Below are 121,896 nucleotides of genomic sequence, written 5' to 3' on the forward strand. Positions count from 1 at the left end.
TTGGCGCTTGCGGCTTGCAACGATAAATTCCACCAGTCCTCTATCTCCATTCCTGCCATCGGAACACTGATTAGGCCATCAGTCCATTCTTGCACCAAATGCCAAACTTCCCGAGCAAAGCAACAATGTAGACCGAGATGATTAGTTGTTTCCAATTCCTGGTCACACAAGCAGCACAGCGGGTCGCAAGCTATCCCTTTCAGCAGCAAATTATCTGCAGTCTGTAGCCTTTCCTGTACCATTAGCCAAGCAAAGAAACGGTGCTTGCCCTCAACCTTTGCCCTCCAGATTGCTTTGTTGTTAAACGTGCAGTAGGAGCCAATGAATTGTTTGTCATAAGCCGACTTTGAAGTATACAGTCCAGTTGCAGTCCACTTCCAACGAATCACATCTTGTACTTCTGAGAATTGCACCGCTTGCACTTGCTCCCACAGAAGCACAAATTCGGCCATCTCTGTTGCTGTTGACATCCTCTACAAGCCCATGGTCCATGTCTGATTCTCCACTTCCTCCCTTACCGTTAGTCCTTTCCTCCATGCCAATTTATACAGATGAGGGGCTATGTCCCTAGGAGCATGACCATCTGCCCAAGTAGACTCCCAGCAACTAGCTTTTCTACCATCACCAACTGTCACAGTGGTGCTACATCTAAATAAACTGCTTGTCCACTTTAGAGCACGGGGCATCAGCACCCACCCAAGGTCGATCAGGGTCAACCCACTGAAACCAGAGCCAGCGAAGTCGTAGAGCCCTGCTGAATTTTCCTAGATCAAGCACTCCGAGTACCCCCCCCCCCCCCCCCCCCCCCATTTTGGGTCTTTTTAGTTTCTCCCAAGCCACCAGGAATTGTCCACCGCTAGCATCTGAGTTACCCTTCCACAGGAACCCCCTTCTGATCTTGTCAATCTTTTTTATCAGCCATTTCTTCGGATTAAAAGCTGTTAGAAAATACACTGGCAGGGATGTGAGCATTGTGTTCAGTAGCTTGAGACGGCCAACCCTATTTATGAATCTTTCCTTCGACGCAGGAAGACGGTTTGCCACCTTGTCAATCAGTGGCTGGATGTCAACCCGTCACAGCTCCCGTATGTGCAGAGGCAGACCCAAGTAAGAGCAGGGAAAGTCTTTAGTCGAGCAAGAAAAGTCCTCCATCACCTCCTCCAAGTTGATATTGTCGCATCTATTGGGAAGACTGCACACTTGCTATGATTTATGTGTAGACCTGAAGCCTGTCTGAACATCTGCAATATGTCAGCAACCACTTGCACTTCTTCCTTGATAGGATTCAGGAACACTGCAGCGTCATCAGCATATAGGCTTGCCCTTAATTTGGAAACACGACCTCCTGAAGGCGTCAGCAAACCATCCCGAACTGCAACATCAAACATCCTTTGCAGGGGCTCCATGGCGATGATGAACAGCATTGGTGACAAAGGGTCACCCTGCCGTAACTCCGTGAAATGCTTGAACCACTTGCCCTTTGCCCCATTCAGCAAGACTGCCGTTGTGCTAGACGCCAATAGAGCAGAAACCCAGGATCTCCACCTTGCCAGACAATCTTGTCGCTAATATTTTGGATATCAGCTTAGCAATAGAATGTGTCAGGCTGATCGGTCGGAAATCCCTAATTGACTGTGCATCTTGTTTCTTAGGGAGCAACACCATATGGGCCTTGTTCAGATGTAAAAGGTGCTGGTCGTGTTGTTGATGGAAAAAATTCAACTCCGCCATGACATCCTCCTTGATTACTGTCCAGCTCCTTTTCAAAAACACCCCAATGTACCCATCTGGACCTGGCGCTTTGTCAGCCGCTATATCACTTATAACAGTTTTTACTTCCTCTTCGGTGAACTCTTCCTCTAGATGTGACAAATCATGCCGTTGTAGGCCTAACTCCTCCCAATTCAGTGATGCAATTCTAATAGCAGGCTGCCCAAAATGCGAGCTGAAATGATCAAAAATCACTTCAGCTTTCTCCTCATGAGAAAAGAAAGTTGCATGTCCCGATTTTATTGATTGAATAAAATTTTTCCGCCGTCTCCCATTGGCCTGCATGTAGAACAACTTTGAACTGGTCTCAGCTGCTTTAATTGCTGTGAGTCTGGCCGATTGTTTTGCTCTCAGCTTTTCCACGGCCGTCGTGCCAAGAAACTTCACTTTTAGATCTCGTTTCAAACTGATCTCCTGATCACTGAGTTGCCTAAAATCCTGTACGACATCAAGAATCCCAATGAGCATTTTTGCCGCACAAAGTAACAGCTTATTATTTCCAATCATCTATCTAGCCCACTTTGTCAGTGCCTTGTTGGTCCGCTGTAGCTTTGTATGCAGCTGCAGATAAGGGTTTACAATGCGAACTTCTTTTTGCCAGGCATCAGCAACCACTTCATCATAACCTTGCAGACTTGGCCAAAATACTTCAAACCTGAACCCCCTAAACTTCTTTACTGTTTCATGCCCGGTAATGAACAGAGGGCAGTGGTCTGAAACTCTGGAAGACAATGCCTGCAAGTAAACATTGGGTTTCATCAAATCCCACTCGGCAGTGCAAAAGGCCCTGTCAACCCGTGTTTGAGTTCTATCATTTGACCAAGTAAATTTCCGCCCTCTCAGATTCAGCTCCTTTAACCGTAAATCATGCACCAAATCTCTGAAGGCCCCCATCAATCTCCTATTCAGGTTATCATTTCTCTTGTCACTAGCTTGCAGAATCAGATTGAAGTCACCAATGAGAAGCCACTTATCTAGCACATCTTGACTGATCCACCTCAGTTCACCCAGGAACTGCAACTTCTGCCGGTCATCTTGAGGGCCATAAACTACTGAAATGCTCCACGTTTCTTCCCTAGATATGGCTGCTACTGTAGCCGTCACCGTATAAATCCCAACTTCCGCTCTAGTGATCTTATAATGTTCCTCATCCACTGCCATCAGAATGCCCCCTCTTGTGCCCTGCAGCTGGAAGCACTACAAAATTGTCCACAAAGCGCTGACCCAAAATTTCAATGACCAGATTTGCATCCACCACCTCCAGCTTGGTTTCTTGCAGCGTCACTATTGTAGCTCTCGTCTCCGACACCAAATCCCTTACCACTTTCCTCCTAGCCGGATTGTTCAGCCCCCGGACGTTCCAATTCAGGATGTTACAAGTGTGTTCTAACATAACATGACCAATGGCCTCAACACCCCACCAGGCTTATGCAGAAAAGCCACAGAACTCACCCTTGCTTCTACTGGAACTACAGAAACTACCAACAGACTTGTAGTACTATAAAGAAAACTACTGGAACAAAGGAGACTACTGATACAAAGAAGAGCCCCACACTGAGAACACACACAGCATTGAATTGAACATAAGACTAACAAAACCGACAACATAACAAGCTCAAGTGTGGACTCCTCCCGCCGCGGCCACCGCCGCCCTTTACTCCTCTGCATCAATGAGAAGGGTGTTAGATTGATCTCGACCCCGGATCGGTCCAACGACCGATCCGGAGTCCGTTAGACCCGCGCCCCGATCGGGGGCGCACGGCCAAGTCAATGGCACGTGGGCCCCCGTCGCGCAGCGCCATATTAAATAGTAGGTGGGGGGCCGGGGCATGACACACGAAGTTCGTCGCCGTGCTTGATCCCCACCAAAAAAACCCTAGGTGATCCGATCTAAGGGGAGGCGTTGAAGCGACGGGAAGCGCCGCCGTTGCCTCTACACCGACCACCGCCGCCGCCTCTGCGCCATCGCCGCCGACACTCCTCGACCTCGCTGCCGCCCGTACGCCTTCGTCCACGACTCCGATCAGCTTCTCCCTCAACGCCATGGCCAACAATGCCGAGGCAGGGGCCTCAACCGGTGGTACGGCATCTTCCCCATCTCTCTCTCTCTCTCTGTTTATCCCTCGATCAGCCCTAATGCTATCCTGTTTAGTTAATTACCGAGCTAATACACGATTAGTAGATCCTAAGATTCTATCAATGGTATCAGTTAGCCTCACTAATCGTAATTAGTTTCGGGTACGAGAGGAAGAGAAATTAGAAGGAGGTGAGCAACATTACCCGAGAAAGAAATTGCAAAACAAGAACGCAAAGAAAGACCCAAACCCTTCGGGGTGCAAGCACACCCGCACCCGAGCCCAAAACCCCGTGCTAACCCTAGCTAAATCCCCAAACGAGCAACAACAGGAAGCTTACCTCAACACCGGGAGCTCCTTGCTCCACGGGATAGCTCCGCCGCGACCCAGGAACTCCGGCGCACCCTCGCCGGCGATGGGCGCGGCGTTCCGAGCGTGCCGACGCCCAGGGATTCCCACCGCGCCTCGCGCGCGGGCTAGATCACCACCTCGAGCCTACTCGACGGCGGCGTGCTCACGTCCAGGCGAGCGCGTCGCCGGCGAGGAGGCCCGCGGCGGCGTCACGCTCTCGGTCGCCGTCGCAAGGAGAAGAGGGAGAGGTCGCGGAGGAAGAGGGAGAGGCCGAGGAGGAGTGAGCGTCTGGATCTAGGGTTTGAGGGGAGAGGCGCCGCGCGACGGTTTTGATCGGGCCGCGACGGCCGGACGGCCGTCGGATTTGATCCGACGGCTGCAGAGAGAGGACGGGCGCGCGGGCTACTTTTGGCCCAGGTGGGAAGCCGCTTTCCCGGCCCAGGCCCAGGTTGCGGCCTGGTGCGCGGGGAGGCGCCGCGCGCGCGCGTTGGCCGCGCTGGGCCGGGCCGTGCAGGGCCGTGATGGGCCGAATTTTGGGCTGGTTTAGGCGGGTGCACGTAAGACTTTGTTATTTTCTCAGAAACTCTTTTAACCACTTAATGCTTGATTTAATCTCTATTTTAATTTCACCAACGTGATAATTTCTATAGAGAGAAAGAAGTAAGAATGTTTCTGAAAGTCAGAACTATTTATTTTTTCCGCTGCCAATTTAATTAAGTTATATCCTTTAATTATTTTAGACCCAACGAGATATTATAATTAAAGGAGTCAGTTTTCAGTTTTTTCTTCAGTTATAATATTGTTATTTTCTGACCAACGTTGATAATAGCAATATTATAATCTTTCAAGTCAGTTTCATGCATTTGCTCTAATTCTGCCCAACGGTGTTTTAGAATTAATGCAGCTAGATAATTGTATATCTTAATATTGACCAACGTTAAATTGAGATATGCAATTATTATTTTATAAAAGCAGTTCTCACCCTTCTTGATTTAAATTTCAGGATCTAATGCCATGACCTTCATTAATGCTATACCGCCGTTGGATGGTTCCAACTACGGGATGTGGGCACAGAAGCTAGAAGTGGCTCTCGCATTGTCAGATATCGATTTCGCCATCACGTCACCGTTTCCCGTTTGTCCTGAGGAACTGGTGAGGGACCCGGAAGAGACCTCTGCCGCTTGGTAGGCTCGTCAGAGAGAACATGCAAGTGTTCAAATGAAATTTGATCTTGAGAAAGCAAAATGGATCTCTTCCAACAGAAAGTGTTTGATGGTTATCAAGAGCTCCATCATAGATAGTATCAGGGGAGCAATCCCAGATTGCGCCACCGCAGTCGAGTACTTAAAGAAAGTTGAGAGTCAATTTGTTGGCTCCTCAAAAGCGTATGCACAAACTCTGATTCAGAGGTTAGTCAATGATAAGTACACTGGCGGTGGTGTGAGAGAGCACATACTGAAAATGAGCAATATGGCATCTAAGCTAAAACCTATGGACATGGAGCTTCCTCATGCTTTTGTTGTCCATTTGGTTCTGGCTTCTCTGCCGAAAGAGTTTGAGACGTTTGTTGTTAACTACAACATCAGCCCAGAGACATGGGACTTAGAGAAGCTCATTGCGATGTGTGTGCAAGAAGAAGAAAGACTCAAAGCCTCGCATGGTGACACGCTCAACTATGTTAGGCACAACAAAAGAAACAACTCTTCAGATAAAAACACGAGGCCACAAGGGAAACCTCAGTTCAAACGAGGTTTCACTTCTTCTTCTTCTTCTTCGACTCACCCGGGGAAGGTTGCCAAGAAAGATCAACCACATATTGAAAAGGATCAATGCATGTGGTGTCACAAGACGGGACACTACAAGAAAGATTGCCCAGATTTTCTACGACATTTAATTAAGAAAGGTGAGGATGTTATCACATTTATCGATGAGACCCTATACGTAAGTTATTCTAAATCTACTTGGTGGATTGACTCAGGTGCAACTGTTCATGTTGCTAATTCTTTGCAGGGTATAAGTACAAAGACGATGCTACAAAGAGGGGATAGATGGTTGAAAGTCGCCAATGGAATTAGAGCCGACGTTGAAGCAGTTTGTCAACTCACATTAGAGTTAGAGAATGGCTTTAAACTCCAGTTACATAATGTTCTTTATGTACCCTCTTTGTCTAGAAATTTAATTTCAGTATCATGTTTGGCAGATGATGGTTATAAGTGCCATTTTGGCAAAGAACAATGTGAGATTTTATTTGAAAGTCAGTGTGTTGGTCTTGCCATCCGACAAGACAAACTTTATATGTTGCCTATGCATGAGACTGTAAATTCTGTTAGCAATACCACGAGTATTGAACGCACGTCTAACAACGCAAGTCATAAGCGCAAACGATGCGACAACGAAAATTCAGCGAAATTATGGCATTGTCGTTTAGGCCATATTTCGAGGGGGAGAATTGAAAGATTAATTAAAGAAAATATTCTCCATCCGTTAGACTTTTCAAATGAAGAATATTGCATCGATTGCGTTAAAGGAAAGTACGTTAAGAAAATAAAGAAAGGAGCTAAACGCAGTTCAGGGGTTTTGGAGATAGTGCACACAGATATCTGTGGTCCATTTCCCATAAAGTCTGTAGACGGTTATGATTCGTTCATAACGTTTACGGATGATTATTCGCGTTACGAATATATTTATCCAATTAAAGAAAGATCAGAAGCGTTAGATAAGTTTAAGATTTTTAAGGCTGAAGTAGAAAATCAGCAAAATCTTAAAATAAAAGTAGTAAGATCTGATCGTGGAGGTGAGTACTACGGTCGTCACACCCCGTATGGCCAAGTTCCTGGACCTTTTGCAAGGTTTCTACAGGAAAATGGAATAGTAGCCCAGTACTCTACACCGGGCGAGCCTCAGCAAAATGGAGTCGCTGAAAGACGTAACCGTACCTTAATGGATATGGTGAGAAGTATGCTAAGCTACTCCACGTTACCGATTAATTTGTGGATGGAGGCGTTAAAAACCGCTATTCATATTCTTAATCGCGTACCGAGTAAGTCGGTGCCTAAAACACCGTATGAGTTGTGGACAGGGAGAAAACCCACACTAAATTATTTACATGTGTGGGGCTGTCCAGCTGAGGCGAAAGTATTTAATCCAAATATCGGAAAGTTAGATCCTAAGACAGTAAGTTGCCATTTTATTGGCTATCCAGAAAAGTCGAAAGGTCATCGTTTCTACTATCCTAACGGATATACAAAGTTCGTAGAAACGAGACACGCTGTCTTTTTGGAGGATCAGATGATGAGGGGGAGCACGGTAGCTCGGAAAATTGATCTTGAGGAGAAACGGGTTTTCGTACCTACTCCGATGATCCAAGATCCATTTTTCGTGTTGCCTGTTGCTGCTTCACCTACGGTGTCAGCACCTGTTGCTAGTTTTTCACCAGTTGCTGCGTCACCTACGGTGCCAGCACCTGCTGTTAGTTCTCCAGCTGCGGCGACGAGTCAGAACCAGGAACCTGTCCTTCAGGATCCGACAGAACCGATAGCCGCGCATCAGGGGGAGCAACAGCAGCCCCAAGTGGAAGAAGTGCCGATAGCTGAGGCTCCGAGAAGATCTCAAAGAATAAGAAAGCCCGCTATTTCGAGTGATTATCAAATCTATAATAGCGAGGAAATTCAGATGGAGGGTGACCCCACTTCGTTTGAAGAAGCCATGAGAAGCGTTCATTCGTCTGAGTGGTTGGAAGCCATGAAAGACGAAATGAAATCGATGAGGACCAACGATGTTTGGGATCTAGAAGAAATTCCTAAAGGAGCCAAAACAGTAGGCTGTAAATGGGTCTACAAGACAAAATGTGACTCCAAAGGGAATATAGAAAGATATAAAGCGCGACTTGTGGCGAAAGGCTTCACGCAAAGAGAAGGGATAGACTATAATGAAACATTTTCTCCTGTTTCATGCAAGGATTCCTTCAGAATTATAATGGCGTTAGTGGCACATTATAATTTAGAATTACATCAGATGGATGTAAAGACGGCGTTCCTCAACGGGGATCTTTATGAGAACGTTTACATGGCACAGCCGAAAGGTTTTGTCGTGGAAGGAAAAGAAAAGATGGGATGTCGTCTAAAGAAATCCATTTATGGATTAAAGCAAGCCTCCAGACAGTGGTATTTGAAATTCGATGAAACCGTAAGAAAGTTTGGTTTCAAAGAAAATGAGGAGGACAACTGCATTTATGCAAAATTTAAGAATGAAAAATTCGTTTTCCTTATTCTATATGTGGATGATATTCTGCTTGCTAGCAGCGATATTGATCTGCTATTAGAGACAAAGAAATTTTTGTTCTCAAAGTTCGATATGAAAGATTTAGGTGAAGCCTCATTCGTTTTAGGAATTGAGATTCACCGAGATAGAAACAAGGGGGTTTTAGGATTATCGCAGAAAGCATACCTAGAAAAGGTACTAAAGAAGTACGGTATGCATGCGAGTAAGCCAACACCTGCTCCTATAGTCAAGGGCGATAGTTATGGGAAATTTCAGTATCCCAGAAATCAGTACGAAATCGATCAGATGAAAGCGGTACCATATGCTTCAGCTGTCGGAAGCCTACAGTATGCTCAAGTATGTACGCGCCCTGACTTAGCTTTTGTCACCGGGATACTTGGCAGATTCCAAAGCAATCCAGGGATAGAACACTGGAAAATGTTTAAGAAAGCCTTGCGTTATGTGCAAGGAATGAAAGACCTCATGCTAACATACAGGAGATCTGAATCTCTAGTGATAGAGGGTTATTCAGACTCAGACTTTGCGGGAGATAAGGATGATAGAAAATCCACGTCAGGCTATGTGTTTACTCTCGCAGGTGGAGCTATATCGTGGAAAAGCTCCAAACAGACAGTAACTGCATCATCTACGATGTATGCAGAATTTATAGCTTGTTACGAGGCATCGGGGCAGGTTAAATGGCTAAAGAAATTTATACCCGGATTAAGAGTGGTTGACAGCATAGAAAAACCACTAAAAATGTACTGCGACAATGAGCCTGCAGTATTTTACGCTCATAACAACAAGTCGAGTGGAGCTGCCGCCTCTACACCGACCACCGCCGCCGCCTCTGCGCCATCGCCGCCGACACTCCTCGACCTCGCTGCCGCCCGTACGCCTTCGTCCACGACTCCGATCAGCTTCTCCCTCAACGCCATGGCCAACAATGCCGAGGCAGGGGCCTCAACCGGTGGTACGGCATCTTCCCCATCTCTCTCTCTCTCTGTTTATCCCTCGATCAGCCCTAATGCTATCCTGTTTAGTTAATTACCGAGCTAATACACGATTAGTAGATCCTAAGATTCTATCAAAGGGGACTCAGGTTGTCAACAACCCCTCTGAAAGGATCGATGGACCAAGAGGGGGGATGAATTGGGCCTTTTTCAATTTCTAAAACAAGATAAAGCAACCTTAACCTATGCAAAACTATAAAGGCACCAATTCACCAACCGGATAACTAAACAACCTACACAAGCTAGATAAGATAAAAAGAGATAAAGCCTAACAAGGTAGAGCTAACTAGTGATCCCTAAATCAAGCACATGAACGAATTGCATGAAAGATAATGCTTGAATAAGTAAAGTGGACAAGGGACAACCGGATTTTTCCCGTGGTATCGATGTGTTGGCACACACCCCTAATCCACGTTGTGACACTCACAAAGAGTATTGTCACCTCCCAAGTCACCAAGACGAGGGCGCTCACTAAGAGTCTCCGTTCACCATCCCGGTGTGGTGGAGATCAAGCCACGTACAAATCTCTTCTCCGGGCTTCCACAATCCTTGGCAAGCTCCGCGAGAATCACCTCGATCACCAAGATCGCCTAGGTGATGCCAATCACCAAGAGTAACAAGCTAAGGCCTTCACTTGAGCAAGAACCAATCACCAAGAATGGATGCACACAAGCTTCTCTCTACTCAAGTCCTTAATCTTGCTTCTTGAATGATTGAATGAACAAGTGTATGAAATGTTGAAGCTCAAGGTGGCTCTTGACTATAGTATGTGTGTTTGGATGTTGCCTGGTGTCAAGAGTGGTAGAATGACCCATTGGAGGGGTATATATAGGCAGCTCACACGAATAGAGCCGTTGGAGAAAAAGCTGCCAGAAAAACTGCGTAGCGCCGGTTAATCCGACGTCTCTCCAATAGTCATCGTCGGTTTAACCGGTGAATGTAAACTCCCTTTTTTGAAAACTAGCCGTTACTGTTTGGGAAGATTGACCGTCGTTGCATCGGTTTAACCGGTGAATGTAATCATCCATTGAACAACTGAAAAACCAAGTCACTGGACAACTGCACCGACGTCAAATTTCAAATAGCGTCGGTTTAACCGGTGAGTCAATTTGTCCACTGATCAACTGAAAACCGAGTCTCTGGACAACTGCACCGACGTCAAATTTCAAATAACGTCGGTTTAACCGGTGTATTGACTTGTCCAGACCTGCTGACCTCGTTTAACCGACGTATAGAAAACTTTAGACGTCGGTTAATCCAGTGTTAAGGATTTTTCTGATTTTGCCTTTTCTGACTTGAGTCTTGAATGAAATCCAAATATTCTTGAGATATAAGTTGAGAACCACTTATTTGAGCTTCTAGAAACCTGAGTGACCATTGTGTGCATCCATTTTCAAATGACCATGTCCATGCTCAAGTTACTAAGCCTAAACCCCTCTTAATAGTGCGATCACTACAAAACTATAAAACCTATGCTAACCTAAGTGTCCTTCTCAACCTTATGACACTTAGGACTAGAAAGATCCTTAGTCTTGACATATTATTGAGTTGAAAGCCGAGATCGCCTTTTTGAATAATGAAAATTAGGGGCCTCTTTTGACATATAACCAAATGAGCAATAATGATCTATAAAGCTGCACAAACTCATTAGTCACAATAATGGTTGTCATTAATCACCGAAACATACCTTAAGGGCCTAGATGCTTACAATCTCCCCCTTTTTGGTGATTGATGACAACACAGACATAAATAACGAGAGAGCGAGAAAGATATGGCAAGAATAAACACAGGCAAACTCGAAAGAAAGGAACCAAAGAGCTCAAAGGCTCAAACGAAATCCATAGATATGTCTCAAAAGCTCAGCATGCTCAAATGACAAATGTACATATCCATGAACTAAAACCAAATATAAGACAATATATAATACAATAAGACACAACAAAGTCCTGATCGAGCTCTCTCTAGTGCTACCCTCCCCCTAACTCTCACTCCCTCTCCCCCTTTGGCATCCAAGCCCAAAAAGGGTAGCTACTGATCCGGGTGACGAGGTACGGCGAGGAAGCGATCCGGGTCATCGTCGTCGTTGTCGTCGTCAGACGGTGGATCCTCAGTGACTGACGGTAGCTGCTGATCTGAAGGGCCTGCTGGTGCTGAGCTGACCGGAGGTGTAGCTGTCGTCGAGGCTGTCGTCGAGGCCCTGGTGCTAGCACTGCCTGGGAGAGGGTCCGTGGAAGTAGTAGCCGGCTCAGCAGAAGATGTGTCAACATCTGAAGTAGTGAGTGCTGATGCTGCCGGCTGTGACGACTGCTGAAGTAAGGACACCTCTCCGCCTCCCCCTGAAGGTAATGGCTGTGGTACGACGGGGAGGCCAACGGACTGCACTGCTGAAGGTGACTCCTGGAAGAGTGAGGTCGCAGGCAGTGGAGAGAAGAGGGGACGACTCGCAGACCCAAGTAATGCTGACAGTGAGAACATGATCTCTGGGGTCGCAGAAGAAGCTGGAGCAGTGGAGGCCGGAGCAGGTGTAACTGCAAGTGGTGGTGCTCCGGTGCCCTGAAGGCCTGACTGTGCTGGCTGCTGAGGGGCGAGTCCGGTGTGAGAATATAACTGTGAAATCATCCCGAACATCGCCATCATGCCCTGCTGCATCTGCTGAAACTGAGCGTCCGTCCTCTGAGAGACTCTGTCAATAAGGCCGACGAAACGCTCCTCTGTAGCAGCTCGCTCTCGGGCGGCCTCCCTCTGAATCTGTGCAAGCTGGGCCTCATGGGCTCTCCTGGCCTCCTCCTGAGCACGGCGATCCTCTCTCTGCTGTGTGACCAGCTGCTGTAGAAGTGCGGTGAGCTCAGACGGCTGAGACACCTGAGACTCTGAAACTGTAGTAGCAGCAGCTGACACTGGAGCTGACTCTCCGGAACCTCCTGCCTCATGATCATGACTCGCTGGAGCAGGTGCAGGGAAGTACTCCTCATCCTCGGAGGAGTCTGACTCAAGGTCTGACCAATGTATCTCATCATCTCCTCCGGGAAGCTGTGCCTCAGCGGCGAGCAGTGCCTCATCCTCCTGGGCCACTCGGGCCTGTACCTCCGGTGACAATCGTGCCATGGCAGCTCTATCAGCCTGCCTGCCTCTCCTCCGGTCCGAAGGTGCTGTCGGTCTGTAGACAGGAAACCAGGGGACCTCGTCCTGTCTGTAGACTGCACTGACGGGTGACTCAGCTGGTACTATCATGGAGCAAATGAAACTGATCCAGTGAGCATAAGGAAACTGTCGTACTACGCCCATCCCGTCAGTGATAACATCCTCGATCTCAGCTAAGATGAAGTCGACAATATCAAAGGGCTCGTGAGTGAGGATGTGAAGAAGTAGCAGCTGCTGCAGACCTGTGAACCCCTCAGGGTAGCCACTCCTCGGGAGCAACGTCCTGGGGCTATCCAAGCAGTGGCATAGAAAACTCTGACCCAGTCCTCAATGTATCTGTTCCTCTCAATCGAGAGCAACCTGGGCAGACCCCTGAAGTGATCGAAGTGCTCTCGGACATCGGCTCCCCCTGCAGCTGTCCTCAGTGAAACCCAGTCAAGAACTCTGTGCGGAAATATCCTGTGGCCCCGCCTCTGGTAGGTCTCGTAGAAACTGGCCTGAAGAAGTGTCCAGAATCTGCGATCGACCCTGCTGTCTCGTGTCACCGGGAACCACTCCTCCTCCTGTACACTCCACCTGAGCCTCTTGACCTTCGCCGCATTGGCCTTGGTCAAGTTCTGGAGCAGCACACCTGGCTCCAGACGCACGACAGTGTCCATGCGGAACACTGCGCGCTCGGCCGCTAGGGCCTCGGCTCGTCGAGCTGCTGCTGCTGCTGCGGTGGACCTGCGAGGCTCCTGTGGCTGGTGGCCTCCTCGCGTCCTAGGTCCAGTGCGACGCTCGGTCGCAGGTGAGGGCTGCTCTGCGGGGGACGTCTGCCGGGTGCGGCCAGAACGTCGTAGAGCTGGTGACTGAGTGTCCTGCCCCTGAGACTGCTCGGACTGCGCTGTCTCTGTATCTGAAGCTGTCTCCGACTCTGCCGCTGAATGTGACTGACCAGACTCAGACTCTGCTGCTGCTGTCACGGCTCTGGTGGCCCTGGCACCTCGGACTCTGCCCATACCTCTGCCTCTGCCTCTGCCCCTGGCTGCCGGATCTCTGATCGCGAACGGACGAGCACGGCCAGACGCCTGCTCCTCGGCGGCCTTAGCCACCATCTCGGCCCTTTCGGCCTCTCTCGCTGCGCGAGTCCGCTTGCGAGCGGGCTCCTCAACCACGATCTCCTTCCCCTTCCTCTTGTCACGACCCATCTCGATCACACACGACGCGGCGCTGCGAACTGGGGCAAGCGAAAGGAAGCGCGGCGTGAATGCGGTGTAATGCGGTGCAATGCGTGGGCAGCGGCACGGTGGAGGTGCAGGACGTGCAAGCGACGGCGTGGAATGCGCTGGCAATGGGACGGTGGAGCTTGGGCGGCGCTGTGGTGGTGGCGACGACGCGGTGGCACACGGGCGCAAGCGTGCGGGCAGTGGTGTGCGTGCGCGCGGGCGCAGCTGGGGTGGCGGCGGCGCGGGGGCGTGCGAACTGCAGACAGCGGCGCGTACGGGCGGCAAGTGCGAAGGCGCGCGAGTGCAGACGGCGGCGGCGCGACGGGCGGCGGAGCGAGGCAGCGCGGGCGGCGTACGGCGGCGCGTGCGGGCGGCGCAAGGCGGCGGACGGCGGCGGCGGTGACAGGAGCGAGGGCGAAGGCGAGGGGTCGAGCGGGAAACGAAAGCGCGTGAGGGGTCGCAGGCGGGCAAGAGAGAAATATGACATGTGGACCCCGCAGTTTTTCTTATCGCCGGTTGATCCAACGCTTAGGTTTTGAACACCGGTTGATTGCGTCGGTGTAGTTTACCAGAAACTCTGCCAAATCTGTATCTGTACGCCGGTTGAACCGATGATCTAAAAAGTGAACTCGTCGGTTGAACGAAGCAAATATCAGTTGATTTTCAGGTCAAAAGTGTGTTCTGTTCACCGGTTGATCCGATGCTGCAAACTTTGTATACACCGGTTGAACGCCTGCAATGACTGAGATGTGGCTGACACCTAGTAACGCCGGTTAAACCGATGGGTATAGATCCATTGAACGTCGGTTTAACCGGTGAACCCAAAAACCCTCTCTCAGCTCACTTTTCTATGCTAAGTCCAATGAACTTATAAGATTCAACTAAACTCAAGTTAATGGACTTGCATAGGCGACTTTACCCCTCAAAATAGGATAGCTTAATAACTTAAATAGTTTTTCTTTTCAAAATCAAGAATAAGTCGCAAGAGAGACAAAGCGCCAAATTAAAATGTATGAGCCATATCATAGGAATATTGAAGGAGGAAAGCTTCAAACTCACAATGACATTGCTCACTAGGCAATAACGCACCTAACACTTTACTCTCTTCACTTCTCATGAATTAAGATCTTGCATGTAAAACAAGTCTCATCTTCATCAAGTGATCTCCTTTGTGACTTTTACGCATGCAATGATAATGCAAATTACAAACACATGCGAAAGAAAGGTAAACATGAGATGCACAACTACATGACAAGAAATGCATAGCGAGAATTTAAGATCTACTTGTCAAGTTTGATCCCACGGAAAGCTTCATCATGATGAGCCTTTCTACAAGCTTAGAGGAAAACAAGTGGACCACCACCTCTAGCTAAACCCTTGCTCATCACTATCTTACCATGGTTAGACAAGTGTCCTATATGTATGCATTTTTCTATATGACATGGCAACTTACATGACGTTTGCCGCATCTAACACATTTAGCTCATTTCTTAGCCTAACAAAGGTACTCTCGTCTAAAGGTTTTGTGAAAATATCCGCCAATTGCTCCTCGGATCTCACACCTTGAAGGGAAATGTCCCCCTTGGCTTCGTGATCACGCAAGAAGTGATGGCGAATATCAATGTGCTTTGTGCGAGAGTGTTGAACCGGATTCTTGGCAATTTTTACGGCACTTTCATTGTCACAAAGGAGTGGTATTCTTCCTAGTTTCACACCAAAGTCTAAAAGGGTTTGCTTCATATATAGAATTTGGGCACAACATGCACCGGCTGCTATATATTCCGCTTCCGCGGTGGACAAAGCCACGGAATTTTGCTTCTTACTCGACCAAGAAACTAGAGAACGCCCAAGAAAGTGGCAACCCCCGGAGGTACTCTTGTGATCCACACGGCTTCCGGCAAAATCCGAATCCGAGTATCCCAAGAGATCTAAGCTAGCGCCTTTGGGGTACCACAAGCCTATGCTAGGAGTGTACTTGAGATACCGAAGGATCCTATTCACTACCGAGAGATGTGATTCCTTTGGGTTAGCTTAAAAGCGGGCACACAAGCACACACTAAACATTATATCGGGCCTAGATGCGGTAAGGTAAAGCAAAGACCCTATCATAGAACGATAGAGGGATTGATCAACCGGTTCACCGTCCACATCCAAGTCGAGATGCCCATTTGTAGCCATAGGAGTCTTAATTGGTTTGCATTCATCCATCTTGAACTTCTTCAAGATATCTCTAGTATATTTTTCTTGATAGATGAATGTCCCTTCCTTCATTTGTTTGACTTGAAAACCAAGGAAGAAAGTCAATTCACCAATCATGGACATCTCAAATTCCCTAGACATCATGGTAGCAAACTCATGGCTTAGTAAATCATTAGTTGAGCCAAAGATAATATCGTCAACATAAATTTGACAAATGAAAAGATCCCCGTTGACGTCTTTTGTGAACAAAGTGGTGTCCACCCTCCCGATCTTGAAACCTTGCATGATTAGGAAGTCACGAAGTCTCTCATACCAAGCCCTTGGAGCTTGTTTGAGTCCATAGAGTGCCTTGTGCAACCTATAAACATGGTTAGGATTTCTCGGATCTACAAACCCGGGAGGTTGCTCAACATAAACAAGTTCGTTAATAAAGCCATTTAAGAAAGCACTTTTCACATCCATTTGATATAACTTGATATTATGATGTGAAGAGTAAGCAAGAAGAATGCGGATAGCTTCAAGTCTTGCGACCGGAGCAAAAGTTTCACCAAAATCCAAACCTTCAACTTGAGAAAACCCTTTTGCCACAAGTCTTGCTTTGTTGCGTACCACCACCCCGTGTTCATCTTGCTTGTTTCGAAAGACCCACTTTGTGCCGATGATGTTCTTGTCTTTCGGAGGAGCTTCGAGGACCCATACTTCATTGCGGGTGAAATTATTCAACTCTTCTTGCATGGCCATCACCCAATCCGAGTCCTCAAGTGCTTCCTCTATGCTAGTGGGTTCAATACAAGAAACAAACGAGTGATGTTCGCAAAATGAAGCATGCTTAGAACGAGTTCTTACTCCTTTGGAAGGACTACCAATGATTTGACCAATTGGATGATCCTTGGAGATGCGACCATGCTTCACTAGCGGTATTTGCGTGGATGCTTGTTGGGGTGGATCATGAGTGACTTGTGCTTGTGGTGGAACATTTTGCTCTTCTTGTTCTTGGACTTGAGGTGTTGGCGTTGACACATTTTCTTGAGGTAGTGGATCAACTTTATCTTGATCTTCATTCACTTGGGGTACCGTGGAGGTGTTTGGCAAAGATGAGGAAGTTCCTCCCCCTTGATCATTGTCTTCATGCACCTCTTCCGGCTTGATATCCCCAATAGACATCTTCTTTAAGGCTTCTTCAATCTCTTCGTCCCCTACATTTTCATAGCCAACAACCTCCTCTTGGGAGCCATTAGATTCATCAAACTCCACATCACATGTTTCTTCAACTAACCCGGAGGTTTGATTGAATACTCTATATGCTTTGGAGTTTGATGCATAACCAAGAAAGAAACCTTCATCACATCTACTTTCAAACTTACCGAGCCTTTTCTTCTTATAAATGAAGCATTTGCAACCAAAGACCCGAAAGTATGATATATTTGGTTTCTTCCCGGTGATGAGCTCATATGGAGTTTTCTTGAGGAGTCGGTGAGGATACACACGGTTGGATGCATGACACGCCGTGTTGATTGCTTCCGCCCAAAACTTCTCGGACGTGCCATAATCATCCAACATTGCTCTTGCTAGGGTGATGAGTGTCTTGTTCTTTCTTTCCACCACACCATTTTGTTGGGGCGTGTAGGTGGCGGAAAACTCATGTTTGACTCCTTCTTCATCGCACCATTCTTCAATCTTCATATTTTTGAACTCGGTGCCGTTGTCACTCCGAATCTTCACAATTGGAGAATTATATTCCCTTTGAGCTTTTCTTGCAAATGTCTTGAAGATTTCCGGAGTTTCACCCTTATCGCCTAAAAACATGACCCAAGTGTAACGTGAAAAATCATCAACGATTACTAGGCAATAGAGGTTACCACCAATGCTCTTGTATGAAGTTGGACCAAAGAGATCCATGTGTAGTAGCTCGAGCGGCTTGGAGGTAGACAACATCGTCTTGATAGGATGATGAGTTGCAACTTGCTTCCCGGCTTGACATGCTTTGCATAGCTTGTTCTTGTCAAAAGTGACGTCCTTTATGCCGGTGATCATCCCTCTTTTGTGGGCTTTCTTGAGGTTGCTCATGCCAATATGAGCAATTCTTCTATGCCAAAGCCACCCAAGAGACGACTTGGTGAAGAGGCAAGTCATGGTGCTTGTTTGCTTTGAAGAGAAATCCACCAAATAGATATTGCCATGCCTAAACCCCGTGAATACCAATGACTTGTCTTTTTCATGAGTCACTACAACACCATTCTTGTCAAAGGCACACGTTAGTCCAAGATCACACAATTGTGCAATAGAATGAGGTTAAAACTAAGTGCTTCTACAAACAAAACATTTGAAATGGATAAATCTTTTGAAATTGCAATTCTACCCAAACCTAAGACTTTCCCCTTTGAGTTATCACCATAGGTGACATGTTCATGATCGCCGGGGTCTTCAAGTGAGGTGAACATGCTATCATTGCCGGTCATATGTTGAGAGCAACCGCTATCAAGTACCCAATGTTTTCCACCGGCTTTGTAGTTCACCTACACACATGAGAATTTATTTTTGAGTTTTCGGAACCCAAACAAGCTTTGGGCCTTGCACATGTGTGACAAGAGCTTTTGGGACCCAAAGTTGCTTGGGGAGCTTCTTCTTCGACTCCTTAGCAATTTTGCCAATGAACTTGGCCTTCACCTTGCCCTTTACTTTACTCAAGAGAAAATGATTATTTTGAAACATTGATGAGTAATTCTTGGGTAATTTAGGAAGAGGACGTGATGGTAAAGTGCACTCCCTAGTGTGGTGCCCGGTGACTTGGCAATGTTGGCAATATGAGCCAACTTCCTTGATGAAGCTTGTCTTGATCTCCGGAGAGGGAGTTGTAGCCATGTTTGGCTCCGGAAATGAACCAAGACCTCTCTTACCATAGTCACGGGCATTGTTAAAGAGAATCTCCTTGTGGATGTATTCTCCCCTTGAGAGTTTCTCCACACTACTCTTGAGGCTTGCCACTTGATCCATCAATTCCTTTTCCCTAGAAGAGGCAAGCTTGGGCACAACATTAGTGGCATATGCATCAATGAGTAGGTCATCACATGAAGTAGAAGCATTGACCTTTTCAAGAACAACTTTCTCAAAACTTGGGTCAATTACTTCATAAGCAAATTCAAGTTCTTGATACTTGTGAGCCAACTCCCTATGCTCTTGTTTGAGCTTTTTGTGGCTCTCTTCAACTTGCTTAGCAAGTACAAGTGACTCATTGTGCTTTTTGAGCAAGTCATTGTACTTACTAAGTAAGTCGGAGTGGGCAAGCTCTAACTTGGCATGAGTGCTCTCAAGAACTTTAACTTTGCCCTTTTCCCTCTTGATGACGGATGTATACTCATTGATGAGGTTAGTAAATTCATTTGGATCAAGCTCTTCATCACTATCATCTTCACTATCTACCTCACATACCTTGGTGTTACCTTTTGCCATGAGGCACATAGGAGGCGGAGGTAGAGATGGTTCTTCATTGGTGAGGGCGATGGTGACAATGTCTTCTTCATCACTTGAGTCTTCGCTTGATGAGACATCGGTCACCCATTCTTGTTTCTCCACCAAGAAACTTTTCTTGGTATGCCCTTTCTTCTTTGGGAAGAGCTTGGTCTTCTTGTCATGGGTCTTCTTCTTCCCAAATCTCTTGTTTTTGTTCTTCCTCTCCTCTTCTTCATCATCGCTTGAATCATGGCGATGCTTACTCTTGTTGTCCTTGCTTCTTTTGTCCGGCTTGGGGCAATTTGGACGGATGTGTCCTTTTTCGCCACAATTGTAGCAAATCTTGTTCTTGACATCCATTGGCCGGAACATTCCCTTCTTGGAGTCAAAGTTGAAGCCCTTCTTATTGATCTTCTCATTCAAGCGTGTGAACTTTCTCATCATGAGAGCAAGCTCTCCATCATCTTCAACATCGGATGAGCTCTCATGATGATCATCTTCTTCATTGCTTGAACTTGAGTCTTGTTTGACCATCTTGAGCTTGCGGGATTTGTTTGTCTTGGTCTTTAGAGAAATTGACTTGCTTGAAGTTGGCTCTTCGGTCATACCAAGAATGCTCATTTCATGAGCGCGAATTTCCCCCACAAGTTCTCCCACTTCCATTGTGGCGAGATCCTCCTTTTGAAGCATAGCATTGATAATGTTATACTTGGGCTTCGGAGGAGCATGAGGATCTTGCGGTTGATGGATGCACTGTCAATTTTGGATATTTCAAGTGCATTAATGTCCTTGACAATGACATTCAAGCGAGAATACATATCATTGCAATTTTCATGAGCTAGCATTTTGAAGGAATCATACTTAGCTCTAAACAAGTGATATTTTTGTTCACGAACTTTGGTGGAACCTTCATGTATTTCAATGAGCTCCTTCCAAATATCACTTGCTAGGTCCATGCCATTTACTCTAGCAAAGACCTCCTCACTAATAGCTTCGAAAATTGCATTTCTAGCTCTAGCATTCCATTTTAATTGGTCGGGGTGGGATCTCCGGTGAACCCGACTTTAGTTGCCAACCATACTTCGGGGGCAATCGCATCAAGGTATGCGGCCATGCGAACTTTCCAATAGGCAAAGTTCTTGCCCTCGAAGTGAGGCGGCGAACCACCCATCTTGGCCATAGCTCTAGGCGGTGAAGCCTAATGATCCAAATGAGCAACGAGGCTCTGATACCAATTGAAAGGATCGATGGACCAAGAGGGGGGGTGAATTGGGCCTTTTTCAATTTCTAAACAAGATAAAGCAACCTTAACCATGCAAAACTATAAAGGCACCAATTCACCAACCGGATAACTAAACAACCTACACAAGCTAGATAGATAAAAAGAGATAAAGCCTAACAAGGTAGAGCTAACTAGTGATCCCTAAATCAAGCACATGAACGAATTGCATGAAAGATAATGCTTGAATAAGTAAAGTGGACAAGGGACAACCGGATTTTTCCCGTGGTATCGATGTGTTGGCACACACCCCTAATCCACGTTGTGACACTCACAAAGAGTATTGTCACCTCCCAAGTCACCAAGACGAGGGCGCTCACTAAGAGTCTCCGTTCACCATCCCGGTGTGGTGGAGATCAAGCCACGTACAAATCTCTTCTCCGGGCTTCCACAATCCTTGGCAAGCTCCGCGAGAATCACCTCGATCACCAAGATCGCCTAGGTGATGCCAATCACCAAGAGTAACAAGCTAAGGCCTTCACTTGAGCAAGAACCAATCACCAAGAATGGATGCACACAAGCTTCTCTCTACTCAAGTCCTTAATCTTGCTTCTTGAATGATTGAATGAACAAGTGTATGAAATGTTGAAGCTCAAGGTGGCTCTTGACTATAGTATGTGTGTTTGGATGTTGCCTGGTGTCAAGAGTGGTAGAATGACCCATTGGAGGGTATATATAGGCAGCTCACACGAATAGAGCCGTTGGAGAAAAAGCTGCCAGAAAAACTGCGTAGCGCCGGTTAATCCGACGTCCCTCCAATAGTCATCGTCGGTTTAACCGGTGAATGTAAACTCCCTTTTTTGAAAACTAGCCGTTACTGTTTGGGAAGATTGACCGTCGTTGCATCGGTTTAACCGGTGAATGTAATCATCCATTGAACAACTGAAAAACCAAGTCACTGGACAACTGCACCGACGTCAAATTTCAAATAGCGTCGGTTTAACCGGTGAGTCAATTTGTCCACTGATCAACTGAAAACCGAGTCTCTGGACAACTGCACCGACGTCAAATTTCAAATAACGTCGGTTTAACCGGTGTATTGACTTGTCCAGACCTGCTGACCTCGTTTAACCGACGTATAGAAAACTTTAGACGTCGGTTAATCCGGTGTTAAGGATTTTTCTGATTTTGCCTTTTCTGACTTGAGTCTTGAATGAAATCCAAATATTCTTGAGATATAAGTTGAGAACCACTTATTTGAGCTTCTAGAAACCTGAGTGACCATTGTGTGCATCCATTTTCAAATGACCATGTCCATGCTCAAGTTACTAAGCCTAAACCCCTCTTAATAGTGCGATCACTACAAAACTATAAAACCTATGCTAACCTAAGTGTCCTTCTCAACCTTATGACACTTAGGACTAGAAAGATCCTTAGTCTTGACATATTATTGAGTTGAAAGCCGAGATCGCCTTTTTGAATAATGAAAATTAGGGGCCTCTTTTGACATATAACCAAATGAGCAATAATGATCTATAAAGCTGCACAAACTCATTAGTCACAATAATGGTTGTCATTAATCATCGAAACATACCTTAAGGGCCTAGATGCTTACACCCTCCTTCCGGCAAGCCAAACACTTCACGCATTCCTCCCACAACGTTGCCCTCCAGCGGACCACAAACTGGGAGTGGAACCTATTCTGATCTGCAACACTGGGACGACCTGCTACTCCCGAAATACCACTCTTCCTGATCAGTAGGGCCGTTGCTTGTTATTCAATAATCAGATTGGAAGGTTTGTTTGCGAGCCTTGTACTCTTTCTTTCAGCTTTCAATTCGCTTGCTGCCTTCTTCTCCCCCACTGCCGAAGGATTTCCTGACCTCCTTGCATTGGCCGATCTGAACTTCATCACTGGAGTTTGTAACGGATATTTCTTCAAAGGAACGACAAGACGCGCCAGGTTTTTTTAATGTCTCCTAACCTCACTAGCCACTTTGCCACTCATCCTAGGTTCGACCAAAACCTCGAAGAGGCCATTATCTTTCTGCCCCACTGGATCCATGTTGATCACCTGATCCAAGCCTTCCCTTCCCTTCTCGAAACCCATACAGCCTGCGGTCCACGAGCCGCCAAATCAACCTCCGCCACCTTCTCCCCAGCACCACCTATCACGTCCAGCCCAGTAGTGTTGCCAACTTCCAGTCCAACACGCAGATCCTGCAGCCCACTACCCGGCCCAAAGGAGGAAACCTCCTGGGAGGCCAGCCCATCAGCGTCGACCAAAACTGCGGCGGACCCAGCGGCCCCTTGCACGGCCAGAGCCGAGTTGCACATCTGCTGCTCACTAGTAAAAGGTTTAAAAAAGGGTTAAAAAAATTAAATTTGAAAAAGAGGTGCCGGTTTGGAACAATTGGATAAATGGGTGCCTCCCGCCCGATCAACGGGCGGGAGGCGACATCCCGCCCATCCAACGGGCGGGGGTCGAAAAAATTTTCTCAGGCCCCCGGGAGGGGCCTCTTCGCGAAAGAAAACTTTTCATATTCGTGAAGAGGCCCCTGACGCGGCATCCCGCCCGTCCAACGGGCGGGAAGTCTCCCGAGGGGCATCCCGCCCTCCCAACGGGCGGGAGGTACCCCGAGGGGCATCCTGCCCTCCCAACGGGCGGGACGTCACCCCCCCTAACTATTTAAGCCCCCCACCCACCCCTAATTCTCATAATATTCAGCAAAAATCAACAAAAAAAGAAAGGGAGGAGAGGAAGAGAGGAGAGGAGAGGAAGCGGCGAAACTCTATCCACGCGTCGGTTTGGAGGTATATTCTCGTTATAGTCGTATAATTATCAATTATTTTTACGAATATTTGTTAGAGTAGTTATAAGTAGAATAGTTTTCAGTATTTTCAATAGCTTTTAGAAATATTTGTTAGGGTAGTTCTATTTTAAATAGTTTTTAGTATTTCAATAGTTTTTAGATATATTTCTTAGGGTAGTTATATTTTGAATAATTTTTATAATTTCAATAGTTTTTAGATATATTTCTTAGGGTAGTTATATTTTGAATAGTTTTTAGTATTTTCAATAGCTTTTAGAAATATTTGTTAGGGTAGTTCTATTATAAATAGTTTTTAGTATTTTTAATAGTTTTTAGATATAGTTCTTAGTGTAGTTATATTTTGAATAGTTTTTAGTAATTTTAATAGTTTTTATATATATTTCTTAGGTAGTTGTGTTTTGAATAGTTTTTAGTATTTTCAATAGTTTTTAGAAATATTTCTTAGGGTAGTTATATTTTGAATAGTTTTTGGTAATTCAATAGTTTTTAGATATATTTCTTAGGGTAGTTATATTTTGAATAGTTTTTAGTATTTTTCAATAGTTTTTAGGAATATTTCTTAGGGTAGTTATATTTTAAGGAGTTTTTAGTATTTTCAATAGTTGTTAGAAATATTTCTTTGGGTAGTTATATTTTGAATAGTTTTTAGTATTTTCAATTGTTTGTAGGAATATGTCTTACGGTACTTATATTTTTCATGCAGATATGGCGCAGACACCGGAGCTCCTTGATGCGAACACCGACGAACGGCACAGGTCGTACCTGGCAGCGGTGGAGGGGCAGGAGCTTCACGAGTTGCGCCCTCATGTAGCAAAGGAGTTGTTGCACCTGGACGACCGCTGGCTTGATAGGTAGTACTTTGTATTTTTTTACGGAACTAATGTATAGCTTGTACGACAATTGTAACCACAATGCAAAATATACAAGTTACGTGAGGCTGGTTTGCTACCACTCGCACGTATGCTTCAGGCCGGTGATGGCCAAGACGGTGGCGCCAAGAAGCAGATGCAGCTGGACCGCTCTCTACTTGCGGCGTTGGCGGACAGGTGGCGTCCGGAGACGCACACGTTCCACTTGCCATGCGGGGAGATGGACCCCACGTTGCAGGACGTGTCGTACCTGCTCGGGCTTCTCATTGCGGGTGAAGCTGTTGGCCCGGTTGCCGTGCCACCTACCTGGAGGGCGGAGCTTCAGGAGCGGTTTGCTCCAGTGAACCCGCCACTTTTTGTGAACGTACCTGACGCGCCCGGCCCCGCCAAGAGTTGGGTAATACAATTTAGGGTACGTACAATTATTTTTTAATTAATTTGATTGAATCATATGTGACTACCTCTAAGCATTGAACAAATATATTTCAGGCTCAAGATCTCCACCCTCTAGCTGGGCAGTACGAGGTGTCGCGATGCCTGGAGGCATATCTGTTGTGGTTGTTCGGCTGGACTCTTTTCTGCAACTCTAGCGGCAATTATGTGGACAAGGTTCTCATGCAGTACGCGCGCGCGATTGCGGATGCGGAGCCGGGCCAGGTACGTGGGTGGAGCTGGGGATCGGCAGTGCTTGCTGCCACGTACCGAAGCCTTTGCCAGGCCTGTTTGAAGACGGAGAGGACCGCCGTCATCACAGGCTGCCCACTTCTGCTGCAGCTATGGTCGTACGAGCGATTCGCCATAGCATGCCCCCTAAGCAGCGAGGAGCCTTATCCGCCTGAGATGTATGGGATGTGTGTAAGCATCTAGGCCCTCAAGGTATGTTTTGGTGATTAATGACAACCATTATTGTGACTAATGAGTTTGTGCAGCTTCATAGATCATTATCGCTCATTTGGTCATATGTCAAAAGAGGCCCCTAATTTTCGTTATTCAAAAAGGCGATCTCGGCATTCAACTCAATAATATGTCAAGACTAAGGATCTTTCTAGTCCTAAGTGTCATAAGGTTGAGAAGGACACTTAGGTTAGTATAGGTTTTATAGTTTTGTAGTGATCGCACTATTAAGAGGGGTTTTAGGCTAAGTAACATGAGCATGGACATGGTCATTTGAAAATGGATGTACACAATGGTCACTCAGGTTTCTAGAAGTTCAAATAAGTGGTTCTCAACTCATATCTCAAGAATATTTGGATTTCATTCAAGACTCAAATCAGAAAAGACAAGATCGGGAAGAGTCCTTAACACCGGTTTAACCGACGATCTAAATATTCCACACGTCGGTCAAACGGTGTCAGCAGAAGTCTGGACAAGTCAATACACCGGATTAACCGACGATGTTTGAATTTAACGTCGGTGCAGGTTTCCAGAGACTTGGTTTTTCAGTTGATCAGTGGACAACTACACTCACCGGTTAAACCGATGATAAGTCGGTTAATTTGCCCGAGTTGTAACGGCTAGTTTTCAAAAGGGGCAGCTTACATTCAACGGTTAAACCGACGATGACTATTGGAGGTACGTCGGATTAACCGGCGCTACGCAGTTTACTGGCAGCTTTTTCTCCAACGGCTCTATTCGTGTGAGCTGCCTGTATATACCCCTCCAATGGGTTATTTTGCTACTCTTGACACCAGGCAACATCCAAACACTCATAATATAGTCAAGAGCCACCTTGAGCTTCATCATTTCACATACTTGTTCATTCAATCATTCAAGAAGCAAGATTAAGGACTTGAGTAGAGAGAAGCTTGTGTGCATCCGTTCTTGGTGATCGGTTCCTGCTCAAGTGAAGGCCTTAGCTTGTTACTCTTGGTGATTGGCATCACCTATGCGATCTTGGTGATCGAGGTGTTTCTCTCGGAGCTTGCCAAAAATCGTGGGAGCCCGGAGAAGAAGATTGTACGTGGTTTGATCTCCACCACACCGGGATGGTGAACGGAGACTCTTAGTGAGCGCCCTCGTCTTGGTGACTTGGGAGGTGACAAAACTCTTTGTGAGTGTCACAACGTGGATTAGGGGTGTGTGCCAACACATCGATACCACGGGAAAAAAATCCGGTTGTCTCTTGTTCACTTTCTTTATTCAAGCATTTTCTTTCATGCAATTTATTCATGTGCTTGACTTAGGGATCATTACTTTGCTCTACCTTGTTAGGCTTTACCTCTCTTTTATCTCTCCTAGCTTGTGTAGGTAGCTTAGTTACCCGGTTGGTGAATTGGTGCCTTTCTAGCTTTGCATAGGTTAAGGTTGCTTTACCTTGTTTTAGAAATTGAAAAAGACCCAATTCACCCCCCCTCTTGGTCCATCAATCCTTTCAATTGGTATCAGAGCCAAGTTGCTCATTTGGATCATTAGGCTTCACCGCCTAGAGCTATGGCCAAGATGGGTGGTTCGCCGCCACACTTCGAGGGCAAGAACTTTGCTTATTGGAAAGTTCGCATGGCCGCATATCTTGATGCGATTGCCCCCGAAGTGTGGTCGGCAACTAAGATCGGGTTCACCGGAACTCCCACCACCGAACAATTAAAATGGAATGCCAAGGCTAGAAATGCAATTTTCGAAGCTATTAGTGAGGAAGTCTTTGCTAGAGTTAATGGCATGGACTTAGCAAGTGATATTTGGAAAGAGCTCATTGAAATTCATGAAGGATCCAATAAAGTTCGTGAGCAAAAATATCACTTGTTTAGAGCTAAGTATGATTCCTTTAAAATGCTAACTCATGAAAATTGCAATGATATGTATTCTCGCTTGAATGTCATTGTCAAGGACATTAATGTACTTGAAATATCCAAAATTTACAGTGCCTCCATCAATCGCAAGATTCTCATGCTCCTCCCGAAGCCCAAGTATAACATCATTAATGCTATGCTTCAAAAGGAGGATCTTGACGTAATGGAAGTGGGAGAACTTGTGGGGAAAATTCGCGCTCATGAAATGAGCATTCTTGGTATGTCCGAAGAGCCAACTTCAAGCAAATCAATTGCTCTAAAGACCAAGACAAACAAATCCAGCAAGCTCAAGATGATCAAGCAAGATTCAAGCTCAAGCAATGAAGAGGATGATCATCATGAAAGCTCATCCGATGTTGAAGATGATGGAGAACTTGCTCTCATGATGAGAAAGTTCACACGCTTGAATGAAAAGATCAATAAAAAGGGTTTCAACTTTGACTCCAAAAAGGGAATGTTCCGGCCAATGGATGTCAAGAACAAGATTTGCTACAATTATGGAGAAAAAAGTCACATCCGTCCAAATTGTCCCAAGCCGGATAAAAGAAACAAGGATAACAAGAGCAAGCATCGCCATGATTCAAGCGATGATGAAGAAGAGGAAAGGAAGAACAAAAACAAGAGATTTGGGAAGAAGAAGACCGATAACAAGAAGACCAAGCTCTTCCCAAAGAAGAAAGGGCACACCAAGAAAAGTTTCTTGGTGGAAAAATAAGAGTGGGTGACCGATGTCTCTTCAAGTGAAGATTCAAGCGATGAAGGAGATATTGTCACCATCGCCCTCACCAATGAAGAACCACCACTACCTCCGCCTCCTATGTGCCTAATGGTAAAAGGTAACACCAAGTTATGTGAAGTAGATAGTGAAGATGATAGTGATGAAGAGCTTGATCCAAATGAATTCACTAACCTCATCAATGAGTATACATCCGTCATCAAGAGGGAAAAGGGCAAAGTCAAAATTCTTTAGAGCACTCATGCCAAGTTAGAGCTTGCCCACTCCGACTTACTTGGTAAGTACAATGACTTTCTCAAAAAGCACAATGAGTCACTTGTACTTGCTAAGCAAGTTGAAGAGAGTCACAAAAAGCTCAAACAAGAGCATAGGGAGTTGGCTCACAAATATCAAGAACTTGAATTTGCCTATGAAACTATTGACCCAAGTCTTGAGAAATTTGCTCATAAAACCGTTGATAAGGTCAATGCTTCTACTTCATGTGATGACCTACTCATTATGCAAATGCCACTAATGTTGTGCCCAATATTGCTCCTTCTAGGGAAAAGGAATTGATGGATCAAGTGGTAAGCCTCAAGAGTAGTGTGGAGAAACTCTCAAGAGGAGAATACATCCACAAGTAGATTCTCTTCAACAATGCCTGTGACTATGGTAAGAGAGGTCTTGGTTCATTTCCGGAGCCAAACATGGCTACAACTCCTTCCCCGGAGATCAAGATAAGCTTCATCAAGAAAGTTGGTTCATATTGCCAACATTGCCAAGTCACCGGGCACCATACTAGGGAGTGCACTTTACCATCAAGTCCTCTTCCCAACTTACCCAAGAATTACTCATCAATGTTCCAAAATAACCATTTTCTTTTGAGTAAAGTGAAGGGCAAGGTGAAGGCCAAATTCATTGGCAAAATTGATAAGGAGTCGAAGAAGAAGCTCCCCAAGCAACTTTGGGTCCCAAAAGCTCTTGTCACACATGTGCAAGGCCCAAACCTTGTTTGGGTTCCTAAAACTCAAAAATGAATTCTCGTGTGTGTAGGTGAACTACAAAGCCGGTGGAAAACATTGGGTACTTGATAGCGGTTGCTCTCAACACATGACCGGCAATGATAGCATGTTCACCTCTCTTGAAGACCCCGGCGATCATGAACATGTCACCTATGGTGATAACTCAAGGGGGAAAGTCTTAGGTTTGGGTAGAATTGCAATTTCAAAAAATTTATCCATTTCAAATGTTTTGTTTGTAGAAGCACTTAGTTTTAATCTTATTTCTATTGCTCATTTATGTGATCTTGGACTAACGTGTGCCTTTGACAAGAATGGTGTTGTAGTGACTCATGAAAAAGACAAGTCATTGGTATTCACGGGGTTTAGGCATGGCAACATCTATTTAGTAGATTTCTCTTCAAAGCAAACAAGCACCATGACATGCCTCTTCACCAAGTCGTCTCTTGGGTGGCTTTGGTATAGAAGAATTGCTCATATTGGCATGAGCAACCTCAAGAAAGCCCACAAGAGAGGGATGATCACCGGCGTGAAGGACGTCACTTTTGACAAGAACAAGTTATGCAAAGCATGTCAAGCCGGGAAGCAAGTTGCAACACATCATCCCATCAAGACGATGTTGTCTACCTCCAAGCCGCTCGAGCTACTACACATGGATCTCTTTGGTCCAACTTCATACAAGAGCATTGGTGGTAACCTCTATTGCCTATTAATCGTTGATGATTTTTCACGCTACACTTGGGTCATGTTTCTAGGCGATAAGAGTGAAACTCCGGAGATCTTCAAGACATTTGCAAGAAAAGCTCAAAGGAATTATAACTCCCCAATTGTGAAGATCCGGAGTGACAACGGCACCGAGTTCAAGAATATGAAGATTGAAGAATGGTGCGATGAAGAAGGAGTCAAGCATGAGTTTTCCGCCACCTACACACCTCAACAAAATGGAGTGGTGGAAAGAAAGAACAAGACACTCATCACCCTTGCAAGAGCAATGTTGGATGATTATGGCACGTCCGAGAAGTTTTGGGCGGAAGCAATCAACACGGCGTGTCATGTATCCAACCGAGTGTATCCTCACCGACTCCTCAAGAAAACTCCATATGAGCTCATCAGCAGAAGGAAACCAAATATATCATACTTTCGAGTCTTTGGTTGCAAATGCTTCATCTATAAGAAGAAAAGGCTCGGTAAGTTTGAGAGTAGATGTGATGAAGGTTTCTTTCTTGGTTATGCATCAAACTCCAAAGCATATAGAGTATTCAATCAAACCTCCGGGTTAGTTGAAGAAACATGTGATGTGGAGTTTGATGAATCTAATGGCTCCCAAGAGGAGGTTGTTGGCTATGAAAAAGTAGGGGATGAAGAGATTGAAGAAGCCTTGAAGAATATGTCCATTGGGGATATCAAGCCGGAAGAGGTGCATGAAGACAATGATCAAGGGGGAGGACCTTCCTCATCTACACCAAGCACCTCCACGGCACCCCAAGTGGATGAAGGTCAAGAAAAAGTTGATCCACTACCTCCAAAAAATGTGTCAACACCAACACCCCAAGTCCAAGAACAAGAAGAGCAAAATGTTGCACCACAAGCACAAGTCACCCATGATCCACCCCAACAAGCATCAACGCAAGTACCGCTAGTGAAGCATGGTCGCATCTCCAAGGATCATCCAATTGGTCAAATCATTGGTAGTCCTTCCAAACGAGTAAGAACTCGATCTAAGCATGCTTCATTTTGCGAACATCACTCGTTTGTTTCTTGTATTGAACCCACTAGCATAGAGGAAGCGCTTGAGGACTCGGATTGGGTGATGGCCATGCAAGAAGAATTGAACAATTTCACCCGCAATGAAGTTTGGGTCCTCGAAGCTCCTTCGAAAGACAAAAACATCATCGTCACAAAGTGGGTCTTTCGAAACAAGCAAGATGAACATGGGGTGGTGGTACGCAACAAAGCAAGACTTGTGGCAAAAGGATTTTCTCAAGTCGAAGGTTTGGATTTTGGTGAAACTTTTGCTCCGGTCGCAAGACTTGAAGCTATCCGTATCCTTCTTGCTTACTCTTCACATTATAACATTAAGTTATATCAAATGGATGTGAAAAGTGCATTCTTGAATGGCTTTATTAACGAAATTGTTAATGTTGAGCAACCTCCCGGGTTTGAAGATCCGAGGAATCCTAACCATGTTTATAGGTTGCATAAGGCACTCTATGGGCTCAAACAAGCTCCAAGGGCTTGGTATGAGAGGCTTCGTGATTTCCTAATCATGCAAGGCTTCAAGATCGGGAGGGTGGACACCACTTTGTTCACAAGAGACGTCAACGGGGATCTTTTCATTTGTCAAATTTATGTTGACGATATTATCTTTGTCTCAACTAATGATTTACTAAGCAATGAGTTTGCTACCATGATGTCTAGAGAATTTGAGATGTCCATGATTGGCGAATTGACCTTCTTCCTTGGTTTTCAAGTCAAACAAATGAAGAAAGGGACATTCATCTATCAAGAAAAGTATACTAAAGATATCTTGAAGAAGTTTAAGATGGATGAGTGCAAGCCAATCAAGACACCCATGGCAACCAATGGGCATCTCGACTTGGATGTGGACGGTGAACCGGTTGATCAATCCCTCTATCGTTCTATGATAGGGTCTTTGCTTTACCTTACCGCATCTAGGCCCGATATAATGTTTAGTGTGTGCTTGTGTGCCCGCTTTTAAGCTAACCCAAAGGAATCACATCTCTCGGTAGTGAATAGGATCCTTCGGTATCTCAAGTACACTCCTAGCATAGGCTTGTGGTACCCCAAAGGCGCTAGCTTAGATCTCTTGGGATACTCGGATTCGGATTTTGCCGGAAGCCGTGTGGATCACAAGAGTACCTCCGGGGGTTGCCACTTTCTTGGGCGTTCTCTAGTTTCTTGGTCGAGTAAGAAGCAAAATTCCGTGGCTTTGTCCACCGCGGAAGCGGAATATATAGCAGCCGGTGCATGTTGTGCCCAAATTCTATATATGAAGCAAACCCTTTTAGACTTTGGTGTGAAACTAGGAAGAATACCACTCCTTTGTGACAATGAAAGTGCCGTAAAAATTGCCAAGAATCCGGTTCAACACTCTCGCACAAAGCACATTGATATTCGCCATCACTTCTTACGTGATCACGAAGCCAAGGTGGACATTTCCCTTCAAGGTGTGAGATCCGAGGAGCAATTGGCGGATATTTTCACAAAACCTTTAGACGAGAGTACCTTTGTTAGGCTAAGAAATGAGCTTAATGTGTTAGATGCTGCAAACGTCATGTAAGTTGCCATGTCATAAAAAAAATGCATACATATAGGACTCTTGTCTAACCATGGTAAGATAGTGATGAGCAAGGGTTTAGCTAGAGGTGGTGGTCCACTTGTTTTGCTCTAGGCTTGTAGAAAGGCTCATCATGAAGAAGCTTTCCGTGGGATCAAACTTGACAAGTAGAATTTAAATTCTCACTATGCATTTCTTGTCATATAGTTGTGCACTTCATGTTTACCTTTCTTTCGCATGTGATTGTAGTTTGCATTATCATTGCATGCGTAAACGTCACAAAGGAGATCACTTGATGAAAATGAGACTTGTTTTACGTGCAAGATCTTAATTCATGAGAAGTGAAAAGAGTAAAGTGTTAGGTGCGTTATTGCCTAGTGAGCAATGTCATGGTGAGTTTGAAGCTTTCCTCCTTCAATATTCCTATGGCATGGCTCATACATTTTAATTTGGCGCTTTGTCTCTCTTGCGTTTTTTTTCTTGTGTTTGAAAAGAAAAATTATTTAAGCTAGTGAGCTATCCTATTTGCTTTGAGGGGTAAAGTCGCCTATGCAAGTCCATTAGCTTGAGTTTATTTGAATTTTATAAGTTCATTGGACTTAGCATAGAAGAGTGAGCTGGGAGAGGGTTTTTGGCTTCACCGGTTAAACCGATGCTCAATGGATCTTAACCCATCGGTTTAACCGGCGTTACTAAGTTTCAGCTTCAGCTCAGATAATCCAGGCTTTCAACCGGTGTATACAAATTATGGAGCATCGGATCAACCGGTGAACATATCACAGATCTGACCTGAAAATCAACTGTTGTTTGTGTCGTTCAACCGGCGCGTTCATATATCGTATCATCGGTTCAACCGGCGTACAGATGCAGTTTTGGCAGTGTCCCTGGTAAACTACACCGACGCAATCAACCGACGTTTGAACCCTAAGCGTCGGATCAACCGGCGATAAGAAAATCCACGGGGGCCACATGTCATATATCTTTCTTGTCCTCGCGCCGCCGCTCGTTTTCTCCGTCTTTCCACCTTCTGCTTCCCACACGCCACCTCGCCGCCGACTTGTGCGCTTCCGCCCTCGCCGCCCGCGCGCCTTGCACCGGCCGTCGCGCCGCCGCCCGCGCATTTCCTGCGCCGCTTGTCGCGCCGCCGCCCGCGTACCTTCTGCATCGCTTTCTGCGCCACCGCCGCCTTTTCGCCTGTACACGCCGCCGCATTGCACTGCAGCAGCGCCACCCGCACACTCCTACGCCGCCTACGCGTCACTGCTGCGCCGCCCGCACGCCACCGCGCTGCCGCGTTCTTGCCTCTCCCAGTGTCGTGATGGGCCGTGAGAAAAGAAAGGGGAAGGAGATTGTGGTCGAGGAGCCCGCTCGCAAGCGGACTCGTGCAGCGAGAGAGGCCGCCCGAGAGCGGGCTGCGACAGAGGAGCGTTTTGTCAGGCTTATTGATAGAGTTTCTCAGAGGACAGACACTCAGTTCCAGCAGATGCAGTAGGGTATGATGGCGATGTTCGGGATGATCTCACAGCTTTACTCTCACACCGGACTCGCCCCGCAGCAGCCAGGTCAGCCAGGCCTTCAGGGTGTTGGAGCACCTCCACTTGCTGTTACACCAGCTCCAGCCTCTACTGCTCCTGCTACCTCAGCGACCCCGGAGACCATGTTCTCGATGTCAGCACTACTTGGGTCTGCGGGTCGTCCTTTCTTCTCTCCACTGCCAGCGAATTCACTCTTCCAGGAGTCTCCTTCAGCCGTGCAGACAGTCGCCCTCCTAGTCGTACCACAACCACTACATTCAGGGGGAGGTGGAGAGGGTTCCTTACTTCAGTAGTCGACACAGTCGGCAGCTTCAGCACTTACTACTTCAGATGTTGACACATCTTCTGCTGAGCCGGTTACTACTTCTACGGACCCTCTTCCAGGCAGTGCCAGCACGAGAGCCTCGACGATAGCTACACCTCCAGTCAGCTCAGCTCCAGCAGGCAGTTCTGACCAGCAGCTCCCGTCCGTCACTGAGGATCCACCGTCCGACGACGACGACGATGACCCGGACTGCTTTCTTGCCGTACCACGTCAGCCGGATCAGTAGCCCGCTCCTTTTTTGTGCTTTTATGACAAAGGGGGAGAGGGAGTGAGAGTCAAGGGGAGGGTAGAGTTAGAGAGAGCTCGTGATCAGGACTTTGATGTTTTATATTGTATCACATTTGGTGTTAGTTCATGGATATGTACATTTGTCGTTTGAGTATGCTGTGTTTTGAGACATATCTATGGATTTCGTTTGAACCGTTGAGTTCTTTGGTTCTCTCTCTCCGAGTTTGCTTGTGTTTATTCTTGCCATTATCTATTCTCGCTCTCTCGTTATTTATGTTTATGTTGTCATCAATCACCAAAAAGGGGGAGATTGTAAGCATCTAGGCCCTCAAGGTATGTTTTGGTGATTAATGACAACCATTATTGTGACTAATGAGTTTGTGCAGCTTCATAGATCATTATCGCTCATTTGGTCATATGTCAAAACAGGCCCCTAATTTTCGTTATTCAAAAAGGCGATCTCGGCATTCAACTCAATAATATGTCAAGACTAAGGATCTTTCTAGTTCTAAGTGTCATAAGGTTGAGAAGGACACTTAGGTTAGTATAGGTTTTATAGTTTTGTAGTGATCGCACTATTAAGAGGGGTTTTAGGCTAAGTAACATGAGCATGGACATGGACATTTGAAAATGGATGCACACAATGGTCACTCAGGTTTCTAGAAGTTCAAATAAGTGGTTCTCAACTCATATCTCAAGAATATTTGGATTTCATTCAAGACTCAAATCAGAAAAGGCAAGATCGGGAAGAGTCCTTAACACCGGTTTAACCGACGATCTAAATATTCCACACGTCGGTCAAACGGTGTCAGCAGAAGTCTGGACAAGTCAATACACCGGATTAACCGACGATGTTTGAATTTAACGTCGGTGCAGTTGTCCAGAGACTTGGTTTTTCAGTTGATCAGTGGACAACTACACTCACCGGTTAAGCCGATGATAAGTCGGTTAATTTGCCCGAGTTGTAACGGCTAGTTTTCAAAAGGGGCAGCTTACATTCACCGGTTAAACCGACGATGACTATTGGAGGTACGTCGGATTAACCGGCGCTACGCAGTTTTCTGGCAGCTTTTTCTCCAACGGCTCTATTCGTGTGAGCTGCCTGTATATACCCCTCCAATGGGTTATTTTGCTACTCTTGACACCAGGCAACATCCAAACACTCATAATATAGTCAAGAGCCACCTTGAGCTTCATCATTTCACATACTTGTTCATTCAATCATTCAAGAAGCAAGATTAAGGACTTGAGTAGAGAGAAGCTTGTGTGCATCCGTTCTTGGTGATCGGTTCCTGCTCAAGTGAAGGCCTTAGCTTGTTACTCTTGGTGATTGGCATCACCTATGCGATCTTGGTGATCGAGGTGTTTCTCTCGGAGCTTGCCAAAAATCGTGGGAGCCCGGAGAAGAAGATTGTACGTGGTTTGATCTCCACCACACCGGGATGGTGAACGGAGACTCTTAGTGAGCGCCCTCGTCTTGGTGACTTGGGAGGTGACAAAACTCTTTGTGAGTGTCACAACGTGGATTAGGGGTGTGTGCCAACACATCGATACCACGGGAAAAAAATCCGGTTGTCTCTTGTTCACTTTCTTTATTCAAGCATTTTCTTTCATGCAATTTATTCATGTGCTTGACTTAGGGATCATTACTTTGCTCTACCTTGCTAGGCTTTACCTCTCTTTTATCTCTCCTAGCTTGTGTAGGTAGCTTAGTTACCCGGTTGGTGAATTGGTGCCTTTCTAGCTTTGCATAGGTTAAGTTTGCTTTACCTTGTTTTAGAAATTGAAAAAGGCCCAATTCACCCACCCTCTTGGTCCATCGATCCTTTCAATGTGGCACGAGGATAGCCCCACATGGGTTCGCTTTGGACCGATCGACGGGTAAGCTCTTTAATTTACTATTGTACGTTTCTGTATATGCAAAGTAACGATGCAGTTGTGTAATTTTGCAGATGAGCTGGGCACATCGGCAGGTCCGAAAAGCATACCCGCAATTCGTGTCCGAATTTGATCGGATGCGGCCACAGGATGTCATCTGGACCCCGTACACCGCTGCGGCTATCCAGACACGTGCGCCGCACGGGTTGTCCTCCCTCTGCACGCGTGGTGAGGCGTACTGGCTCACAAAGGCGAACCTAGTGTTCGATATTATCGTCGAGCCGTACTGCGTCGAGCAAGTGATGAGGCAGTTCGGGCGACGACAACACTTTCCTCTCCTACCTCGAGCGTTCCAGGCCGTGCCGCGCAACGTGCACGAGTAAGTTTGTGATAACTCGTTTTGTATTAATTATATAATCGTTATCATAATATAATATTGTCTTTCAAATGTTTGCAACAGATATTCGCGCAGGGGATATCGTGACAACGAGGTCAACTGGGTGGTCAAGCTGTAGGAGTACGTAGGAGGGTGGCTAGACGCACGTGACGATGTATGGGACGAGCCGCAGCCACACACGGAGGCGTCTTACGGCGCATACCTCCACTGGTACCTCCCTCGCACGCATCCGTACGTCACTCTTTCACGTATTGATGACGCGGAGCATCAGCACCAGCCGACCATCTCGGAGACGTATCCCTTATACCGTGATCAGGCGCAGCGTGGCGCGGTACGTCTTTCGCAACTTGAATTATTAAATCTTTTTTTTATAAAAGATCGATAACAATATTACTCTGCTTCCCATTACGTATGCAGATCGATCTGATCAACTGCGCGGAGGTCGAAGCTACATCTCAGATCACGTTGCTTGAACGTGGAGTACGTGTACCGGACGCACAGTACAAAAACAGCTTTCGTAAGATTCAAGACAACTTGACGCGAGCGTTACGTGCACTGACATGTCGTGGTAGAGACGACGTGGGGACCTCCAGTTCGTTTCATGCGTCCACCCACGTGTACACAGCTGGCCCGTCGACCTCTGCAGCACCACACGCAGCGTCCAGCGGTACTGCCGCTAGTTCCAGCTGTAAGTCCTTTATAATTGCCATTTCGATCAACTTTGATTTACACGACTAATTTCGTTTGTTTTTATAGTCATGCACTCGACGGCAATGGGACCTCCTCCTGCAAGAATGGAGCCTCAGACGTTTGGCGCCTATGCTCCAGGAACATCTCTCTCGTCGGGTTCGACGCCAGTTGCTTCGTACTCTCAGGGCTATACTCAGCATGCATGGTCGATGGGAGCTTCTGCACACGGTGGTCGATTCGGTGTGCCGGATTGGGACGACTGGGAGGGCGGCTCCACTTGGTCGGAGTTGGTGGGCGGCGGCGCCAGGCCTGACATCATTGGTCCCTCCCAGACGTATGACGCTCCAGGTGCACAGTCCCAGGATGACCCGTTCACGCCTGCACCTCCTCCGCCTCGTCCTCACCGTGCTCCAGATGCATTTACGTACTCGGAGGACCACATACGCCGACGGACTAGGACTAGGGGGAGGACGAAGAGAGCGCGAGGTCCGGGACAGGCGGGGTAGATACTCCTGATTCGGTGGACTTTTTATATTTAAACTGTTTTTGTATGATACTATTTTCTTTTTAATTGGTTGATGTATCGTACTATCGTAATATTTGGATTCTACATTGCAAAACGTTATCGTTTAACCATCTTCATACGAGTTTTAGATACAGTAATTTTCTTCGTAAAATTGAATTAAAATTTTATATGTATACAAAAGAGTATGGCGAATAAATATTGTATTTGAAAAAAGTCTGAATTTCAAATAGTTTATAAAACATAAATTCCAACAATAAATAACAAAAAAGATAAGCAGGGGCACCTCCCGCCCACTGGCCGGGTGGGATGCCTGCCTCAGGATCTCTTCGCGAATAAGAAACTTTTTTATTCACGAAAAGATCCTCAGGAGGGGCCTGGAATTATTTTTAGGGCGGGAGTTCTCCGGCCCCACGTCTTCCGCCCGATAAACGGGCGGGAGGTACCCATTTTTTCAATTTTTCCCAACCGGCACCTCTTTTTCGAATTTTATTTTTTTAAGCCCTTTGTTAAAAAAACCTCGTAAAAAATTGAACCCACTCATCTATCAGGTTGACATGCTGTTCCTCCAAGGTCTTGCCCTGCTCCTCTGGGTCAAAAGATGCACTGTGCCCCTGGACGTCAGCCGTGACCTGCACATCTCGCAGAAGTCCCCCATTGGCTTGCTGTAGCGCTGCCTCTTCTTGCATCGGGTCCCACTGGTTCACCTCGTTATCATTAGTTTCATCAGAAGGGAAAGAGGGCTCTGACACCACCGGATCGGTCTCGAGCAGGGTCTTCTCCGGTACAACTGTCTGCTGCACTGCTTTCGGCACCACTGCCCTTCCGCTGTGGTTACCGCCACCACCCTCAACAACAACTCCGGCGACCTCAGCTATGGCTCCTCCAACCTCGCTGGCATCCCATCGCCGGTAGCCACCACCCTGCTGGGAACCATAGCTTCCTTGCCTGCTGCTACCAGCTGCATCTCCCCTTCCTCTGGCAATGTCATGCCAGGATGCTGGTGGGAACTGCATCTGTGAGCCCCTTCCGCTCCCACCACCCGGCGGCGAGCAATCCCGGCGACGCTCCCCCAGGCGATCATGAACAGAGACGCGCCGAGTTCAGGCTGGCCATCCAGAACACCAAGATGCCAAGAGAAAGTATGCTTAACTGGCCAATCTTCATCAATGGAGTCATCAGGAATGCCACTAGTCGCGCACACGTAGCTCTTCCAGGATGGCTGCGCTGATTAGTGTAGTAAAAAACACAGTCGATGTGAATGATGACCTTGCAATCTAACATTGCTGCTGCCTCATTTCTAAGCGCAGGTAGCTCCATGTTCCCAACACGGGTGAAGAAATCATTGTGGAATTCTTCAGTGAACTCGATGGGTTCCTCAAGCCTAAGCACGCCTTCCTTTGCAAACCCATCCGGATCCGGAGTCCAGACCCAGGCACACACACGAGCTTTCTCATTCTCAGTGGGTGTCTCAGTGTCGATGTTCTCAACAAAAGTAGGAGGAAAAAGCTTGGCAATTGTCTCCACTTGGGCAGCATGCGTTGGAATTCCCTCAATGCAAACACGTACCCGATATTTCAGCTTGCTCGTCGCAGCTCCAATCTGTGAATATATATATATATACACACACTATTCCACTCACGGTATATTGATTATTATTCAACAAACCGGCGGCGCTGCCCACAACTTCGGCAAGCTGAAATTATAACCCACCGCAACCTCTAATTATTATCCCTCCCGCAGCACTATAATTAATGCAAATACCGTAATGACGCGGTATGCAAACTAAATAATAAGTAAAAAGGCAGACCACCTTTTACTGTCCACGTTTATTTCAGTACATGGTATGACCTAAAATCTAACTATTGCAGTAAATGCGTATAACCCTGCAAACGAGAGGAATGCACCAGGGCCGTAGTAAAAATTCACATCCAAGTATGTAATTAGATGGCCAAATTTTTACAGACAAAGCAGAGATACACGAGGTCGTAATTCTCAATTAACACATATATAAAAAAACAATAGTATTTTTACGGTCTTAAAAAATCTGCCAACGACTACTAGTTGTGGATAGGGACCCGGGATTGCTTGAAACCCTCGGAAATTGCACCACAAATTTTGCTCACCCGAGAAGGAAAACAGAAGCTCCCTACACCCCCAACCACCATTGCGTCAGGTGCCTCGGTGGATCCGCCGGAGACATTGCCATCCGGCCGCCGCTGCCGAAACACACTCTGCATCTGCCATCACCACGTCCGCCTACATCGCCGGCCGGTTCTACCAGCGCATCGGGGCTGGATCCCTCACCGTGGGGCGCTCCCAACTCGCCGCCGCCGTCACCCGCCGCCCAGTGTGTCCCCCGGAGATATTGCCTGGTGGCCGCAGCCTTATCAACCCCCCTCCACAACTCGGGCACCAAGGCGGTTCGGCATCACCAAGTCTGCCTGCGTCGCTGGTCGGGCCCACTGGCGAATCAGGGGTGGATCCGCGCATCTTGACGCCACCCAATCGGCGGTTTTGTTCGACTCCCTCGATATTCGGCAGCGCAAAGCGGTGGTGCAAGTGACCTCGCGGCAACGGGCAGCTGCAGCAGGTTCGTTGTGTGTTCTTGTGTTCCGAAATACGTTCTATTGATGGTGTCTAGATGCAAGGCACGGATACGAGATTTTTTTTTTAAAACCTTGCTGGAGCACTGCTATGTCATTTAAGAGAGAAGAAGAAGTTCCAAGTTCTTATAATAGAGATATTACATAAACAAAATGCAACTCGAACTCTAGAGAATAAAAGCAGTGTCTAAACTTTAGAAACAAAAGATAACTCGGGGTCACCACAGGCCAACTTCCTATCATTGATCTCCCTCTTGATCTCCTGCATGACCTCCACTGGTGAATCCACCTGTTGGTTGAACACCCGGCGATTCCTCTCCTTATATATTCCAAGCCGTGTAGATCACCATCGCAGCCTTCATTTTTCTTGTCTTCTTAGGCAGCTTTGCAAGTTCTCTCTCCCATCAGTCCAAGATCTGCATGCTTGGCTGTGGTGTGTTAACTAAGCTCTGTGTCCAGCTGAGCATTCTGCCCCAAACCTGCTGGGCAAACTGACTGCAGTATAAGGTGCGATGCCGTTTCCTGCTCGTGGTTACACAGCGGACAGATTGGGTTGCAGGGCCATTGCCGGGCCAAGATCTTATCCGCTGCTAGTATCTTACTTTGCACGAGTAACCATGCGAAAAACTTGTGTTTTCCTTCCGCTTCCGCTTTCCAAATGCTGTCCCCTCTGAAAAAACTATAAGATCCTATGAACTGTGCATTATATGCAGACTTGGCCGAGTATGTCCCATCCGCTGTCCATCTCCACACAATACTGTCAGGTTGGTCAGTAAGTTGCACAGATTGCACAAAGTCCCACAGCTGCACAAAGCTCGCCATTTCTTCCACTGTCTGCATCCTCCAGAGTCCCCTCGTCCAATTTTGCTAGTGTATTTCCTCTCTTACTGATTTGTTCTTCCTCCATGCTCTACTCGAAACAAGTCTGGGAAAACATCCATAGGTGCTTGCTCATTCATCCAAGAGGATTGCCAGAAGCTAGCCTTGGTTCCATCTCCCACTGTTACTATTGTGCTTACTCTGAATAACTGCTTATCTACTGCATTAACCGGCGGTTCAATACCTACCCAAGGTCTGTCAGGTGATGTCCATTGGAACCATAACCACCTCGAGCGCAAAGCTCGGCTGAAAAGGTCCAAGTCCAATATTCCTAGCCCTCCAAACTGTTTTGGTCTCATTGCCTTGCTCTACTGCACTAGGAAATGTCCTCCATTTGCCTCGGCCATGCCTTTCCATAAGAAGTTCCTTCTCAGTTTATCAATCTTCTTGATTGCCCACTTTTGCAACCTGAACACCGTCATGAAGTATGTGGGAACAGAGGTGAGGACCGAGTTGATGAGCCTCAGCCTTCCTGCTTTATTCAGCGACTTCCATTTCCATGTTGTCAATTTTGCTCCCACTTTGTCAATGAGCGGTTGAATGTCCACCCTTCTTAGCTGTCTGACATGAAGAGGGAGTCCCAGATAAGTACAAGGGAACTCCTTCACCTGGCATTGGAAAGCTTCCATGACATGGTGTAGATCTAATCCATCACAACAAACTGGATAAACTGCACTTTTCTCAGTGTTTGTGATCAATCCTGAAGCACAGCCAAAAGCTCTCAAAATATTTTCTACCACCTGAACCTCCTCACTGATTGGATTGAGGAACATTGCAGCAGCATCTGCATACAAACTGATCCTCAGCCTTGCATTTCTGTTGGTAATTGGTGAAATTAGACCCTCTGCAGTAGCTCTATTTAGCATCAACTGAAGTGGCTCCATTGCTAGTATGAAAAGCATTGGAGATAGTGGATCTCCTTGCCTCAAGCCAGTTCTGTGTTTGAACCATTTCCCCCTCATTCCATTCAAAAGTATTGAGGATGTTGTTGTGCCCAACAAAGTTGTCACCTATGATCTCCACCTTGAACCAAAGCCCATTTGTTGCATAACTTCCTGTAGATAATCCCATCGGCATGAGGTGCAGCCTTGGGCACCCCATCAGTCAGAAGCCCCCGGCCCAGCGCCGCATTACGCAGCTCTAGGCGCTCAAATAGGAGAAGAAACGTGGCTTCCTTCATCTTGGTGACGAACAACAGGTGCTCCGGGACGCGGAGTTGCCGTAGAACATCCCGGCGCACCTGCTCACAGGTGAGTCGCACCCGAGCGTCCAGCTCCTGGGAGTGCAGCTGGGTGTCGCACCTCGACCTGGGAGTGCAGCTGCACCTCGCGCTCCGCATCCCTTATGGCGACCGTGCGCCCAGCGCAAGCAGTCACCTTCGCCGGGCGTCGCTCTGGCTCGCCAGGGATGAACTCCATCTTCTTCTCCGCCTCCGGCACTGCCTCCAGCTGATGTCTCCCTTCCCCTCGGTCCAGCACTCTAGCTCGACGCTCTTCCCCCGAACCAGCAGGCCGGTGTGGAGCTCTGCAGTAACGAGCTTTGTGGCCCGATTTAGAGCACAACACACACTTGGGAGGATCCCTGCACTGTGCAATGCGATGGTCTCTTGCGAAGCAGTTGTAGCAACGGTTCTCAGCTCTCGCTCTGAGGAGCTGAAGCAGACTACCAGCTTGTGGAGAATGAGGACCCAAGCGCTCCTTGACGCTCACCCTCCTCCAAAGCCGGTCATGAATGCTCCGCACCGGCCTAGCTCCTGGACAAGCCCATACCGTAGCCCTGCCTAATCTCTGCTTTCTTCTCTCCTCACTCCAGCCTGCCTCACCTATCTTCTCCATAGCAGCATTGAATCGTGGCTTGAAAGTCCTGACGCCGACGAGTGCTTCCTTGTAGGATACTCGATGAGCAGACGGCTTGACAACGACCGAACGCAACTGCTGCCCTGCACCCAGGCCTCCTTTACTCCTTGCCGGGGAACCGCGTCCGAGTTTCCGGCCGTCTTCAATGCACCGCCGAAGCGGAGCAGTAATGGAGATCCAGCGCTTCCTCCACAGACCCCTCCTGGGACAGGTTCACCGTCGGTGGGTCACCGGCTGGTGCTTTCAGTGGTGGTGGTGCCGCCGATTGGTCATCGGCCGGCGTGGGTGACGTGGTGGCCCGTGAGCGCGGGGTTCCCGACGGGCTCTCTCCTCTCTCCATCTCAGCGAGTAAGCTGGAGTACCGGGTACGTGTTTGCATACAAGGAATCCCTGCTCATGCTGAGAACGTAGAAACTGCAAGTCCATAACAATATTGCTAATGATTCTATTGATGTAACATTTCTAGAAGATATCAAACCGTACGAAGACACTAATAAATCATGAAGAGACATAAAAATCTCTGTACTCATCCGAAACATCTTGTAAAACTGTCTTGGACGCTTGAAGCACTTCATGACCCAATTATAACCATATTCTGGATCTTCTTTTGCTCTATTCAGCTTTGTTAGCATATCGCTCATTGTAAAGAGCATCCAGATTTCCAAGAAGAGTACGATGTTGAGATAACTCATTTAGTGAAAAAAGAGACTGCTGCCCTTTTCTAGCCAGCTCTTCCATATTCGCATCCATATACATAAACAAAGTAAATTGTTCAACAAATATAGAAATAACGCTTTCAACATACAAGGTAATTGGTTCGAACATACAAAACAAAAAACAAAACTGGTTCCAACGTAGAAAACAAAACTGGTTCCAACATACACGATAATTATTCCAACATACAAGAACGTAAGCAAATAAATGGTTGAAACACAAAAGAAATTGATCTATGTGGCCTTCTTCATCTTGTGCTCCCTCTCAATCAAATCAAACCTTCCTTCATTTGTTTCAAGCGCACCAAGTATCTCTGTAAATTCAGGCTTCATGATTAATAAGGTAGCTATGTGCATCAAAGCAGTTTTTTCTTGAATCCCACAATCCTTCACCATTCTCATAGCTTGTGCAATAGTTGGAACAGGGTTGGATTGTGGAGGAGCTGATGATGCTTCAAGACTTGATCCAATTTTATCAGCTGCACTTTCAATCCTCATGTATGTGTTCTTGTGCATCCAAAAAATGGACTCTTCTCCTCCTCCTCTTCAATCGGACTAGACAATTGTTTGCGCTTCTTTCCTGCTGGTTTTGGTTTCTCATTGGGAGTAATCTACCATTGTGTCCTCATCACTTGAGTCACTTGAAGAAATATCTCCCGGATATGATGCGGAAGCACCAGTGACATGCACCTTCTCAAACAGCAGATGTAAATCATCAAGTTACTTCGGCCCCCGCTTTCGAAACTTGATATGGACGCACTTGATACCTCTCTCTGGGTTGTTGCATCGCTGTAAAATAAATTTAGCAAGGTCAGAAATAAAATATAATAAAGACAAATAGAATTTCCTTGAAAAAAACAAAACTTAACTCACCGCAAGATGTTCATCCCACCACGTGTTAGAACAATCAATAGTTTGATTCGCATCATCCCATCCAAGTCCAGTGGCAGCGTTTTTCAGTTTCATGAACACGGTGTAATCTTTTTTCATGTTATCTAATTTATTCTTCAATTGTGACCTCACTAGTTTCAACCCGGTTCTTGCAAAAAGCTTATCCTCAAGGTTCTTCCAACCAGTTCTAGTAAAACAGCCATTTGGTCTATTCCCAAGACTAAGTTTCTCCTTGCAAATGTCAATGAAGTGCTTCAAAGTGGGGTTATCCCACACCGCCTTTTCACCCATCACTAATTTGAGGAACACAACTGCTGTTTTTCATCCACAAGCAAACGATGTATGCAGCAACACAAAGTTGGATAAATAACTCCTCTTACCAAGACTGTAAATTAAAGAGGCTTAAGATGCACTATTTAAAGCAAAACTTGAGTAATCATGGGGCAACTTGACAGTAGAACTGAATAGGAATTACCTCACAAACTGTGTAGAAAGCAGGTGAATCCAATGAGAAACCCAGTTTGATTAATGCCTGCAGTGAAGATGAATGTAGTTAAGAAGAAAAGGTCTATGAAATGTTGCTCATACAAGGAAAAGAGGTGTGTAGAAAAAGTGGTGTGCGTAACCAACACAATGAACTAAAATTATTGAAGATACACATATCAACTAATCAATGCAAAAGCATATTTCTAATCCATAAATATTTATATTAAATTCTCTATGGTTTGTATGAATTTGTAGTGATAAAAACATAGCATATAACTGATATTTAACTTCAACAAGAAAGTCACACATTTACCACACACAATTTACATATGCAGAAAAGTATTTCTTAGCAATCAACATAAAAAATTTACCAGCAATTTTTAATAACAGAAACTATTTATTTTAGCCATAGCAAGACAAACCGAAGAAATAAAGATCTACAATTATGTGCACAGCTTCTGGACACGAGATTTTTTTAGTGAACTACACATGCAACAAGTAAGCTACTGCATAAATTTCATGATTTTTGGAGTAACAGATCTGAAGAAACTAATTAAACATGCTTAATCACAAACTAAATTCTAGGAGGGGCAAAAAGAAAATTACACATGCATGAACATTTTTCCTCTGGAGATCTTGATCTAAAAAAAACTAACAAAACTGGAGTTGTTAAGATTTTTCCACCCTGTCAATTTTAGTTGATGTTTCATACGATTGAGGGAGTTGTTAAGATTTCTAATAGATGTATTGGACTGAAAGTAATTTTGAAGACAAAATATACCTACATGTTTTATTTTTGCTTCTAAAACTAAACTTTTGAAAGCAATTGACACAAAGTTTAGATTTGACTGGATTACGATCAAAATGCTAAGTACGTGTGACTTTGTGAGCATAGAAGAAACATTTTTTTCTAATATTCTACTTCAAAAATACTTTGCGTCTAGACTGACATAATCAGGGATGTACCATTGCAGCCTAGTTATGAAAATATACTCTCGGATATTATAAGAAATTCAATGTAAAACTCCTGTAAAAATTCCTACGTTCGAAATGAGGGGAATATGAGATCACTTGAGAAACCAGGTGCATCAAAACAAACAGCTACAGTATCCAGCCATTCATCGCAGTCCAGCTAGGGGAGAGATCACCTGTGGATCGCTCCTTCTGGAGAGGCTTTTGGGTGGCAACGGTAAACCATCCGGATTTCCGATGCTTCCCTTCTCCCACAGATTTAGTCATGAGCACCACAGCTTGTATGCTCGTGGAACCAATTAGAGGAGAGGGCTGCGGCCACCAATATCTTTGTAGGCAAAGGAAATTCAAAGTTTCTTTGCGGCCACCAATGCCCGGCTGCTGCAGCAGCTAGGACCCCAGGCCCCAAGCCCAGAGTTCCAGCGTGCCCGGGAGGAGCCGGGGCTCCCAGCAGAGCGGTGCAGGGCCGCGTAGGGGCGGCGCGCGGCCGGGGAATCCTCGATTCCAGGCGAGGCGGTGGTCGGAGCTCGTGTAGGAGGGGTTGGGGAGGGAGCTATGGAGGTGAGTGAGCCTCAAGTGCGGGGGATTTGAAATTCATGGAGGAAATCGAGCGGATATGGCCAGCGACGGTGAGCTGCTCGAGGTTTGTTAATGGTGGCCGGAGGAAGAAGAAATCTGCAGTGAGGGAGAAGAAAGGGGAATGGGGCCCTCACACGGGTTGGCATTTCGCGACGTTCTCGGATCGGAGGGGAGGAAGGAGGCGTACCTGCCAGGAGCACCACCAGCAGCAGGAGCTCGGCGCTTGACAGCGGCACGGCGGCTCTCGGGCGCTCACATGAATCGTATCGACAGCGCTTCTCGTCCTCCACGCCGGGGAGGGCGAGATTGCGGCTGCCTGGGTGGCCGCCGGCGAGGGGGAGCGGCGCTCGGCTGGCCGCAAGAGGGGAGACAGGGGTAGATCGAAGCGGAGGGAAGTGGTGGGTTTCCTGCGTCAGTCGGTCGGAACGCGGAGAAGCTATTCATGGCCTGCTGCAAAAGGATAATGCGCAAACGCGGCTGCGGTGGGATAATCTCGTCAGGAATGTCGCGTGTTTGGTTCGGCTGGCGCGTTCGAAACGCGAACGCTCGGTGCCGACGCCCAACCAAACGGGGCCTAAAACCCTGGTGTCAGTTGTGTGACTTGTAGCGACCACACAACTCTCTTTCCAACTATATAAACATGTGCGCCGCATGAGCTAGCCATATGCTATATTCAGAAGACAGAAGCCACGTTTAATTTTGCCGTCTCTGATTTACTGAATCACCCTGCCTTTTTTTTTGAAGGGCTGCATCACCCTGCTTTGATTTGCCAGAAACATGCCATACGAACACAGGAAATTTACAGATCCTTTTTGTGCAGTAATGCATTTTCCCGTCAGTTGAAAGCATTGTGGTTGCTCCTATTCTTCCATATACAGCACGATGTGCATCATTGTGGCCCTTTCCTTTGTCAGTTTCGATATCGATAAGATGAACCATTCAGGCCCAGTATACCGTAGTTGTGAGTGAACTCTGAACAATAGCCACTCTATTTTTGTGACTTGTACTATTGTTACCTACCATCATGCTATCAGAATTCGTCTCTTTTGTGCGAGAATGACAGGTACCTCCCAACCAAATCCGGTATTTGTGTGTTCATATGCAATCTACCAAACTATCATGATGCCTCAAGTTGTACACACGTCCACGCCGTTTTCAACCAGCCTCGTCCTGTCTGCTCCGTTGAAAACTTGTCACACATACATATACATGCAAGAACTTTGCAGTTCCTGAACTTTCCAGGGGTGCGGTCTAACATGACACACTCTCCAAATAGAACTAGTCTTTGGCGGCTGTTCCTCCTAGTCTGAAAAGTATTTCAGTGTCAATCCAATAATGATGTTATTTTCGGAAAACAAAACCCACTTCACGTACGTAAGACTAGTTGCTGGTTAAATAAATATATTACGTGAATATCTAATTACGTTTTCTATATTTTGAGTAGGATGCAAATGCATTTTTATGACGTAATAACTAGGGTGGGGCAAGCTGTTAGATGGGCCTGGGTTAAATGAATCAAAAAAAAGTAACACAAAGATGGGCCTTGTTAGAACAAGCAATATAGACCCAGTCACAGACACCTTGTGACAAAGCATGATGTTACCCATCAGCTGCAGGCACGCACTGGGGAGATTTTCTGAAGCAGTAGTTGGTCCATTGACTGACTGTTCTAGCCCCGGGCATGTCTGTCAAGACTGCAAGCACGGTCGTTAGCGGCGTCCGGATCAGTGAGCGTGCTTTGCCAACCGGCTCAGCAGCATATCCCCCGGCGTCTGGGCAGCGGCAAGGGATCTACTACGCGTCATCTATCGCGGAACCGGTCACAGCTCCGCCGATGAAAACGAAGGCTGAACTGGTGACAAGACGACAGAGATTACAACGGGAAGGATGGTGGCGGTGTGGAAGAATTAAACCGGTGGCCGTGCAAGTCATCCTGGAGCCCGGAATTTCTCCGAGCCGGGCCGGGCGGTTGCGCCGTGGACGGAGGGCGCCATTTGGTGGCGCTCCAGCGGCGTAGGAAACAAGGCAGAGGCAGCGCTGTAAGTTAGCGAGCTGCAGAACACGATTCACCGGTGACAAGGACGTCCTCCTTTTTTTTGTAATGCGTCCTTGTGCTTTGCATCGTGACAATGACTAGGATACTCATGTCGCAGAGGAAAAAAAGAGAGCACAGAGCAGGTTGTGTGTGTGTGTTGCCAAAGAGAAGCAAAACAGTGCTTAAGATAAATAGAAAAAAAAATGGGTCCCTGTAGAAATCCAACGAATTAGTAGTGGAGGCGAGACCATATCCTCGGGATGAGTTGCTGCAATTCCTGTGTCCGCCGTGCTCGCGGTGGCATGGCCGCATCCGGCGGACGTGAAGCCGCGTACGCACCGCCCCGCGGCCCCTGACGCGCCGTGCCACGGCAGGTCTCTTCTTCCCTCATGCCCCTCCCGTGCGGCATTCGCCTCGGTCCAGTGCTCCCTCCATCTGCCCTGCCGGGCCGGCCGCGCTCCCTTCCCATCCAGTGTCACTTTCACCGGCCCCGCGGCCAGGCCTGGTCGTCGCGGCTGTCCACTCGATCGACATGGCATGGGATCGATTTGGAAAGCCAGGACCCCGACCCGGCCCGGCCTCCCCTCCTCTTGGTCGCGCGCGTGCCGTCACGGCTCATCGCGACCTCCATTTATCAGGGTCACGCACGCACGCCGGCACTCACGACGCTCCCTCCCCCTGATTACTCTCGCCTCCTCCGCCTCCGCCTCCGCCCCCGCGCGCATTTACCGTCTCGCGGACGCAGACGCGTACGCCCCGGTGCGACCTTTATATCCGCCCGCCGGCAGCAACACCGCGCACGACGCTCTCGACTCTGCTATCCCGGTGCCTGAGTGCTAGCACAACTGACCAGCACAGCCACCAGCATGGGGACGACGGCCAAGAAGCCGCCGCCGCCGCCGTCCCTCCCGCTGCCGCCGGCGCAGTTCCTCGGCCGCGCGCGGTCGCGGGCGAGCCGGGTGGCCGACCTGGGCGACACGGGCGTCGCCGCGTGGCCGTCGGGGCCGCCTGACACGCCGCCGCGCCGCTCGCCCGTCACCGTGCCGTTCCTCTGGGAGGAGGCGCCCGGAAAGCCCAAGGCGCCGCCGCAGCCGAGCGACGGCGCGACCGGCGCTCCGGCTGCCCCTGCGGGCCCCGTCGTCCCGTCAGACGTCGGCGCCGCTACTTCTACTACTACTACTACCCTTGCCACTGGCGCCGGTGATCGCGACAACGGCGGCGGCAATGCCATGGCGCCGCGCCCCGCACCGCTGAAGCTGCCGCCGCGGCTGCAGCGGGTAGCTTCCGCGAAGCAGCGCGACGGCTCGCTCTCGCCCAGGACCGTGCTCCACGGCTCCCACTACTACGGCTGCGCCGGCGGCGGCAGGAGGCCGCCGAGGAGGACCGCTAGCGGCTTCGCTGCGTTCCGGAGGACTCCGAGCGCCGGCGTCGGCCTCTTCTCCCGGAGCAAGACCACATCGTCGGCGGCGGCGGCGGGGACCAAGAGGAACAAAGGCGGCGGCGGCGGCGGCCACGACCATCTCAGCACCGCGGCTCCGGACGCCCCGTGGGGTTCGCCGGCGGCGTCGTCGGCCTCGTCCTCGTCCTCGTCATCCCTGTCCGCCAGCTGCTTCGGCGACGACCACGGCCACGGAGGCCACCGCCGCGCGGCCGACGGGCGCGAGGACGGTTCGTCGGAGGAGGACGAGTGCGCCGGGGGGTCGGTGCGGATCACCAGGTTCAGACGGAACCGGAGCCTCCCCACCATGACCACGTCTCACCTCTGGGTATGTCCTCGTCTCTGCTCTCCATGTGCCTACTTCTTGCTCTGCTTCCTTGACCGAAGTCGAAACCGATCAATCGAGGGAAGGGCGTCAGCGTCAGCAGGGTGAGGGACGAGGGTGAGGTCTAGTGGACAGAGATGGGGCTCGCGCGCTGTTGTGGCCGTGCTGCGGAGGGCAATGGTGGCAGCGCCAGGAGGCAAGGGCGAACGCGAATAGGACGTGCGCCTAGGTGCTCTGCATATCTTAGCTATACCATAGTCATGATCTTTTTTTTTAAAAAAAACATAGTCATAATCTTTTGTTGAAATGGAACATCAGAAATGAAATTTTGGGTTTAACCTATAGTTTTCACCAAAAACATCGATCAATACCTTACAATTTTACGCCATCAAAACCCAAAACCATTTTCCTTAATTTCGTTATTATGAGCCCAATCGCCCACTCAGTGTGGTCTATACTTCGCTTTCATCACAGTTCAGTTTCCCTGGAGTCGTGATGCATGAAACACCCTCGTTCAATGTTGACCCAAACATTTTGTTCAGAGGAATACTTGTGCAGCATGGTGTTTTCACGCTTGCTTGTTAGTAGTAAATAGCAAGACACAGCATGCGTGTCCCGTATCATTGTGCCATCATGTTTCAACCCTTCTGGATGCCCACAAGCCAGAAAATCAACTCGCAAGTCCAAAGTGACAAGCACCTCCCAACAAAATAATCTTGCATGTGAACGGTGTCATGTTGACCATATATGCACACTCGCCTTTCCATCAGCCTCCTTCACTTCTTCAGTCGTTCTACCCTATCTACTCATCTACTCCGTTGAAAATTGTAACATGCATAACACTGTACCTCCAACCAAGTACTGAGAGATTCTAGAAGATAACCGTTGAAATGAAATGAAGAAAAGAAAGTGAATAGAAGCCCATCTCCGATGGGTTTTGAGTTCAGAGTTGGTTCCTTGCAACAAAAAAAAAGGAATGTATTCTCACTCCATGCTTTTGCATAGTTGCATGAAATGTTTGATATTCCCCCATATGTTCCGATAAAAGAAAACTACTATGTAGATTGAGGTACTATACCCATTATCTAACAATGCAGATTTAGTTAAACCTATGCTCTGAAACTTGGCCTAGATTTCAGTTTGTTTTTGTACGCCACTGTGACAGTTTTGTTCCGCATGATGATCACATCTATACTACTTATGTTTGACGTCACATATGCAACTGCAAATGTTATTGTCGGCAGGCAAGTGTCCGCAAGAGCTTCAAGCAGATCACTCCATGGAGCTAGATCCAAGTTCGGCGATCACGAGGTACTGACGCCACTGCAAAGTAATCGGGGGCGCAAAGTTGAAACTGTGTGGTGCCACTGCCGCCCATGGTGCATGGAGATTTTAGGAAGTGTACAAGCATATGCAGCAAGGCAAGCACGGCTCCATGTATATAGCTAAAAAAGTTTGCAACGCACGTTGCCAAAGTTGCACAGGCCCCAAACTTATATGTCTCAGGTCTGGACCGTACCGACAGACTTGTTACCTGTCGATCGTGTGTGGTACGTACAGCCGATTGAGCCAGTTCATTCTCGAGATTTGATACGTCAATAACTGCTCCTTCCGTCCAAATTGTAGATTGTTTTAGCAAATCTAGATATATAACTTTTATTATTTATCTAGACATAGTGTTTATCTAGATGTATAGTAAAAATTATATATCTAGATTTGCTAAAACGATCTACAATTTGGAAAGGAGGGAGTAGAACCATGTGTTCACATATCAAGAACAAAGTAGTCGTATATATAAACGGCATCATGAGCCATTATGAAAACAATCAAACCAAAAACTTCTGATCTTTACAAGCCAACAAAACCAACTCTTTCCTTCACTAGTTTTTTATGTGTATCCCGTGACACTGCTATGACGATGGTGTATCTGCCCACGGACGGCTCGGTGCGCAGCAGGCCGGCCTCCATGTGGCGATGAACGCCGGAGCTATAGGTTTCCTGCTGCCTGCACGCGCATGCAGCAAAGGGTTGCCATCGTCTTCGGAGAAACGGAGGGAGCGCGAATGAGCTTTGCTTGTAAGTTGCAACGGGCTTCTACTTTACTGACGTTGCTCTTGATGAGATATAATGCTTGATACGTTACTCTCGGTGGCAGTGACAGACACTACTCTTGTTCCTGTGTGGAGTGCACTACCATCTCGAGGGAGAAAATGACCTGCAATACAAGAGGCCGAGAGCACTAAAATAATTCTTTTTTCCAGATAGGTCAAATCCTAGTGGCAAAGGATCTTGGCTGTTGTAGAACGACAACTGTTGACATTGGTTCCAAAGTAAACAAAATGGCTGAATTATTGAACAAACAAAGTTTGAATTGGAAACAGAAGAAGCACACACTGATGCCATTCCCATATCCTTTGTTCGTCTATAGGAAAAATAAAGACAGAGATGCATGATACTGCTGCTAACGGCAGAAAAAGGGTCACGAGGAAAAAGTTGAAGTCCATGGAAAGATCATATCAATATCAAATAAATAAATTACCCACAAAACATGCATCCCAAGGTCGTTTGGACCATTTCTTCACCGTTCCATTTGGGATTTTGGCTGGGCGCATAGCCATCGCTCGGCCCGCAGGGGACAAATGGGCCGCGAAGGACATCTCCGAGTAGTGTACAGACTATTTTTCTATATATAAATATTTTCACGAAGTCAGACTAATTTATTTGTCCAACAAATAAACTTATAGGACTAAAAAAGTTTTACAAAAGAATTAGATGAAGTAGGGATTATACATGGTGCTGATAATCTGAAGGATATAAGAAACAGGAAATGCAATTTTTAAATTCATAAATTATGAGAAATGCTTAAGCTATTTCAGATGGTCTGTTGAAGCAAACTTATAATATGGAAGTCATAAATTCAGCTTACAAGTTTATCAGAGGGAAAATTCCCTGGAAGGCCCTGAAGCAAATGACGCTTCCTTCTATGGCCCTAGAAAACTGAGACACCCTTCTGTGGCCTCCTTTTTATTTTCGTTCCCTTCCACGGCCCTCCCGTTACATCTGCAGTTAAATTCCAGTTAAGTGGCTGTGAAAAGACCATACTACCCCCGGGCAAGAGAGAAGGACGCCGAGAACGCCGGTGAGCAGTGAAGGACTGCAGATGATGGACCACACGCTGGATTTAGTGGCATGCTACCACGGCGCGTGCCGCTCGCCGCCCGCGCGCCCGCCGCCCGGCGGCCGCAGCCCTCCGCCACGCGCCCGCCCGCAGCTCGCCGCCTGCCAGCCGCCCGCCGCGCGCCGCGGCTCGCCGCCGCCCGCGCTGCCCGCCGCGCAGCCCGCCGCCCGCCCGCCGCCCGCACGCCGCCCGCGCGCCGCCGCCCGCCGCCCGCGCGCCGCCCGCCCGCCGCCGCTCGCCCGCGCGCCCGCCGCCCGCACGCCGCCCGCGCGCCGCCGCCCGCCCGCCGCTCGCCCGCGCGCCCGCCCGTGCGCTGCCCGCCCGCCGCCGCCGCCGCGCGCGGCCGCCCGTGCGCTGCCCGCCCGCCCGCCCGCCGCTCGCCCGCGCGCCCGCCCGTGCGCTGCCCGCCCGCCGCCGCCGCCCGCGCGCCCGCCCGCGCGCGGCCGCCCGTGCGCTGCCCGCCCGCCCGCCGCCGCCCCGCCCGCCGCCGCCGCCCGCGCGCCCGCCCGCGTGCGGCCGCCCGTGCGCTGCCCGCCCGCCCGCCGCCGCCGCCCGCGCACCCGCCCGTGCGCTTCCCGCCCGCCGCCGCCGCCCGTGCGCTGCCCGCCCGAGCGCCGCCCGCCGCTCGCGCGCCCGCCTCCCGCCCGCGCGCCGCCGCCCGCCGCCCTCCTCTGCTTCGGGGCTCACGGGATAGGATGGGGGAGATGGGGTCGTGGAGTGGCAGGGGTAGTTCAGTCTAAAAAAATTTTGTTTCTCATCTCAAACCTCAAATTCTAACGGATTGGCCTAACGGATCTAACGGAAGGCCATGGAAGGGAACGAAAATAAAAAGGAGGCCACAGAAGGGTGTCTCAGTTTTCTAGGGCCATAGAAGGAAGCGTGATTTGGTCCAGGGCCTTCCAGGGAATTCTCCCTTTATCAGATGGCCTGTTGAAGCAGTACAAAAGTCTCATACTTTATCATCAATCTACTTTGTCTAGAAATTATATGAAAGTTCTCAAACACAAGAATGCAATTTTCAAATTATTTTGACAAACAACTAAAACATTTCAGGAGAATCATTTATATTTTATAGAATATTATTTTTAAGAGGAATAAATTCAATATGAAATAGTTACATGATTTCTCAAAAATGTATGAATTTGACAATTACTTAAAAGGTTTTTAGAAACTTCTACTATCACTAGTTTTCAAAAATATATTCACAATAAAGTCTGCTTTGAATGGCTTCCCTAGTCTACCTGTTTTTTTTTATGAAACATTATTTTTAAAATTTATTCATAAGAGGAACAGATTCCATATTTTGAAAAAAATTATGAATGCCTTAACTATTTCAGATGAAGCAATTCCTCTTGCAAATAAATTTCATAGCAGTATACGTAGAAGGTACATGGAAAGTTACCCAATTTTATTATTATTAATCTATTCTGCGCCATATTTATCTAAAACACACGAAGTGCAACTTTCAATTCACAAATTTCTGACGAATGATATTTTAGAATAACAAAGATATTTAAATTTTTATTTACTTTTACGTTGGAGCTGCGGGCAGATTCATATTTATGCACAACTACTTGTTCTTTCTACTATATATTATAGGGTCGTAAGTGCAATGAATTCGAAATGATTTGAAGAATCAGTTGAATTCAGAGTGCACGCTGGAAGCAGTTTTAAGGGAAAATGAGGTGATAAATTAAAACTTAAATTCATGATTGCTCAATATAGTTCAAGCTGGAAGCTGGAGATCTAATGATGACATAGATCGAGATGATGCAGAATTGAAACCCAGCAAATTCAACTATTTTCCAGAATGAAAAAATCATCGGAAACAATGCGTAGTAGCAAGTAATTCAATCATGTTCATAGCTCAGATAACCATGCATCATTTGCTACTTGATTAAGGTTACTATAAACATATGGGGTTACTACACATGCCACAGGGATGCGCGCGCCGGCCTCCCAAATACCATTTCCCGTGCAAATAGAAACCAAAACATGAACTGATTTGCACCCATGAATAATATCCATCCCTAGCTAGTTAATCTTACTAGCGTGTTCCCATGTCCGTATATGAACTCTTCTTTAGACGACGACCTTGCTTACAGTTCAGTAGCCCAAGAAACTGCTGCCATGGCCGTGCCGTTCAGCACTGCTCGGCGGCGGCGGCGGTCGCAGCGGGTGACGATACTTGTGGTCGTCGAAGCTGAAGATGCGATCCATCACGTTCACGGCCGCCGCCCTCCTCCGCTTGTAGCTCTCCTTGAAGCACGCCTGCCGCAGCTTCTTGGTCCGCTCCGTCAGCTCGATCGCCGGGTTCTCCTCCATGAGCGCGCAGTACGTCTCGAGCGCCGCCAGCTCATGCTGCACCGCCGCCGGGTTCATGCCGGTGCCCATCTCCTGCACGCACGCGCACACGCAATCACGCACGAATAATGGTGACTGGCCATTCGATCGGCATTCACGGTGAATCGATCGTGTGCTTCTCTCTGCACGCATGCGTGCGGCATCGATCGGTGCATATGATCCGTTCGTGTGCAGAGAAGAAAGCGTGCGCGTTGCGGAGGAGGCGATCGATCGTCACCTGGACGTTCAGGATGAGGGACTTGAGGCTCTTCATTTTACGGTGAGGCCACCGCGCGATGCCGAGCTCGCGGCAGCGCTTCTTGAGGACGGTGAGCCCCACGTTCAGCTCCCGCGCCGCCCTGGTGATGGGCATGTAGAAGTATTTCCTGAGCTCGTCGAAGCCGATGTGGTCCAGCCTCGTCTTCCCGTGCGCCGGAGCTGATCGGTGGTCGACGCTCCTCCTACCGCGCGGCCGCGGCAGTGGCGGCGGCGGCGGCGGCACTAGTGCGGCCGCGACTGAGCTTGATTTCTGGTGCTCCCCATGGCGACTCATGGTCAACTCCAAGGCATTGGCCCTTGGTCGGAAAGAGTCCGCGATGGCCATGGGCTTCTGATCCTCGTGTACGACGTCGACGCCTGCATAGTCTTGGCCGACGGTGTGCTGACCTGCCGGCGGGATCATCTTGTGCTCGTCGGCACTGTCGAAGGCCTCCAGATCAATGTCGCCTAACGGCAGCAGGAGCGCGTCGTCGAGGCCCACGGTTGCGCCGTCCACAGGTACGCGTGGGAGCTGATTGGAGAAGTACGGCTCGCCAGCCGGCGGCGGTGGCGCAGAGAATATCGGCAGGTCGTAGTAACTGTAGCTCTCGTCCCCCCTGAAAAGTACCGACGACCTGACCTGTCAGATCATAATTTCTGGAATGCTAAACGACGATTCCGAGCGAGACTCCATGATTGCTGGAGTAGAAGTACAAAGTACAAACTGACCTCAGACTCATCAGAGCCGACGACGGGCAGTCTGCCGCGGCACCCGCAAGCGCGCCGTGGCAAGAGCCCTCGATGAGTCCGCCGCCGTCGCTGCGGCGCAGATGACCGGGCGGAGGAGCGGCGGCGATCGGCAGACGGTAGTCTTCCGCGCTGAAGGCAAGAGAAGAGATCGAATTGCGTCGATTAAACTCGCCGGAGGAGATAACGAAGATCGATCGAGCGACCGTTCTCCAAGAAATTAATCCAAGGAGTCTGTACTGACCTCAGCAAGGCGAGCGGCGGCGGCGCCGAACACAGCGGAGGGAAGTCGTCGAGGCCGTACTGGTACCAGTCGTCGTCGCGGCCGTCGCCGCACGGCGCCATCTCCGACGCCAACAAGCACCACAAGGATTCGAGCGAGCGAACAAAAGCTTCAGATGGAGGGAGGGAAGGATCCTACAGATATCCCACCGTGTTGCAGTGGCCTCTAACGCCGAACCCAGGAAGGAGACGACAGGCACTCAGGCAGTAGCAATGGCAGGAACACTTGTATATATACTGGCACACTAACGATCGATGAGGAGGAGACGAGAGATGATGGGAACGGGAGAAGTAGTGGCGCAGTAACTGCGCAGTGATCCTGGGTGGATTCTGGCTGCGAAACCGATCCCGGCATTTACTGGGGTCTGGGGCATTGCATGCCGGCGTAGATCGATAGTGGGAGCACGCGCGCGCGTGCCCGCGCGTTCGCGCCTTCCCAAAGCCGGCCCCGAGAGCGAGCGAGCGAGCTCCCTCCATTCACTCTCCCGGCGGCGCAACGCATGCTAGCTCTCGATCGATCGGATGGATGGATGGATCACAGGCCATTCACCGCTCCTCCGGTGTTCGTGCTGATATGATGCGCATTCACTCGCCTCTTAGCGGTGGTAATTGTGTATTTACATTACACGCGTGATTAGCTCTCTCTGCGCCGCGCCTGGGCACGTGGATCGATCAAGTGAGACGTGCTACACATCGTCTGACTCATACAGGGCGCACTGACACGAAGAAACGCATACACAACCTACACCATACTCGCATATCCACGAGGGACCGTACGCGACGCCACGAGAGAGAATAGAAACATAAAAAAAATGAAATGTAAAGTGCAACAAGTAGCTCAGAGAGTAAAAGGACAAAATCGTAGAGAAAGCGAACTCTTAGCACAAATGACTTTCTACCGAGGTGCTGAAAATATCGTGCCTTTCACCTGGTCCCTGCTTGTTCGATCTGGCGGACATCTAGATTGATTTGGTACCGTGTAGCTCGGATTCGCCGTCTGGATGTTCTCGATTTGGCCCTGGAGCTCGTTCTGCCACTGCTCCAGCCTCGATTTGGGCACCCTGGTGTCAAAGCTGTGCCAGCAGGGCGCGGAGATCATCAACTGATCGACACGCTGGTGCCCGCCTAGTGCAACCGCCTGCGCGATGAAGTGAAAATGGATAAAATGATTCTCCGTTAACCTCAAGTGAACAGTAGTTATATAGGACAGTAGGTGTATGCATGCACGTGAGGGCAAGGAGAGAACGAAAAAAGATGAATGATGTAAGCACATGCATGCATATAATTTTAAAATGAGAAAATATCGTAGTTTCAAAATCGACAATCGAAATCAAAATCTGATTACACGTTATGTTTGTTTCAATAAAAACTTCAAAACAAGACCTCACACCACTATATTTTAATAATATATTTTTTTAGAGAAAATATATTTTAATGTATTCTAATTAGCTTATGATGTTTGCAAAAACTGCTTATGGCTTTACAAAATATTGTTTCACATACCTGAGTTTAGTTAAATGGATATTGGTGTTCATGTTGTAAAGATAGATTGTTTGGTGTCATTTAATGGATGAGGGTAAACAACTTTGTTAGGTAGGTAAATGTATATTGCATGATTAATAATAAGTAACTTTAGCATATCAGTTGAGCATTTTAACTAATTTATTTTGGTATGTTTCCATTATACATAAAGCAAATTACGTGTCTTTGAAAAATATTGTCGAAACTGTTTCGAAGGTCTCTTCGAAAGAGATACAATTGTGCAATCGGAATTTAAATTTGATGAATGGTTCAAGAATTACAATTTTTTAAAATTTTGAAATTGCTTGCATGTGCCACTACGCGGGGGGAGGGGGGTGTGGTTAGTAAATTTAGGTTGCCGTGCAATAGGGCAAATGCACGATTGGCTGTAAAAAAATCATTACCAATTATATAATATATATCCAAGGACACCGCCGCGCTGGATCGGATGGGATAGTCCCTTTCGGTTCGGTACAGACGTGTCCTTCATCATTAGCACATATTAGTACTCATACACATATTAAAATTTTTAAGGCTTGGCTAAAGTTTAGCCCATCCTATTAGCACTCCCGTTTGGATGAGCTAGTGCTAAAGTTTAGCAGTTTCGCCCATTAGCACTTGGATACAAACTAGCCTAATACATGTGTTAGTCACGTGTTAGTGCTAATTGATCATACGCCTAATTATTTCTAATGTTCTCTTTGGTCAACTTATTTTGTGTAAGCTTCATATAATTTTTGTCCTTCATTCTTGAGAATATCAGAAATAATGGGAAAACTTCTCCAAAATCCCGTAGGAAAAATTTGAGAAGAACTGTAGTGCCTATCAACATGCCATGGAAACTCTCTTAAACCTGATAAAAAAATAAGGAGAAAATAATACTATATATATTACTATTTTATTATTGACACATATGAGATTGTAATATCCTTCTCCTAAAATTCAATGAGAAAAATATGAGAAAGATTAATATAACAACAGTAAATAACCGGCCTGCCCGACACCACCATAACCGGTCCAGCGCACCCCACCGCCTCGCCGGCCGGCCCAAATGAGGTCCAACCCAGCACCGCCGGCGTGCCAGCCTCTCCATCCTTATCCTCATCCTGCATCCGGGGCGACTGACTAGCAGGGCTCGCATGCTAGCCACCTAACTCCCCTGTTTCCCTTTCTCTCCTACGACCGGTGACTTCGTGCTCTGCTACAAAATACCGTAACAATATGGAGTCGTGGCCGCCAATCCTCGCACGATTCCTTTACACCTACTCGCTTCTAGCCTTGGCTGCTGCGTTTGCAAGGGATGCATACCACGCATCCTGGCTCGAACGCCGAGCTGCACCAGCCTCATATCCAGCCACCAAGCCCCAGCGTTGCATCTACTTAAACCTCCCATGTTGTCGGACCCTAACCCTAGAGCTCTTGGGGTTTTCCCCTCTCCACCTGCCACCACCTAGAAGCACAAGAAGCAAGGGAGGAAGAAGGAGGAGGGAGCACCGCCAATCTCGATTGCAGAGCCGCCGCATCTACTCCAGGTCTGCCCGCGATGACTTACTGCCGTATCGCCATTTTCCCACATCGCTACCTCTTCACGTAGCCCTATGGCGAGCCTAGCCAACCACCCATGCCTCTCCCCCATATGCTCACGGTAAGTCGAGTGACGCCGTTGAACCTTCCGCATCCACAAGCCACCCAAGCCTTAGCTTGGCCTTCGTGCTGCCCATTTTTGCAGAAACCTTGCATGCCGAAGCCCTTGTTGCAACCATGCCCCTATCGCGGGCTCATGACACCAATGCATGCAGGCAAGCATGGTCATGTCACGGCTATGGTGAACCATGCGGATGCGCACCAAATTTCACGGACCCGCTCGAAAACCTGTAACTTTACGCATGCTCGCGTTCTTCCCCACCAGGCCTAAAGGCCTTAGCATTGATCCACCTCGGTGCCATGGCAACGTGGGCACAGAACCTAGCAGGCCATAGCGCAGCATCGCAATCCATGCACGTGCCGACATACAGGCCATTGGCCAAACACCCCACGTGTACCGTCAGCTCGAGCAGACCGCCGCGACTATATGTCGCTTGTGCTACAAATCCGTGATCCATCACCCACGCGCGTGCCTATTTCGTTCTCTTTCACATGGCCCACGACGGTCCAAGCGTTCCCCATCTTCTTCCTCGATGTTGCCTCTGCTCATCCTGCCATGGCTAGGGTTAGGGAGGTTCGGGTTTCGGGGTCTGGCTTGCCTGGGCCTCCGGCGAGGTTCTAACATCCTGGTTGTAGAGGGAGGTCTTGGGTGGAGGGTAGCCGGAGTGGCGGCGTGTTGTGGGCCCCGCCGGCCGCGTGTAGCGGGAGATATCCAGTGGACGGGGGAGGAGGCGGGGGCGTGATGGCGTGAAGCTAGATTAGGCAGCGGTGGACAGTGGTGGCGAGTCTCCGATGGTGGCTGGTGATGGTGAGCCCGTTGCCGGAGACGATGAAGGAGGGCGGCGCGGGGGAGAGATGGAGTCAGGTTGGGTGGGTCAGCGGCGGCGGATCTGGCGGCTCCTGCCGCCGAAGACGAAGCTAGAGGGCGGCACGGGGGCAAACTCAGGCGACATGAGGAAGAAGAAGGTACTGTGGGCCGTCGTACTCGTGGGTTATAGAACTGGTGGCCCGCGAAGCTCTTCAGGTAATGAGTCCAGATTTTGTCACCTGCAGTGACGCATAAGCACTCCCCGAGCGGAGGGTCCACTGGTGCCTCTGCCCGCCTAGGCCCAGAGACCAGGGGCCTTGAGCCACCTGGCCATCGGGCCATCAGACCATTATGCCAAGTATATATGCACCACTAAACCTTCCTGTGTAAACCCGTGGATCCTCAGGTCAGATATAACCGGACCGGCCCATTAGCCTTGGGCTTTATCCTTTTTTCGGTTTCTTTTTTTTTCTTGAGGGGGGGGGATGTGTTGGGCCCGTTTCGCAATGAGTTGGAGATGCTGACCATGGATTGGTATACGTTGATCAGTCAACACTGGCACTAGCAGAGGTCATGCTGATATCAGCACCTGTTGACCCCTGATGATGTCATGCTAATGTCATCACACCACGTGGCACGCTAGAGGTTGCCACATGTCATTGTGTGGTTTTTCCTAATTTTTAGAATTTGGATTCAATTTCATAATTAGATTTTTTTCTTTAAAAATTCATAATAAATTAATTAGAGCTTAGAGAAATATGAAACTAATTCCATAATTCTTATAAAATCATGGCTTACGTGTTAGAATAGGAATTCGTGTTATTTCGATCTTCTATGACTACCTTTTGGAGTAATTTGCACTTTGGTCCTTGTATTTATTTTAATTTGCATATTAGGACCCGTCGAGGAGAAGCTTATTGAGCCGCAAACACTAGGGGTATCTTGAGAACTACAAAGAGCCACAAGGTTCACGTCCATCCTATTTTTTGAACACGTGTTAGCTAAAATGCTATCACTTTACCTTAAGCATAAGATTTTATGAATCTGCATAGCCTTACTTGTAATTCTTTACCTTGTACTCCCATTTACACTTTACAAATATATGAAATACTATTCTTTGATTGCATGTGTATACATGCATGTGGGATGGATGGATACGATTTCTTGACATGAGTTGGAGTACTTTGGAGGAGTTAGTGACCAGAGCTTTTTAGTGGGGGTGTTGATGCTAGTTACGGATCAATTTCAACTGTCAATTGATCAGAAAATTGGGACAATTAATATTTTTTGCACGCATATTTATGCAAAATTATGTCAATTCCACATATCCCCTAGAAAATAGTGCTATGCAGGAATTTGAGCAGAAATGGAGTGAAAACATACCTTTGAATCCAAGGCACAAAACACTGACCAATCATGAGCAAGCACGAGGATTGAAGGACCCACATGACAGCCTAAACACACCTCAAGAGCAAGGAAATACACTCTCAATCCAAGGCAACACCTCTTCGACCAATCAGAACGATCCGTTCTGCCTCACATGGATCAAAGGGTCCACTAGAGCATGCAACCGACTTAGGACAGTGCCAATTCACCCACCATGGACCAGAGGAACCACATACCAGTGACCCTATCAAAGGCCGTGGCCAATGACGGTTATACTGGTTCGGCCGAACCAGTTTTGTCACCATCGACCTTTCCCTTGCATGTGGTAACTCCTTATTGCTCCTCAAGGTCGGTTCTAGGTGACTTCAGCTATTTCGCCGACCAAGAGCTGTTGTGACAAGGATATAAGTATTAGAGGAGGGGCTCCTAAATGAGACACACATTCACATTGCTCCCCTTTGTGCTCTCAAGTTCGTACATGAGCTCTAGGCTCATTCTAGAGGTGTAGTGCTGCCTAGGCGGTGTTAGAAAATAAGGAGAGAGTGAGGGGAAGTCGGGGAAGTGTTGGGTTTGTCGGTAGTCTTTTCCGGCTTGTACCTCGATGGATGCTTATCAATCAAAGTAAGTGTTCGTGACTTCTTTTGTGCTTTAGTTTCTTAGTTAAGTAATAGTTCTAGTTCCTTAGTTGTTTACTAAATTAATAGTTTACTAGTTTAGTGGGTGCTCTAGTCTAAAGCTAAGCCTAGAGTTAGTAAAAGACGGTATAGACGTGGTGTCTAGACTAGACTTTACCTGTTGGTTGTGGTATATCCCATGGTTAGATGGGGTAGGCAGCAGAAGGTCACAGCTTTATCCATCTAGCATAACCTTCCCTGTTTGGGTATATCCCAGTGCCGTATTACTAGAGCAAACCTGATCTTATCCAGCAAAACCAGTAGCCCGAAGTAAACAACTAGGACAGTCCTATCTTGCCTTTGAATTCTAAGCCTTAGGAATCCTGTCTACCCCTTTCCTCTAGCCAGTGTGGTGTTCTTGGATGAACCTGAACCTTAGAGAGTATACACACGTTTCTCAGTGGATACCATACCCTGGAATACTATTGGATGAAAGTTACAATGGTATCTGTACGCTTGCAGATTTATTTGTGGGCAAGCATAGCTTAATCCAATCCTCAGATTGGGTGCTTGGAGTGTGTGTTTGGGTACACTCTACAGAGTACCTATTCCAGGTACAATACACTTGGTGGATACTTTTAGTTGAGGAGTTGGTGGCAAAACCTATAATGGATGCAGTTGCGGACCACTGTGGTGGATACACTTTGGGATGGTGACGCTAAGGATAGAGTGGGTGTAATTATGCCTCATGGGACTATGTCAAATGTGCACATCATTGTTGACGGTCGTTAAGTACCAAAATCGCCTATCAATTTGATCAGAAAATAAAGGGAAATAATGGAGAGCTAATATTTCTTACATGCATATTAGTTTAGAATAATATTTTTTTCATATGTCCCCTAGATTTTATTGGTATGTAGGGTATTGAGTACATTCAAGTAGAAAACACAACCAAACTGGCAAGAAGCACAACTCCGACAAATCACATGTTGCCACCTCAACCTCCCATGGATCAAAGGGCCTACAACTCGACTAAAACCGACTACTTTAGCGCTAGGCTAGGACAACCAACCTTGAGGCACACTTGCCAGCCTCCCTGCCAAAAACGGTGGCCAGAGGCGATGCCCTTGGTTTGGCCGAACTAGTGGTGGGCCCATTCACCCCCGGCCAGCACATGTCAGCTCCTGGTGGCCTACTAAAGTTGGTTACGCCTGCACCTACCTGAATTACCGACCAGAATCGCCTTACTCAAGGCTATAATTACAAGGGAGGGGGCTCCATTTAGGACACACGCCAAGAAGCTCAATCACTCTTGTCTCTTGCAATTATTCCTTAAGCTAGTGAAGTTTAGGCTGAAGTAGCTCTAGCTCGAGTTCCTGGGATTGCCAAGAGAGAGTGGTTTGGCTTTATTACTTTTCTCTCTTTGTAATTCTCAGATATGTTTAATAGAGTTATCTTCCTTATCTTTAGATATGCATGGTTCATATACTGATGTGTCAGATGTATGTCCCTTAGTTAGTTTATACTTGTACCATATACCTTGCATGATTAGACGTGTAAATTTAGTGCCATGACATCGGTCCAGTATTCATCATGTTTGCTCTTGTGCAATGTGTGTCGATCCGGGGGATCGTGGCTCAACACGGGGTACTAGAGTATCACTTTTAATGCAGGCATGTGGCCTTGGTTGGTTAAGCGTTGCTGGATGTGGATCTACCCATGTTTGTAGAGGTAGGCGGAAGATGGTGATAGCCATATCCGTCCTCCATAATCCTCCACGTTCAGGTAGGACATAAGAGGTCCATAAATTAGTCGTGATGGGCTGGTGACTCCTCCGCCTATTACGTTCCGATCTGGTCTCTCGGTAGTGCCTGGGAGTCTAAAGCTGGGTCCTAATCATGTGTATATGTATGTGTATGCGTATGTGTATGTGTGTACAATATAAACTGTGCATGTTTAGATAAGGAGTACATAAGTCCTTAATAGTTCTCTTCTACCTTTCTCCCTACCTAAATTTTCTTGTTGAGCTTGAGTTATCTTGTGTGTCACACTACCTCCATATCATATTATACTTACCCCTGTTTGTACATTAGATACTCAATCGAGATTTAATCGTTAACTTAGTAATTCTTTAATTGTCATCTTGCCTACAAAAATATAAATATGGCACCATGGATACTCACGAGTAAAATCCTATGATGGTATAGACGTGCGCTTGCAGATTTATCTATGACCGTAAAAAATACTAACAATCCTTCTCCCAGTATGAGGATGGGTCCGGCCTGATGCTAGCAAGTGCAGTACCAATCCTGCAAGCGGATATAGTATCAATGTAGGGGGAGGAGGTGCTGACCTCACATCCCCTAATTTTCTATGTCCCCGAGCGGCCTACGGCAGAGAGGTCATTGTCCTGAGGTGACCTTGTGCTGGAGAATGTGCCCAATATCCAAAAGCAGGATGGTACCGTAACTACTAATGCCTTCAACCGATGGGGCATCGTTCAGTCGGCTGATCTCCAACTCGCTTCGTTTTTAGTGGGTGTAGCAATACAACCTTGGTAGAGTAAAAACTATACGTATAACCGTATCCTCAATCATGGACAACCATACAGTTTGTTACTCCAACTAGAGTAGAGTTACTTAATTTCTACTTCCCTCTAGTGGTTACTTCCTATCTTCGAACGACTGCAATGTGAGGGGAGCAAGCTCTCACATCGACTTGCATTTGTTGAAAGGTGTGTCGGATTTCTAGTCTGGCAAGCCCACTAAGGATATGCCTAGGTGGTAGATTTGAAGGAGTGGGGATCGCAGAGGTAAGAATTTCGATGGATGCGAAGATGCAAGGATTGAACATGTTTGGACTACACGGAGTGTAATACCCTATGTCCTATGTGTGGATGGTAGATTGTATTGCTTCTACTCGACAAATCACAATTCTACAGCGAGCTATGGGCTAGGGTTCCTATTTGGTGTGTCTGAAGACTAGCAGGATCTACCTGTAGGTTTGTTTTACCAGGAAACAAGTTGGGTAAAATTACTAGTACATGATCGAAGAATCCAGCTAAGATCTAGCTTATTTAGGGTGAAACTTGTGGTCCACGTCAACTGGTACGCGTAAACCGCACGCCTCGAGTGTCACCTGGGCCTATCTCCTGGAGATCCGGATCATTCTTCGTAGGGTACCCGACGGTCTGCCTCCATCAAGGTGTGTGTTGACCGGGAACCTAGAGTGCCGGGATGGCCCGTGTCTTGGAGATGTGAACAATGGAATTACTCTTTTTCTTGCTCCTTGTGCATAGAAAACCTAAGCCAATCGTTGTAATTTTTATACTAGTTATAGTCCACTCAAAGTTTGCACATTGCGGATGGTGAAATGAGCCTATACCATTTCTTGGGGATAGTTTGTGCAACTACAGGGTCAGATTCCAAGCATGAGTTCAACCATGACGGTTGGTACGACATATGGGTGTAGTGCTATGCTCAAGGATGCCTATGAAGTGATATCACTAAGAAGGAGTTGAAGCCTAAAGCTTAGCTACCATTTTTGCTGGATTTCTCTTTTCTCGTTTAGCCAAAGGGCATGTATCAAACCCATATTGCAATCCTCTGGATTATGTAATAATCCCATGTGATGTTTATCGCTATGTATGGAGGTGATAGTCTTCTAAAATGAGTTTTGTACGGGGTATCTATTGATTCTGGTAATACCGCAATCTGGTTCATTTCACCTGGTATTAGAGTAGTACTTGACCGTAGCATGATCCCTAGACATGATTGTTAGATTTAGGAAGTTCTAAACAATTCTATCTACTTTGTATACTTCCTTGAACTACTTACTTCCTCTATCTTCACTTGCTTCCCCTATTTTGACTCATTCTCTTACTTATGCTGACACTACTCTTACGTGATTGTGTGTTATGGAGGCATACCAGACTACTGGTAGAATGCGAGGCTTGTAGTGAAGCTGAAGTTCATAATATCTAAGGCATCAATACATTAGTTCATTGCCTCAAATACTACAGAATTCAAGGGTTAATATATAGCTCATTTGAATCTTTAATGGCATCAATACATTAGTTCACTTAAGTGCATAAGATATCTATTACGTTAGGGGTTCATTTTTTCGGTCATGATGACATAAAAGATTCAAACAATGAAAGGAATTTTAGTGTTCAGCATGGATGGCAAGAAACTTCGAAAACGTTAATATGGTGGTTCTAGAAAAAAAACTCTACAAAATTGTTAGATGGTACTCCGTTCCAAATTGTAGGTTGTTTTGGCAAATTTAGATGCATAGCTTTTGCTATGCATCTAGACATAATATGTATGTAGGTGCATATTAAAAGCTATTTATTTAAAAATATCAAAACAACCTACAATTTCAACTGGAGGGATTTGATTGCAAGATTCAGAAACAATTGTCGTTGGGAGAAAAAGGTGGAGCTGGACGCCCCACTGCGGATCTCGAGGAGTGGCTGAAGCAGGCCGCCACCAAGAGCCAAACATGGTGCATCATTGTGTGACCATTGCTATGGGGTTCCACGCCGCACTCGACACCCTCCTCTGCAGCACTGGCGCCCCAGTGCAACTCGCCGAGGATGGCTTTGACCCCCTTGCCGCGGACGAAGCGAAGTCCTGCTACTTTGTTGAGGGCACAGACGTCGGCGCAGCGTGGCCACAGCGTCCCCGGTAAGCAAAAGTGAGAGTGCAGGGCGTGTGGTGGTGCTGGTGCTGATGTGTCAGCACCTGTTTCTATGTAAGGCATGCGAGCCTCGGTGGACGTCAGTTGCGGCTACCGCTGTATGTGCCACAGTATGTCAGTAAGGGAGCATGGAGTTATTGAGACAAAGAGAAAGGGGAGGGATGGCGGGAGATAGTGGCGGAGGAAGACCTAGGCCAATAGGGCCATGGGCCTAGACGTTGGGCCAATTTCTCCACATTGTAGCTACTGTAGTATAAGCGGTCCAGCCCATCTAGCAAATCTTCTCCACTGAGTGACCCTAGGCGTGGATTTGGCCCCGCTCCGCTCCTGGCGGGAGAAGGAAGATGACATTTGGCTAGTGGGTCTGGGGTATTTCTATCCTTTTATTCTATTTCTCTCTCCTGCTCCACCAGAAAATCAATATTCTAATAAAGGTGGTGCCTTTGGGAAATTTAAACGGCTCATTACACCTTTTTCCTCGATGTCCCACGGCAAATCGACATCATTTTGCATGTGCTGTAGCAAAACTTTACCTAGTGTCAATGCAATATGCTAAGAGGGGGGGCAGCTATGCATCACTTCAGGTGATGCAAAACACCTTTGTCGCCTAAAGCTGCCGCTCCCTACCGACATGTTATGGGCTGCGCGGGACCATTTATTGTAATATATATATATACATATTCTTTTAGTCCTAACTGCTAGACCGTTTCCATGCATAGCTTGGTCCTAAAGAGGGAAGAGATTCTGTTCATGCGAAAAAGACAAAGATGATAATGTCACCCACGTGCATGCAAATTCGAAACTAAAAAAAGCTATAAGTATTAAACCGAGCATCCAAATTAAATTTTGATTGCACTATTATATTTCCTATGACACGATCTTCAAAATAAGATCACACTTGCCTATGTTTGCATGATATTTTAAAAATCATTTTATAATAATAATTAATTAATTTCGGCTACTGGGAACAAATATTTTAACAACAAGAAGAAATAATTATTTTGTATGAATAAATGCTTATTATGTATAAAAAAATTAAATATAATGAACAAATAATAATATACTACGAACAAAATATTAAACATCACGAATATTTGATTGTATAGTATAACTAATAGAAAATGAATATCATGAACAAATGAGTCACCGAACAATTTAGTCTATATAAGCGAACAAATAATTTAGCATTACGAATAAATTAGTTACACACAGATAAATAAATTTACACGAATAACAATGCATCAACATCACATAAAAATAAGAAAAAGGAGTAAAGGAGAATAAAAATTCAAAGAAAAGGAATAAGAAAGAGAAGAAAAGAATATAAGAAATAAAGATAAATAGAAAAATAGATAAAAAAATATATAAAAAAGACGGATCAGTTGCATGGATGCATCATGCATGGATAATTAATAATCTAACATGACGTTAATCTCTATTTAGCCTGATAATACTAATGCACATGTATATGTATGTGAACAGGCCTGCTTATAGGAAATAGAAGAAAAGAACATGAGAAACAAAGAGAAATAAAATGATAGATGGAAAAGAAAAGTAAAACATAAAAGAAAAAAAGACAGATTATTTGCATGCATGAAACATGCATGGACAACTAATAATCTAACATAGCGTCCATCTCTAGTTATAGTGCTCATGCACATGTATGCGAATGGACTTGCTTATTCTTTATCGCTAGCAAACAAGAGCAGCACCAACAACAATAGCAGTCAGCCAGCCAGCACAACAGCAGCCAGCCTGCTTACATGGGCCAAAATTATCCTAACTAGCCCATATAATATCCTTAGAATTATCACGCGCGTGACATAGAGCCACCGCGTGCTGGAAGCGCTTAGGTATATAAAGCCTGGAAACTAGGATGTACTCTTTGGCGCCTCCATCGTGCTATAAGCCATAGCCCCATTAATCCATCGTTATTGAAAAATGAAAATTAATATTGTTCATAACATTTCAATATGTTTAAATATTAGAAATATTTCGGTGACTACACAACGCTTTAAAATATGGACATGCTCTCATACTATCGAAGACATGGGTTTGCAGCTCCATGCATCTCCGACTTTCCCAAGTATGGTACTGGTTTATTGTTCACATTTGTAGATTTCCAAATAGTTGAATTTGGTGGCCGGAAACCATCTGGGACGAGCTATACAATTAAAAAATTATTTTGGCAGTAAAAATGGTGGGCGGCCCGGCCAAGCCCGACCGACTTGCTCCCAATTTTGCCTCGCCAGTTATAGTCATCGGGCTGGCTTGGTTACTGGTTTTAGGCCCGAAATAAATCGGCCTTTTTCGCCTGCCCCGATCCGGCCTGATCTGCAAAATGCTCAGATCTTGTTTTTTTGATGAAAAAAATGCTCAGACCTTGTTAAAAATGTTAACTCTTATAGAATAAACACGTTCAATTTATTTCTACCTGAATGGAATCATGTAGAATGATCTATTTAAAATTTTATATGGAATTGAATTGTAATTCTCCCAATCTTACTAAAAAACGTGCACAAGCACCTTCACAGAAAGAATTGGAATTCTCTGAAACAAACGGGCCCAGTAGTTTTACAAAAATAAAAACAATAAAGTAAACGTGGCGAAGATTGTGTACAGGCATGACTGAAGCTAGAGGCATCGTGGGGGCGACAAATAGCTAACGACACACATCGAAAGTGGCAGCGACACAGCCATTTGCTAGGAGGCTAGGACTTCGGCACCTGACGAACCCAACAAAAGGAAGCGCCGGACTGTCACCACACGGACCTCTTCAATCCATCCGTCCATCCAGCACCCTGATCCGGCGCGAAGTGCGCCAGTTCCCCGTTGAATTTATTGGCAGATCCGCGTACACCCATCACGGACACACATGATCCAGATGGCAGCAGGCATCCATCATCTGAAACCGAGGAAAGAAAAAGGACAAAAAACGAACAGGAAAAAGCAAGGTGAAATCGATCGTAAACCTCGTGGCATGGGGTGGTGGGATGGGATGGGATGGGAGTGAGAGGACGACGCAGGGCTTTTCGCTTTGCTTAAAGCTAATCATGTCCCAAACATCTGAGACATTTGTAAATCCCATGCGTGATGATGCACTGTTCCCAAGGCTTGTCTTTCTACAGCTCTTTCCTAAATTTTACGGATGAGCACTTCCGTTGGATCTTGTTGGGGTATATATAGTGCACATATGAAAATTACAGACAAAAATTTATTTGTACGTTTCAAAGGAAAAAAAGGGATGTACTACAAGATAACAGTGTCATTTGCTGATAATAGCAAAAGAAATACTAATTCTTTTAGAAAAACATATTGATTGCGTGCTTATGATGGAAGCGAGGTGTTGATGACTCATAAGGATGTTGGGGGTTTTTACCCCCCAAAAAATAGATAAAACTCATAAGGAGGGCCCATATGCATGGGGCAGAAATGATGGCCATGAGCACAGGGATAGAAAGAGAAGAAAGGTGAGAAAGAAGAGTTCAGTTCAGCATCCCAACGAAATCCCATCCTTTGGAGCTTTTCATCAACTGCATCACAGTCGGTGTGAGCGAGCTAGGCCCATCCATCTTGACTGCTTAACCAACTGAAGAGCACCGAGGTAAACCGGTCCCTGGATGTCGTCCCTACCAAATTCACTTCACCCTGCTGCAGACTGTTCATGGCAGTTGATGCAGGGGTCACCTTGATCAGGACCTGATGAGCTGATGATAGTACACTGGAAGTGATTGCCACCATAAAGTTGGGACTGACTAACAGTGAGTCAGGACCATCAGATTCACCATCTTTGCCGCTCGTTCACTCACCAGTCACCATCCGGTAAAAAAATAGTAGCAGAAGCAGAGGCAATCGTCGCTTGTCACATTGGCTTTGCCTTGAATTGCATTATTATATAAGGCTGTTCCGGCCACTGCCGGGGCATCACAACAACTATTCCTACTGCTTGTTAAATACTTAAATATCCGTCGTGATCATGACATGCTTGCCTTCTTCCCCCGAACACCTCATGGTCTTCCTCCCAGCACGACGTTGAGTTCCTCCCCATCAATGCTTCTAGCCTTCTTCGTCATAATCGTCGAAACATTCTTCGCGTTCTTGTTCATTTAAGTTGGCTCTCGGATCAAAGAGGGAACCAGGAGGAATACAGACAGAAGCAAAACAGAGGAGTTCGTTTAAGTTGGCAAGAATGGTGGAGGCCGTGGGGTCCTTAGGGAGCAGAGGCGTCGGCATTGCAGGGATGAGCAGCACGCTGGAGGAGGTGCAGATGCAGGAGACCCTCATCTTCTCCGACACCATCAAGGTCAGCTCATCCTTCATCCAGATTCGTGTTCCTGCATTCATCTTCTCTTCTCCCTCTACTTTTGTTCTGCCTTTCCAAACAACTACATATCTTGCTTTCTGACTAGTTCAAACAAGATTGCATTGACTGTTCAAACTGATCGTTAGCATCACTCATTGCAATATGCAATTGCAGGATCTCAAGACTCTAAGGTCGCAGCTCTACTCCGCCGCCGAGTACTTCGAACTTGCCTACATGCAGGAAGAGGGGAAGCAGGCGTATGTGCTACACCCATGCTCCATCCCTCCCATTTCCTACACGAGATCACCAAGCAAAATTGCAAGCAGAATGCACTTGCACTTAACCTTTTTCACTCGTTGAGGCTTATAATGCTCTGAATTTACCGATAATCTGGATGCATAGGGTGATGAGCAACCTCAAGGAGTACGCCGTGAAGGCCCTTGTCAACACCGTTGACCACCTGGGCTCCATATCATTCAAGGTCTCCAGCCTCATCGACCAAAGGTTCGGTGAGGTCGCCGACGCCAATCTCCGGGTCTCCTGCATCCAGCAGGTTTCAGAAGCAACTCATCCTGGAATCTGTATTAGTCCCATCATCTCTCTCTTTGAGTTGGTTTTAATGAAGTGGCTGGTTTCAGAGAACTCAAGTTAGCCAAGCCTGCATGGACAGAGAAGGCCTTTCACAGCAATCCTTGGTTATCACTGCCCCTAAGTATCACAAGAGATACATCTTGCCAGGTAAACAAAATATAGGTATCCTCACTTTTCAGCACATTATGAAAGCAAGAGATGATTTATAATTTATTCTGGTGAGGTATTTCAATTCCATTTCGCAAATTTCAGCTGGAAACCAGTCAATGCCCAGTGCCGTGCCCAACTTCAGGGAGATGAACAAGGTCACAAGCAGGACTGCGCAGATGCATCAAGTATTCAGTGGTAAGAATGGACTCTTCATATCTTGCAATAATCCGTCGCTTCAATTAACCAATGAACAAAGACCATATGTGTTAACTTCGTACTTACCTGAAATGTGTTGCATCAGCAGCCCAACCAAAAGCCAAAGAGAAGCAGCCTTCATTCAGGTCAGTCCACGATGTACAAACAAAAGCTTGGAAATCTTTTCGCATTGCCTCTCTGTTCGCAGCTAGATTGACAAACTGAAATTTCTAATGTTTGCAGCAAGTTGCGATCAATTGCCCGTGCACCTTCACAGCGTGCACGTTCAGCGTCACCAGCACAGCGTTCCCATTCCGTGCCACCATCTGAGACTGCTATACCCACCAACAGAGGTACAGCAATCAATACTTGAGCAGCTCATTCCAGCAACCCAGTTTTTTTTTCTTTTTTGAGCAATGAGCAGCCAGTTCCAGAAGATGATCGCAAAAAGGATCCTGGTCTGCTCATACAGTTTTATATGATGATCAATTGACTCATGTTCGGTACTCAATATGCTTACGGAAAGCAGATAGGCGATCAGATTCGCCAATACCTTCAGCGACTCCATTGACAAGGTCCGGATCGGTCTCAAAAAAGGCATCCTTGCTCAAGACGTCAAGTGTCAGGGTTCAGGTAATTACACGGTCTTGAGACGGAGTCTTCCAAGAAATGATGTACAATTGTACATAACACATGCATTTTCATCTCTTGTTACTGAAAATGCAGACCACCTCGCAGCCCAAGAAATTGGCACCACTGAGGTCACAAGCTGACAGGAGCAAAGACACTATGGATGGTGAGCATACCCCAAAGAAGGGCAGGAAGTTCCTCAAGTCCATCCTCAGCAGGCGCAAATCCAGAAAAGATGAGCCGCTGCCCAGTTATTTCGATGACTACTGAGCCTTTACTACCAGATTAGGTGGCACCACTATCTCTGGATACTCCAACAGCAGTGTTTTCAGACAAAGTGGTATATGTCCTCAATATAAATATTTTCATTGTATAGCAGTAGTATAAAGGTTGGTATATAATGTAAGGTGAACATGGGAAATTTCAGCAAGACACCTCATCAACTTGCCTGGTTTCTGTAAGAGCAGCATCAGATCGCAAGTCCGTATTTGTTTGTAAGGCTCATGTTCGTTCAGAGAATTTAGCTGAAATTCATGATCAACAATGGTTCAATTTGTAATGACATCATCATTTCGCCATAATATTACTTCTGGAACTCTCAACAAGAAAACAATCAGAAGATGAAGGAAATAGCAACACCTAGGAAATATGTCATGAAACTGCAGAAAGGTTGTAGAGCCGTAACAAGTAGGTAGCACCAGTACAAAAGTAACACAGAAACAATATCAAGTGCAACAATTGAAGAATAAATGAACCAAGTACCCCTTGCACATTGCGTCAAAGCATAACTACAAGATTTCTTGAAATATGATAGATACATAAATGTACAGAGTATAAAGCTTAACACCAGTGCTCCACTGCCCTTCATAACAAACACGAACACTCGTACTAAATGTATCTTGCCCAGCCATTGTACAGCATGAATCAGCCTGATTACCCAACAATTGTGTATTAAGTAAACAAACTACAAAAAGTGTAGTTTTGGTATCTACTACCTACTTCTAGTTTACAATTTTACATCCTCCATGATTGACACCCTGGCCAGCAAAACAACATAACTGACTGTACATGTTTCCAGAGATTTGTGGACGACGCTGCCTTATGTGAATAGCAAATAGGCATTACCTCAATAAAAACACCTAACGCCAGTATAACCCACTACACGTAAGGTACAAACTTGACGTACAAGAGGCTCCCATCAAATTGCTTAGATATTTTCCTGCTCTTACATAGTCCGTCCTTGCTATGCCATACTTGACACAAGCAAAACATCTCCTGGACAAAAACAAATTGAATCACATCAAATGATCAACAGCGTCAGCCACGAGAAAACCTTGTGTAACATGCCTCTTGCCCCCTTCCGCCTTGCTTGTTTTATTGTTGATGTACCACAGGAAGATCATCTTTTAGCTGAACGAGCTTCACAGAGCCATCACCTCCACACGAAATGAAACCATGAGACAGCACCTGGAGGTCTGTTACAGCAGCCTGCAAACATTTAGGTATGATTAATAAAAGAGAAGTATCTGATATAATTATCTTCTCGTCATAATTCAACCAAAGTTTACTAATGAGGTGACAGATTGTATATTCCGTCTACAATGTTACATACCCTAACTACACCGCCAAAACCCCTGGAAGTTGGTTGAAAAAAGGTGTGCCGCTCATGCAACTTTGGCCAGTGAAAGACCAGCTGAGAATTTTTCGCATCCCAAAGCTTTACATCTCCATCTTTGCTTCCAGTTAAGAACAAGCTCGTATTTGGGATGGTTGTTACCTTGGTGACATTTCCTGCAGATGGGCAATAAGATATCAGACAGAAATCAACTGAAATTCTGAACAGTACCATGCAGAATCACAGTTACCTAGATGAGCCTTTGGTATATGCCAGACCATCCCATTAGCAGTACCACCAGAAGTACCAGATTCGGTATCGTGCCTGGAAGGTTCCTTGACACCATGCTCCTTGGAGATTCTATTATGCTGGGACTTTCCAGTAGAAAGGAAGCGGAAATCATGCAAAGCTACATCTCCGCTTTTCCCACCAGTTACAACCAGTGGTGAGATAGACCCACAACCTCTATCACTATCAAACACTGAAAGAGACCGTGCTCCTCCTGCAAGTTGAAGTCCATGGTGAGCCAATATTATTCTATATAAAAGTGCATCACAGCAATATGATCAATAGACAAGTAGAAAATAGTCTTCCTGTATACATGAATCGCCATACCATTACAAGTCATACGAACTAAAATGTAAATCTTTTAGAACTCAAAACATTTCCCTTTCTTTCTACAGAAACTATGGAAAAAGAAAATCTATTCTACATCCTGAACTGTGGAAAAGTCCGCTTAATTCCTAAACTATAAACCAGGTACTTTACCCTCAAAACTTACAAAACTGGATCAATGTACAAACTACAGTGGGTTCCAAAGAGGTTTCGCTAGGGATCCAACTTGGTGGTTTTTGCCATGCCATCGGTTTCCGTAGATGAGGATCCCAACAAGAGGGAGGATGAAGAGAAGAGGAAAGATAACGCAGAGAAATAGATTGATCAAGAGGAAAGGAGTCAAGCATATGAATGTAATCATCCCCATATTACCCAATAAGCAAACCTAGTGATATGGCTGCAGGTTGCTAATGTGAAAAATACCACCTTCAGTAGGCTTCACGTCATTAAAATCACCTTCCAAAAACCTGGAGCTCACAACTCACAAGCATAGTCAGGCTTTCTGTACACAAGCCATGTGATCCCTTATGGTTTACTATAAAACTGTCGAGCTTCAAGACAATTTCGCCAGGTTGCCCGTGTCAATTTGGTCTATTTTTTTCTCGAACGCGCAGGAGAACTGCGCATCAATATATTAAGAAGAAACAATTTGGTCTATTCATAACTATTTAATATTATGCACCATTTTATTTAATCATGTATGGATTTAACTTCCTGGGTCACTAATGTGGTGTGTTCACTTGATTGGGCACTAGTGCAGAAAACAACAAAGGGTTCAGATTTGGTATATATGGATACCAACATTTTAAATTGAAGTTGCATACTATAGATTGATTATCTCTCTGTTCAATGAGCTCCTAAATGTGACTGCCATAACCCCTCAATTTAGTATCCTTTATTCAACTTTCTTTTGTCTATTTGGAATTCGTAAAGGTGCTCAATCCTTTCAGAAATTATTGTGCTCCCGAACCCCAGCTTCACCCTATAGGGCCGCACCGTAATCTAGGCCGACCACAACCCATTAGGTTGGCGACCACTGCAACTACCCCCTGGTAGGAGGGTCCAAAGCAACCACAGGTGCCACAGGCCGGCGCCCTGCCACTATTTTTTGGGTGGCCAGCGAGGAGATTTTTTTATGTCACCAGGATTTTCCCTGGTTGGTGTTTCCCTAAACTGGGGGGCTTACCAGTACACTACAAGAGTGTTGACCCCATGTGATGTGAATTACTTTGCATGCATAGTAATGCGTGAGTGTTCAGTTATCAATAATCTAAAACTTTTAAGTTGCTTTGGATAGCAAATTGTCAAAATCACAATTATGACACTGACATTTACACATGTACATGATTACAAATGTGATGGCCCCATGCTGCAACAACCTTCGAAAATGCATCAAGATGCACTCTGATTCTCCTGTTTCATATTAGTTAGCAAGTAGCAATGAACCATGGAAACTGCTTAAAACGACTTGATTTTGACTTAACGTCCTAATTAAGCTGGTGTTTCTAGACTGGTGACTGGTGACTGGATTTAATGCAGATCTCAAATCCAGGGGAGCGAACATCCCCATTAGTCAATCTACCATGTTGCAGTATCTCAAAAGTTAGTCAAATCTTGCATGTAGTATGCATAAAGTTGTGTATAGCTGTAACAATTCAGTTTAAAATTCGTCCTAGGTGTCAAGAAACAAAATGGACAAGAAGTCAATCTGGCACTGTTCATCAAGTGCTGAAAACTTGTAGTTGTTTAATCTTAACATCAAATATGAATTTGAGACTAAATTTTTACAGGTTTATTTAACTTTGTATATACTACAATACAATTTAGTCTTTCTTTTGATTTCTTGAACTGCACTCGCCAACTTTCTTTTGGCCATGTCAACATCCTTTTTGTGATCCATAAAAGATTGAGCAAAACTGGAGATAACAAGCAATCAGCCATGATCCTTTTCCTACTATATCCTAATATGCGACCAGATCCTAGGGTATGTCTGTTAACACAATCCAATTCAGCATAGTCTGACAGATTTACGATTTATCCCATATACTAATCGTATTACTTTTCCAATGTTATTTAAGATTAATGATTACTATTCCCAATATTCAAACAGTAAATAATAAAGCATTGCTCACTCAGCGAATTACCTTCATGACACATAATAGAAGTTTGACATGTGCCAGGTGGAGACAGGGTATCCCAGATAACAATATTTGCACCATTTGAATTAGATCCAGCAGAAGCGACAACTGATCCACTTGCAGACACATAAGAGACATCCCTGTATCCCATAAGAACTAATCTGTAAGATATTGAGATCTGTACCAAGCAGTAACTATTGCATGGATGGAGTCTGGTATACATACGAGGCATGGCTATCAAAGCATAGGGATGAATCTGTAGAATGAACATTGCTTCTTCCACCCACCTCAACTTGCCATGTACAAACGGTACCATCTAATGCAGCAGTGGCAAACCGCTGTCCGTAATAATCAAATTGAACAGCTGATATGGAAGCTAGTGCATAAGGCGGTGGAATGTTAGCAGCAGGCAGAACACCATATGTAGCCATGGCACTATCTTTACCAAACTGAAAAGTTAAAAAGAATAAAAGGCATCAATGGATGCTTAAACACGGAATATTCATATTGCTCCTAAATACTTCAACACTAAATGAACTTGGTCCCAAGTTTGTTACGGTCCCAAGGTAGAAATCGTTCTCGAAATATAACATGTTACAGGAATCTTACTAATTCCAGTAAAATGTTGATATAGATCCTAACGAGATGCTTACAACCTGCTTCCAAATCTAGGGGACAAACATGTGCTTTAGAAAAGCCACTGCAATGCAAACAGAGCTCTGAGAAGAAAATGTTTACCTCCCATAGATACACATGTGTATTGCTTGAACCAACAAGAAATAATGGTAACGAAGGATGTCGGGATAATGCTCTTGAATGGATGTTCTCAAGTGTTGCCGGAGGATCGACAAAATCCTCAAATTCTTCAGGTTCACCCCACCCAAACCCAGAGGCCCCAATACCAGCATACCCTGGAATTCCAAATGCTCCGCCACCAGTTAGGTCTCTCCCAGGTTTTGCCAATGAACCCAAACCAATAGTTGCTCCACCTGAACTAAGTTGGGATCCTTTTTTTCTGCCAAGACCAACACCAGATGAAATGAAAGTTGGAGTTGGTGTAGATTCACAACCAGCCCAGCCATCTAATGGCCAATCAGATCGAGACCAGACATATTCTGCAAATTTCTTGCAATGTTTCTTTTCACTCCAGTTGAAGAAAACAAGGCCCTGAAAAGTGGCTGACTTAGTTGATAGCGGTACAATAGCAACAGCATAGCAGCATAATTGTATGACTTGAGACAAGCAACCCCAAGCGTGTGTGAGTTTGTTTGTGCAGGTTGGTTTTGTTTCTGTTGGGGCTCTTTTACCCCTTTTCTTCTTAATATAAAGATACGCAGCTCTCCTGCGCGTTCAAGGAAAAAAAAGACAAACAGACCCATACTCTACGGAAATAATGGAGAGAGCAGTAGCCACATAGCTTTTAAAATGAGGTCTGGACAGCAAAAGTGCAAAACATTTAATACAACAAAGTTGAACATATTAGAAAAATCATATATTTCATCGAATCCATGTATAAAGTTGCTCGTTCAGGTTATGATGATACGAAACTCAGAAGTCTGGGCAGTTAAAAATATACCTTTCGGTTAGTAGCGATAGCAGCTTGTTTCTCATTGATTGAGTTAAGACATATCGCCTGTGGGACTGAAAAGGTTAAAATGCAGTAGCAGAAAGGGAAGCAATGTGTAAGCTAGACAGAGTCTCTAAAGGGTCAATAGGCTGACAGTAAATACCTCAAGGAGTTCCCCACTTCTACTTAGAAGTTCCATTGGGCTTTGAAAATCTTTTTGTACTATCAACTCCTTCCTTTTAGTTTCAGGAAAGACTTCTCCATTAGATGACGCTTCGTCAGCAAATCCCTGTCTTTTATCATTGTTCTTCGAGCGAAGTCCATGTTTATGTTCTTCTCCACTTCTTTGAGTACTATTGTTTTTGCACTCAACTGCAGTACCTCTTATATCCTTCCAAGATCTAGTAACATTTATGTTGCTCAATGAAAAGCAATTAACCCCTTCATTCACAAAAGCATTACAAATATCCACAGAATTAACAGAAATTTCCCACAAATTGTTAAACAACACCTCCATATTCTCACTGTTTGCAAGCTGCAAAATTCTTGAAAGCTGATCATAACTATTGCTGTCCGACCATTGCTGAGATGAATTACATTCTAACCAGAAGAGCACACTAGAATGTGAATTTATTGGTAAATTCTTCCTCAAGAATGATGCGTGCAGTTTTACTAACGAAGATGACACAAAATGTATGGAATTCATAGTAAACTTTGCAGCAACTGAAGAGAAATGACCCTTGAACTCAGAATCACTACCACCAGTTTCATGTTCACGTCTCTCTTTTTCAACAAACTCCCTCAAATAATGTTGCATTACGGATGTCAACCGAATCCACAAAGAAGCACCTAACAAATGCCACTTCTCATCAATTAAATGATTCGAAATTTCACTCTTTTTTAGCTGTATTTTATGAATTGAAGCGCTGGGCATTCCCCCTTCTGTATTCAATGGTACATCATGACTTCTGTGGAGCATAGCATGCTTCAACCGATCTAATAGTACTTTAAAGGACTCCCCTTTAACGGAAGCAGCTAGGACAGGATTGATCATGATAAGCAATTCCTTTATGTCACAATACAGCCAAGAAAAGGAAAACTCTATAATGTACTCAAGCAGATCCATAACCGTAAGCATAGCTGACCTGTTATCTAGAATATCGTTTCCACCATTGTCATGCCTTAGAAGCAACCTGCTGGCATTCAGGTAGTTTGACAACCCTGATATAATGTACTTATGATTCTCTTTAGGTGTGCATGCAGTAGTATTTGTGAGTTCCATATTCAGAACGAAACGCATGAAGGAGGAATAGACAACATGACGACTAAGAAACTTGCAGCTCTCTTTGAATGAAACCAATAACAGATAATTAATCGGACGGAGAGAGAAGCATTCAAGACCGTGACGGTCAATGGCAACATCTGGTGATTTACACCCCCATAACAAAGCATACGCAAGAAACAATAAACCATCATGGCAACAAAAGATTAGAATCTGCAAACACAAAACAGCAAAATTTATGTTTAATTATTATGAAAAGTTCATAAAAAATGACAAAGATAGAAGACATTGTTATCTCCTAGCATTACCTTCTCAGCTATATCAGCAAATTTTAAAGAGAACCTTCTATCGAATATCGACATTACTGCTGTAACATCATGTGTAAGTTCTTCAATTTGATGACCATTGTAGTCATTAAGGACCTTGTCTTCAGATAATGATGCATTGCATTGTGAACAGAACAAGTGATTTCTCAGAAGGTGGGATAGATATTTTGAAGCCATAGTTATTTTAAGGTCGGACTCAAAGTCACTAATGACAGATGAAGATAGCCAATTTTTAGAAACAGAGAAAGGGTTCAGCATTCCATCAAAAATCTTGTGATCTCCACCAGAAGGTACATTTATGCTTTCCTTGCCATCTATGCCCAAATTAGAACATAGGCATTCAAGTGCTTCAAGCTAATAAGAGGAGAAAAGTTGAACATTTAGAATAATTGTAAGTTACTAAAAAAATATGTAGAGACCCACAGGGTCCGAAAGCAAAAGGTGGTCAGCTTGCATGAGGTAAACTTACAGGTAGTCCACACTTGTTCAAGGCACATGCAGCCATTGCAAATGAAAGCTTAGATAATTTTGCAGATACAGCTTCACCAACACAGTTTCTAAAACCATTTTTTGTCGAGAGAATTGCACAGTACTGACCCACTTCTGGGTCTGAAAACACATTTGGAGCACCAACGATTTTAGACTCATCAACCTCCAACTTGGGATGGCAACCAAATAATCTATTGATAGACTGATAATAGTTCCCCAACATCCACTGGAAATTCAGATGAAATGTAGTTAAGCTGAAGGATTGTTACTTTGATTCTCGATATAGTAAAAATCTAAATAAATGGGCCACATGTATATGACACACCTCAAGCAGGCTTGAAAGCCAGTTGTCTCCTTTCTCAACTGAACGAGGAAGAAGGACATTAGAAATGAGATTACGCTCCAGGGGCCCTCCGGATCCTTCAACAAGCCGACAAATTACAATAGCAAGCTGTTCATCTTGAAGGTTCTTTGCACAAACATTGACTGCTGATGAAAAATCATCACCAAGCAGGAAAAATGCTATAGCAAGCTCCCATTGATGCCTTCCCATTAGTACGTAAGCATTTTTTAGAGCAGCAGCTTTGTGTCTTTCTTCCTGAATAGATTCATTCCAATAATTGTGAAGTAAATAAATAGCTTACAACACAGAACATTGTTTTAATATGTATGAAGTTCCTTTTTTGCAAAAAAAAGGCTCCTATATTCATTCAAAAATATATAATATCACCATTTATTTAAAAAATGTAGCCTCTCATCAATCTGTGTTGGCAAGTAGGAGCCTGTTGCCGATTGGGGTGGGGTTGGGGGGGGGGGGGTAGCAGATCAAATGTGGTGCACAGTGCACCAGGAGAAACTATGTAAGTTTAAAGATATCGATCTACTCACATAGGCATCCGAAATCCACTAACTAAATAAGATTATCAGCTGGAGCTATGGTTGAAATGTTTATCAAAAGATTAGAGCAGATTAGTACACTCAGTTTTCATAGAGGTGTTCATGCAGTGTTTTTTTTTCTGGCCAAATGGCTTAGTGATTGCACCTTGTTCCCCTACCATGCAGTGACAGACTCCTGTCACTACACAGTAACAAGGTGACAGCTTTCTTGTCACCTAACAAATTGTCTACATTATGCTATTTTTCAACAAAAAAAAGATCAGGGTAAATATTTAAAAAAACAAATATAAAACGTGTTATTTGTAAAAAAAAATTAAAATCCTTTCTATCATATGTGGTGGAGAACAAGATGGTTAACTAAGCTTTTCAACCTAATTTTCCGGTCAAACAAGATGCCGGAGGAATGGAGGAGAAGTATATTAGTACCGATCTTCAAGAACAAGGGAGATGTTCAAAGTTGTACTAACTACCGGGGGATTAAGCTAATGAGCCATACGATGAAGCTTTGGGAGAGGGTTATCGAGCATCGCCTAAGAAGATTGACAAGGGTGACCCAAAACCAGTTTGGGTTCATGCCTAGGAGGTCGACCATGGAGGCGATTTTCTTAGGCCATGTTTGGATGAATGGGAAAGAGAAAAAGAAAGTGCAAAACTTTTGCTCTTTTGCACTTTTTTTGCACTTTTGGATCCAAACACCCCAAAGTGCAAAAGGGCAAATGCTACCGTAATTTTGCTAATTATGGATTAATTAGGCTTAATAGATTCGTCTCGTCATTTAGTCCTCATCTATGTAATTAGTTTTTTAATTAAACTATATTTAATACTTCTAATTAGCGTCCAAACATCTGATGTGACAGGAGCAAAAATTTTGCTATTTGCCCTTTTGCCATTTGGGGGTGGATCCAAACATAGCCTTAGTACGAGAGTTGATGGGGAGATATAGAGAGGAGAAGAAGGACTTACCCATGGTCTTTATTGACCTAGAGAAGGCGTATGACAAAGTACCGAGAGACGTCATGTGGTGGGCCTTGGAAAAACACAAAGTCCCAACTAAGTATATTACCCTCATCAAAGATATGTACAAGGATGCGATGACTTGTGTTCGAACATGTGATGGCGATACCAGTGACTTTCCAATTAAAATAAGACTACATCAGGGGTCAGCATTGAGCCCTTATCTATTTGCTTTGGTGATGGATGAGGTCACAAGGGACATACAGGGTGATATCCCCTAGTCTATGCTCTTTGCTGCTGATGTGGTGCTAGTTGACGAGAGTAGGGCAAGGGTTAATATGAAGTTAGAGCTGTGGAGACACAAGTTAGAGTCGAGGGGGTTCAGACTGAGTAGGACCAAGACCGAGTATATGATGTGCGACTTTAGCCCGACTAGGCATGAGGATGGGGACGTTAGCCTCGAAGGTCAAGTGGTGGCCAAGAAGGATACTTTTCGGTATCTAAGATCAATGCTTCAGAAAGATGGAGACATTGATGAAGATGTTAGGCATAGAATTTCAGCCGGTTGGTTGAAGTGGCGGCAGGCTTCTGACGTCCTCTGTGACAAGAAGGTACCACAGAGGCTAAAAGGTAAGTTCTATAGGACGGCGATTCGCCCGGCGATGCTATACGGAGGCCTCCCGAGGCGCCGGTGCGTAGTGGAGTTTTAAAGCGGGGCGATAATGTAAAGAGAGGTAGAGGTAGACCTAGACTAACTTGGGACGAGACGATTAAGAGAGACCTTAAGGAGTGGAATATCGCTAAGGAATTAGCTATGGATAGGATCGCTTGGAGATTAGCAATTAACGTACCTGAACCGTGACCTTTGTTATTTTTTGTTTAACCCTTAACTCTTCCTTTGTCTTGTGCCCTTTTTGTGTTTCTTATTCTTGTTTTCTGTGGGTTTCATCTCTAGCCTACCCCAACTTGCTTGGGACAAAAGGCTAAGTTGTTGTTTTTGTTGTTGTTGTTGTTTCTATCATATGTATTTGGCTCAAGAAAGACTGCGCCGCCAGCATAATGATATTCTTTTTGAGATCAGTATGATATAAATTTATGAATTGTCAATAACATAACTAGCATAAAATCCTAGAGATAGCTCATATGAGGTGCCAATAACTAGCATAGTAATTTCCCAAAAGATAATAAGCATGAACATTGCAGGATAATAACAGGATCAAGTATATGAAATAGTTAGGCACAACCAAATAACTGAAAATGAATGGTGAGCAAATTACAAAGTCAAAAATTGAGGTACCTGGAAGTTCCTGGAGAGAAACTCATATAGACGTTTATCCTTTTCATCTCTGCTAATCTTGAAGAGACCAACCAACACTTTTATTCTGTTCAATGCTATGTAGAGCAGAGCACAGTCCTTAGGGTCCTTGCTTTTAAGATATTGCAACCTTGCCAACTTTTCCATCTACAATTTTCAGACATACCAATCAGCACAGGTGATTATCCAGACAACTGCAAATGTAAAATTCATTCATTATGGTGTTCACATATAGGAAAAAACAAAAGATCAACACAGTCATCGCTACTTAATCCTAAAATCTGGAAACATTACAACAATGACAAAACAGTGGCACATCGGTTGAGAAGGTCAGATATCACATCATAGACAAGTCAATTTTAATGGCTTTGTTGGGTGTGGTGGGGGGAGGGGGGTGGAAGCATGTGGGTTCAAATGAAAAGGTACAGCTGCAACATAGCATTTAACTCTAACCAAGGCAAGCAGGAAAATCCACAGTGCCTGTTTGGATATGAGGAAGAGGAATTCAATATGAATCATAGGTTTCAGTTTTATCTCGAGGGACAAGGAAATTCCCCTCATCCAAACACTCACTTGGTGTAGGATACCAGCAGTCAAAGAAGGATCCATGATTATGTGTTAGTTCAAATTGTCTTATTAGAATGTGTTGGCTGCACTAAAGAAAAAAGAAAGGAGCCCTTTCAGGGGTTGAGAACACACTTGATGTGCATAGTAATGGCTTTGTTATTTCACTAAGACAATGCTGTAGTTTAGAACTCTTTTATATCCATTTTGCTTCTTAGCAAAACCATATGAAAAAAATACATAGTTCTATTCCCACAAAAAAGAATACATAGTTCTGAAGATAGTTCTATTCCCACAAAAAAGAATACATAGTTCTGAAGATAGTTCTATTCCCAAAAAAAAAATACATAGTTCTGAAGCATCTGATTGTTGGCAACCACGTACCCTTGTCCTTAGCTGGGACACATTGGTATACCATAATCCTATACCAAGCTTTTGCATCTCTGACCAAGTTGGCTCTAAAGGAAGCACAGAATTAAGTAGATCATCCTGACAATCAGATTGGAAGGCCCACGCTATCGAAGCAGAATCAACAAGGAACCCTTCACTACTAGATGAGTATCCAGATCTCCTAAGAGCATGAAGCTGTCGGAACTGCACAGCAACCCAGAACCTTGAGAGAAACAAAATTCTTAATTAACATAACTTTAACAAAATAAGGATGCATGAGCCCTATCCAACACTTACTCCTCTAGATTCTAGTAATACAATACTAATGAATTTCCATAAGTTCATATTTTAGAGTTGTCTTACCTTCTTCCTGCTTCATCAAGGCTTTTGTAGGGAGAGGAACGGGTCTGATCAGAGATTTCTAACATAAGATCAGAAATTGCAAGTATCTGAGTTCTCTCAGTGTCACTTATGCCATATACATTGAAGTTCTTATCAAGGAGCTCAGCTATCTCTGATTTTTTAGACGCACTAGTGGTAGTGCTGGTACCTAAATTACCATCCCCATAAAGAAATGAATTTGAAGGTGACAGCAAATTAAAGGTTGTGTTACTTCTGTCTTCACCCCACAAAAAGCCTTTGTTAGAAATGTTGTTGGACATGGTTTCTACAAAGTATTCAGATAAAGGAAGTTCTGGAATACTGTGACATGATTTACGGCATGAACTGCACTTTGACGTGATCTTTGAAGCTTCACTTGCTTTCATGGATTTAAAAAGATGCTGCAGAGCAGCATTCGCACGTTTCCATTCACCTACACAAAAGCAACAAAAGAATCAATGACTCAGCTATCTTACATAAGACTTGTGGAATGAAATAATCAAAGACTAGGATATATCATAAGAACAGAATTCCAAAATTAGCACTTAGATGTCGACTAAACCAGCTGTAACTGCAACATTCGGCAACTCAATACAACCAAACAACTTAGCTCAGAGCAATTTAATCCAAGGAAGGATCAGAGAATCTTCAGGCCTTTATTATTGTATATATCTTATGGAAGACTTGTCATAATAAACCATAATAGAGTTGTTTAATGATACCATCTTATCATGACACAATAAAAGCTAGTATATTTGTAGATCAGAGGGTTCAATAGACCACACAAATAATATCTGTAGATCAGATGGTTCAAAAGATCACACGAACAACCCAAACCTGTTTATTCTGATTTATGACCGATCAAGCTTACTTACTGGGACATTACAGGGCATAGCAGTTCCATTGAGGTCAGTGTAAAAGGCAGGGGCCAGCTTTTCGAGCTAACATAATGAGGCTTAGTTTGGCACGGCAGTGACTTTTCGATCTGCATTTTTATTTTGTCACTCTCTTTTTGGGTACATTAAACAATACTATTTTTAAGGACCACATAGTTAAGGAATTTTTCTAGATTCCACTTTGCATCACAGCATAGCACCCAAACATGACCTAGATCTCGAAATTCAACCGCGGTTAATGCTAATATCTTGGAACTGTAAATTGAAGTAGCACTAAAAACATTTTATCATCTTGCTTGATATTCCCTTGTCACAAATAAATGACCTCTTGGGTAACAACAGCCTCAAAAACCACAACTATGGCTACTAGTTTCTGATTTGTCATATTTCTACAGCCTAGTAAAATTATAAAAATAGGATAGTACTTTCCCATGTAATCTGGATTATCATTTTCATATGTGCAATGCAATCTAAGTATTCAAAGAGATATCTATTACTAAAGTAAAAAAAAAAAGTTTGTTCAGGGATCCCAAATGTCACTTATTTTTTATTGGATAGAGTTTTTAAAAATAGAACTCCATTCCTATCAAATTAACAAAGCTTGCGATCAATGTGGAATTGAGAGAAAAAAATATTCGAGGTAAATACAGAAAACCCACACCTGAATAAAGATACTGTACAAGTGCTCTTGGGTTATACGATGCCACAGGTCTGCTTAGTTTATCAGCTATATCCAACAAGTTCCATAAACTATGAGAACAGCAACTATCATCTTGGTCTGTTCGCAATACACCATTGCTAACAATAGTCCTGCTACCATAAGTTTCTGGTAACTTGAATTTACCAAAAGCAGTTTCATTGAAATTGTTAGCACATGGTAACATCTCATGCACATCTATTGGGCAAGCACGTATCTGGGTAGTGTACTCATCAGCTCCTGTTACTAGCCATGAACTGAAGAGTGAAAGATGATTCTCATGAACAAGCGTGATAGTTGCCTTTGGCCCCCAAAGAAAGCCAGCAATGTCATGATGAGAGTGGGATAACGCAATACAGCTCCAAAGATGTTCTTCTTTTGAATTATCATTGTGCAGCACATTCTGAAAGGAAGGGTGCTTATGAGAATATATGCGCAGCTCGTTAGGTAGATAAACTGCAAGTAGAAATCGTCCATCACCTAAGGATAGCCCCTCTAAACCAACAATATAATCTTGCAAGATTACTGCATCTTCTAGCAGAAAACTACCATCCCCGATGAGTTTAACTGCTTCCCAGATATTAATAGAGGTGCTATTCTTCTTCAAATTTCTGCAAACAGTAACAACTCTACCACAATTTGATAGTACAACCATACTAACTGGTCCTCGGTGAGCACCATACATGCCTACTAGTTCCCAGATGTGTCCCTCTTTCTCAGTCTGCAAAGAGTTATCTGCACAAGACATCTTCCAAAGTTTCACAGTGCCATCAGAGCACCCAGTAGCAATATGATAACCAGGAACAGTTCTGTAAGGTTCATGTTGTATAGGCAAGACTGTATTGTTCAGCGGCACTACAGAAATGCATGTGGGATATTCTCCCTCCAGGCTAGAAGTAAAGACTGAAGAACCTTCATAAATAACTGCTGAAAAAGTTTCACTGTCGAAGCAAGTTACATGCCTCACTTGGTTTGTGGTAGAAAGAGAGCTCACATCAAAACCACACAAACATCTTCCACTGTCAAGTTGATTTTCCGAATGCAAGACTACTTTCCATGAAAAAGCTTGGAAGCTCTTCCTCCATATGCATACTACTAGGAAGCTGTTGTTAACAAAACACCCACTGCATTTAGAATCCAATGGTATGGTATGAATACTGTCAGGGGGTCCTTCCGCATTTCTCTGTCCAAGGAAAGGGATCGTGAAAATCCTCTGGCATGTAAGAACCTCTTTCTTAATTCTGACTATGAAACAGTCAGCTCCATTTTCACCTCCAAGGACAAGAAATCTAAAATCACGACTAACAGAAGGCGCCCAACACAAGCATGAGTACTCCACATCTTCAGAACTGTTACGCAAATCAAATTTGCACAAAGGCTTCCATAAAGGATATGTAGGTGCATGCAATGTTGGTATGAGAGTTGAAAAGGTTGACAGAGACCAGAAAAATAACATTCTGTTTGAATCCATTGAAACAGCTATCTGTATTTCACAGCTATATGGATGGACAGAGACCTGTCTGATCCTACCCTTATGCCCATCTTGTTTGACAGGTTTTGTCAAACAACATGATATACTATTAGCTGATTCACTTGAAACATGGGTCCCAGAATTCGGTAACAAACTGTTGGATAAGGCTGACCAAACGAAAGAATCATCAGGCAGCAAATGCAGCAAAGAGCATGTTGTAGGTGGGTCAGAACATAACCTTCTTGATACGATAGCATCAACAAATATTGGCTGCTCTAGAGATTTTGGAGGAGCCAATTTAACATAGGACTCCCCCCAGCCCTGCAGTTTGCTCTGTTTCCATAGAGTAATCCGTGGATACCTTGGTGGTGGAAATACATCATCTAGACAATGGACAGCCCAATAGTTAACACAAGGCCCTGGGCCAACACTAACAAGCCACTCACATTTGCCAACTTGGCTCTCCCTCGAATCACCTGAAAACAACTCAAATTTACCTTCTTCATCTCTCGACACAACACTGCCAGATTCCATAGACCATCTGACAGTAATATCAACTCCAAGGACTCCATTCAGAGTGTTGTTCACCTCGATTACTGCAATGACGCTGAATGATATTTGCAAACCACGTTGCTTCTTTGACTTGACCAGCTCATCCTCACTCCAAAGCCGGACAGTGCCATCTAAGCAGCAAGTCATGAGGATCTCTCTCCTGATCTCAGACCGATCACTGACACATAACAACCAGGGTCGCCACTGGATCATGCAAATAGGCTGCGGATGCACAAGCTCGGCTTGCTCCAGCCCCCTTTTGGCATCATTCAGAAACACAAGAACAGGCACACTGCCCTCAGCCGGAGCAACAGCTGCGACTGTTGCGACAGGGCCCTGCACAAACCGGGTAGAGGAGACAAGGGATTGTGGCACCTTCGGAATAGACCTCCAGGCGAGCTGCCAGGAGGACTGCACTCTGGCCCACATGGACACACCTGCACCAACTGCCACAATGCCGTCGCCCGCGCCTGTCCATGCCACAGCGGTGATGGCAAATGTCTCGGTGATAGACCATCTCAGGAGCCAACCAAACGAACCTGCAGGTTCCAATCTCCAAACACTGAGCCGTGCCACAGAGCAACCGCGTAAGCTAGCTAACGATGAGATGAAAATTTGAGGAGCTGGCTAGAGAGCACAGACCTGGGGAAGAGGCGTCGGGCGCCGGCTGGAAGATGGAGACGGAGTTGTCTGCGGCGGCGGCGACCTCTGCGCTCCCGCGACCGCACCAGGCAACGGCGGACACTGGGGCGTGGAGGTCTATGACCTGGCGGAAGAACGGGGAGCAGCCGTCATCCCCGGCGCCGTCGCTGGTGTCATCCCGGGAAGGGGAAGGGAGGTGGGATACTACGAGGAAGGATCCCGCGGCGTAGGCGACCCAGGGGAGGCCACCTAGGTCGGGGAGCAAGGCGATAGCGCGGGGGTCGTGGGTGGGCGCCGGCGGGATCAGATGCGGCGGGCCGAGGGCGAGGGGCAACGGCGGAAGCGCGTCTCGCTCCCCCATCGTCGCGCCGGCTGCAGCATGCACCGCTGCGGCGGCGATGGTAGTGGTAGCTAGCTGTGGATCCCCTCACCGCCGGTAGCCGCGGCCGATCTCAGCCAACCGGCGACAACCGTGTGCGCGGACGTGGGCAAGAAAGGGATTGTGGGGCCACGACGTGGGCTTTCTGGGCTAATAGTCTTGCTGTTGGGTATTTGGTCCACAGAAATATCTCTGGGCTTTATTATCACGGTAGCGTTAACAGTGTTATCGATAACATCTTTACAAATATATAAAACAAACTCAAATAAAATTATGAATGGATAGGTCATATAAAATTTAAGTTTGAATAAAAATTTTGGAAAGGGAAATAGCACATGAATAGTTGCGGGTTAGTTGCACCTGCAACTATTTGCAACTATTTACACTATTAAAGCATCTCCAGCTGATTACTCATCTCACATATTCTATATATTTTCTCTCTCCATGGCAATAGCACTTTTTATATTTTTGAAATGCGTGCCGTAACATATTACTCAATGGATAGGTTGTAGCGAAGAATCCTTCTACATTTGTGCAAGAGGGAGGTGTGTTTTGGAGACCATCAAAATATTTTTGGTATTGGCTATGGAATTGGTAATCTGCTGGAGCATCTTCCATTATAAAAGAACATTTTTTTAGTATTGGGGAGAGAAATGAGTAATATGCTAGAGATGCTCTTAATTTCTCTTTTATGTTTGTCAATGCACAAATTTTTATTTAAGCTGAAATATTCCAAGCAATTGATGATTTATTCCTTTATCCATATATATTTTGATTAAAAACTTTCAAACACTTCTAGATGTGCTACGGACTTTTTTAATCAACAATATCATAATACCAAATAGGTTCTCATTTGGCATCTACTCCTACTCTCAAGCTCTCTTGTCGTTCCAGGAATTTTATTCTCCTTAAAAGGGTTTTTTATTTTTTACATTACTTTCTAGAATTTTCTATATTAACTGATATAGTTTATCCTCAGTGATCCTTTCTTGAATTTTTTAATCAACTAATTAAATTACCTTATATGCCACCAGTAAAGCTATAATTCCAAATTTGCCATCTCAGAAATTGATAACCCTTCAATACTAATAAGGATTGCATTTTTATTTTTTATAATCTCTTATATGGAGAGATTTCAATATTTGACACTCAATTCACGTATCTCACTTAATTTGACACTCAATTCACATGCCTTTCGAAATTTAACATCGGAAACGCGAATTCTTTCAATTTGGATGTTTCTCCCATCTTTTCCTCAATTTCCTTATTTTCATTTACCTTTCTTTTCTTCCAGCCTAGGTACTGGCCGGTTTTGCCCCTCTCTCTCTAATCCATCTCACTCTAACCCATCTGGCCATCTCTTTTCCGTCACTCTCGGCTGGGCGTTGTGCTCTGCCGCCATCCACTGTTGTCTCCGCTCACTTAGAACCTACAGCCAGCGGCAATGTAGCCAGCGCCAGTGAGAGTTCCATCATCACCACCCTTGCAACCTCATGGAAGAATTGTGATCTCTAGAGGGCAATGACAGCGAGAAGCGGCTCAAGCTCCTCAACCATCAGACGGTGCCTCTGCCACCACCTTAGCCTCCAGGCGCCCAAGTGGTGGAGCTCATATCCTCGAGGTCCAAGCAAATTTGTCTGACCTCATCCCAACCTACAACGCCACCGCAACCATCACCAATGATGGTTGGAGCCACAGTCCGAGATGTCGAACCAAGAAAGATAGTAGAGAGACAATGGAGAATAGTTGCGGCTTCCGTGGAGGAGAAGAGCTTCAGAGAAGGCGGGCAAGAGGGGGTGTGGCGGGCGGATAGCAGTTGTGACTGTGGTGGCGAAAGAGAGATAGAGACGACAACGCATCTGGTTGGGAGGACGAAGGGCTAAGGTATGCAGGCGTAAAATTATCCTCTCACATGGGCTTGAAAAGGAAATTATGAGAAAAAAGGAAAAAAAATGAGAGAAAAACCCAAATCAAAAGAATTCGTGTTCCTAGTGTCAAATTTCGGATGGCATACGAATTGAGTATCAAATCCAATTAGGCTTAATTTTTTGCGAATTGTGCCTTGTCCATCCATAACTTTATATATCTTAATTGTGGAAGGCCTTATCTTGGCATTCTTAAACAAATTATTGTTTATAACATCAAACTCACGTTGAAGGAGCACTCAGCCATCCACTGAGATTCTTTGTTTTTAGATCCACTATCATCACCAAGCATTTTTTTTTACTTGTTCAACATATTCATCACTATTCCCACTCTTCTCCCCGGAGTTCTCTTTATCAACATCATTATAGGTTCATAAGTAGAACAGGAATAGCTTCTTCATCCAAAGAAACCTCTTTCCTTTCACCAGATCCATCACTGGGATTCAAAGAGTTCATGTTCAACTGCAGTCTAGTGAAAACTAATTAACTCTTTGGCATAGTTAAATTTTTCTAGAGGAGATCAAGTAAGTCTCATTGGAGGCCAAGCCTCAGCCTGACAAAAACCTTTGCCACCACCCCTAGAAGACTCACCCTTATCAAAGGACTGTTTGTTAGCATCATTATGAGTCTTCTATGATGATTCAATTCTTATTTTCTTATATCTAGGCTGCCCCTCAGGGTTCCCACCTTGGTGGTGGATTTCATATTGGGTTGGGGTGGCTGTTCCGGTATCTCAGGCTCAAGAAAGAAATCATAAATGAACATCACTAGATTCCCTTCACCACGTGGAGGAACATGTCTAAGATCCCTACAACTAATTTTGACTCTAACATACTCTTGCTTAAATTAGGTTTTTTCATCAATAGCATCTATTTTTCTCACTAAACCACCAACTTTAGCAATAGTTCTAATACCTCTCTGGTTAACAGGTATTCACTTACTTTGAACCAGGCCTGCTGCAGCTGATCTGCTTTTGCACCGATGGAAGAATCCCAGGGTTCAATGACCATATGAGCATCACCATCCTTCTTGCCTAGCTTGAAATTGCTATAGTCTTCAACTGTTTTAGCATTAGGACATCTAATAATGAACTTATTGTATGCAATCTGTTTTGCAGACCATTTCTAGAATTCACTGCTAGTGATATTTCTGAACTCAACTTCAATGTGTTTCGCAGAAAGTTCACCATTCACTACTAAAATGGTAGCGGTACTAGACTTATCACGAGAGGCTTTTGTGTCACTATGTTCATCAATATGAAAGAAGCTCTGATCAGGCACTTGAGGTGCACATAATTCGGACCCATATTTCAAAGAGGCTCTCTCTTACTGTTGAAAGTACTATGATTAGCAAAACCACACATCTCACAAAATTCCTTCCTCCTACACTCCTCAGTTGAATGATTCTTAAGCCCACAAAAATTATAGCCAGATTTCCTAGAAGAGTTTCTGTTGGGATTTACCTCATGGTACTGATAGTGAACAGATTCCTTATTTTCTTACATAGGTTTCTTCTCAGAGTTTCTAAGTTCCCCATCTTCTTCAGCAGTGTTGTCTTGAGATTCTCTTTGCTGATCGCCCTTCATGGCTTCACGTTGAGCAGTTCGATCCCAAGTAGACGAGGATGATCCACCACCAACCTGGTCATCGCCAGCGTCTCCAGATCTAGGATTATCACAACACCATCGATTACCTCAACCCCCTCTTCAGTTAGTTTGATGGTCTCTGCGATCATAGAATTTCTCTTCATCCTCATCCTGTCTTCCATCATCCCTTCCTCCCCGACCCCGAACACATTGTCGGACATTGTTTGGTATTCATATGGCTCACGTCATTGCCCTGGCTCCGAATCCTTCTCTTCTACCCCCTCGCTTTGAGGAAGGGTTCACCATCTCCCTCACAACTTAGGCATACAATTTGGAGGTGAAGTTAGGGTTAAGGTTATGAAAGGATTTGAGGAAGTATCCTACAGATTTGGAGATGCACTTGAAATTGGAAGGGGAATCAACTGGATTGGGATTGTCTTCACCCATCCGATTTGGATGGATGTCGACATCGGGTCGGATTCCGACACAGCTTCTCTCCAACTTACCCCATCCATAATGTTGCCGCATGTCGCGAAACATGGATCAACACCCAAAACTCCCTCCTGAATCAGGAAAGGAGGAGGTATCCTGATCCTCATGGTAAGATTTCACCGAAATTCTGACCGATGGGGATTAACCGTAAGAGGCACATGATCCTTCCGCCTCGCGACATCAAACTCTAGTGATGAATTTGAACCTAGAACCCCGCCTCATCCTTCCTTCACCCAAAGATCTCCAACGGAGCTGAATCAGTGCGATCAACTTCACAGAAGTTCTCTCAAGATTCTCGAGAGGAAAATCCGACGTTGATTTCGCTCTCTCGAGCGCATGCTAGGAAGAATTGATGGGAGAAGGAGAGGTTCCCCTATCGTCCTCTTAGGATAGTGAGCTCTAAACTTTTTCCTCTTAAGGCCTCATCTCCATCTCAATCGATCACACGTACTGCAACCCTGCTTCGCAGCAAATAGGAGCTTATGGAGAAGCAGCCCGGTAGCTAACGTTTTTTATATGGGTTGAGAGGTCCATGAGTGATACTCTGCTTGTATAGAGCCGATGTGCACTAGGGGATCTCCTTTGGATGCTTTAAGTTGATTCTAAGCCCACAATCAAGGCTCAAAGCTAATTTGGCTTTGTCATCCTTAACGCACAAATTATTGAATGCTTTCATACTTAGTGTACATGATCTTATACACTTAATGTTCATATGATCAACCTAACATGAATTAGATCGAGTATCTTACTCGATTGTAGACTCCAATAACCTAGATGGTAAAACAACCGGCTCGCTAGAATAACCAGGTGGATTAGCCCGCTGCACAATTAAAATATTTCCCAATGAAGAAACTAAGATGCTAAGGTAAAACCATAGACATGAGTACAGATTTTATCTATCACACAACCTTTACTTTCTCACAAACTGCTAGTCGTACCATCGATCTGGCAGTAAATAATAAATAAACTTCTCTGTTGAGAAGATAAGGGTAATCCATACGAGATGAAGTGGTAGATGAGATGTCGATACGTGTAGTGCAGGCACGTAGCAGGTGCCCGTACTCCTCTCCCGGTTCGACGCTGGTTGTGGACTGACTACGAGTGTTTTGGCCGCAGCAGAGAGCGAGTGATAAGCAGCAAGCGACGTGACATGGCAGACCCACGGGGCACCTCCGCCTCAGACGCACGATTTCGCGTGCGGTGCCGCTCGCCTCTTATCCCTCCCCGGCTCCAGCCTCCGCGCACGATCAAATCGAAAAATGGCGCTGCTGAGCCCGCGCGTGCCGCGGCTGCCGCCCTCCGCCTTCACCGCCGGCGCCGTCGGCGGGATCCGGTGCTGCGGCCGCGGCGCGCGGTGCCAGGCGGCGGCGGCGGGCGGCGTGGCGGCCGCGGGCCCCCCGTCCTCGGAGCTGGAGGCCATTCGGTGGGGCAGCGCCAAGCTGCAGGGCGCCCGCGACGAGATGGAGGACGAGGTCGTGCTCCGCACGGGCTCCCTCCTCGACGGCTTCTCCTTCGCCGCCGTCTTGGACGGCCACGCCGGCTTCTCCGCTGTCCAGTTCCTCAGGCACGCTCCAACCCACTGCCCTATTAATTTTCTTTTACAAAAAAATGGACCTGAATTACACGCAGTTTCCTCCCGGCTGCTTTGCTCACGTTCGTGGCGGTTCAGGGACGAGCTGTACAAGGAGTGCGCGGCCGCGCTGGACGGCGGCGCGGTGCTCAGCACTAAGAATCTCGAGGCCATCACGGCCTCCATCCAACGTGCCTTCGCCGCGGTCGACGCCAAGCTCACCACCTGGTCAGCCTCAATAGTTTGTAGGATTTGATATCCCGATTTTTATTGCCTTCTTCAGCATTTTACTCTTTGGTGCTTATTTTTACATGTCATGCCGCTTCCTTCCTCATCCCTCAGGCTTGAGCAAATGGACAAGGACGACGACTCTGGCGCCACGGCTACTGCCATGTTTCTCAGGAACGATGTCCTTGTTGTTTCGCACATTGGGGACTCTTGCCTGGTACTAACATTTCTCTTTACCAGTCTAGTGTCATCTCTTTTTATGCCTAGCAAGTAAAATAGGACTGAAATTGCTGCTTATGCCAAAGTTACTTTTCTGCTGCTGCTGATCTTTGGATCTTGATTAGCAGATGATATCGCGCGGTGGAAGACCTGAATCTTTGACGAGCTCTCATCGACCGTATGGGAACAACAAAACGTCACTTGAAGAGGTCAAACGGATCCGGGGAGCAGGTGGATGGGTGTGTTCTCTCTGCCAGAGTTCTGCTGCATCTCCTAGATTGCCCCTAGACTACAGTATCGGTAGCTTCATAAACTTCGATGACTCTGTTACTATTAGAGTGGTTTGAAAACCTTATCCTTTACTCCTTGCTACTTGTCTCATATGCAAAAAAGAACATTTTCCTTTCCCCTCAGGTTTCGATTCATTTTCCATGTATAGGGGAACAATGATAATAAATTGATGCCGAGGTGACTTTCTTCCATTATCTAACAAAAAAAAATGACAAATCATGCGAAATTTATAGCACATCAATAGCATTTGGCTCCTTGGTTTGTTGCCGCACCTTTTGGCTTTTGTGTTTGACAAGATCTGTGGCGAAATTTTGGCAAGAAATTGTGTCAATAACGGTTGTGCTACAATGCATGCTAAGAAACAGGAAATGCCACAAGTTCGATGTAATTTCTGCTGCATCTATTGTGATCAACAACATAACTAATCTATTAAAACGATATAACTCATTATATTGATAGCAGTACATTCTACACTCACATTCTAATCTAATCATTAGTTCAATCCCACTGAATACTGATTAGTTGGTGTTCTTCATGCAAACTAAAGAATGCCTTGGTAATTGCCATAGCTGTACTACGTCTCTGAAGGCCGGATTCATACATGGTTTTGGAAAAAATATGTAGTTGCAAAATTAAGCAGTCTTTAGACATTAGAGTCAACAGTATGCTGAATTGCTTGCGCATTGCTGTTACTGTGTTGAGCTCACTGTTATGCTGACTCTTGTTTTTACGAAGTTGAAATATTTTTCTGTAGATTGTTGATGGGCGCATATGTGGAGACATTTCTGTATCTCGTGCTTTTGGGGACATAAGATTTAAGACACGAAAGGATGAGTTGGTCCCTTGTACTCTTAGCTCTTTATACATGCATATATACTTCTTTTACCACGTTATTTCTCAATAATAACTCTTTAATCTTTGACATTCTGTTATGTTTTTATACAGGATGCTGGTCAAAGGTGTTAAAGAAGGAAGGTGGACTGAAAAGTTCATCTCACGGTAAAGCGCTCGAAGCTTTTACTTGATAAATATTTGCAAAATGCCCATCTTTTATTTAGAAATTCATAAGGTCAGATGCATCTCCAGCATGCAATGACTTTCAAAACTGTGTTTGAAGGTTATTGAATAACCAATGTTCATGGTTAGTTTTATAAAACCGTGTATTAGCAAGTGTACCAATGCACGTGACAAATAGAATAATCACTTCCACTTGAAAATTACAGTAATTCTATGTTTGTAGCGTCCCAAAAGTTTGCTAGTTTGAGGAAGTTGAGTGATTTTTGCTGAAACACAAGTTACTTGAAGCTATCTGAAAAGTAATTTATTTGCAACTGTTTTTCATTTCTCTAAACCATGGTAACCAGAGTCATTCCTTCATGCTCATCGCAAATTAGGTCATCATCAGGTGATGAATACCTTCTGTTCTTCAGGGTAGAGGGCCAATATGGCTCTGAACCACAGAATTTTTTCTCATTTAGTATCTGCTCGATATCAAGTAAACTGTTTATCCGATATATATTTATGTCTTTTGGGCGTTGGTATTTTCGGTGGTGCCGGCCAGATTTCTAGTCGAAAGAGAGGATGTGGAAAAAAACTCTAGTTGTACAACTTAAAACTTTTAGACAATGAGACTGTTGGTACCTTGGCAAAAGACGAGCGTTTTAGGGTATATGACGCTTCTAATGTCATTGAAGCTCTTTCTCTGCAGAATAAAATTTAAAGAGGATATAATAGTCTCGACACCTGATGTATCTCTGGTAGAGCTTGGACCGGATGTGGAATTTCTTATATTAGCAACTGATGGTCTTTGGGATTACATGAAAAGGTCTATCCAAGTATCTTTCATTTTTATGTAGTCTTCCAACGTTTCAAAACATTGTAATTCACTATTCAAATTTGGATCTTCTGACATGTAAATAAACCGAATATCTTTTGTAGCTCTGAAGCTGTAGCATTTGTCAGAGATCAACTACGTCGACATGGTGATGTCCAGGTATTCAGTTTGTCGTCTTTGTCCATGCTCAAAACCCAATGGTCACTATGTTCCCTTTTGCAACCAATTCTGTAATTTCACTTATTGCTCATTTGGTTTGTGCAGTTGGCCTGTGAGGCACTTGGTCAGAAAGCTCTGGTATGATGCTTTTCCACATTCATCTTTTCTGCTGTCCTTCCTTTTATATCACATAAAGCTAATTTGAGTATAGTTTGGTGTTCAGTCCAGAATCCAAAACACCGTTCTAATTTTCTCCTATTATCTTAATTGCAGGATGAACGGTCACAAGACAATATTAGCATAGTCATAGCTGACTTGGGGTACTAATTTGAAAACTCTTAATTGATAGTTTGGTTTGCTGTATGCATGCTTCTAATCCAGCATCAATTGCAAAGTTTACTTACAGTTCCAACAATTAATGGCAGGAGGACAAACTGGAAGGCGTTGCCCGTGGAAAGGCCAAACTTGTTCTTGGAACTAAGTCAAGCAGTTGTGACTGTAGGGGTTGTCGCCGTAGGAATTTGGTTCTCATCGCTGCTTACATTACAGTAGGACTAGTTCTGTTCAGATGTGTACATTACTTATTGAGTTACATCTTCTGCTGGTAGCTGCAAATACATGTATATTCTTATAGGTCGATTAATATAGCGTAATCTGTTGTATAATGGTGAACGGGTGAAGTACTGATGAAGATCGTATAGTTCATCCTGCTGATGACAGCTGAGTGGTTTGAGTCCAATGCGACGGAATGAATGATTTGTCCTAGATTTCCTTTTCCGTTGTGATATTGAGAAAATATTTTTGTGCCATTGCAGAAAGACAAAGTATTCAATCTACTAATAAAACAAGATGATTAGAGATGGCAATGGGCACGCGTCTGCTGGGTACTGCTTACCCATACCCGTACCCGTCGGGATAAAATACACCCGCTAAGAAACCCATATCCGCTGCCAGGTGCAGATTATGTTTCAAACCCGTAGCAGATTATGTTTCAAACCCGTACCCGCACGGGTGGCGGGTACTCGCGGGCTGCCCGTGCCCGACAATCTGTTAAGTACTCAACCACTCAGATGTATCAGTCAATAGACACATATATAAAACTGAGGCAATAATGCATGATAAACATCAATCATAAGACTGATAGAGTATTTCACAAATCATAACACCATTGATCACATCAGACATCACAAGTTCACAGCTAGATTAATATCCAGTTACTGTCCACCATCCGTAGCATGGCACCACTAGGTCACTACATTAGACATCAAAGTTCCAAAACAAAGTTATTGGGCCATAATAAAATGAGTATATGATCTGCATTCTTTATATTATATCAGGTTTAAAAAAGCTATAGGTTTGCGGGTTCGGGTGCTACGATCCCATACTCATGCCCGCGTACCCGCTGGGTACAGATTATCACCCATTAAGAAACCCACGGATATATATATTAACCCGTACCCATACCCTAATAGAGTAAAAACCCGCCGGGTTTCGGGTGTCGGGTACCCATTACCATCTCTAAAGATGATCCTCTCGAGTCTCGCCTACAAACTCTCAGAGAAATCAAAACATCTAACCTTCGAGATGGAGACTCGCTCACGCGGCATTAGCAATGCCATGTCGAGATGGAGACCCGCTGGGCCGGCTACTGCTTCGCATGATTTTACCAACATCCAAACCAATGGCCTCAACTGCCACTACAAAGATCCTTTGCTAGCTGTTGGTACGACTACGTCCTTCCCTCATTTTCTCCAAACAATTTCCATATAAATATGCTTTAAAACTTTTCTGCTAATCTCTATCACGCAATGTTTTGCACCAACTTCGGTATGGTAATTCTAGGAAAGGTAAACGGCATAATGTAAATAGTGTAGAGAGATTGCAAAACTCCGGCATAATGAGTTCTCGGAAAGCTCGCGCTTTTCACAAGTCCTTATTGGAGCCTATCCCATCACAAGGGTAAGATTTTGATCCGGTCATTTCGTGGATTGCTTATACTTCACACCAATAAGTGGGTTTATGACTCGGCCTCTCCATGGTCCTGTACGTTGTCTTCACTTGGTAGAGTTTCAGCCAAAATACCATGAGCCTCTCCTCCTTTCAACACGCACTGTATCAAAAGAGCATAAAGAATTACCACAACATCAGTGACCAAGACAGTACACGCAAACATCTTGGTTACAAAGAGTTTTCTTTTTCTCACCTCACTCTAGGCCAACACATAGGAAAATGCATTAATAGGCCTAGCACTAAGCATTGTGCTAATTATCTTTATCTTCAATATCAACTCTTGGGTGGTGAAACTCCTAAATATGTGGCAGCACTTCACATGAATAGCTGGTGGAGCGTATATTGTTTTCAACTAAGGGTCTGTTTAGCATAGCTCCAACTCCAGGTGGAGCTGCTCCACTCCAGAACTCCATGTGGAGCTGACCAGATGGAGTTGGAGCTGTTGGAATGAGGTGTTTGGCTACAATAGTGCTTCTAGCTCCAGAAAAGAGGTTTTTCAGATTAGATTGCCATTGTTGCCATTATCCGTGGCCACACACATCATTTCCTCACATGCAATTGTCTTCCTCCTCTCTCTCATGGATAGTGGAGGCGGCGGCTTGGTGCTAATGACGCTAGTAGGATGAGCATGGTTAGGAGGAGCCCACCCGCCGGCGGATCTTGCAGGCGAGGAGGGGCACGACGGCAAGGAGCCCACTCGGAGGTCAACGCATCGGCCGCTCAGAGGCTGGCCTGGGATGGGGGCGGTGGCCGGTGTCGCGAGGAGACGAGGATGGTGGCAGGCGTCGCAATAGGAGCGAGGGCGGCGACCGGCGGGGGGAGCGCGGCCGATGGCGGGAGCGAGGAAAAGAAGGGGAGGCGCAGCCGGCGGCTCGATGGAAGCTGGCGGAGGATCGATCGATGGAGGCCGGCGGCGGATTGAGGGGGCCCGGCGGCAGCTCAATGGAGACCGGGCGGGGGCCTGCACTTGCTCGTTGGCACGCCAGCCTCCTCCGTGCTCCACTCCTTCGAGCCCCATGCCTGGGAGGAGCTCCGACTGTGGCGGTTCATCGGGACCGGCCGCTAGGAAGAGGTAGGCGGCGGGGTTGGGGGAGCTCGGTGGCTAGGTCGAGGAAGCATAGCGGCGGGTCAGAGCGGTGCGGAGGAGGATGCGGAGGCGGATGTGAGCGGCACGTCGGGTGCTGGCAAGCGGGAAGAGGTGAGCGGCGGGTGGGCGGGCGAGCAGGCAGGGTGGGTGCCGACAGGACTTGGTGGAGAAGAATAGAATGAAATAACATTTCGGTTGTGTAAATGGATGGCAGTGGTGGGTCATTACCTCTGAACTCCACGTCTAGGTTGGTTTTGGAGAGTTCTGGAGCTGCAAAAGAGGTGCTCCAAAACTCCAATTCTATTTAAACTACAACCGCAGAGTTTTAGAGTTTTGATGCTTCATGAAGTTTTGAAATTGGAGTGTTTGGCTACAAAATTGGTTGGAGTTGGTGGAGTTCAGCTCCAGAACCATGCCAAATAGGCCCTAAGTCATGTATTTTGTTTTCACCAAAAGTTCTTGTGGTTCAAAAAGGGACCTTCACCGGAACTTTTCGGTGAGTACAACTTGACTAGCCATTATCCGGTTGAACACATCACCTTGACTAGACATTTGTAATTTAAAGACAACACCCTGACTAGACATTTACAATTTGAACGCATCACATATCTTCCGTTGATCCAGTGAACTTCTCATCAGAACACCACTATTTTTGAACACCACCATTTTTGTCCGATCGGCAAAGCTCATGTACATTTGTTTAGGGATGGCAGTCAGATCCATGGGTGTGGGTGCCCACGGGTTTGGCACCCGATGGGTGTGGTGGGTGTGGGTGCAGGTGTAAAATTTCATACATGGGTCCAAACCCGACCCGGATCATATTGAGACCGGTTGGGTGCGGACATAGAATTTCACCCACCAGTGCCCAAAATTCCTCTAAAGGTCCATTTGAAAATTTAAAATTGAATTCCATTCTAATAATCATAATTTAGACACAAATCTATTAAGCTAATATGATATATGAAATATATGTGTATACTATTGTTAGCCATACGAGGGAGATACTTATGTGCTATATTTCTACTATAGAGGAGTGAGCCAGAGAGTGTGATATAAGTTACGGAATAGAAAAATAGTTTGGAAAAATAGTTTGGTGGTATATATAATCAATTTTCATGTGCCATCCTATGAATTTTGGATAGATTTATATCTTAACTTTAGAAAGTGGTTAGAAAGTGGTGCGATGTCACATTTTAAGCCAAATAGTATAGTTTATTAGGTATATTTCAATTTAAAAAATGAGATGATCCAAACGGCTCCATAAGGTTTTGGATTTTAACCCTTCTCTAAGTAGAAATATTACTAATATATTACGTTTATGTTTATCAATTGTTGATGCGTCAAACTATGAGGTGAAGTTTGCCTTTCTATCTTAGTGGACTATATTAAAGTTGAATGGTCAATATGTCATGTACGGTTTGATAAAAGTTAACTATTGCCGTTGCTAGACTATAATTTTGTTGAGACCAAACACGAAACATTGACTTCCTAATTTCGTATGTGCTCAAATTGTATTTTGAGTGTCAAATTCATAATATATTCACATAATCATGTTGGTATATTTTACATGTTTTTAGTTCTTTGAACAAACCCAGTGGGTACCCGACACCCAGCCGGTACCCAGCGAGTGCGGATGTGGTGTAAAATTTCACCGGTTAAGCATTAATTATGGATGTGGGTGTAGCTACATGTGACGGGTTTCATGGGTGGGTTTTGCTCCACCCGCACCCGACCTGACTATCAACGATCGGGAAAAGGGGGTCCCCTAGCTAAGGAACTTGCTGCATAAGGAATATAGCAATGACATATACTAACCAGATTAGACTAGTACTAGTTAGATAAGCTAACAACACATGGATTACTACAAACTTTCTTCCTTGTGTCCATCTTAGATTTTGACCATTCCAATCCCCTGAGCTCATGGAAGCAAACTCGCTCTAATGTCGTCGTTAGGATGTTCGTGAGTTGGTCTTTAGTGCTGACAAATTCAGCAGAGATGCTTTCATTTTCCTATCACTCTCAGATGAAGTGGTACCAAACATTGATATACTTGCTCCGCTCGTGGAAGACTGGGTTCTTACTAAGTGCCAGCGCGGACATTCTGTCCATCTTTAGCTTCATGGTGGCAACTTGCTTCCCTTTGAGGTCACGGAGCAATTGTGCCAGCCAGATGGCGTGGTTTTGCTGCCGTGGTTGCGGCAACATACTCCGCTACATAGGAGAATAAAGCAAAAATCCCACCAGTGGAAATCAATACTCCAGTGACGAGCGACTTTCGTCACTGTAAAGGCCAAATACGTTATAAAGGAAGTTTTGTGATGAATTTGTGATGAATATTCCTTCGTCAAAGAACTCACGTCAAGTTAGTTCTACCGTGATGAAATTCCCAAAAACGTCATATGACGGATTTTGTCTGTGACGAAAACTTTCATCGCGGAAGCATATTTTGGTTCTGTGACGCGTCGCAAAAACATCACACAACTACTGGATCCACGTGTCCCTGTCCATGTTGGCAGCTAACATAGCGCCGTCCATACTAGCAAGTGATGTGGCCAGGACACACTGGCACACCGCGTGGCTTCGTCCACACTGGCAAGTGACGTGTCAGGCGGCACGTGCTGCAAAGGGGACCGACACATGGTGCGCTAGCATAAGCCCCCGTGGCACGTCAGCATTACGCCTCGTGTCATTATTTTGTCAACCCATGTGTTCTCGCCACATTTGGACATGTGTCATCTTGTAATGGGACCACGTGTCGTTTAGCGATGTGGCCACGTGTCGTTTTCCGGTTTGTCCATATGTTGTTACCCTATTCGCCCACGTGTCCTTCGCCTGATTCACCCACGTGCCTCTTTCCTGTGTGTCCGCGTGTCGTTTTCCTGTTCGTCCATGTGCTCTTCTCTGGTTTGCCCACACGTCGGTTTCCTTTTTGCCCACGTGTGCTTTCCAGCTTCGCCCACGTGTCCTTTCCTGGTTTCGTCACGTGTCGGTTTCTGGTTTGTCCATGTGTCCTTTCCTGGTTCACCCACGTGTTGGTTTCCTATTTACCCATGTGTCCTTTCCTGGTTCTGCCACATATCGGTTTCCTGTTTATCCACGTGTCCTTTTCTGGTTCACCCACGTGTCAGTTTTCGTTTGCCCACGTGTCCTTTCCTATTCTGCCACGTGTTGGTTTCCTGTTTGTACATGTGTCCTTTTCTGGTTCACCCACGTGTCAGTTTTCTGTTTGCCCACGTGTCCTTTCCTGGTTCTGCCATGTATCAATTTCCTGTTTATCCATGTATCCTTTCCTGGATCGTCCACGTGCCATTTTCCCGTTTGCCCACGTGTTATGCCCATGCTGGGCCACGTGGCGTTTCACTATGGGTCCACGTGTTCTTTTCTGGACGTTACACATGCCATATCTTACATGTTCACGCCACACAGAACTATTTCGTCACAGAACAACAAATGATAGAATTATTCCACAAATAAGTTACAACCAAATAAGTCCATGACACCACCACAATTAGTTAACTGGCTTTTCAGAAGCACATTACGACATAACACAATCCGTCGGTTCCGAAAATGGCCGGCAGCTAAACCTACTCGAAGTGTGTATCGCGCTTCAGGATCAGATATAACCTAGCACATAATGACTCAAGATTTATACTGGTTCAAGCAATCATGCCCTACATCCAGTCGGGGGTCAGTCGGATGTATGGTTTGAGTCCAGGTGCTCGTGAGAGTTGGTAAGTTACAAGCTTTCAGCGGAAGAGCGGAAGATGTGGGGTCAGTCGGATGTATGGTTTGAGTGCAGGTGCTCATGAGAGTTGGTAAGTTACAAGCTTTCAGCGGAAGAGCGAAAGATGTGGTGCATTATCTGCTATCCAATGAGATGGATGTCGGATTGCTTGTCCTTCCTAGGCGGATGACAGGGGAACTAAGGGTGAAAGGATAGAAAGACAGAAGACCCGACCCTGCCGGTCGGGGTCGTCAGCCTTGTCAGTCGGGTCCGCCTAACCCATCAGTCGGAGTCTTCCGGCAACCACCGTCTGAGTCCTGCGAGCATCTTGTCTTGTCCCTGTGCGTCATGCTCCGTCGGTCGGAGGTCGTGGGGGCGTTAATAGGTACAGTACGGCTATCACGCCCCATCCCTGGCACCTCGTGCGGTCACTCCATCGTGATGGGGGCGTGCCGACCGTATCATGATGACGTTGCGTCCCGTCCCCTCGCGAGGATAGACAGGTAGAATAGTGGCGGTCTGCTACCACAACAGAGGGGATTGTAATCCCCATGGAGGGAGTGATTGTCCCTGTACGACAAGTTGACCCCGAGGCTCATCCTTATCCTCTACACCTACTCCTAGGGCCCGCTGGTACGCCGGGCCTGGCCTCCTGACCGGCCTGTCGGTCGGGGAGGTGGGCATGTGCAGGGCGGAGCGCAGTCGGAGTCCTCAGTTAGAGCCTTGGTACGACCTGGCCTTTGACCGTTCCCAGAGTCGGGGATATGGGCCTTGGTCATCCGGACCGTGTTTGTCAGTTGGGGTCGAGGTTCGAGGCACCCCAGATGAAGTTGTCGCCTCATGCAGACGGGCGCTTGTTCCAGGCATGGCGTTGGACTGATCAATGAGAAGTGGGCCCGCTGGGACCCCCGGGTCCCTGGACCCCTCAGAGGGCCCCTAGCGGCTTCACGATTTGTTTAATCGTGAAGGCACTATTTCTCGCTGCCCTGTACCTTCGCGCTGGGTGAGGAATCGCATCGCTCTGTCTCGTCTGCAGAGAGATGCAGCATTCAAGGGATCCCCCCTTGTGACCGTGAGTCCACTGGGGTTGCCCCGGTTAGTCCGTGTAATAAGTGCGCCATAGCGGCGCCAGCTGCGTGTCTCCAGCGTAGAATATCGAGGGCTGCATGACCAGTGACGTCGGCCTGCTGCGGTGGTGCTCCCCCTGCTCCTCTTGTGAAGGATTCCCTTCTTTGAGGCGGAGCCGTGCGCCATGCGGTGAAACTAGCTCGCCGGACAGGAGGGCACCTGAGCGGCTATAAATGGAGGCCTCTAGAGCCTCATTCTGAACTCGTCCCCAACCTAAGTCGTGAGAGAGCCTTGCCTTGAATAATGGAGTTGCTTTCAGCCTGTGTGCGTCCGCCTGATGGAGCCGGTGGTTCCTTCAGCATCTGGTGCTAGAAGAATGCTTGCGAGCTGTAAGGGACAGCGCGCGGGCGAGGCTGTCCACTCGGGCTGTTCCCAAGCTTGATCCTCCAAGCGTTCTGCTTAGGTGATCGAGCTAAGTGGGTGCGCAGGCAGGGCACCGTCTCCATCGGGCAGGTGGCGCGGCTTCTGTAACACCCTAAGGTAATGTCCCTAAATTTTAATGAAATTATTTGGGCTCAAATAAAATTTCCAGCGTTTTCCTAATTTATCCTGCATTTAAAGTAATTTTTCAACGCAAGAAATTAAAATTTTATTGTAGGATCAACTTGCTTGTGCATTCATGCTGGAGCATTATTTTATTTGTGTGGGGTGTGTTTGTTTTGAATTCAAATGTATTTGAATTCAAATGGTTTCGTTTGAATAGATTGAGTAAATGGGAAAGGAAAGGAGAAGGAATAAAACCAGGCAGCCCGGCCCACTCTCCTTTTCTCCCTTGGGCTCCTTTCCCTCTCCCCCCTTCTCTCCCGAGGCCCAGCACACTCTCTCCCTCTCCCCTTCCCCGCATGGGCCACGTCGGCCCACTCTTTTCCCCACCAGCCCATCGGCCGGCTCAGCCCATCGGCCGCGCGCTCCCCTCCTTTCCCTTCTCTCGTTGTCGCCCCGGGCCCGCGTGTCGGCACCCTTCTCCCCTTCCTCTGTTCTCTCCGGTGCTCAACGACCTCCGAAACCGCCGGCGAGCTTCCCCTCTGGGCCCGCACGCCGAGGCCTCGACCCCCGTCCTTAAGTGGCCCCGCAGCCTCCACCCACCTGTGCCTACCTGTGCCCTAACCCTAGTCGCCACCGAAGGTCTCCAGTGCCGCCGCCTCTTCCTTTTCCGCTCCGGTCACCTCGGCCTTCCGTGGTCAGGCTGCTCCGCTGCACCTCAGGCCACCGCCACCCCTGCAAGAGATCTGCCTCGTCGTCTAGGGTTTCTCCAAGCCGGCAATTGGGCCGGGAACGTCTGCTGCGACGGGAATCAAACCGAGCACACACGTCGGTAATGGCCTCCGCCACCCCAATTGCTCGCCGTCGTCGGGCCTTTGGCCGTGTTGACCCCCTGAGCACCTCTGCAGGACCCGTGCGCTTCGATTTGAGGGACCAGCAGACCTGAAGCAGCCCCACCTCGGCCCATCCGCGATCACCCCGAGCATTGCTTCCGCAGGACCTCGCCGTCGGCCGTCCTCCGCCACGCTCCAGGCACCGCAGCCCCTTGGTGAGCTCCACTCCCTTCCCCTGGTCATGTTGCACCGAATGCCGTAGCATTTAGGCCTCTGTAGCGCTCGGAGCGCGCGCACGCCGGCGTGTCCGCCGCCCCGAGCCGCCCCGTCGTGGGGATCACCTAACCGAGCCCCCTCTCGCCTTCTGTAGTGCCTAGATGAGTTTCCCATGTCGTGCTCGACCTCTAGGGCTTGACGTCGTCCAGATCCGAGCCCGGAGCATGAAGTTAGCCTGTCTCCGGTGAAGCGCCGCCGCGGGGAGTTCATCTCCGGCGAGGCCCGCCGCCACCCGAGCTCCCAAGACATCCCGGCCACCCGATCTGAGTCCAACGCTTCGGATTAGATCTAGCCTGGGTCGTGTGAGGGTCGTCAGATTCAGATCCGAAGGCTGATAGGCGCGCGTACCGGTTCGGGGTAGGAAGGAGTTAGAGCCGTCCGATTCAAGATCTACGACGGGGATTAGATACCGTTTAAGTTGGATGCCGTCCGTTGGATCCAGATCCGAGGGACCCAAATCGCGCGTACCCCTTCGCTGTTAGGATCTAATCTGGGCCGTAGATGTTCGATCCGGCGGCCCAGATTAAAACGTATCGGTTCGGCTTGGTAGTTTTGCTAAAGAGTCCCTGCGTTTTCCTGGAATCAACCCGCGGTCCACCTTAGTACAAAAGTAATTGCAGTTCGGTCCTGTTTTACCCGTTTAGGCCCCTGAGCTTTCTAGTTTTTGAACCCGCCGTCCATGCCATGTGTTTTAGCGCGTTAGACCCCGAGTCTATGCTTTAATTACATTTAGGTCCCCAGTTTTCGCACAGAACCCCCTGGAAGTCCAGTTTTCTCGCAAATAGGTCCCTGGATCTTGTTTTAAGCGTAGTTTTCGCGTTTTAGCTCCGTTTTAGGCGTTCTTTATATCCACGCGATCGTTGTAACGCGTAGAATAATTCTAGGCCAGTTTTATGTGCTGTTCTATTGTATTGGTGTACTGTTTCTTATATTTTGCTATTGTTTGCATGTGTGTGCGTGTGTGGCCCATGTATTGCTGTTACGATCGTGAATAGACGTCGATCCACCGGAGCAGTACCAGGAGCCTTCTTCCGAGCAGTTCGAGCAGCATCCGGAGAGTACGAGGAAGGCAAGTATAACATGAACCTTCTATCACTTTTAAATATAATTTCATACTGCATTTTAATACTGTATACCTATAAGGACTTCCTAGCCACCTTTATATCCTTTATATATATCCTTTGGGTTGCATTTTGGTTAGTTGTGCTAGGTTGCTACGTTATAACAAATCTTGGTCCTTTTTAATTAATTTGATTAATGATCTTATGCAACTTAATTCTGGAGCCGACCCTCTGTGCTGTGTGCTTGAGTGGTTTGTGCGTCCTTAAAAGATGTTTTTGTTAGAAACATGGTTTAGGGGGCCAGCACGGTGCTTAGTGCTTGGTTGGCCACTCTCCATAAGGACCGGTTCATAGAGCGACAACCTGGGATAACCGCGCAACCACAAGACTGGAATGGGACGGTCTTGACTTACTAATTAGGTCGTGTTGGTTCGGGAGTAACTTACCTGCGTGGGCAAGAGGGGTGGTAAGCTTCAATGGTCCCTGCTCCTCCGGCTTGGTCTGTGCTGTGTGTCTTGTACCCCCGGAGGTGGGCCCCATCGTTGCTGATCCAGAATCCTTAGCGGTTACACCTTAGCAACGTGGTCCTTTGTAACGGTCTCGTAGTGTGCTTGCTAGCCATCTCACCTAAGGAAGTGTGATGAACAACTAGCGTAGCCCACGACTTGTGGGTAAAGTTGTGCAACCTCTCGAGAGTGTAAAACTGATATATCAGCTGTGCTCACAGTCATGAGCGGCCCAGATCCTCCTTTTGATTAGTGGGGTTATCAACCTTTGATTAGGGAGATTCCCCGGGTGGTTGTGGTTTGGATGGTTCTCAGTAGTTCTTAATTAATACTGATTAATTTCTTATGCAATTGGGTTATGGTAATTCATCCACTTGTAGTAATTAGCTTTAATAAAATTTGCTAAGACTAAAAGCTAATGCAGTTGAGTCAGCTAGCCTAGAGCCTCATAGTCTGTGTTATACTTGTTGAGTACTAGTTGGTACTCACACTTGCCTCTCTACTTTTCTGTTTTATTTCGGATATCTTCGACTGTTGCTCAGTGCCTGGCAACGTGGAGGACTACGTCAGCGGCTTCGACGACTTCTAGGCGTTTGTCTCCCAGTCGACGTCCCTGTGGTGCCCAGCTCTTCATGTATTCATTTTACGCTTCCGCATTCCTTGAACTAATTCTTGATTCAGTTGTAATAAAGATATTCATTTTATAATTTATACGCTTTTATTCGTGACATGTGTTGTGATATCTTGATAATCTGTTGTATATATGCGTGACTTGATCCTGGCGCATATATGATTGCTCGATTTATGTTATTATAAATCGGGTGTGACAGCTTCCTCAGGCATCTTGGGGGACCAAGGGGGAGGCGTCAGCTCCCGGCGGAGGATGTGTTAGTGCTTCCACCGGCCGGGTACGGGTACAGGGAGGAACTCCTCGACCCTTCCTAGCACGGTGCGTGCCCACGGGTACCGCCTGGGCCCCGAGTAGGTTCAGCTTCCCCGTGTGTCTCAGCCTCAGCTCGCATCGTCGGAAGGATCATTCTTCCTAGGCGGCTGAGGCTGGGAAAGAGTTCCTCGCAATTGTCTGAGATGGCGTGGGAGTTCGGCTACCGGCGGTCGCAGATGGACTGCTCGCCGTTATCCTTTGCCAGGTTGTCCTCGAGGGAGGGGGTGCAAGAAGAAGGCTTGCGAGGAAGATGTTCCCACCAAGCTTCCCGCACGTGTAGCAGCCCTCCTCGAGGCTCCAGCGTTACCATCCTTGTGGTGGTAATGGGTTTTTGTACTTTGTAGCGGCAATGGGCCGACTGTATTTTGTAACACTTACTTGCTAGGAATAAAATATGTTTATTCTGGAGTGTTTTGTAACTACTGTGTCGGACCGTGAGTTCGATCGGGGGCTTGTGGCAGAACCAACCTGAATTATACCGGCTCAAGTACGCGAGTCCACTTCCGAGGGCTCCAACGTGCTTCAAACGGTATAATCCCTTGGCCTGTCGGGTAACGTCCCGATAAACCACCGATACACAGGATCAATAAGGTTACCTCACACGAAGGTGAGTCCAGAGATACAGTCACCATCATATGTTACATCACAGGGAATTATATTACAAGAGTTCTAAAAGCAGTATGAAATTTTAAATCTAGAGAAAACATTACAACTGTTAAAGTTAAGGTTCTTAGCAGCGGAAAACATACGCGACGATTCCTAACACGTCGTCCAGACGGATGCCATGCTAAGCCCGGGCACGACATCATTCGATATCACCAGTGCTGGCCGGGGACGGATCCCATTCCACGGACCAATCATCTGGAAGAGCACAGGGCCAAGGCAAGGGAAGAGTAGGGTCTTCACAGATATCACCTGAAAAAACATGCAACTAGCAAGGCTGAGTATACTAATACTCAGCAAGGCTTACCCGTCTCATGGTATACTTAGCCATGTAACTAGAATTATGAAGACTTTTAGCTTTGGGTAGAGTTTTTAGCTGAAAAGAATTAAAGAGTAGATCCTTAATGTCAATTTTTAGCTTTCAAGTTCTATGTGATTATTCATTCTAGATAAGCACCTATAACTAAGCAAGCATGGTATAATCTTTAACCAAACATCATCTTTGATAGCCATACAGTTCCTCTTGTTACTCTATGTGGTAAAGGGGGTAAGCAGTCTCATTCATCGTGAGAGGCGGATGATTCCTGAATCAAGATTCAAAACCTTGCAAGGGTAAACCTAACACACACGCTTGGAACACCAAAGGGTCGTTCCGAAGCAACCGTTTGCCTTTCATTCCGACTCGTGGATCATTGCCACCACAAGCGACTGCAGGACCATACGCACTTCCAAAGTGTAGGACGTACGTCTGTAGCGCGACTACAAAACCCGTACTCCTGGTTGTCCAGCAACACGTATTCCCACACGTCGAACAAAGTAACCAAAAGAAGCAAATACATGTGGTGGGGGGTATGTCCACTCCTCGGGCCGATCGGTTACTAGGCTTACCGCTTACCATATTTCACGGCATGTGGCTAGTACTTTCAAACGCTTAACCACCGCTACCACACACCGCGACCTTATCCAATTCAATAACACAGACGGGGTATCATCTCAACCATGATACCTCACAAACTCCCGTCCGTCATCCTTATAGTGATAACAGGAATGTAAACATTACAATTCCTATGTCGCGCGAGTGACAGGAAATCACCCGACTTCTACCGGTCCTATAAGCAGAGCAGCTATTCGGACTCAAGTACTAGTGTTCAATACATCGGTTCCTGGAATTATGAAACTAAGGTTTCCAAACAACTCCTAAGAACTTAATGCATACAGATATATATAATAGTATAATTTGCAGTGTAATAAAGTAGGGTTATGTCCGGGGCTCGCCTTTATTGGTGGGGCCGAAGTCAGTAAAGTTAAGATCTTCCGAACTTTGGTTCAGGGCTTCAGATAATTCCGTGACGAAGTTCCCGGGGTCTTCAGAATAACCTCCTTCTGGTTCCGGGATTAGCTGGTAATCTCCGTCGGCGAGGGTGGTCGAATCTATATGATATGCAAGATGGAGTTTAATGAATGCATACGCTTTCATTTCAATTCACGATAAAGTTGCAATCCAAATAAAGGAACATTACATTTCGACAAACAACCTAACTACCCTGTACTGGGCAGTCATTTATCGGGTATCAACCAAACTAACTAGTTACGTTAAGCAACAGGGTGGGTTACCCTAAATATCTATACTAACTTCATTAGGTAGCATGTTTGGTTATCTAATTGATTGGTGTATAGGTCTTAGCCTTAACCGATGAGGATGCATCAGATTTAGCTGACTGATGTGCTTTGGTCGTGCCTAACAGAGGCGTGTCGACGGTGCGATCTTACTGATCCAAGGTTGTGTACTTTGGTCTGGGTAGCCGATTGACAGGTGCATGGGTTTTCTAATTGATCGATGAAAACATCGATCACTTTAGCAGAGGGATGTTTCCTAAAGCGGCTGGGTCCTAACTAATCTGTGTGAGCATTGGCATACTTAACTGATCGCGTGCGTATCAGCATAGCGGACCCATGCTTTAGCAAAACTAGTCGATCGGTGATTTGACCTTCTAGCCGATTTAGTGTATCGGCACATTCGCCGATTTATACATCGGTTAGAATTAGTCGAGTGATGTATCGGCATAGCTAGTTGACTAATGCGAGTAACTAGCCGATGGTGTATTGATAGACTAGTCGAACTATGTATCCGTACGGTCTGTGTCTCAGCGTATTCAGCCGATTGGTGGATCAGCTGTGTAGCCGGTTTTCATTCTTAATGTTCTCCTATATCTACTGGGGCATATCAGCTGTGTAGCTGATTGTCCTACTCTGCACTGGCTGTGCCTAACTACGATGTGCTTAAGTGTTATCTTAGGTAACTAGATGTGGTTGCGTTGGTTTGATTACGCCAGTACAACAATCAATTGTTATACAGCCGATGGGGTTATCTAAGTTAGGCCTATTTCAAGAATTAGGTGTAACAGAACACTAATATTAAACTAGGTTGGTGAGACCATAAGTGCGGAGTTAGACTAAGGAGGATGTGGTTGAGGGTATGTAACCGGTAAGCATATAGCCGATCTCTCAGCCGATAAATCAGCTGATAACAGTGTGTGGATAAGGATGGGAAAACTAAGGATTGACCGGCCATATTTGACCGCTATGGGAAAATAACTGGAATTGGCTTAGATCGGTGAATAACAGAACTCTAAGATTGTGTGTGCATCTCCGATATGTCGACTATGTGTAGTTGATATGTTATCTAAATCGGATGGCTAGTTGATCACTGTGCGCATCGGCATAGCCGATTTGTATTTGTAGCAAACTAGTCGATCTATGAACATCAGCATGTTAGCCGATTAGGGTATGTAACTAGTTGATTGTGCATTAGTAAACTTGTTGATAGTGTGAACATCGGCCGAGCTAATATGTGCGCATGCATTAGATTTGTGAATTGGCACAAGTAGCCGATTCCCTATGCTGTACTGGCTGTGCTTAGCTGATAATTACATTCTCTATTGGATGTGCCTATCCGACTCTTGACGAGAGTATTAACCGGAGTAATCAGTGTTTAAGTGGTTCGATGATATCAGCAAACAACCGATTGACGCATAGCCAGCGTGGTTGTCCAGATCGGACCAGGTCGGTCAGGGCACTAACATCGGATCGGACCGATAGGGTGGTTAACATCGGCCGAGGGGCTTTTGCCGGTAAGGAAGAAGTCAAAAGGCTCATGGCCAATAGGGTCACGCCTATCGAAAATCGGCTGAACTAGTAGCCGATTGCTAAGCCTAGTTACAAAGGTGTATCAACTAAGTAGTCGATACACGAGGTAGACTAGGACCTTGACATAGGAAGGGGCTCTAACAAGATTGTAATCAAGACCAGAGCAAAGGTATGAGCATCCATATGAATAAAGGTTAACCAAACATCACACATCTCTATTAAAAATATGAGTTAACACTACCAAACTTATCAACAATGCAACACATGATACACTATACTAGCACAATAGACAAGCGGATTTGTACAAACATGGACCAAAAACTGATATTAATTCAACAAACATGGTTTTTAACTTTTTAGAAAGCTTAGTAAATGATCTATAACTTTCTTATATAATTTTATTATCATTTTAGGTGATTCAAAAGTTAACCAGAGTGAACCACGTAAAGAAATATTTTTATCCAGAATTGGACAGATTCTGACCTACATTTTAAACAGCTATATCTAGAGCTACAAATCATTAAAAGAGGTGTTCTCTTATATTTTAGAAAGCTTAAGAAACGTAATACAACTCAGTAGTTGTTACTAAGCAATGATTTAAAGTTTAATTGAGCCAAACAACACAAAGGCACTTAAATTTCATATCACATCATACTTAATCTATAGGGATTGCATACCAAAAATCAAGATCAATAAAGTTAACATGTAGAAGCTATGGATTTTACACTCTCTTATCTTTAGATTTAACATAGATTCAAAACTATTTGATTTCATATCAAACTCATTTAATAGAAGTTGTAGAGCTCAAACTCTAGTTTCTAAAAAAAACTGGTTTTGCAATTTTTGGAATTTCCTACTATTTTCTATTGATTTTACAAATTAGCAGCATCACTTCACATGAAATAACGAGCACTCTTACACAGGGGTCCTCAAACAACACTGTTCCCACGAGTCTAGACTTCGCAGAAAACCCCCTGAGCTTGCTCTAATTGTCGCACGAAGTCCATCACCTACAAACAGAACAGAGGAGGCGCTTGGGGGTCGGTTCCATGGGGAAAGAAGAGAATCTCGTACAGGGGAAAGAGCTCAGGGAGGCGCCTCACCAGATGGTCGCCGGGGGGGGGGGGGGGTCGAGCAGCACTCCAGGAGCCCATTTTTGGGGTTCGGAGGGTGAGGAGGAGGGCCAACAGGAAGTTCATGGCGGTGGGGGCGGAGCTCAGGGTGCGGGCTGCTCCGGCCGGGGAGGGCAGGGGCGGGGGTGCAGCGCCAATCTGGGGGAGAACAGGGGCAGTACCACGCTAGTCTGGGGAAGAGCAGGGCGGCAGCATGGATCTAGAGGCGATGATTGAGGCGGCCGGAATCAGAGGGGCGGAGGGAAAGGAGGAGAGCAGCGGGTGTAGTGAGGCGACGGGGATAGGGACGGAGAGCGGCTTGAGCCGTCCGTAGAGGCGAAGGAAGGTGGCGTGGAGGCAAGCGGTAGCGGAGGCAATGAGAAGGAGGTGCAGCAGCGATAGGGACGCGGCGAGGTGCGGCAGCACGGCGAGCGGGCAGAGGGCCCGGTGTCGTGCACGGGGTGAAGGCGAGCCCGTGGCGCGTGAAACGTGCGAGGACGGAGCTGGTGAGCCGGCATAGGTGGTGCAGGCGCGCAGCGAGGTCAAGCGCGAGGTCGACGGGGCATGGGAAGAGCTCGCGCGCGCCCGGGAGCAGGCGGAGCAAGGCGTGGAAGAAGAGCAGTGCACGGGGAGAGGATAAGACTACTGTGGAGGAGGTGGAGAGGATTGGATCAGCGTTAGCGCTGGGGCGGCACGTGGAAAATCTTGCAGCAGGAGGTGGCGAGGGCGGTCGGCATAGCGGCGGGCTGCAGAGCAGAAACAGAGCAGCGCCAGAGGAGGAAGAGAAAGGCAGTTTCTCAAGGACTTATTTGTAATTTTAGAGAATTACAGGGACCTCTTGGTAAAGAAGAATTTAACCACTATTCTAGAGCTCAAACAAAAATGTGGCCAAAATAAAAGTTGTACAACTTTTCAAGCTCTACAACTTTGTTTTAGGGTTTGAACTCCAAAACTCAAAATATGAAGTTTTATTTTAAGATTTGGACTAATTTGAATTTTATAAAATTTTTGTCCTTGTTAGGGTAAATTACATACAACCTTGGGCCTGTTTGCAAGATGCTATATAAGTCATGATTACTTACATTATTACCCTTTGGCCTCTAGTAATTTTGGAAAGTTACTTTTGTAAATCACCTATTTTACATAAAAGGACTTGTACTTTTATAAAATTACATAAACACCCTTATTTTACCATTTTACCCAAACTTTTACACAATTCAACACATACATTTCTAATGCAACTTTTTGGATAAATATATATATATATTTTTTACAAGGAACAAAATAAGAAAATATGTTTGCAAAACTACCCTTCACTTATTTTGAAATTACCTCCTATCCAAATACATTTTACAATAACAACCCTAGGTTTTTCTGTAATTACAAAAATACCCTTCTACTGGCACTTTAAATTCTCAAAAGCTTCACACAAACACACATAAGCTTTATACAAACCAACACATATTTCACACTAACAAAATATATGCCTAGCATTACAAATACACGAACTGTCACAGGGCTGGCGTTTTTCCATTTTTTCCGAGTGGAAACATGGTACCCGGACCCGCAGCGGTCCTTGTCATGAAGGATCACAGTTGAGTCGGTGATGCCAAGAGCATGCATGCATAGAGGTGGCCCCGTCCGCGATCTCTGCGATCGGAGGGGTTGAGTCAGCGTCACTTGCCTCGATGGCCTGAGTGACGTGCTGAGTGAGCTCCTAACGGGTGTGCTCGGACAAAATTCCAGGCGTCCGAGTGGAATCCGGGTCCATCATTCATAACGGGGTCGGCATAGCCCACAGGTGGTATTCCACTGCTCCTTGACCCACCTAGCAAATGCTCGAGTTGTCCGACTAACTCAGGTGGCCCGCTGGCCTCTCCTCGATGGAGATTCTGTGGGCATGGCTCGAGGTCCGAATCGAACGAGAAGGTCGAGATGACCCGAATCGATGCCTGAGTAGGTCGGGCAAGGGCCGCTGGGGCTTATCTACGTTTTCTCCCCTGGCTCTGTTTGACGCGAGGCGGCCTCAAGTCCTCCGTTGACCGGCTTTCAAACCTTGGTTAGTCGGATTCCCGAGTCGGGATCCGACGGCGTGCATTTGGTGTTTTTGAGTATTTCAAAAATTGAGCAATTAAATGCATGTATCGGATGAGGATGAGGCCTATTGAGGCTTACCCGGGGAGTTGGAGTACCGGTGCAGTTTTTTGGGGGCGCGTGTTGGGGGCGTCCTTACCACGTCACGGAAGATGATGGGGTGCCTGATCCGCCATGATTTCCGAGATTGATGGAGTGCCACCGTGCCTGCCGCCTTTCCATGTCACAATTTAATTTGAACAGGAGGGAGACGGTTCGCTCCTTTTCCTCTTCCTGCAGATACCGTGGTGTCGTGCACCGTGTGGTGCTAGGGTGTCATTATAAAACTACCATTCCGGCCAAACGTTCTCACCGGCGAGAGCTTGTTTTTCCGTTAAGAAGAAAAGGAGAGGTCCTCCCATCTTCCTTGCCCTTTAGCGAGATGGTGGGATGAGGGCTCTAGTGTTCCGCCTCAGGGGCCACTGTCCGTCCAGGAGATTCTGCGCCGTCACGGGTAAGCGTCGCTCGCCCTGTCGCTGTGCACCTTGGTTGCGGTTGGTGATGTTTTGGAATCTTCTCGAGCAAAGCAGGTAGTCAGCCTATGGTGAGCTCGCCGCCATGGAGTCGAGGCTCGAGGAAGCCCTTCATAGGGTCAAGGTCGCTCGGTGGACTGCGTCCGGCGAATAGCTGAGTATTGCTTGGGTAAGTCTTAACGACCCCTTCCTAGTTTTCGGTGGGTAGCCTAACTTGGCATTTTTGAATTCTTGTTTTGAAGAACTTGGAGAGGATTTTGTTGGACAAATCCCGGTTCCTCCGGGAGGAGCACGCTTGGCTTGGGCAGGAGGCGGTGGCGCAGTGACGGGTCGTGGAGCTAAACCATGAGTTAGATGCCGGTGGGGCGTTGGTGCTTCACGAGCGCGGCCGCACGACTGCTGCCGAGCAGGAACTTGCCACGACTCAGTCAGCTCTGGGTGTGGAGCAGGCGGCGCTGGGAGCGGAGCGGGTGGCCCGAGCTTTTGCTGAAGGGCAGGCTCAGTCCAGGGGACAACGTATCACCGAGTTGGAGGTGACGGTGTCCCAGAAGAAAGGGGGGCTCAAGATTATTGAGGCGACAATGATTGGTGAGTGGTTCTTTCCCCCCATCCCTTCGGTTCTGTTTCACGTTTTGTGGCCTCTGACCTTTGCTTTGTTTATGCTTAAAGCTAGGAACGAGGAATAGTCTCCTAAAGAGCATGCTGCAGAGGTCGAAAGATGCTTGCCATGCTGCCGAATCCAAGCTAACCAGTGCCAAAAAATTGATGGCATGGAACGTGCAGGCGCTGGCAGATTCTTTGGAGAGAAATAGGGTCCTTGAAGAAGAGCTCGGACAGCTTCGAGGCGCAGCGTGATCGGTGGTTATGGAGGTGCTCGGGCCTCATTCAGGGTCGAGCGCGCTCGTCGCCGACCTCTCGCAGATCTGGGGCGAGGTGGCGGGGCTCATCACCGCCGGAGTCTTCCACATGGCGCCTCGGGGGTGTTGACGTTGATGGCATCGCACTACTTGACCCTGGACATTGGGGCAGTCAGGAGGGGCTATGCAACTGGGTGGTCCGTCGGCAAGCTCTGTGAACTCGGACAGAGCTTGGAGAGGGAAGCAATTCGGGGCGGAGTGGGTGAAGGAGGCTCGATGCATGGAGAGGGAAGTGACTCGGGGCGGAGGTGGCGTCCATTCTGCAGAAACCAGGTTGAGCGCTGCCCCAGCTGAGTTGGATCTTGATCCGGGAGATCCTCCAGTCAATCCTACAACGCGACTGCTCTCGTCCACATCGTCGGCCGACGCAGACGAGGTGTCGTGGTAGAAAGTTTTGTGATTAGCTTTTGTTTTTAGAAGCTAAGCGCGGGAGGCTCAAAGAAGCCCCCCGAGTGAATATTAATAAGTGTTTGCAGTTACTTTAACTGATGTTTGTTTTAACAATGTTTGGGAAGCGTGTCCCGCCTGTATCCCTTTGTTTCCTAGAATGACTTTTTCCTTCGCAATTTCCCTTTTTAACCTCCTCGCTAACTGTAGGCTGCAGCGTGTAGCCTGGGGCTGGCCCGAGTGGCGTAAACTGCTAGTTTCCCGCAGGTTGTGATGAGGGCACGGTAGGTTAGGTGGCCCAACAGAAATCACTTAGGTAGCGCTGGGGGAATGGGTTACCCTTTCTTTCAGCATAAGGAGGTTTCCTTCCTGTACGTGAGATTTTAAAAGGAAAGAGAGGGTAACAGTGTACGTGGTGGTGTGGTCTCATGGGGACCCTGAGCGACCCGGGCCGAGAGTACCTGGGCCGGGGCGCTGTAGGAGTCGTCGTTTGAACAAAAGCGTATGAAAGGACTGAATTTAGGGGAAGAAACGACGTAAATGCTCAATGTTCCAAGTATTAGCGAGGATGTTGTCGTCGCTGTCCTTCAGTCTGTAGGTTCCTGGCCGGGCCACCTCCGCAATCATGTACGGTCCTTCCCAGGGCAGAGTGAGCCTATGCTTGTCCTTGTTCGACTGCGCTCTCCTCAGCACCAGGTGGCCAACTTCAAGGGTTCTTCCCCGAATCTTCTTCTTGTGGTACCTGCGAAGTGTCTGCTGGTATCTTGCCGAGCAGACCAGGGTCGTCTCCCGGGCCTTGTCCAACAAGTCGACTGTGTCCCGCTGAGCCTCGGCGGCTCGGTCGGGGTCAAAGGCCTTGACTCTTGGGGCGCCATGGTCCAAGTCAGAGGGTAGCATGGCTTCCGCCCGATAAGTTAAGAAGAATGGGGTGAATCCTGTGGATTGATTGGGAGTTGTCCTCAGGCTCCAGAGGACGGCTGGGAGCTTCTGGACCCACCGGCCAGCAAACTTGTTGAGCTGGTCGAAGATGCGAGGCTTGAGTCCATGGAGGACCATGCCATTTTCCCTTTCTACTTGCCCAGTGGTGTGAGGGTGTCCGATAGATGCCCAATCGATCTTGATTCCGTACCCGTCAGCGAAATCCAAGAACTTCTTGCCCGTGAAGTTGGTCCTATTGTCCGTGATGATTGTATTAGGCACACCAAACCGGTAGACGATGTCAAGAAAAAACTTGATAGCTTCTTGGGAGCTGGGCTTCATGATCAGTTTTGCCTCAATCCATTTGGTGAATTTTTCCATCGCGTTGAGCAGGCGGGTGAAGCCGCCAGGAGCCTTCTTGAGAGGCCTGACCATGTCGAGATCCAAGACCGCGAATGTCCATGTGAGGGGGATGGTCTGAAGCGCTTGCACTGGCTAGTGGGTCTTCCGGGCATAGAATTGGCACCGCTTGCACATGCGGACGACTTCTTCCACATCGTGTAGTGCAGTTGGCCAGTAAAAACCCTAGCAAAAGGCCTTGCCGACCAGCGACCACAGGGCTGCATGGAGCCCACAGATGCCAGCGTGGATCTCCAAGAGGATTTCCTTGCCTTGTTGGGTCGGGATGCATTTCATGAGCATCCCTAC

General features: G+C 46.2%; 6 protein-coding genes and 1 long non-coding RNA gene across 12 annotated transcripts; 3 read left to right on the forward strand and 4 right to left on the reverse strand.

The window, feature by feature from the left end:
- The first annotated feature begins 39,898 nt into the window (after positions 1-39,898).
- Positions 39,899-52,225, forward strand: LOC112895552 (translation initiation factor IF-2-like). The gene is made up of 3 exons (XM_025963516.1): positions 39,899-40,376; positions 48,376-50,566; positions 51,808-52,225. The coding sequence occupies exons 2-3, from the start codon at positions 49,667-49,669 to the stop codon at positions 51,850-51,852; spliced, it is 945 nt and encodes a 314-aa protein (XP_025819301.1). The 5' UTR covers positions 39,899-40,376; positions 48,376-49,666; the 3' UTR covers positions 51,853-52,225.
- A 3,622-nt stretch (positions 52,226-55,847) lies between these two features.
- LOC112892548 lies at positions 55,848-57,434 on the reverse strand. Its single transcript, XM_025959687.1, has 4 exons — positions 57,334-57,434; positions 57,072-57,221; positions 56,323-56,959; positions 55,848-56,138 (listed from the first exon to the last, which is right to left on the reverse strand). Exons 1-4 carry the CDS (start codon positions 57,432-57,434, stop codon positions 55,848-55,850), a joined length of 1,179 nt encoding a protein of 392 aa, XP_025815472.1.
- A 14,582-nt stretch (positions 57,435-72,016) lies between these two features.
- Positions 72,017-74,528, forward strand: LOC112894061 (putative protein ABIL2). Of its 3 annotated transcripts, none has more exons than XM_025961637.1 (9): positions 72,017-72,348; positions 72,523-72,605; positions 72,751-72,901; positions 72,987-73,086; positions 73,192-73,284; positions 73,391-73,430; positions 73,528-73,637; positions 73,814-73,917; positions 74,011-74,528. In XM_025961637.1, exons 1-9 carry the CDS (start codon positions 72,235-72,237, stop codon positions 74,182-74,184), a joined length of 969 nt encoding a protein of 322 aa, XP_025817422.1. In that variant the 5' UTR covers positions 72,017-72,234; the 3' UTR covers positions 74,185-74,528. The 3 variants fall into 3 exon arrangements, with proteins under 3 accessions (XP_025817422.1, XP_025817425.1, XP_025817423.1); XM_025961640.1 differs by having other exon boundaries at positions 74,023-74,528; XM_025961638.1 differs by having other exon boundaries at positions 73,394-73,430.
- Positions 74,529-74,710: 182 nt separating this feature from the next.
- LOC112894060 lies at positions 74,711-91,202 on the reverse strand. Of its 4 annotated transcripts, XM_025961635.1 has the most exons (17): positions 90,706-91,200; positions 88,005-90,602; positions 86,430-86,880; positions 86,061-86,289; positions 85,095-85,259; positions 82,272-82,544; positions 81,927-82,172; positions 81,440-81,811; positions 80,013-81,344; positions 79,859-79,915; positions 79,021-79,449; positions 78,508-78,731; positions 78,289-78,422; positions 75,780-76,031; positions 75,527-75,705; positions 75,262-75,402; positions 74,711-75,189 (listed from the first exon to the last, which is right to left on the reverse strand). In XM_025961635.1, the coding sequence occupies exons 1-16, from the start codon at positions 91,064-91,066 to the stop codon at positions 75,289-75,291; spliced, it is 7,416 nt and encodes a 2,471-aa protein (XP_025817420.1). In that variant the 5' UTR covers positions 91,067-91,200; the 3' UTR covers positions 74,711-75,189; positions 75,262-75,288. The 4 variants fall into 4 exon arrangements, 3 of the variants coding, with proteins under 3 accessions (XP_025817420.1, XP_025817419.1, XP_025817421.1); XM_025961634.1 differs by having other exon boundaries at positions 74,711-75,402; XM_025961636.1 differs by having other exon boundaries at positions 74,711-75,402; positions 88,005-90,625; positions 90,706-90,840.
- A 5,047-nt stretch (positions 91,203-96,249) lies between these two features.
- Positions 96,250-100,164, forward strand: LOC112895250 (probable protein phosphatase 2C 5). Its single transcript, XM_025963191.1, has 11 exons — positions 96,250-96,650; positions 96,756-96,884; positions 96,999-97,101; positions 97,232-97,342; positions 98,149-98,228; positions 98,340-98,393; positions 99,103-99,219; positions 99,333-99,387; positions 99,493-99,525; positions 99,661-99,707; positions 99,813-100,164. Exons 1-11 carry the CDS (start codon positions 96,346-96,348, stop codon positions 99,937-99,939), a joined length of 1,161 nt encoding a protein of 386 aa, XP_025818976.1. The 5' UTR covers positions 96,250-96,345; the 3' UTR covers positions 99,940-100,164.
- A 1,102-nt stretch (positions 100,165-101,266) lies between these two features.
- Positions 101,267-102,943, reverse strand: LOC112894853. The gene is made up of 2 exons (XR_003229082.1): positions 101,591-102,943; positions 101,267-101,497 (listed from the first exon to the last, which is right to left on the reverse strand). It is a non-coding gene; the product is annotated as an uncharacterized LOC112894853 (long non-coding RNA).
- A 17,846-nt stretch (positions 102,944-120,789) lies between these two features.
- Positions 120,790-121,623, reverse strand: LOC112892549. Its single transcript, XM_025959689.1, has one exon. It carries the CDS (start codon positions 121,621-121,623, stop codon positions 120,790-120,792), a length of 834 nt encoding a protein of 277 aa, XP_025815474.1.
- Between the last annotated feature and the right edge of the window lie 273 nt (positions 121,624-121,896).

This window comes from Panicum hallii, chromosome 5 (assembly GCF_002211085.1).
Source record: "Panicum hallii strain FIL2 chromosome 5, PHallii_v3.1, whole genome shotgun sequence".
Lineage (NCBI taxonomy): Eukaryota > Viridiplantae > Streptophyta > Magnoliopsida > Poales > Poaceae > Panicum > Panicum hallii.

Coding starts and splice junctions, on each gene's coding strand:
- LOC112895250 (XM_025963191.1), top strand. CDS start 96,346: ATGGCGCTGCTGAGCCCGCGCGTGCCGCGGCTGCCGCCCTCCGCCTTC. Junction 97,343..98,148: donor TCCGGGGAGCAGGTGGATGG/GTGTGTTCTCTC, acceptor ATTTTTCTGTAG/ATTGTTGATGGGCGCATATG. Junction 98,229..98,339: donor TTTAAGACACGAAAGGATGA/GTTGGTCCCTTG, acceptor GTTTTTATACAG/GATGCTGGTCAAAGGTGTTA.
- LOC112892549 (XM_025959689.1), bottom strand. CDS start 121,623: ATGGTCAGGCCTCTCAAGAAGGCTCCTGGCGGCTTCACCCGCCTGCTC.
- LOC112895552 (XM_025963516.1), top strand. CDS start 49,667: ATGGGGACGACGGCCAAGAAGCCGCCGCCGCCGCCGTCCCTCCCGCTG. Junction 50,567..51,807: donor TGACCACGTCTCACCTCTGG/GTATGTCCTCGT, acceptor TATTGTCGGCAG/GCAAGTGTCCGCAAGAGCTT.
- LOC112894061 (XM_025961637.1), top strand. CDS start 72,235: ATGGTGGAGGCCGTGGGGTCCTTAGGGAGCAGAGGCGTCGGCATTGCA. Junction 72,902..72,986: donor GGGTCTCCTGCATCCAGCAG/GTTTCAGAAGCA, acceptor GGCTGGTTTCAG/AGAACTCAAGTTAGCCAAGC. Junction 73,431..73,527: donor GAGAAGCAGCCTTCATTCAG/GTCAGTCCACGA, acceptor TAATGTTTGCAG/CAAGTTGCGATCAATTGCCC.
- LOC112892548 (XM_025959687.1), bottom strand. CDS start 57,434: ATGGCGCCGTGCGGCGACGGCCGCGACGACGACTGGTACCAGTACGGC. Junction 56,960..57,071: donor TCGGCTCTGATGAGTCTGAG/GTCAGTTTGTAC, acceptor GGTACTTTTCAG/GGGGGACGAGAGCTACAGTT. Junction 56,139..56,322: donor CCCTCATCCTGAACGTCCAG/GTGACGATCGAT, acceptor GCGTGCGTGCAG/GAGATGGGCACCGGCATGAA.
- LOC112894060 (XM_025961635.1), bottom strand. CDS start 91,066: ATGGGGGAGCGAGACGCGCTTCCGCCGTTGCCCCTCGCCCTCGGCCCG. Junction 86,881..88,004: donor TGTACAGTATCTTTATTCAG/GTGTGGGTTTTC, acceptor GCTTTTGTGTAG/GTGAATGGAAACGTGCGAAT. Junction 81,345..81,439: donor TTGCTGATATAGCTGAGAAG/GTAATGCTAGGA, acceptor TTGTGTTTGCAG/ATTCTAATCTTTTGTTGCCA.